Source organism: Mustela erminea, chromosome 1 (genome assembly GCF_009829155.1).
Source record: "Mustela erminea isolate mMusErm1 chromosome 1, mMusErm1.Pri, whole genome shotgun sequence".
Lineage (NCBI taxonomy): Eukaryota > Metazoa > Chordata > Mammalia > Carnivora > Mustelidae > Mustela > Mustela erminea.
In genome coordinates this window covers 111259196-111381091 of record NC_045614.1, presented here as the reverse complement: position 1 = coordinate 111381091, position 121896 = coordinate 111259196, and the positions used below count along the sequence as shown (strand labels likewise).

The following is a 121896-nucleotide window of genomic DNA, read 5'->3' as shown; positions in this document are numbered from 1 at the left end:
CATAAGGAAAAAAGAATACATTTATAGTATATTTTAACTTATCGAAAAAATTTGTGGGGTGCCTGGGTGGCTCATTCACTTAAGGGCCCAACTCTTGATTCCGGCTCAAGTCATGCTCTCAGGGTCCTGAGATGGAGCCCTGCATCAGGCTCAGCACTCACTGGGGAGTCCGCTCAAGATTCTCTTTCTCCTTCTCCCTCTGCCCCACCTTTCCCCTCCCACTCAGTGTGCATGTGTGTGCTCTGTCTCCCCCAAATAAATAAAACTGTAAAAAATTTTGCATATAAATGGGCCCATGCAGTTCGAATCCATGTTGACAAAAGTCAGCTGCACTTTAGAGTCTGTGCTGGTCTTCAAGCCCCAGATTACTGTGCATGAAGAAGTGTTGCTTTCTCAAAGTAAATATCTCTTAAAGCCTTGGGATAAAGCATAGAAGGGATAGAATGGAGCGGAAGGGAACTCGAGGGGCCTTTCCCCAGAAATGTTTTCATGAATTAATACCTTAAAGATGGCAGGAAGCTATAGATATGGAGGTGTTCCTTGGAGAACCCCTAACTTTAGCACCCTGTATTTAATGGAATTTTAGTCATGACACCATTTCTGAGGCTTGAGCCTTGAGATGAGGTTGGGAAAGCTCCAATGATTGTAATAGCTGCTGACTTGAAGTGTCCAAACAGTGCCATGAAGTGGGTCGGTGGGCAGGGGTGGGGAGGTGGGGGGTGTGTAGCACCAAGTTAATGTGGATCCAGAAGGCAAACCCAAGGTCACTGTATGGATGAAACAGGAAACAGATGGCTCACCTCACTGAAACCATGAGTTTAATGAAAGATATGACTTTCTCAAAATCAAGCAGGTCAGGAAGTAGTCAGTGACTGTAGGAGAAGGAATTTAAGCAGAAGCTGTAAATGCAGGCAAGGTTGGGGGAAGAGTCTTCCTTTGGGATTCACAGGTGATCTGGATGATCTTCAAAGCCTATTTCAACTCTGAGATGATATAATAATGATGAACATTTATTCAACATTTACTAGTACATGACTTACTATTACATTACAGTGGTTAAGAGAGCAGGCACTGCCATCAGACTGCCCAGGTTCAAATCCCTCCTTTACCACCAGCTGGCCAAGTGACCCCGGGCAAGTTGCTGAACCATTTCAAGGCCTATTCGACTCACCCATAAAAAGCAGCAAAACAAAAGCCAACTTTATAAGGTTGATGTGAGGATAAAATGTAAGCCTTTAGGAAGGTGCTCTCTTTGCCTATTGTAGGGGCTCAGCAAATGCCAACAATCCTTTCAAATGCTGTGGTACAGAAATGTGGGTGGCTATAGAGAACCTAGGGACTCCCTGCCTGGGCTCCAGTAGAGGGGAGTAAGCATACAAAGCTGGGTAAGATGGTGCCCTATCAAGAGAGGATTAAGTCATTTCCAGTGGAAGAGGTATCAGGAACAAAGGAAGAGGTGGGATTCCAGAGTCTATTCTGGGAGAAGAGAGGAAGCCTCAGTCAGGTGGGTTGAGAATAGGTAAGGTGGTAGGAACTATGCTTGGTGACTTAGATTGATACCAGATCATGTGGAACTTTGAGTGCCATGCTAAGCAATTAGCGCAGTGGGGTGGCCTTAAAGTGTGAAAGCAGGGGTGTGTTTCCACATTTATGCCTCTTTCTTTTGTCGGCCCTGCTGAGTTTACTTGGAGCCAGAAAAAACTTGAAAGACACATTGCCAGGCAAAGATATAACCTAGAGCTGTCTGGATTCAGGGTGGTTATTTTATAGCTCTGGTCATTTAAAAAATTTGAGAAGGATTCTAGATAATCATCATTCCTTATTTATTTATTCAGAAAATCTTTAGTAAGGAAAAATTATAGGCATTGCAATTCCGTCTTCACTGGGAAAACATAGACTTGCTCCTTGAATATGTTTCTGAGGCTCCAGGGAGGTTTTGGAGAGGGAAATCCTCCCTTTACCATAGATATAGGTATATCCATAATTGTGAGCCCACAGACTATTAGGGCAGAGAGAAAACTTACAGACATGTGTACAATTCTATCAACTTTAGGAACACAGAAATCTGAGACCAGAATGGCTGAGTCCCATAACAAGTCAGTGAAAGAATGCAGACCTAACATTTCTCTTTCTTGTTCTACACGGTTCTTTCTACACAGTTCTTGCTAACACTATTTCTCTCTGGTAGTTTCTGAGAGTTTCTATATGTAGATATGCACTGAGTATCCTATTTCCAGCTAAGATAGATGTAGATCTATGTGCAGAGTTGTGTGGCACCAGAGGCTAGTTGCTTCCAGAAGCATGGGTCCCAGATGCCTGAACTGCAAATCAGAAAAAGAATGGTGAAGAGTCTCCAGGAAATAGTAAAGGTTTCCCCTCAACTGAAAGGGCTATGGATGCCAAAGCCCTAAGACTAGCCAGGCATGGGTGGCCGCCATGTTAAGAGGAAGTGTGAGTCACTATGACCCATGAGCTCACTCTGGTGCAGACTCGGCCAGTTCTGGGCCATAGTGTTTAGGTCCTTGGGCCTTCTGCACCTGTTCTCCATGGGACCTCAGATAAGGGGCCTTAAGCCTCTTGCCTTTCTACCAGGTGTGAAAGCTGTCTCCCTTCTGGTGGGGCTTGTCAGGCTTCTTGAGCAGAGACATTGCTCCTGGAAACCAAGAAATCCGGAATTGCTTCTGCTGCTGGTGCCCCAGACAGCCTGGAGGCAGAGAGACCTCACACCTGCTTTGCAGGGAGACCTCCCCGTGAGGTCACTTGATAAAGATAAGTTGGAATGTCATAGGGCTGTTTGTCTTGGTAGAAATAATATTTTATCACAGAAAACATTCTGCTATACAGAAGGGTATATCACACTGGCCTCTGCATAGCAAGCTCAAGTTCTAAATTAAACTTAAATTGTGCCAATGGGGATTGCATCAGCTGGTTACACACACACACACACACACACCCAACTCTGGTAATTCTTACCTTCTGTGTTCTTGTTTTTCATCATAATGTTTATTGTAGCAACAACTGCAAAATACTAATAAAGAATTCATTCCTGGTATTGGGTGATATGCTTTGGCTCCAGGGCAAGGTTTATATGCTATTTTCAGCTCCACATCCTTTCTGAGATAGCTCCCAACACACCTCGGAGGCTGGTTAAGCCCATTGACTTCTCCAGGCATCAGTTGCCTTAATTCAGAGGCAAGAATACTGACTTGAAGGATAAAGTTTAATAAGCTTAAAAATCCTTTCCAGTGTTCATATTCAGTGGCTCTGATTTAATTTCTGCCCTTCTTTCAGTCCAGTACAAAACTAGCAAAGTGAGACCTCCCCAGAGCCCTTCGGTGGTGCAGCGGCCCCGAAGGAGACAGACCCTGACTCGGCTCTACCCACAGTGAGTATAAAACTCACTGGAACCATAAATGGCTATAGTCACAGGGGACTTTAGTGTTGCCGTGGACTCCGTTGAACAAATGGACAAACTGAGGCCAAGAGAAGTGACTTTTCCAAGGAAACGAAGCCAGCCAGGAGCAGAGCTGGGTTACACGTTTCTAACTCCCTACTTCCAGTTCATTGCTCTTTCCATGGAACCTGGTGCCTGTCATCCAACGATCACGACTTCACAGGAATTGTGCACCCACAGATGGCTCTGTGCACTGTATGTTCTTTGGTATGATTTCAAGATGAATTTCTCTTCCAGCCTCAAAATATTTACACTGGGGATCAGGGGTCTGTGGGCACCTGCAGAATGGCTCCTTCAATAGTAATAGGGAGATTTGCAAGTCAAATACACCTCACTCCTCTTCCGGGGTTGTGGCCTCAGGAGGGCCCCGGGAACCATTTACCGGAAGGATATGAATTCCACTTCTCAGAGTCTGGGATGGCTATATTGAGTGATGAAAGGGTAGAAAGACACATTTATTTAGGAAATACTTGTTCTAGATTCCATGTTGGGCAAAGCTGATGAAAGCTGGGGCTTTGGTGATCTTCATATGGGCTCAAATCCCAGTTCCACTAATTATTAGCTGTTGAATTTTGTTATCTAACCTCTCTGCTTTAGCTTACATATCTGCAAAATGGAGCTGGGGCTGCTGTTACCTACCTATAGAGGTTGTTATTAGGATAAAATAAATTAATGTGTATAATTAAAATAATAACAATAATAATCATACAATTATAGTAATACATAATTAACACACAATTAATATGTATAATTGTATATATAATATGTATACTATTATATATTATAATAATTACTATGTATAAAGCACTTCGGACACTGCCTGATACGTATTAAGTGCTATATGGCAATTGCTGCTTCTATGCACGTTAAAAATATATTCACATAAAATACTAACAATGTTTTGCCAAAATGAAATGATACACATTAGATATATAGGAATAGCTACCCGTGAGAATATGAGAGGATTATAAAAACAAATAAACAAGAACAAAAACCCAAGCAAGTGATTTCAGAGCCTTTGCATTTAATCACTACAGATACTGCTTCCTTATCATCCCATTGTCAAGATGAATAAACTGAGGCTAAAATAAAGTAAAATGAAGGCACCAAGCATTCATGCAGAAGCAGGAGTACTTGGAAGATGGTCTCCGGTTCCAGATGGGAGATTTAGGCTTGCTTTTTTGTCTGTAAACTTCAGGATCAGCAGGCTGCCCGCAGGTCACAGTGTTTGAAAAGCTCACTCGGGTTCTTCTAGCTGCAACAAGCTTCTGCAGGGACAGGGTCAAGAGATGTGGTTTCCTAGAATGCAGGGGGCATCGTCTCTGACACCTAGAGTGCGGGACCATGAGCTTCATCATGGTCCTATACAAATAGGTAGAAAAAGTGAAATTATAAAGGACTGAAAGCAAATCTTAGTACCTCAACATAGAGGATTAGCTAAATGTATTATGTCCAACCAGATTATGGGCAGGCTATAAGATAGAATAATATTAATTTCTTAGAAATATATTCATGATATATTATTGTTTAGAAGACAAATCACAGTGGGGTATGTATGTATGTGTATGTATATGTATTATATATGTACATATATATGTATATATACATATACACACATGTACAGATAACTGGCAGTCAGGGTGTGTATATCATAATATTAACAGTGATTGTTTTGAACATGGTACTGGGAAGAGTAATACTTTTGCTTTATTTTATCTGTATTGTTCAGTTTTTCTAAATATGACTTCTTTTTGAAGATTTTATTTACCTTTTTGAGAGAGAGAGAGGTAGCAAGAGAGAGCATGAGTGAGGGGAGGGGCAGAAGGAGAGGGAGAAGCTGGCTCTTCATTGAGCAGGGAGTCTGATGCAGGGCTCCATCCCAGGACCCTGGGATCATGACCTGAGCCCAGGGTGGACACTTGATTCACTGAGCCACCCTGGATCTCCAAACCTGTATGACTTTCATAAAGGAAAAATAATTTATTAAAAAGCAGAACCGGCACCTAGAATAAAGTCTGTTTTCCCCATGGATACTGGCCTCCTCTTCTATAATCATGTTGCAAATAATCGTTTCTGCTTCTGCCAGGCTGATGCAATGGCTCCCTTCTTTGTGCACAGGCGGTGCTCCCGTACAAGGCTGTCAAAGCACAGATCCCATTGCATTCTGGGCTACAGATCCCATTGCATTATTGGGTCCCTACCCCCTTACAACCACTTGGCATAGAGGCTGGTACATAGGTATGTTTGAAGTGGATAATTTATTGAATTATTGTGTGCTCAGTAGCTTGGAATCAGATATGAGCTCTGCTACCCACTCACTCTGGGTTGGGCCATACTCTTGACAGGGTCTGGCAATCCAACCTGACTAATCACTGGGGGGAGGGAAACTGAGGCAGGAGGCAGCTACCTGGGTTTGCAGAGGGATAGGTTTAGCCCAGTTCACAAACATCCCTACCCCAAACTGTCAAGGTGTGTGAGTGAGCAGGAGCCAAATTTCCAGGGGTGGGACATGCCCATGCCCCTTCTGGGGGTGTTGCTCCCTTCTGCTGTGTTGTGAGGATCCCTCCACCTAGGAGCTTGTTCTTCGAAGGGTTCTGGGCCCTAAGTGGACAGTCAAGGACTCCCACCACACCGGCCTGATTACAGGCTCTTTACTTGGAGGAAGGGAAACATGCCCCACTTCCTTTCCCATTCCTCTGGATTTGTCACTGTTCTGCACACTGTTCTGCCAATAAAGACTGTCTACACACAAAAAATAAAAAATAAAACAAACAAACAAAAAAACCAACAGGAACGCCTGGGTGGCTCAGTTGATATATAAACTAGATGAGTCCCAATCTCCTGATCCGTAGAGTGACGATAATAGTCATGGGTCAAGAGACTTCCAGTAGGTTTTGTAAATGGCTTGGTGCCAGTCACAAATGGTGGGAGTGCAGAGAGTTTATTATTATTGCTGCATCTATTAACAGGTCCACATCTTCCCATCCCTTATGCCTCTTTGGCTCCCTAAGGCATCATGGTTACCATAGCAACCAGATGCTGATGATGCCTCCAGGGGTAGCAAGGTGAAGCCCAGCCAGCTCCCAGGTCCTCCCTCTGTGAGCCCTTCACAGGCCAGAGTGAGATGGTCTAAAGCTCCCTCAGCCTTTTCTCAAGCCCCCCTACCTGTCTCAGGTCCCTTAGCCACAAACCCTGCCTCCACAGTCTCAGTGAAGGGCCCCAAAACACCGCTTTGGAGACACCCTCCTCCCCACTGCTCTGTCTCTTGGCGCCCTGCCTGGTTGCTGTGGAAACAGGTTCCACTGCGGACAAAGGAGGGAGCTGGGTCCTGCTTCCTCCTGGTCCTGTCGATGAGGATTTTTAGACCGTGGAGACTGCGCTGCCCTGCCCTGCACCTGCCTTCTCTCCCTGTGTTCTCGCTCAAGTGGAGCTTGCCCTCCCTCCCCACTGACGAGACCATGTGTAAAAGCGTGACCACAGGTGAATGGAAGAAGGTCTTCTATGAGAAGATGGAGGAGGCCAAGCCAGCCGACAGCTGGGACCTCATCATAGATCCCAACCTCAAGCACAACGTGCTAGCCCCGGGCTGGAAGCAGTACCTGGAATTGCATGCCTCAGGCAGGTGAGTAGCCCAGTAAGTAGACGCCCTGCTGGCAGCCCTGGGGCATCTTCCAAGAACAGACTGATAGGGCGGACTCAGGTACTTAGGATCAGTCTCACTGTTGGCCTGTGTAGACTGGGAAGCAGAGAAAGAGTCTCTACCTGAGAGGTGGGACAGAGTTTGATTCCAGCTCTTCCACTGAACTCCTGTGTAACTTGCCCTCTCTGAATCGTAGTTTCAAAGAGGTGGGATATACTTATTAGCTGTAAACTCTGACATTTTACATCTTTTCAGATTTTAATAATGTAAAATGGTTGAAAACCAAGAGAAAGAGGCTCAAGGTCTCTAGGGATCAAGTTCTGTGCTCTGGTCCTGGGACAGTTTGATTTCAATCTCTTTAATTCAGCCTGACTCAATATAAAATACTGAACACATGAAGTGGGCTAGAAACTGGCTCTACTATTAGCTCCACGGCCCTTGAGTGATTCATTCCTTCTTGGACCTCACCTTCCCTGTTTGCAAAAGGAGGGCTTAGTCTGGATCCTTGCCTTGTGGAGCATGGACCTGTAGCTTCAGCATCACCTAGAACTTGTGAAAGATGCAGAATCTCCAGCCCCATTCTAGACCTATTGAATCATTTCAACAAGGTCTCTCAGTGATTTGGGATGTACAATAATATCTGAGATGACTTTCTAGCACTCTTGTCCATGGGTCTGTTATGTAAAGTCTTCCTTTGGGGACAGAAGATGGGGAGGCTCTGTGGTGCAGTGTAGGGGTCAGGAGCAAGGCCTTCCTTCCCTGGTATTGTGCATTCAAGTCAATTCAACATCTATTGGACACCAGTTTTGTGCTGGGTACTGGCTCTGAATTCTAGCTGTGTGTATGTGGATCATTTTCTAATTCTTTATGCCTGAGAGCGAAACAAAAGGTTAATAAGGTGACTCTGAAGATTCCTCCAGTTCTGACATTTTCCAATCCTAGTTTTATAGTCCAGTCTCTGAGAGAGAAAATAGTCCCCAAAGGATGCAAGTAAAAGAGAAGACAATGAGAATATGAGACTCTTAACCTCTTAGAGGTTACCTGTCTTAGAGGGGGAGCAAGAGCTGGACATTTGCTGGCAGGGCCCAGGAGCTTCTTGGAGACCTGGAAGGTTTGTAGCATCTCCAACCTTGGTCGGTGACCTGTGATCACCAGCTGGCCTCAGTCACCTCGCTCTGGGCAGAGACCCTCTCCAATTCTAGGCCTTGGGATGCATTAACCCAGGCACTGATTTGGAGTTTGAGAAGTAGTGATGGTGTCATTTTTCTCCTGATTTGGGTCTATCCTATTCACAGGCAGTATTAACAGGTAGAATGTGAGGTAGATTGCGCCTTTCCCAAATGTTGGGGTCATCCTGGCTAGGAGACTTCAAGGAGGTCTGAGCAGGAAGGACTAATCCCGAGCACCGCGAACATTTTGTAGGTAAGGAAATATGCCCAGAGCCGAAGCCCCAAGGGCAGGGCCTGAAGGCATTGGATTGGAGGAAGCTGAGGCCTGTGCAGGGCACAGGTGAGGAGGATGCCAGGTGCATCTTGACGAGCCCGCTCTGGTCCTAAGGGCACCCTCGAAGGGACAGACTGGACAGACGCCCCGGGAAAGCTAATGACGCCTGTAAACACACTGCCTTCTGGGGTCTGTTTCCATCATCTCGATTCGGTCTTCTCCTCTTACCTCAACCCCCTCCCCGCAGGTTCCACTGCTCCTGGTGCTGGCACACCTGGCAGTCGCCCCACGTGGTCATCCTCTTCCACATGTACCTGGACCGCGCCCAGCGGGCGGGCTCGGTGCGCATGCGCGTCTTCAAGCAATTGTGCTATGAGTGCGGAACCGCGCGGCTGGACGAGTCGAGCATGCTGGAGGAGAACATCGAGAGCCTGGTGGACAACCTCATCACCAGCCTGCGCGAGCAGTGCTATGGAGAGCGTGGCGGCCAGTACCGCATCCACGTGGCCAGCCGCCAGGACAACCGGCGGCACCGCGGCGAGTTCTGCGAGGCCTGCCAGGAGGGCATCGTGCACTGGAAGCCCAGCGAGAAGCTGCTGGAGGAGGAGGCGACCACCTACACATTCTCCCGGGCGCCCAGCCCCACCAAGCCCCAGGCCGAGGAGGGTTCTGGCTGCAACTTCTGCTCCATCCCCTGGTGCTTGTTTTGGGCCACAGTCTTGCTGCTGATCATCTACCTGCAGTTCTCCTTCCGCAGTTCTGTCTGATTCCCCCATGGACTCGGGGGGCCCAAGGCCTGTGGGGGCCAGTCAGCTGGAGGGGAGGTCAAAGAGCGACCTGGGCTGGGAGTGGGGTTAAATTCTAGGGCTGGTACCGCTGCTGACTGCATGGGGGCCCTGGACAAATCGCTCGTCTTTACCATCTATAAAAGTAAGCTTTGGCCTGGATCGTTGGTTTTTCAAAGTGAAACACAGGGCCCCAAAGTTCTGCATAGGTCCCCCAGGGACTTTTGGATTTGGAAGTTAGGCTGAGGGAGTAGATTTCCCATCCTGGTCAAACTGCTCATTCCCAGCTCCTACTTTCTCCTCTTGCCTTAATCAGAACAGATCTGTCTTGGAGTTTCGTTTAAGAGTTGTGGATGAAAATAGGTTTAACTGCTTTAAAAGAGAACAAAAAAGCTTGAAAATGACAGGACTTGGTGATCTCAAAAGGCCTTTCTGGAGTGATGAGCTCATTCTTGCTTTTATGTTAATACCCTACTCTTCTCCCTTATTAGCTCCCACATCTGGGGCTGCGACATTAAATCAGCCTGGACCTAGTGTAGAAGCCTCATGAACAACTCTGCCTCCATGCACACAGCAGAGGTTCCTTTTGAAGAAAGACAGGTGGGCACTAGGCTGTCCCTTTGGTGCCGGGTACCCAGGGTCCCTTGTTTCTGTTCCCCAGATCCCCCAGCTTCCAGCTTCCCTCCACTCAGGGTGGATTCTGAGACCTGCCTGGGGCCGAGTCCCATAGAACTAGGCTTCCCACCTAATGCATATCAACTGACAGAGAACTTAGGGGAGGTTTAGAAGGGAGAGTGTTAGATGCAAAGCACAAAATCCTTACAAAGCCAATATACGACTCTCCATTATAATGACAAATCTGCAGAGTTCAGGGACCCAGCCTGCCTGATTCTTAGCAGTTCTGATGGTCACAACGCAGGGGCAGGGGCCTGGCCTCCTGGGCTCCTTGCTGAAACCCTACTTGAGAGGCTTTCCCACACTGGCGATGCATCAGTCCTCTCACCAACCATCAGCTGTCCTCCTAGAACCACAGGGATGGGGTGTCATTATCAAGAGAGAGAGCATTAAAGATGGGAAATGCTTTGCCCATAGAGAAGTGCATAGATATGTAGGAGAAACTTACATCACTTTAAAATGGCATGTGGTCTGGTTCGGGGTAGGAGGAAAGACTTTTTGATGGTAGGAGTATGGGTTGGGCATGGGGGGAAACGGAAGGCAGGAGGAGGGATACCACCTTGCACTTTCAAGGGTCCTCATTCACCTCACCTCTGTTAATAACTTGACTCCTCCCACTTCCCCTCCTCCTCCCTTTTGACTCTTCCCCTTTTTAATGGAAAACTACCACCATCTGTAGTGGTGGAGGGGGGAGGGTCACATATACAAAGATGGGATACTTTAATAAAGACGGGATCTCTTCAGTCAGGTTTAGCAGTCATTATTGTGTGCCTGAGATTCACCACAGTGTCCCTAAAAAATGTAATGGGCTGTTGGGTCCCCCCCATCTCCACTCCCCATCTCCCCTTTCTGGGGATCTCACATAAGGCTTTATCTAGCTCCAGTTTCAAGGTCGGGGCCAATCATGTCCATGCCCAGGAAGGATGTGGGCAGCCCTTAGTCAGTCATCTGGGGGACTCAGCCTGAGGCCAGTCTTACCTTTGCCCTCATGAAATTCTGGTACCTGGCTGGTGATTCATGCAGTGGTCATCCCTTTATCTATCCCTTTATCCACATGTCCTGAACAACACCTTCTGTCTGGCAAGCCCTGATTTGGGTGCTGGGATCCAGTGGGCACTAAGTGGGCAGGCTCTGTCTCTCAGGGATCGCTGCTTATTGCAGGAGTTCTCAGCCCTGGCTGAGATTTGGAAATGCTGGGGAGCTTTTGAAGAAATATCAGTGCCTACCTCTACCTCAGACCAAGAGAATCAGAATTTCTGGGCATGAGGCCTGAGCATTTGAATTAGAATAAGACTTCTGGGTGACCCGCCTGTGCTGCCTGGTCTAATCTTTCCCACCGAGGAACAGGCTTCCTTCTGCACCTAGTCTAACTGTAATGAGCCTGGAGGTCATCCTTGATGACCTGCTTTGGATTCTCTAGGCCTAGGACTCTGCTTCCCTCCTACTCCCTACTTCCTGTCCCGGGGACTCGACTCTCCCTCGGAACTCCCAGTTCCTTCTTGTTCCCCTGCTACAGTGGCTTTGTCCTGCTCTGAGAATCTCCATTATTGAGCTCTGTCACCCTTGCCAGATGCTCATCAAATTTTGATATAATTCTTTCCTATGGCTGTACTCCTCCCTGAAATGTGGCTTCAGTGTGTAAGTGACTTATCTTGTGTCCCTTTGCCAGCTAGTGGCAGAGCAAGGAATATGACCCTCACCTAGTTCTAGCTCAGACCTCTTTCTTAAAGCATGAAGCCTCTTCCTCTGCTGTAAGAAGGTGTCTACAATCTACGGAGGCCTCCTCTGTCTCCCGTATTTTTCTTATTCTTGCTGCAGCTGGGGTGGCTGTAGGTTTGCTCACTGGTCTGACCCTCATCTCAGCAAAGACTTCTCTGGGGCAGTTCTTCCTTTGCCCACATTGCCCCATGCCCCAAGATGAACTTGTTAGATGTGCTGTAGGCATTATAAGAAAATGTCTCGGAGACATTTTAGGACCCCAGCCCTCTCCCACTGGAGCTTTTGAGTGCAAGATATCTTGCTGTGCAAACCAGGAGCAGACCTACAGGCCCTGACTTGTGATTCCAGAAGCTGAAATCCTCTGTGTGGGGTCTGCAGACAGTGCAGCCTTGATCACTGCCCTCAGACTCATTGGGACAGGGCCAGCCCCATGGGAAAATAATTCTTGGGGGTCAGGACAATTTTCTACATAGTGATTCATAGACCAGCAGAGCTACAAGACAGATTCAATCTAGGGCCTTTATGTCACAGGTAAGGAACAGAGGCCTAGAGAGTGGAAGAAACTTGACCAGCATTACATAGCACAGAGTAAAGGAAGATGATGTAATTCAGGGTTAAGAAACCCCTGAGTCCTGGTTCTTATAAGCTCTATGGCCTTAGGCAAATTACTTAAACTCCTTGAGCCCCATTTTCCTTCTCATCAAAATGGGAATAATTCTTGTGACTTACCGGACTATGGTAAGAAATAAATGACGCTCTGTTGGTAACATTGCCTGATAGAGAGCCTGTGGCCGTCCTCTTCCTTATTCCCTTTTCCCTTTCAGCTGGGAGCCTCTCCTTTGAGTCCTGAGGGGGCTCTTTCTCTCTGTGCTGGAGCTCTGTTGGTAAATGTTTTAGTAGGACAAAAAAAAAAGATCGAGGAGGAAGGTAAGGGTTAAGCTCCCAGCCCATGGCTGAGACCTGGTTTGTGTTAATTTAATATGTGTAGAGTCATTTCTTTTCTTCCCCTCAAATTTATTTCAAAGCAGTGACTTAATTTTTCCAGTGGCATGGTAGCCGGCCACTCATCATTCTTCAAAGATAGCTATATAAAAATCACCCCAGGGCCACCTGGGTGGCTCAGTGGGTTAAGCCTCTGCCTTTGGCTCAGGTCATGATCTCAGGGTCCTGGGATTGAACTCTGCATGGGGCTCTCTGCTCAGGAGGGAGCCTGCTCCGCCCCCGCCCCCCGACCCCCACCCGCCTGCCTCTCTGCCTACTTGTGATCTCTCTCTCCCTTTGTCAAATAAATAAATAAAATCTTTTAAAAAAATAAGTAAAAAATAAAAAATAAATAAAAATCACCCCAAAGAGAAATACCAGTGATTTCTGGGATCCATTTCCACTGGCTGAAATACCCCAGAAGGAATTCAGCTGGATTCCAAGTCCCATTCTGTTTCTCTATAGGACTCCCCACTAAGGAAATTCCTCTGGAATCATTTTTGGCCCTGTGTGGATACTGCCACATGCGTCAGGGAAATGAAATCTCCCTGCTGTGTGACTATCTTCTGACGAAGCTTGTGAGGGTGGGTGGGGGTGGGGGTTGTGCCTGGCGTCTGAGCAATGTGGGTCCCAGCTCTGGGTTAGATGTTATCCGGGCATCTTGGCAGCTGACCTCGGGTGACTTCTCTTTCTCCTCTCCTGGGTCTCTGTTTCCTCATTTGTACAGCAAAGAGTGACAACTGGGATTGGGTCTGGGTGTATTTTGAAGGTAGTGGAGAGGATTTGCTGATGTCTTAGACATGGGGTCTGAGAGAAAGAGGAGCCAAAGAGGGCCGAAGGTTTTTGGCCGGGGCAACCGGGAGAACAGAGCTACCACTTGCGGAGATGAGGAAGGCTGCGTGAGGAATAAATCTGGGGGCGATGTCACGAGCTGGGTTTTGGACGTGTGAAGGCCGAGATGCATCATAGTCATTCTGTTAGACGACTTAATGCGAGGCATTAAACGTGAGAAATGTAAGGTGGCAGGGGAGTGTTCACGACTGCAGTTCAGAGGAAAGGCCCAAGCTAGAGATAAAATTGGAACGATCAGCATTTAGGTGTTATTAGATGACATGAGATTAGCTGAGGGGACTCAGGGAGGGAGGGTAGATTGAAAAGAGGCCACAGACTGAGCCTGGGGTTCTCCACGTAGACAGGTGGAAAAGAAGGAGCATCCCCCCCAGGGGCTGTGGAAGCTGAGGCACAGAGAACATGACGTGTTTGTGTTTCCAGAGCCGTGCAGCAGCAGAGCTTGGCCTGGAAGCTGGGTCTCCGGGGTCAGGGTTCAGAGCTCTTTCCGTGGCCCAAAGCACCTTCCCTGTCATGGTGCCGGCTTGCTCCCTGGCTGGAGTCCTGCCTCTCCCTCGTCCAGGAAATGTCACTTCATCAAGTCTGAGCAGGACGTGGATTTTTGTTTCTGTTTTTCTCAGTGTGTTTGAAGTATTTCATAATTTTAAAATGAGCTAAAACTAAAAGGCTTTGTGGGAGGCCTAGACTGCCAGTATGGATTTGGGCATTGGACACACAGACTCAGACCAAAGGGAGATGTTGTCGGAGTTGTTTAAATGAAGAATTCTGTTGTCTTGGATCTCGTTGGCAGGCCTGGGCCATGAGTGAGCATTTCAATAGGCATGCATAAAATAAGCCAAGATAGTGTCAGGAAATGGGCAAAATGGAATAATGTCACAGGATAAACAGCTCTAGGGGAGATGAAGATCTTCTCTTTCAAAATAGGTCAGCATCTTGGGCCTGGACCACATCTACTCTGTGCCTCCCAGATTCCCAGGGCTTGGTCTGTCTGCTTCTGGCTCTTAACCTGTAAATTTGCAGAGACCTCCTCTGGGACTAGCAGATGTTGGTGGGGTTATGTTTCCCCACCCACAACGATCTGTTCATTCACCATGTTTCCCCTGGGTACCATCCGGGCTTGACACACCTTCCCTTGTCATAAAACTGTCTTGTCCTAGTAGCCCATTCCTCAGAGGGGACTTCTTTAGAGTCTTTGTGATCTGCTTAGGTGTCGAAAGGGTCTGGGCTCTTTTTCCTGTCATCAGAAGCTCATTGCTGGGAATTGAGCCTGGGTTTCTGCATCCAAATTATTTTTCTTAACTTTGTCAAAAAAAAAAAAAAAAAAAAAAAAAAGCCAACATATACCAGATGCTGGAGATGGTTGCAGAAGCCCTTTGCAATCATGTTTGTGTCCTTCCCTCAAATTTAGGGAACCCGGGGTTTCCTTTCTGGAGATAAGCATGGATGCCTGCAGCTCACAGAAAGATCAGGGGCCTGGAAAACCATTACCACCCTTGGGTTTGGGACTGTGCCCTGTTTCCTCTCTGCTTCTCTGCTAATTCACCTCAAAGTGTTAACAGAAGCTAGGAGTCTCTTAACAGTGTCTCCTTGAGGCTCAGCCCTAGATTCCCAGGGCACGAAAAAGCAGATTCCTGCCTTCCCCACAGGCCTGCCCTCATTCAGGGCCAGTGGGTCTCTTGCCTGATGTCTCCCTTACCTTCACTGTCTTTTCCCGCAGTTTCTTTTCTGTGTTCAGGGGTCATTTGAAAGGTCAAGTGATCACGTCTCTCCTTGGTTCAAAAAACTCAAATGTCTCCCCATTCCTGAAACCAAGTGAGCATCCAAGGCCTGCACTTCAGAACTTCCTGATGTTCTCTTTTCTCCCAATTTATCTGGCTCTCCAGGGACACAAGTCACTCAGTTTCCCCCAAACACCCACTGCTCTTTCATATACTTGCTTTTGCATATGCTGTTTCCCCATGCCTAGAATGCTTTCCCCTTCTTCAGTTTACGATTGCGAAGTAAAAAAGATTATCCAAGAAAACACTCTTGCAGAGATGTTGTAGTGATGCTTTTGTGGCCAAGAGTCACAGAAAGTTCTGGATTATGTGCTAGAGGAGCAGGGTGCCTACCTCACCTCTGCTTCCCACCAGCTGTGTGGCCTAAGTCAAAGATCCAAGCTGGGAAAATAGAGGCTCCCAAAATTCTGCAGAGGTCACATATGGGCAGGATTGCCTAGAAGTGTGATTCTCAAACTGGATGCACATTAGAGTTACCTGGGTAGCTACTAATCCCACCTGTCAATGCTCAGAACTTACTTCATACTGGTTCCACCTGAATCTCTGGGGGAGGGGGACCCAGACTCTGGTATTTCTGGTGCCTCCTGCATGCAACCTCCTTTGAGAACCACTGGTGTCAAACCAGTGGAGTAAGAGCTGGGACCCCAGAGTCCATGAGAACTGGTTTCAAATCAGTGTCCCCATCTCCTGACAGAGAACATGGTTCACATTTTTAAAATATAAACTTTTAATTTTCAAATAGTTTTATATTCACTGAAAATTTGTAAAGATGGTACAGAAAGTTCTCATAAAGCTTTCCCCAGTTTCCCCTGTTATTAACATCTTACGTTAGTGTGGTTCAATTGTCATAATTAATAAACCAGTGTCAAAGCATTCTTCTTCTTCTTCTTAAGATTTTATTTATTTATTTGACAGAGAGAGAGGAAGAACACACACAGGGGGAAGGGCAGAAGGAGAACCAGGCTCCCCTCTAAGCAAGGAGCCCTATGTGGGGCTCAATCCCCAGACCCCGAGATCATGACCTGTGCCAAAGGCAGACAGACACTCAACTGACTGAGCCACCCAGGCGTCCTGTCAACACATTCTTCTTAACAGAAGTCCATCTTTATTTAGATTGCTTTCATTTTCACCTAAGATCCCTTCTCTGTTCTAGAATGCCATCTAGGATCCCATGTCCCATTTAGTTGTCAAGTCTCCTTAGGCTCCATTTTAGTTCCCTAGAGCTGCCATGACAAAGCATCCCAAGCTGGATGGCTCAGAACAACAGAAATCTAGTCTTTCATGGTTCTGGAAGCTCGAGGTCTAAACTCAAAGCACTGGCAGGGCCATGCTCCCTCTGAAACCTGGCAGGGGCGGAGGGCTGGGTGGGTGGAGTGGGTGGGTGGGGGGATCTTTCCTGGACTATTCCCAGTATGTGAGGTTGCTGGCAACTTGGCCTTCCTTGGCTTAGTTGTAGGGCTTCTACCTGCCTCTGTCCTCACAAGGTGTTCTCCTTCCTGTTTCTCATGTGCTCTTCTAGAAGGTCACCCATCATACTGGGTGAACGGCCCACCGTAATCCAGTATGACCTTGTCTTAACTAGTTATATCTGCAAGGACCCTATTTCCAAATAAGGTCACATTTGGAGGTCCTGAGGATGGGAGCTTAACATCTTTCTCAAGGATACAATTCAGCCCATTATAGGCTTCTCTTGTGGGACAGCTTCTCCTTTTTTTTTTTAGCTTTGGTGACCTTAACAATTCTGAGGAGTATTGGTCAAGTATGTTGTAGACTATTCCTCAAATGGGATTTTTCTGATGTGTTTATCCTGATTAGGCCAAGGTTACAATATGAAGGGAGGAAGAACACAGAGTTAGTGCTATCTTCAGTATGGCATATCAAGGTCACATACTACCAACATGACTTATCACTGTTGATACTAACTGTGATCACCTGGCTGGGGTAGTGTTTTTGTTAGGTTTCTCCACTCTAAAGTTATTCTGTCACCCACCCCCCAATTTCCATACCATTTACTTTGGAAGAAAGTCACCATTCGAAGGTCACCTTTAAGGGAGGGAGAGTCATGCTCCATCTCCTTTAGAGCAAATTATTTACGTAAATCACTTAGCATTCTCCATGGGAGATGTATCTATTCTTCCCCATTTACTTATTTATTCAATAACTTACTCATATCGGTATATACTCAAGAATATTCATTTTATACTTTGGGTTAATAATCCAATACTATTTTCTTTTGTTGTGCTCAAATTGGCTTTGGCCATCAGAGCTCTTTCAGTTGGCTCCTTGTGTCCCTTTGGCATACCCCATCATGGTGTGTGACTACCTTACTTTCTGGAACAAGACATTCCAGGCTCATCTTGTATATTTTCCACCCTACTCCTAGAATCAGTCATTTCTTTAATGTTCCTTTTATTGGAGAACAGTGTTAGAAACCAAAATCTGAACACAAGTTGTGCTTGTTGCTACTGGGATGTTGCTGTTTATTGGTTAGGCCACATTTTTAACCTCACTGTGTTTCAATTTTCTCACCCTTAAATGGCAAGAATAATAGTACTCTGTAAGGAGAGATTAGAGAATTATATCAGAGTTTAGTGTGGTCTCAGACAGTAAATGTTCAGAAATGTTAGTGATTATTTCTCATAAAATTTTTTATATTTGAGCTACATTTAGTTTCCAAAGTTCTTTCTTGTCTGCTAATTCATCTGTTTCTACAAATCTCAGACAGAGGTAGGGCAAAGATTTTCCTGTCAGCTAATAGATGGAGAAATTAAGTGAACGACAGGGTCAACCTACTCTTCACTAGAACCTAAGTCTCTTGATTTCAAGGCCTGTTCTAGACCCAGATTGGCTATCATCTCTGTCACATGATTGGTATAGATTTCCCTTCCCTGATCTTACCTACCTTTGCTTGAAGGGCCACTTGTTGATGGTGATTCTTTGATTCCTGCCATCAGGGGACAAGATTAACTCATAGTAAAAGAAAAGTACATACTACACTCCAGAACAGGACACCATAGACATAGTGCCATATTTTCTGAACCAAACAATTAAACATATGATAAAAAAAAAAAACAAAAAACAAAACCATTTTGTTTTGTTTTGTTTTGTTTTCTCTTCTGGGTGTGGAGGAGAAATGGAATTTGGATGCTGAAAGATTAGCATCCTGGTATATATGGTAATTGATAGGAACAACAGGACAAGGTATTTAATCAGAACTGACCCCCCAAACCTGACATGCTATAGTATTGACAGTACAATCTTCCCCTCATCTCTCTTCAAGATACAGTGATACTAATCAGATGCAGAGAATTGTTGATAAGTGAAAACACAATTTACCAGAATCATCAGTGCATGAAAAATATAGAAGCCAAACGGAATGCTTTGGCTCAATGCAGATGTTTATTGGAACACATGTGTAGTTACTCATAAGAACAAGAGCTTCCATTGCTAATGAAATTGGCATGATCATTAGTGCTACCAACAGCATTCATGGGCGGAATCACAGCTTGATACACAAGCTATTTTAGGGAGGTGGATTTTTGCTGTCTAAGAGGCAGCACATTTTGAAGTTGGAATGGCTGCATTTGGAGGTAAGGAGTTTCCCATCTCTAAAGAAGATGGTCCTAATAGACATTCCAAGCCTCTGCTTCTATCGCTCTGTGAGAAGTTTGGGTTTCTTGAACCTTCACAGCAGTGCAGGGGCTGATGTAGCTAATAAATGCTTCCTGATCAAAGGTGAGCTAAAGCTCCACAGCCCATTTAGACATATCCTCAGAATAAGGGTAAAATTGTAGTTGGGGGAAATAACAAAAGGACCTGGGTCCAAACAGAAGTCTGGATTTGTATATAAATCTTCAGGCTATTCAAGTCCCACAGTTGTCTGACCTTTAGGAGAAAGGCTATTTCAGACGTTGGTTTTGACCCCAGAATCAGAACAATGGCTCAGTAAATGTCATTTTTGTGAGAGAAGCTAGCGTAATCTCAGGAAAGCCCGAGTGGATGTTTACTCGTGTGCTCCTTCCACCTGGAAGGCCTCCCTCTCTCTTGCCTGTGGAAATGGTCTCAAGGGTCAGAGCTAACATCATCTCCTCTCGGATGCCTTCCTGAAGTCCCCTGTCCCAATGCCTCCATACCAGAGTGGCCATACTGCTCCCAAGGATAGCATTTAGCAGGGCTCATTCTTTTCATGGTAGTCACCTGCGCACATGTCAGACTTTCCTGTAGGAGCTCCTACATTTTGGTGTTCTCCATAGCAGTCAGCACAGCCTAGCCCATGGGGCCACCCAGGCAGTGCTGTGAAATGGGACAGTATGGGGTTTTGGAATGTCTTAGAACAACTTTAAAACTTCGCATTGCAATTCTTTGGTGTCTGAGACAGAGCTCCATCTTGTTTGACATGTATCTGATGAAGTTGGGTACCCACTGTCATCTTCCCTCTACAGTGCAGACAGCAGGGCACCAAGAGGTAGAATGACTTGCTCATGGAACCAGAAGCAGCCTGTGAATTGTTGTCCCTGAGCATTCAGCCTAGGGCTTAGTGTCCATGAGTTCTCACCCTTCATTATCTTCTTCCAGCAAGAGATCCTGAATGACTCCACCAACTGCAATGCCGCTAAGAATTGAAATCGCCCATGAAGATCAATTTTGATAGAACAGAAGACAGGAACTTGGAGCTTTTGATTCCTTGAAGGGCTTAAATCTCAGAACTCTGGAAGGGATGAGGTCTCTGGAAGCTTCCTGAGAAAGGAGGTTGCTCTTGGAGGGGAGAGGCATTCTGCTTGGTAAACACTTATAACCTTGCAAGGCCAGGGCATGCATGGTGAGGGACAAAGGTGAGGAACCAGTGGAATGGCTTCTTGGAGTCTGTTGTGGACATAAGGAGGAAGAGTGCAGGGGCCTGAGTCTAGCGCAGCAGGGCTGACCTTGTGCAGCTCAGGTTCCCAGGAAGGGAACAAACAGATGTTGTGCCTAGGAATAAGGAGGTTCCCTTGACTAGCACTTTGCTGGGCTATGTTCTTGGGAACGGGCACATGACAGATGGGGTGGGGGTGGGGAGGGCATTGTAGCAGTTGCAGTATTGGGTCTGCATCAAAACCCTATTGAACCATAAGTTAATTTTTGCCTTTCGTTATTTCAGCTTTAAGTCATCTTATCAAGGAAAAATGTCTTCATTAGATCCTAGGCTGTCAAAGCTGGGAAGGTGTTTTCAGACGAAGAGAAGGGGCTTCCATAGAGTCACACAAGAGCTGGGGGCAGAGCTAGTTCTAGAACCTGGCACCTGATTTCCCAGTCCACTGCTCTTGGTTGCTCTCTCATCCCCATCCTGCTTCTCTCGGGCACTCTTATGGCTTGGTGTCCAGCTCACATTAATAAATGCATGGCTATTGGACATGCTCTAGGACCAAGAATCTTGTCTCTTTTGCCTTTTTATGGCGGTCAGGGATTGGGACTGAGAAAAGTGCATAGTAGCAAAGAGATATTTGCGGGCAGATGAAGGAGATGGTCAAGGTTGAGGGAAAAGGTGCATACTGATCAGTCCTAAAGAGCTAGTGGGATTTGTAAGAGAGCTTCAACTGCCTGGTAAGCACAATGACCTCTTGCTAAGTCATGTTTACTGAGCACTTAGGTTATGTCTGCACTGTGCTAAGTGCTATGTAATTATTAATTAATTTTATCCTCATCAGACACTTATGAGGTAGGTAAGGTATGCCATTTCCATAATATTGAAGAAAAAAACGGATTGAGAGGTAAAGTCACCTGCCCAGTGATGCAAAGCTGGTGAGCGATAGTGTTTGGATTCAGCCTTGTGTTCTGATCACTCAGCTACTCAGCCTTTAGAAAGTGTGGAAAGCAGGCTGAGATGCCCCCTTTAGGAGCCCCTAAAGGGTGGGCTGAAGGAAGGGGTGAGGGTGAGGGGCATCCTGTACCAGAGAATTATCCTGTGCTGCTGACTGACCACAAACAGGTGGTGTCAGGGGTGAGGAATTCAATTCATCATCCTGGTGACCCTCTGGATCCAGTCCTTATTGTGGTAGATGTAGGAATATACTCCGTAGCGGTCCTTCTTTCCACAGTCGTCGCCCCAGGACACTGTTCCCACCAGATACCACTCTCCTCTTTCCTTATCCAGAGTCACCATGGGGCCTCCAGAGTCACCTGCACAGGCGTCCTTTCCCCCTAGATGAAAAGGAGATGCAGGTTAAAGGGCTCCTCTACCTAGCCCCAAATCCAAAGGAGCCTCCTTCTCCCTACATCTGACTTGTAGTTCAGAAAATTAGACGCGAGGGGGCGCAATAGACCATGTGACCTAAACCTGGGCTGAGAGCCGTTCTGTCCTGCCCCTTCAGAGCTCAGAGATTTCAGAAAGTGAGGGCTGGTTTGGGACTCTTCTTTCATAGGGGAAAACCTGGGCTTGGAGAAGAGAATGGTGGGAATTTTTTGGTGCTCCTTTCTCTGACACAGTGGAATCCCCCAGTGGATTTCTTCCTCTTTTGACCATTCTCCTTCCTGTCCTCTGACTCCTCCATACAGTCACCCCTCTTCCATGGCTGGTGGTGCCCTGTTGTACGCCGTCTCTTGACTTACCTTCCTTCTCCCCAGCACAGATCATGTCCCTGGTCACTTTCTTCTTCAGAGGGGCATAGGCCTCCTGGCATGTACGGTGGTCCACTATCGGGATTTCGATCTGGAACAGAAGGCCATGGTTGGTCCCCACCCCTTGGCTGAGGAGACCTTCCTGCTCTGACACACCTAGAGCTGGCTCCTCTCTGTCCCCTTCCAGAATGAGCCTGGGTCTACCTTGGACCCGGTCCCAGAAACTACCCTCTGGTGCAAGTAAAGGAACACTAAAGATTCAGGAGATCCATGTTCTGCTACTGTCTCAGTCATGAACTTGCTGTGTGAGCTTGAGCAGGTCTTTTGTCCTCTCTGGGACTCAGTTTTCTCATTTGTAGAATGGAAATAATATTTGCCTAGCACATTCATCATTCCGAATATGAAAATGTATACAAAACCCATGGTCAATCTACTTTCCCTCCACCCCTATAATTATTGGATGTGGAACCTGAGACACAGAGTGCAATCCCGGCCTTTGAGACCTCTGAGACGGCTTCCTTATCTGAAGAATGGAAGTCACCATATTTGACATACTCATCACATGGAATGGTACAGAGGAGATGAATGAGCAGATGCTTTGTAAACTACAAGCACTGTATAAATGTTCAGTACCATGGGGGTTACCGCCACTCACCTTACAGCAGGTATTTACGTACTTTCTCTCCCACTACAGTATGATATATATATATATATATTTACCTGAAGCAATAAACTGATACATAAAAGTGAAATACTGTGATTAGTATTGCCCTTGGGGCTTTGGGGTAGATGTTGGAGCAGAAGTCTGTGACAACATGAGGAAACACATGAGTCTCATTTACCCAAACTGAGAACAGCGTGGTTCACATGCCCCAAGATTATAGCTCCTGTTGACCCTCGCCATTTAGGTCTCTCCTGGACCACAGCCTTCCCAGAGAGGTGGAGAGAGAATGTCAGGGCAGGGTGATCATGAGCCCATATCCGCAGTGAACCACCAAGTGCCTGACTCACCTCTACTCACCGTTCAAGCATTGTTCAAGAGTTACTTCCTTTGGGAAGCCCTTATGGACCCCAAAGGCGAGGTTGGATTTCCCGTTATACATGCTGGAGCTTCCTGCACTCCTTCCTCATCACATTTATCATGTTGATGACTACTTTTTGTCCCTCTCACTTGACTATCAGCACAAGGAAGCTGGGGACCGGATGTGTTCTCTCCCACTCCTCCGCCCCCTCAGCATTCCTAGTAGCTAGCACAATGTCTGGTACATGGGAGGCACCAAGTAAATGCCTGGGAATTAATGAAAGAAGGGATGAATGGTTGTTGCAAATCCGAAAATTTAAACTATGTTACAATATCCTATGTTGAAGGATGCAGAAATTAGCTGTGGCAGTTATAAAACCCAGTCATGTCAGAATCAGGCAGGTCTTGGGGGGACATCTAGCATGGCCCCTAACTTTGCAGCTTGAGATACTATGCAGTTGTCTAGAGAGGCAAATGACTTGTTTCGGATCACCCAGCAAGTTGGTAGGAGCCAGTACTTGGAGTCAGAACTCTCTTTTCCAGGACACTATTCTTTTATGAAATGATATAAATGTGAACTTTTAAATGCAGCCATCAAGTTCATTATTCAAGGACTGTAGCTCTTAAGAGGCCAATCTTTAGCTCATTCTTGGTTACTCCGGTATGTGAATCCTTATGGTACACCGAGAGATCATCTTTTGGGGTGTCTAAGCCGACTGTTTTCTGGAAGAATTTCCATTACCCGAGCTTTTAATATGCTACAGAAACATTGAACAATATTTAGGGATTAGAGCCCTATGTAGAACAAACAGACCAAGGTCATCAGGATTCAAAGTCCTGGTGAACTTTGGATGTGAGTCTGGGCCCCTGGTGTCTCTCTCTCACCCACCCCTTGCCCAAGACTCTGAATCCCTGAGGGGCAACAAGGAGCAGGAGGGTCCAATGAGGGGAGAGACATCACTCTCTATAGGACATAAATTGAACTTCACCTCCATCAGGGTCTCTGGGAATCTTTGCAAGAACTGCTTTCCCCAGCCACTGACGATGACCATGTCCCCTGGAGGAAAGAAGACACGGTGAGAGAGGAGTGGCTGTCTGTGGGGTTTTCAGACAGCTGCCTCTTCCAGCCCCATCATTCTCTGCCTGTGAAGGAAGGGCTGAATTTGTCCCATCAGAGAAAGGGAATATGGTGGGGACGAGGACTGCTGGGCTGGAGCTTACCTGAAACAAAGGTTTGGACTTTGATTTCTAGGAGTCATTAGCTGGTAGATTGGTTGTTCATTCCTTCCCATTCCCAGCCAGCACAGAACCTAGGCTCCACAGAGGCGGTCATCTCAGCTACCTGTTCACAGCTGTATCCCCGTGCCTACTGTAGCACTAGCATGTAGTAGGTGCTCAATCAATGCTTGTGAGCAATGTAAGAGTTCAGCCTAGTCCACATTGTGCTACGCTGCCTTTGGCAAGCCCCCACCCTCCCTCCCCTGCTGAGCCCCAGCTTCCGCATCCATAAAACATAAAAAAAGGAAGAGGCTGGTCTTGGGATTCTCCGAAACCTCTCCCAACTCTGATGTGCTAGAAGTCTGTGAAGTTGACAGATGTTGGGACAGGTGGAAAAGCATTGAGCGCTGACAGAGCAATCATTTCTTCATTTGAAAAGGAGTAGAGCATGGGGGAGTTATGTGGGACAACCTGGCTTCCAGCCCCAGCTATGCTTTTTCCAAACTGTGTCTTGGGTGAGTCACTTCACAGTGCTAGGACTCAGTCTTCTCATCTGGAAAACGGCACTACACCCCCTACCCCCACAAGGTTTTTATAAGTAGTAAATACATTAATGAAAGTAGAGCCACTGGTACATGGTAGGCACATGGTGTTGGATAAATCAGACTCATACCTGTGCCTTTCTTGTTGGCTCAGTTCTATTCAGCCGGTTTTTGTTGCTTGGCTATGACACAGCAGCACTGAATTTAGAACAAGTTGAAGAGGAAGCTGATATGTTTGAGGGTATTATTTCACTTCAGTATCACAGCCACCCTATGGGGTGTTATCCTCAGCACAGGGGTAAGGGGCTTGAGGTTCGGACCCTCTCTTGAAGTTACCCGATTGGGAACTGCCAGGGCAGTGTTTTGAACCTGTAGAGGTGATCAAGCTATTGTCCCTCAGCTCCAGACTTACTCTTTACTCTGCTTGGTGGATGCTGCAGGTGAGACTCTGAAGTGACAATTCTGCTTTGTCAAAGAGGGAGGTGACCCCCCAAATAGGGGGAGCTTCCTGGAAGACTTTTGGTTCCTGTTGGCACTGCCCTAGCCCCAGGACCTGGTCCCGCTATTCCCCCAGTACATCAGCACCGGGCCCTGCCACGGGCTTCTGAGTCCCTTTTCCAAGCTTCTAGATTCTGGGACTCCATCCTCCCCACTTTGTTCTGCAGCCTGAGGAGGGGTGGTTTTTTCCTGCGGGTACTGCCTGCATTACGATAGCATTCCCCTTACCGCCCTAGTCCTCCAATGTCCTGGATTAAATTCTCCCTCTTGCAATGACTTGTCTGGTTTCGGTTTTCTCTTCTGGACCCTGATGATCCAGTCCTTTGAAAACTGATCAAGCCTGCCTGTGTGCTGCGTGCTGCCTTGGATCTACTTCTGACTCAGCTGTTCAAGAGGGATCCTGCAGAGCCTCACCATGCTGGGGACCTGCCTGCGGAGGCAACTGCTACTCTGCAGGGGTGGGGTCAGGGGTGGGGCAGAGTACCTTCCTCGGGGGGGCCCTCTGGCAGACAGATGGGCATCACAAAGTCGTTCAGCACTGGGCTCTCCAGCAGCTCCACTAAAGCCACGTCATTCTCGAATGTGCTGGGGTTGTACAGGGGATGGAGGAAGAGGCGTTTGACCCTGAGATGCTGCTCCTTCTCATCCGACTGATGCCTCCAGTGCTTGCCTGAGCAAGAGAAGGCACACGATGCGTGTTCTCAGTCCCCTCTTGTACCATCTGGACTGTTCTCAGCCTTAACCCTTTTGCTGCCCCTCGCTCCCAGGTGTCCCACCCTACGTGCCCTTCCCCAAGTATTCACACGAGCTCCCACTTCTGTCTTTCTTCTTGAGCTGATCCCATTGCCTGAGAACACTCATTCTGATGCTTACTGCCAATGTTCAAACCGTATCCTCAACCTCAGTGCCTGGGTCATGCATTCCCTCCTCCGGGAAGCCTCCCCGATTCTCCAGTTAGGTTCGTCAGTTACAAGTCTTTTTCTTGTGAATTCCCATGGCGACTTCTCTCTTCCTCTCCTATAGGACTTACTGCTTCCTATCTTATACTAGAGTTCTCTGTGCTCATATTTTATTCCTTTATTAGGTTGTAAGTTCCTTGAGGGTAGGGACTAGGTCTTAATTATATTATGTTCTTACATCCTGGAATAGTGTCTGTAGTCAAATACGTGCTGAAACAAACTGAATCAGTTAAGAAAGAGAAGTTAAGCTTGGATTGTTTGGGTTATGACTTCCTAGAAACCATGGATTTCTAGAGGCCTAAAGCGTCTTTAGAATGATCTAGACTGGCCTCTTTACTTCACTATTATAAAAATGGAGGCCTTGACTTCAGTGACTTGCTCGTGGTCTTGCCACCGGAAAATCAGAGCCTTGGGCTTGGACTCGGGTCCCTGGACTCCAATTCTAGCTCATTCTTCACTCCAGGTGTCCTGTCCTGATAAGTAAGTGAGTGGACACACCTTATGCCCAGAACCACTGTTGACTTCAATGGTTTGAACATTGGCAGTAAGCATCAGAATGAGTGTTTTAAGGGACAGGAGTCAGCCTGTCCCTCACTCACCCATGATGATTTTGAAGTCAGAAGGTCTGAGCAGGTCTGAATCTTGTAGGACTAGGTAATCTGGATCGAGAGACTGGTGGAGGCAATGAGCTGCAGTCACCACCCAGCTGGTGCCTGAGAACAGAATTGTATATGCATATATTTCGCACCGCCCCGTCCGGCCCCACCCCCACCATTGCTTCAGACCACTTCAGAACTCTTTTCCATTGGGTTTCAGAGCTGCAAGTCAGACACTCGTATAACCCTAATCTGAAGATGGGGAGTTAAATCTGTGATTTCATCTGCCTATTCTAATCAAGAGGCCAAGACCGAACATCTTAAACTGGGTTTTAGGGCTGCCTTAAACCCATGGGCTTGGTGAGCACCAGATACCCCAAGGTGAGTCCACAGAAGACCCTAGGCTTACTGGCCAAACTCAGGCCTTGTGGCCCCTGGATCAACAGCACCAGCCTCATCTGGGAACTTCTTAGAGATGCAGACTCTCAGGTGGACCTCAGATCTATTGAAATAGAATCTGCATTCAGTAGTAAAATCTGGGGATTTTAATAAGACCCACAGGTAATTCCTATTCACATTAAAGTTGGAAAAGCACTGATCTATCGTGGAGCTGTCCTCACCTGACTCCACTGTTGGGGAGGTGAGTGACAGGTGAGCCTGAGTCTGGGGGCTGTCTAGGCAGATGTGGATCCATCTGGGCCTTCTTCCTCTGTGGTGAGATCAGACCAGGAACTGGCTGGGGACTCTAGGTTGCTATCAGGTTTTCCTATGATGTCAAAATTGGAATGGACCTTTTATCATCAGGACCAAACTATGGCAGGAAGAGCCATCAGCCATCTCTTTCCTACCCTCACTCCCACTCCCACCCATATTTGCTTTATAGCAGAATCCTGACAATCCTATTTCCTAATGCTTTTGAATCTGTCTTATTGCCATTTCTTGTCTCCTGTTCTTACTCTGAGGCTAATGACTTCTCTCCCCACGATTGCCACAGCCACCTCACTGAAATCCTGGCTTTAGGATTTACTCTCCTTTCAATTCGTATTGCCCCTGGAGAGAATATCCTTATAAATCTGCAGCAGCCTTCAGGATAGATCTAAATTCCTAAGTATGGCCTTCAGGGCCTTTGTAAATCTCCCTTCCCTGGCTTCTCCAGGGTGAATTTCCTGGTTCTCCCTAGTCTGAGAGCCATGGCACAACTTGCCTTTGAGCTTCATCTGAGTGCATTGTAATCAGTGTTTGAGGGTCTGACTCCTTGACTTAGTCCTTCCCAGTGCCTGAGACTTACCAGGACTTCATAGGTGTTTGTTGACTGAAGAAGCAAGCTAGAATAGGAATATGTATCTCCTAGCTCCACTTAAGGGCTCTTTCCATGACACTGTCCTTCTGGGTCTCACTACTAGTGTGGATTAGTGATTCCTAATCCAGAAATATTGGTCAGTCTCCAGGAAGAGGGTTGGGTTCTTCCACTTTCACCCTGCCCCCTAATCCTGGATCTCCCACACTTCCCACATCTCCTTACCTAGAAGGGAGCCACCACAGAAGTGTCGATTATTTGGGTATGACAGCATGGCAATCCAGGGGGTGGTGCCTTTCTGGGCTGGGCGTCCATTGAAGATCCTGGCTATCAGGTTCCGGGAGAACTTGGGGACCCCACACACTGCAGCCAAAGGAAGGAGGGACAGATCACACTCTGGGCTTTATCTTACTCTTTGCCAGAGCTACCAGCTCAACACCCTCTGTTTTTATGTATTTGAGCAAGGAGCCTGATGTGGGACTCAATCCCAGGACCCTGGGGACATGAACTGAGATCAAGGCAGACACTTAACTACAGATGCTTAACCGACTGAGCCACCTAAGCATCCCTCATCACCCTCTCTTAGGAACATATGTTATTTTTGTTTTTCTAGAATTCATTGCAGTTTTAAGTAACAATGCCCCAGTTTTCCTCTGGGGTCCGTTCTCCTTCCATTCTTAGTCCATATGTCCCGAGTTGAAATGATCTTACCTCTGACTCTAGAGGTAGGAAGGTGACTGACCTGATGAATTAAATCGTCTCATGCTTTAGGGACGATTGCTCAGAGATGGGACTGTAACTCCAGCTAGCCCAATGAAAGTCTGCCTTGGGAATTTTGCGAACCATATTAAAAAGGAGAAGGCCCTTCCTGTTGAGGTTGTTAGGCTGCTGTCTATAAGCCAAGATTTGCCTATGATGACTTCATTGAGAGTCTTCTGAGAATGATGCTACGAATGGAAAAAAGTGGGTCTAGAAGATGAAGAGTAAAGCAAGAGGGAGCTTGTATCCTGACATTTGCGTTCCTTGATCTAACCATAACTGAAGCCTCGTGATATGGACATTTTAGCTTTGTGAGCCTGTAATTCTCTCTGTCTCTCTCCCTCCCTCCCACTTCCTTCCTGTAAGCTGTTTGCATTGGATTTCTTTCTCATGAATGAAAGGGTCCTGACTAATAAAGAATTTTCATGCTCTACCCACAGGGATCTCTTCCCAAAGAAACCCTTCCTCAGGGCCTTGGGGGTTGAAGACCCATTTAAGAGTCTTCCTGTTTCATATTTTTTCCACTGACTTGGATTTACAGACATAGACACACAACATCTTATGGCTAAACAGCCCTTCGAGACCATCTAGTCCATTCCTCTCATTGCAGAGCTAAGAAAACGGAGGCTCTAAGAAGGGAATTAACTTGCCAAAAGTTACTCTGTGAGTTAGTGGCAAGATTCATTCTAGGTCTTCTGAATTCTGAGCCTTTCCTACCCTGGCCAGCACCACTAACTTTTACCTATGTGACTTCCCAGAGCACTCATTCCCTGAGCCTGATCCAGGTAACCATCTGCCTTCTTTGTAGCTGTCACCAAGCTGCTGATAGGGCTGGGATGCATCTTCAGCATCTCCCAGTAGTTTCTTTCTACATGTCCTTGGCCACTGCCCCAGCTAAGGTCCTGTCCTCATTCCCAGCAGAATCTCAGAATTCACTGGGTGGGAATTCCCCCAAGCGTTCTTTCTCCATCTGTCCCCTCTGTAAACTTTTTTTCTCTTCAAAAGTAATTCTGGACTTCGGATCTCCTCAATTCTACACTACTGGGGACCTGGCTTGGGGGATTCTCACCCCTCTCTGGCATCTTGAATCCCTCCTTTGCTTATGCCTCCAAAATATGGCCAAGTCTTCGTACACTAAAACCATACTTCTGCTTTCCTGGCTTCTCATTTGTTCCATAGTCTCTCCCTCTCCTCCTTCCCATAGCCAAGCTTCTAGAAAGAGGAGTTGACACTCAGTCTCCACATCCTTCCCTCTCCTTTCGAGGTGGATTTGGAAGAAGAAAGTGCCAGGCTGTGCATACTCTTGGGAATAAAGGCATTTAACTGGACATTTAATAGATCCACAATCATAGACGGAGGTAGAATGACTCTGGGTCCATACATGGGACTTCAGCAGTGCTCTTTACATGTGGAGGAAGATACCATTTGAAATTTCCTCTCATGTAGTCCTCATTTCCAGGATTCCCCTTGCCCTCTGTCTCCCTATTATTAAAGGTGGAGCACCCATTGTTTTAGGTGAGGCTGGCTACAACTTTGAGTTTTAAAGGAGCAAAGCAGAAACCAAAGTTGGAAGTGCAAATTTTCATTTGAAGAGTCAGGGATTGTGGTAAAAGATTTGTAGGTTTCAAGGAGCCCAAACCCAGAGGACTAAGCATACCATCATAAGGTTTTTACTCGGAGTCACAGAGAAAGGAAGATGTAAAGATAGTTTCCTGCCTTGGGAGAGAGCTAAACCTAGCAGAAGTCTGGACACGGTGGGGGTCGGGGGGACGAGGGAGGGTGGGAGGAGAAAGAGAGAGAGAGGAAAGACGGAGGAGGAGGGGGAAGAGAAGGAAGAGTGTGAGGAGGGGGGAAGGAAGAAGGGGGGAGGAGAAGAAAGAAGGAGGCAGAGGGGGAGGAGGAGGAGAAGGAGGAGGAAGGGGAAGAGAGGAGAAGTACGGAGAGCCGGAGACTTGAAACACAGAAGAAGGCCTGCTTCCTGAATCCTTTCGGTGTTGACAGTAGAGGCTGGATTCTTGTCCGTTGGAAATGTCCTGCCTGTCCTCTAGAATGTCCTGTGGCATTGGCACGCTCAACTATTTTAACCCTCCACATGCTCCCTTCTTGGCTTCTGAAGCACTTCTCTTCCTGTGTTTCTGACCGCTTTTTGGTCACTTTCTTGAGGTTTCTCTTTTCTCCATGCCTTCCACTCTGGGGTCCCCTTGATCAGACCTTGGCCTGCTCTTCTGCACACTTGCGGTAGTTAATACCAGCCTCCTCCTGTCCCACCCTACTGCCTTTCCTATACCCTGATGGACTTCAGATTCCTATCTCTGACCTGTTATGTCCTCTGAGTGGTTCCTTTCTTGCTATTCCTTCCTTACACCTTCACCTGGGTTGCTCGTGACCTTCTCCCCTCCGACATTCCAGATGCTTGTTAACGCCCACACAGACCACATCTTGGTTGCCTCCATTTCCTTCAGCCCCCATGTTCAGTCAGCCCCGAAGCTGGTAAAACATCACCAGAAGAAGAATACTCGTTGCTTCGAGTTGCTTCGAAGCAACGAGTAATCTTCTTCCTCCACACTATGTCACAGGGTGCTTTCCATGTTACCATGGTACCTCAGTGTTTCAGATAAGCCACAACATAGATATCTAGAAGAAAGGGAAAATCTGAAAGACAGTAGAACCCAAGACAGATAATCCTTAAGACCAGCTACATGTAAAATGTCAAGCACAATTTAGGATTCTTCTAGTTAACAGCGTAAAAAACATGATGTTTTCATTACGATACAAACCCTAAACAAATGCAAACCATGAGTACATCCATGGAGAAGCCTCACTAACAGGTTAGCTGTGCACCTGCCCCCATCCTCAACATCTGCACCATTTCACAAGATTCCTATACATCAAGCCCTACTGAACACACTACTTGGATGTTTTAAACTCCTGCACCCACATCTGCACCAGCTTAGCCTTGGTCTGGTGGGTTTTCACTGTCTCTTTCCAGAGTGCTTTCCACCACTTCCCTGTGATGCCTACCCTCAGGTCTGCCTATTCAGAGTTCCCTGCAGATGAGACCCTGCAATTTCTAATGAGCACTCCAGGTGATTGTGATATACTCCCACTAGGAGACTCACTGGTTACAGGACAGAGCACAAACATAGTATGGCTTTTAAGACTCCTCCCACTCTCCCTGATTCCCCACTGCTCCTGCTCTACTCATGCATGTTTCCCTGCTCGATCTTCATCCACTCTGGCCTTTCTCTCCTGTCTCCTGAATTCTTTGCAGCATCTCTGCAAAGCTCTCTAGATCCCCTTCAGTGATGCTCCCTCACCTTTAAGTGCCTAGAGAGCTGCAATCTCTACTCCTCTTATGACACTTGATGGCTTTCACCCTTGTGAGACTTATATGCATGGAACCCTGTCTTGCATGCTAGTTTGAGCTCTTTGAAGTCAAGGGCTTAAACAGTAGGCACTTGAGTGAAGGCATAGCTTAGAGGGACACATTCCAAAACTGCCCCCATTCCTCATCACCCCTTCTTAGATGATGTCCAGATGACTAAAGTTGTACCTTTTCTGTAATGAGAGGATAGGAGCTTAACGAGGGGCCAGTCTCTCTTCAAAAAGCCAAATAAACAAACATTAACAATCATCAATACAAATGGCTAACAGACACAGGAAAAAATGTTCATCATCATTGGCCATCAGGGAAATTTAAATCAAAACCACATTGAGATACCACCTTATGCCAGTTGGAATGGCCAAAATTAACAAGACAGCAAGACAGGAAACAACAAGTGTTGGAGAGGAGCACTCTCCTCTTACACTGTTGGTGGGAATGCAACTTGGTGCAGCCACTTTGGAAAACAATGTGGAGATTCTTTAAGAAATTAAAAATAGAGCTACTCTATGACCCTGCAATTGCACTACTGGGCATTTACCCCAAAGATACAGATGTAGTAAAAAGAAGGGCCATCTGTACCCCAGTGTTCATAGCAGCAATGGCTACAATCACCAAACTGTGGAAAGAGCTAAGATGCCCTTCAACGGATGAATGAATAAAGAAGATATGGTTCACATATACAGTGGTATATTATACCTCCATCAGAAAGGATGAATACCCAACTTTTGTATCAACATGGATGGGTCTGGAAGAGATTATGCTTACTGAAATAAGTCAAGCAGAGAGAGTCAATTATCATATGGTTTTGCTTATTTGTGGAGCATAAGGAATAACACGGAGGGCACAGGGAGATGGAGAGGAGAAAGGAGTTGGGGAAAATTGGAGGGGGAGACAAACCATGAGAGACTGTGGACTCTGAGAAGCAAACTGAGGTTTTGGAGGGGAGGGGATGGGGGGATGGGTGAGCCTGGTGGTGGGTATTAAGGAGGGCACATATTGCATGGAACATTGGGTGTGGTGCATAAACAATGAATCTTGGAACACTGAAAAAATAAAATTAAATTAAAAAAACAAACAATCATCAAATCCCAGAATGAAGGCTGTTGGTTATCCACAGAGAGTTTATTTCCACTTCAGACCCTGACAGGAGAAACAGAGTGCAGAGAAGCTTGTGATATAAAATATACAAAATATAGCACCCTCTACATGTACTGTTCACAGACATAGGAGTGTGCTTTCATGAGCCAATTGGAAAAATGGACACTTCACAATTGTTCTCTTGGAATCCCTCTTAGGACTTCTCTGGCTGTCTCTCTCTGACGGAGAATACCCAGAAGAGCAAATTCTGGAGAGGAGGAACACAATCGACCTTGTGAGGCTCAGAGGAGAGGCTGCTGGCAATCAGAAGCCTGAAAGCTAGAGTTAGAAGGACCCTGAGGGGCATCTGATGTCTTCGTTTTACAGATGGGGAAACTGATTTGTGAGAGGTTAGACAGCCAGTTAGGGGCAGAGCTGAGGCTAGAACCCAGCACTCTTGGCTGTCCTTTCATGGGCAAGTCTCGTCTTCCCTTGTCTGGCTCCTGGAAACCCAAGGAGTGGATCTTTCTGAACGTCCATGCCAGGTGGGTTCTTTGAAGAGCTCAGACTGCAGGCACACTGGGCAGTCTGGTGGGATCAGGTTACTCCTAATGTTCTGAGCTCACTCTTTGTACCATTTTCCTGCCCAGAAGCGGGGCATGGTGTTTGTCTTCTCTTTATCTAGACAATCCAGTTGAGTCTCTGTGCCTGGGGCTGGGGCTCTGGTGGCCTTTTCAGATGATACACTTCAGAGCTGGAAGTTTGATTCATGCTTGTCTGGAGTGGCAGGTGTAGACACCTGTGTTGTTAGCTGGTATTGGAGAGTGACATATGAGTCTAAATGATGTGTTCAGAATTGGCGATAGGAAGTTATCAGAGATGGGGAACCTCCCACTGATAGTCTCTTGCCTCTAGTCACCACAAACTTTTCCAGCTTTCTCTTTGTCCTTTAATAGAGAGATTTCCTTTAATAGAGAACACAGGGATAAGGCTTGGACTACAAGAAACTTTGGGGAGAAAAATCCAAGAAACAAAAGTACTCCAAGACATCACACTAGGAGACAGGGGCTTGGAGGTCTTATCCCTATCTCCTGAAGCCCTAGCGCTTTTCCCCTAGAAGGGACTAGACTTGTCTGTACTGAGGGCCGATCTAGGAAAATATATGGACTCAGCATTCAACTCAACATAAGGTAAGATTTTCTAATAGTCAAGTCTGAGCTCAGGCACACCAACAGTGGGACTGGAATGTTTGGTAGGTGAGTAGGAGTGTAGAAGACCACTGGATCAAGCCCTCCTGGAGAGGAGTGCTGGGATTGGCCAGAGGGCTAGCTCCCTCATTGTGCTTCAGGGAGAGTGAGGCCTACGAGGGGAAGGAGCTTGTTCAGGGCCATGGATCCAGGGGTTTTGTGTGAAGCCTTTTCAGAGCCCCAGGGGCTGTCTTGGGAGGATGGGGACAGCGTGTTCCATTCCATTTGGTCTGCCAAGTAACTTGGAGTGTGCCATCGAAAGTGCGTGTACAGCCTCACTTGGGCTGGGTGCAGGCAGGCAGGCAGGCCCTGAGGATGTCAGTCAGCTCACCGTTCCACCTGTAGCTCCCCCAGACCTTGTGGGGAGCCCATCTTCTCCCACACCCAGTCCACATAGTTGGAGACCTTTGTGTAGACCCCATAGACCTGCTTGCTGCCACATTCTTCGGGGCCCCCCCAGGACACCAGGCCTTGGGCTACCCAGCGCTGGCTCAAGTCATCCAGAATGACAAAGGCCCCACCACTGTCTCCAAGGCACGTGTCCTTGCCACCCTCATAGTAGCCAGCGCAGAACATGTTCTCTGTGACGCTATAGTTCCCCGACCGCGACTCATAGCTGGTTTTGCACTCCGCATATGGCACCACGGGTAACTTGACGTACTGTAGGACATCTGACAAGGTCCGTGTGCCACTGCTGATGATCTCGTCCACTGTCACATTAGGATTGGAGATACCCCAGCCCGCTACCAAGCCCAGCATGTGGGGTTCTGGGCCTTCAGGCTCAGGACTTGGCAGGCAGATGGGCATGACATGGGGTCCCAGGGGCACAGGTTCCTGCAGCTGCACCAGAGCTATGTCGTGGTTGTAGTTCTGGATATTGAAGTCTGGGTGGAGCACCACTTGGGCTGCAGAGCTGTTGACAGCCCCTGATTTGTCCCGCACATCATGCAGGCCCAAGAAGACAGTGACATGCTCCTTGGAGACTGGTATCACTGTGTTGTCCCTTCGCTGGGAGCGCAGCACGTGGGCTGCTGTGAGGATCCAGGACTCAGAGAGCAGGGCCCCACTCCCAAACCATTTGTCGTTTGGCACCCTCGAGGTGTCCTCCACCACTATCAGGGCCTGCCATGGAAAGAGGCCAGGCTCAGCATTCCTGCCCCCGATGATTCTCTTGACCAGGTTTGGCAGAGAGCGGGAGGGCTGACCACACACTGTAAGGAGAAGGAGGGAATGGGGACAAGAGACAGAGACTGGTCAGATCAGCCATGTGCAAAGAGCCACCAGAAGAAATTCACATCTCATCCACTGTAGATTATGCCACAATGGGACCCTATTCTATATCACAGGGCCATGGTGGCCCTGGAGAGCTCTGCACGGGTGTGACCTTTGACCTCAGTCTTTCTAGTTGGCCTGTGTATGGTCTGGCCCTTCTGTAGCCAGTGCCATCTATGGATCAGACAATTGTATGCACGGGCCTCCACCATCCTGAACCATTTCCAGCTAAGTTTGCTTTGGCCTGGATGATCTCATATTCCAGAAGTGGCCCATGCTGTATGGATACTTAGAAAACTTCTGGAAACCATAGGTCATGGGCTTTCAGAGAGAGAAGGAAACTAAAAGGCTGTCTGGCAGGTCACAGCAAACACTGGACTGGGAGCCAAGATACCTAGGGTCTTGACCTGGCTTTTCTTTCTTATGTCCTGTGCAACCTTAGATAAGTAGATTTGTCTATCTGGACTTAAATTTTTGATCTGCTAAATGAGGAAGTTGGTTAGTATGAGCTCTGTGGCTCTTTCAAATTCCAAGTTCCCTCAATTTTTATTTCATGTTCCCTGGTCACCCCATTTTATAGGCGAGTAAAACTCTCCAGATGTTAAACAATTAGTCCAAGGTCACATGGCTATGAAGTTAACAGGGTCATTAGCAGAGGGCTATATCTTGTCCCATTTATATATAGGTCAATGTCTTGTCCTATATCCCAAAGTGCCTCATTACACATAAAAATCATGGCCATGGGCTCTGCAACTTTTTCTTCTTCAGCCTAAAGGACTCAAGCTGTGAATGCGTGCCCAGCGTACCCAGGGTTAGGGAAAGGTGGCATAATCTACGAGCAATGATGCATAGGCCCTACTCTGGGCCTCCCATCATTGCACCCAGGAACCCTGTAGTACCTTCAGGGGAAGAAGAAAGGTCTGATCAAACTTCATTCCACTGAGTTGTACCCCGAGCATGCACATGCACCACCAGCCTCCTGTAGCCAAATGCCTTTGGCCTATGAACCGGGGGTCTTCAGCACCACTCCTCCGCTGGCTAAGAACAAGCTCACATGAGCCTTCCCAGCAGGGTTATTAGGCCCTAGAGGTAAGCCTGGCATGAGTGTGGGCTTCCTCCTCCTTGCAAATGGCCAGGCTACACTCTTTGGTCCTGGATACTTTCAACGATCCTTCAAAGGCCAAGGAACATTTGAATTTTCTTGGGAACTTTGGGATGTCAGGCTTTCAGCAACCTAATGCTTTTCAGATGTTCTTCTTCCTGAAGCCAAAGGCTTCTTCCATGATCCTTAGGCACCCTGTCATTCACACCAGGCCAGATGTGAGCTGACCTTTGCTAACTTTCTGTTGCCTCATCTTTCAGAGTGGAAGGCCAGGCTCTTGGCTACAAGTCGCAGCCTATGAGGTGACATCTCAAGGCAATCTGTGACTGTCCCTACACAATAGCTCATTTAGTGCTGAAAGGCCCTCAACTGGTGAAGGCCAGGACTGTGGCTGAGTCCATGCTTACAACAAAGCCAGCACTGAGCAGTGCCTTTCTCTAGTGTCAGAGCTGCAGAAACTTGGAGAACCACTAATTTACAGATGTAGAAATCGAGATTCAGAGAAGGCAAGTGACATACTCAAAGTCATTAGTGACAGAGCCAGAAGAAGAGCCCGTTTCTTGTAACTCTTGAATCATTTTCTCCACTAAAGTCTGTTTTTCTTCTTGATATGCTTTTGTACTTTCAAGAGGTTGAATGATGCAACAAGCCTTGTGAAAACTCACTGAAATGAGGCCATTATTTTTGCTGCTACCATTCTCCATCCAGTCTTTTCTGGAATAAAGGAATCTTCTTGAGAAACTAGAGCTGGGCTCTAGAGCCCTGGAGGTAATGAGGGAGGGCCCTTAAAACAAAACTGTGGTATTTTAGAATTCTGGGTCCATGAGGATATCATAAAACACAATCAGAGTCAAGAATGGCTCAGCATTACTTGTGTTGATATCAAAGTCTTGGCTTCACCTTCCAGCTCTGCCCCTAACTCTGTGGGTAGCCTTGGACAAGTCATTGCCCCTCACTGATCCTCAGTTTTCTCATGTGTCAAATGAAGAACAAATACTATTTGCTTAATATGATTCCTTGGAAAAGTGGATATAAAGATGCTAGATAAAATGGCTTTTTCCTTTCTGGCTTGTTTCTGGGTTCAATGTTGATGTTTTAAGAGAGAAGAATTTAGAAATCTCTGGCATGGTCCCATGGTGAACCGTGGTTCTTCCCAACACCACATATTAAAAGAATTTCATGACTCCCTGTCTCTAAGATGTTTTATATAAATATAGAGGATGATGATCATTAAGGATCATAGAATGTCATGGATCACCTTATCCTGCTCCCTCACTTCTGAGATATGGAATCCTAGCCTCAGAGAGGTGAGATTACTTACCAAAGATCACAGTAAGAAAATGACAGCACCAGGATTAGGACCCAAGCCCCTGACTCCCAGCTCAATGACTCTTCCCCTTCAAGAGGTTGCAGCATGGCTGCCCGGGATGGAATCTGCCTGAAGCGCTTTTTCCTTCGGCCCACATGATATTTTAGCAAAACAGGAATTAGATTTTTCCTATTTGCCAGAACTCCACTATTCCCCATCCTCTCTGAGTGTTCAACTGTGTCCTTGGGTGTGCTCCGGGCTAAGCCTAAGTGAGATGATGGGGATCAGCACAGAATGGGTATGTTGACCTTTCCTCCACTCCACCTCCTCCAAGTTCTTTCTTCATCATAAAGCGCTCCCAAATGAAGTCTTCCTAACTAGTTCTCACCCCTCCACTCCCAGACTACCACATGGAATGAATTCTTCCTTCTCTAGAATCTCATAGCAACTGCGATGGCCAACATGGAATGCTAACATTTTCTTTGGTTCTTAAGTATAATGATAGACAACTCCATAGTCTTTACATTTTAACATCTAAATCTGATATCTAGAAGCTTCCTGAGTGGATATTGAGAGTTACTAAAATGCACCTGGTTTTCCCAATGCTCTTATTCATAAAATACAAATGTCAGCCAACATTTAACTATACTGTGAAGCTCCTGCTGTTCGGCAAACATGCAGATGGGATTAGCATCGATCCCCAGTGCTGTCCTGAACAGTTGTGTCTTTCGATTGGTTCCATTTGATTAATTAAATCAATTCTGCTATTCTTGCTTATATTACAAGTATAAAGTTCTGTGCCATGACTGTTATTTATTTATTTTTTGGGTGCAGATTATTTGTTTCACCCTACAGTGTGCATTTGAGGCTATAATTTTCTAGTAAGTTGATTTGAATATAAGTGTGCACTATGATTGCAATGCAAATCACCCATACTTTTAATGCTAAAGCAAATATCTACAAAATGTCCCCCAAATCTCTATGCATGGTGATACTTTCTATTATCAGAAAAATTTTTTTTCATTTTAAAGTGGGGTCAGTGGGTGAACCATGAGGTCATAGCAGTCAGTAAGACTTGAACAGGTTGCTCTTTGGAAGAACTTCTTTCTCTGTCCTATAATTATTTGTCTTATGTTGCTAATCTCCTCTACAGCACAGTTAGTGCTTGAGGACAGGGTGCCCACTTCCCTGATTTCCCTGGTGCACAGGAGGTGCACACACAAACCTTTGCAGGGAAAACCTGGTGGGAAGAGAGCAGAACTACAGAGAAAAGAGACCAAAGGCTTTTGATGTAATAGCACAGGCTGAATATAGAAGCTGGTTGGTTTGCAAAGGTGTGAGGTTGGGCTTCTCTATCTTTGGCTTTCTGAAGTATCTTTTAACAGAAAAACAAAGCATCATGGTCCCCATCCCCACCCCATCGACAGCCAGAGCACTGTGGATGGGAGGCCTGGAGAGAGAGGACTTGAGACTCAGATACCTGGCAGGCATGTGGGCTGGCTTCTCCCCAGTACTTCATTCATCCAGACTCCTTGGGCAGAACAGGTGTATATACCTGGGAGAGTGAAAAAAGGCAAGAGAAGAGGGAGAAAGGGTTGATTTGTAGTACATGGAAAATAGATCTGGGTTCTTAATTCTTCTATGGTGGACAATTGTAAAGACGTACAATTGTAAGAGACCAAATGGTCTCTCTGAAGCCATTCTCTTTAAGCCAGTCCTCCCTGCAACCTCAAGGATCTTTCTAAAATGGGAATCTATGCTTTCCCTTCTGCTCAGAATCACCAACGGCTCCCCATTGCCCTCAAAAACAAACAGCACACTCTTCAGCAGTGAGGCTGAAGCTCTACACAGTGGGATGCCTGACTGTTGGCACCCCCTCACCCCTCCCACATCCACCTGGCCCTACCCCCTAGCGGGCACTTCCTCCCCCTAAGGTACCTGCCACCTCCTCCGCAACACCCCCCCCCCCCCGCCCTGCCCCAGTTCTCTGTGGCTTACTTGCCTTTCCTTCTTTCCCCACTTAATAATCTCTTTAAGAAACCACACTGGTGTCCACCATCTTGTCTGAGTCTTACATTAGCTCTGTGAATTATACTGCTGTTCCCCTTTTGGAAAGTGAGGACTTGGAAGCTTAGAGAAATTGGAAGAATTTTCTTAGCACCAGTCTGTGGCAGAGGCAGAACTGCAGGTCTTTGCCATCTCCCTGAGGGTTCCTTCTTTGTCAGGGGCTCTGGGTGTGCATGTGAGGGTGCTGGGGTGCCCTGTGCCCTAATCCCTGGGACACCAGCCTATGGCAGAGAGAGGTGAGACATGCCCTCAAATGTTTCTCCTCCCAATTCTCCCCAGCCTGTGGTCTGGTGCTGCAGCCCCCAGTCTAGCCCTGAGACCCCAGTGGTGAAAGGCGGAAGGGGGCTGGTTTAGCATGGAAGGCTCACCTGTGATATTGTGGAGCATCTGATAGTAGGGCTGCTGGCAGGAGTATTGGATCTCAGATTTATATGTGGTAAGGTTGTTCCTGGTGGAGAAGGTAATCAGCCCATGTTTCAGCTCTGCTGGGGCTCCACAGTCTGCAACTGAGAGAAGAGAGTGACACCCCTCAATTAGCCTTTGCTCTTCTTGAGGTCATATGGTGCGGCTGACTTATATAGACGTGCAAGTTGTGCACTGCACACAGGTGTGGAGAGCAATGTTATAGTCTATGAGAATGGTGCAGGGCCTGTGCAACCATGGGTGGCACTGCTTTTGGGGGTCTCTCCCATCCACTGTGGCAATACCGTGTGACCAACTCACCTGGCCTGGTGTCAGCTCCAGGGCAGGGGCAGGACTACTGGGATCTAAGCAGGGCCCAGACTTTCTCCCCCATAGCCCTTTTCCTGACTTTTAGTTCTATTGTGCAATCCTCTTGGTCTCTCCTGCCCAAATACGAAGACTCCCGCTCGGAGGGAAAAACCTCTGGCTGACATAAACAGAAGCAGCTTCGGTTCTTCCTGATGACCATGTGCTGAGTAAGAGCTGTTAACGTGCTCACATTGGTGCTTGGCATACAAAACCCAAAATCAAACAGAAAGAAAGTAGCTCCTGCATGAGTACACGGCCCCACCCTGCCGGCTCTCCGTAGGCATCTTGCTTGGTCACAGAAGGCAGGAGGGTGGGTTGTGGAGTAAACTCAGTTTTCATCCTTCACCTGCTTATGTTGTCCAATTGCTGGGGGCTGGATGTTGGATCTGGCTGTAGGACCCTGCTCCTCAGAGGTGGTCTCAGGGGCATCGCCTGCCCAGAGCCTGGCATGAGTCTCCCAGAAGTCAAGTCACAGGCTGAGGCCCCAATTTGTCAGGGCCCCCTCAAAGCCTTCTTTTAGTGGGGGGTTCTCATTTCTAAGGAAATCTTCAGTCTAATAGCCTATGCCAGAGTTGAAGAGTCACAGAAGAATCATAGAACTTTGTAGCTGCTAAGGGACCCCAAGGCAGACAATCCAGAGTATCATCTTGACTTTGCAGATGAGCCCAGAGAGGAGACTCGACTGGCCTATGGTCATACAGTGAGTGTGACAAACAGAAAACTAGACCTGACTTTAAACCCAGTGTTCTCTTAAGAAAACCAACTGACAGTTCTTAAGGATCTGTGTTGTACTTAAAATGGCTTAAAATCAATATTAATGGGGAAATGATGGACATTAGCTATTAACCTCCTGGTAATTTCAGAGGGCAGCATTAAAAAAAAAAATTTCCAGTTTCCCTCCTTGGGAAACAGAGAGGGCAATTTTCCCTTAAGATGCTACCCAGAAATTGTAGTTTTAAAGTTTAGAACTCTAAATTTAACATTTTGACTGAACAAAGAGTTACCTGATCTAAAGCCCTCCACTCTGGCGGAGAGGGGTGAAGGCTGAGAGTAAAAGCAGGTGTCTCCTATCCACCAGGAAGGCAAAAGCCAAGAGAACTGGCTAATGTTTTGTCTTGACCTCTAATCCCCTTGGACAAATTGTTCCCTTTCATTTTGATCACCCAGAAGTGGAGATACTCTTCCACTCTGTGTGAGTGAGAGTCAGCACTGGGATCACAAGAGGCAGTAATATATATATATTATTTAAAACCACAACACAGTTTTAAATGTATTTTCCTGCTGAGTCTCAAAGCGATTGATTTTTCTTCTTCTTCTTCTTCTTCTTCTTCTTCTTTTTTTAAGGAAATGCCAATGAGTGGTGCCTGGATCTTGGTATTACTCTTGTCTCTCTTAACTTTGTTCTAGCAGCTCATTTTGCCTAAAGTATTCTCTGGACCTAATACCTAGTTCCAGAGGGAGCAGTTGAAGTGTTGGCCTTGGACACGGCTAGCTGGTCAGGCTACTGAGAGCCTGTTACTTGGTTGGCAAGGGAGAGATTTCCTGAATACAGGGCCTGCTTTCCTATCACTTCAGAGAAGTAACTTCGCTGGCCCTTTAGCGAGATAGAGGTGAGATGCAGTATAAGATAGAGGGTTGCTTCAGCTTGGGTGTGGTGAGTGGGGTGGTATGCCTTTACCCCCAAGTCTACCATGGCAGATGAACGGCCACGTCTCTCTGGGACCTAGAGACGACTTCCTTTTCCTCAGGGCCTTGAGCCCGGCACAGTCAAAGATGTTAAACCAGAACCCGCTTCCTCAGCTGGTCTTGCTTCTTTACCTTAGGAAGGGTCTCATCCTCTCTCTAACACTCCCTCTGGCCACTTCCACACCCCGGAATCACAAGGCCCTTCCCTTGTCCCTCCCCTTGGCCTCCCTTGCTCATCATCCTCTGGGATGGGACGCACCAGTCCACATTCTGTCTCTGCCGTCCTCTCTGGCTGCCGTTTATTTTCCTTCAGACACATCTTTCTTGAGCCACTGTCCTGAGTGTGTTCTGCCACAATCTGGGACTTCCTGGAGAATGACACACCATGGGCTCCCCTGGCCCTCCGGCCTCGGGGTGGCCCCCTACCCCAGCGCCTCTTGGTCCCCACCCTCGGTGCCCCTGGGTTCCAGCATCACAGGACCCCTAACTGTGCTACTCTCTCGCCTGCTTTCCCTACACGGGAACCCCTGGGGTCCATGCTCTGGCCTCCTTGAGGCCTTGATCAAACACTGCTTCTTCTTGAAAGTCTTTTCTTAGTCTTCTAATTGGTTAGGGCTGCCTCCTTGTTTCTCCTTACAGAGGTTCATCTCTCCGGTGCATTTTATCTTATGCTACTCAGGATTGCCATTATGGCGGCCCATATAAAATCTTCTGCCTCTATTAGGATTCCCTCTGTCTCACTGAGTACAGTATCTGTCACACTTTGGGGGCTTACACATACAGATTGGGCTGATGTTCATCTCTGTTGCCCACCTCCCCTCTGCTCTCAGGGGCATCCCTTTCCTAGGCTGACACCACAAACTAGGTACCTGCCCTTGTCCACCCTTGCAGGGCTCTGCCTGCGTCAAGAACCCATTTAATCAGCACACAGACTGAGCAGTCCCAGCGTAAAGCACGGCTTCTCTGATGCGTCTGTTCTGGTTTTGTTCAGGCTGAAGCAGAGATTCCCGCCACCACCACAGAGCCCTTTATCATGTGACCAGTGATGTCCCATGGCTTGGAGGGTGAGGACTGTGGCTTTTGAGGGTGATACCTATCTTTTGAAACCTTTAATCAGGGAGTTTTCAGAAATGCGAGATTTGTAAGCTCCAGCCCAGAGGACAGAACTTCAGATAATGCACTTTCACGCCTGTGTTAGGTCCACATGGAATAGAAACTTTCGTGGATGAGGCTTTGTCTAGATTTCCTGCGAAACCTACGCTCTAGGACTTAGTGTTAGTTTCACCTACTCATGGTTGTTAGAAAGGAGCAACAGATAAAAACAGTAAAGTCATCAAGTCACAGGTCTTCTGGCCCATTTCAGCTTCAAGTGTGGAGTGGATTAGGAACCAGGGCCCACTTTGACCTGGTCAGCTAAGGACCACGTAGTTATATATGAAATCTTGCGTCTCTAGGACCAAAGTCATCTGTCCTTTGAAAAGAGTACGGTTCACTTGGAGGTGCTTAAAAAAACAAAAATTCCTCCCTGTCCTTTCATTATTTTCCAGCGTACTGACTGAAGGACGGGTGAGCCCTCCAGGGGGAAAACTGTTCTTTACACAGCAGTTTCAACTGCTCAACTGTGTTGTCTTGTTCAGCATCCACACTAATCCGCACAGGAATTGGAAATGGAGTGTTGGTGGGGTGGGGAGGGGTGCAGGAGCTCTGGGGCCCCAGGGTCTCGTGAGTGGTCCATTCCTGGACGTCTGCACTCTGTGGGGTCCCGTCCTTCACTCTGTCTCTTGCTCTGACCCGAGTTCGTTCTCCTCATCCATTTCGGTTTCTGCCACCGGGGTGAAGATCAAAGAAGGGTCAGGAGGTGCAGGCAAAGGAAGCAGAAAGAGGAAGAGAGAGAGAAAGAAGAGAAAGAGAAAAATTAGCAAGCAAAGCAAGAAACAGTTCATGCAGGAAATACAGAAATCGCCCCACGAGGCTGATTAAGAATGCAGTTGAGGTACAGCTGGTGTGGGTGAGGGTTTGGGATTGTGGAATTTGTACCACTCTGAGAATTTACATAGTCATAAGTCCTGGCTCATAAAAATTACAGCATTCTGCCCCTGGAACGAGCTTTGTATTCATCTGGTCCAAGCCTTCATCTGGCGTACGACATTAAGGGTGGAGTGGAACTTGCCTTGGGTCAACATGACAAGCTGGAGGCAGGGTCCGGACAACCACCCATAATTCCCACTTCCTGTCCCAAGTGACTTCACTACACATGCACACTTCTTGTCTGTTCCCCACCTCTTTTCCCATAATCCTTCAGGGCTTGAAATTTCTCAGTCTTGCTCATCCTTATACCTCCCTTAGGACCTAGCATGTGCCTGGGGCAGAGAGATGCTTAGTAGGAACCTGCTCAGTGAATGAGCAGAGATGCCAGGAATGTCTGAATGGGGATTCTAAGAATCCTAATCCAGGCTATCCTGGAAGAACCAGGTCATATTCAGGAGAAAAAAAAAATTCTTCTTTTCTCTAGTACAAAATGACAGGCATTCTTTAGTATACTAACATAAGTCACATGAGACGGTACCATCAAATACAGTAGTGTGTTACTCTTACCAGAACTTCCATTATAATTAAAAAAGCATGCATGCATTATTAGGGGAAAATTATTATTCAAGTTTTCTGCCTTCCAAAAGCATGAATGAGAGAAAAGCCTCTGCCAAATGAGGAGGTTTGTTTGGTGTGGAGTGGTGGTGGCGGGGGTGGGGGGGGGAAAGACATTTTTATGGGGCTTTCATTTATTCCCAGTTGGTCCCACAGGTATGATATGTACATTAACTCAACTGGTCCTTTGAATAATCAAGAATGCAGGAAACTGAGGCCAAAAGTCTGAGTGCATGGCTTGGGAACATTCAACGGGTTGAGTCTGGATTTGATCTAGAACATCCTGACTTTAAACCTACCCTACCCTCTACACACCACATTCTCTTTTCCTTCCTCCTTCAGAATGCCCCCTTGCTTTGCCCTGCCCAGTGCTTCCCACAGAACTCAGTCCTAGCACTACACGCGAGCCACGTGTTGGACGAGGTGGGGAATGTGTCTCCTGGCATTTGAGTTCCTCAGATTCTGAACCTTGTCTTTTCTATCTGAGTTCTCTAGAGGCACCCAGAAAATGATTGTTGAAGGCATAAGATGCCCCCCTTTCCCTCATTGCGCTCTGACTCCAGCCACATCATCTTGTTAAAAAAAATTTAAAGGCAAATATTCTCAAACATTCTGCCTAGGATTTGCCTCAAGAGAATTCACCCTGACAGTGTCCCTCCATGAGTGGATCTGCCTGCCTAGGGAATTTGAGCCTTTCAGAAGAAGGGACAAAGACACCACAGTTTATATGCAGTCATGAAATGCAGCCGGGCGGGACCAACCCTAACACTTGACTTCTTCCCTGTCTGGCCTAAAGCCAATCCTCCCCTTTGTCCTTCTCTTCCTCCCCTTCCCATAACCACACCTCCCTTCCTTAGTCCTGCTGCAATGAGTTTTCTAGAACTGTGGTCTTTACAAGTCTCGAACTAGAACTACCTGGATAAGGGGACAGCGTGACAGCTGGTATATTTTTACAATGCTCACTAAGTGAGCAGTATTTGAGAAATGCCCCCAATATGTTCTAGAGTATTAAGGCTAGTTCAACTTTTTATTTTAATTTGAGGTGAAGGATCTTGTCCATGGTTGCAAGGTGGGTGAGGAGCAGAGGCACTGCAAGAACTCTGCATCTCAAGAGCCAATACAGAGCTGTGTCCCCTGCTTTACACAGACCCTTTGCACTAACCTCACAGCCTTTCCTGACAGGCCCTAAATCATGAGCTGTTCCAGAAACCTTAGTGGGTATGGCTGATGGCCACACGGAGACTGGCAAGGTCATTGAGCTCTGGGCACTGGTTCTGAAATAGTTTCCTTAATTAGCAATGGCCAGAGCTCTTTTCAAACCTGGGGACAAGCTACTCCTTTAGCAAGTTTGGCAACCTGTCTGTAGGCAGAGGTGAAATTAGTATTTAGGAAGTAAACTGGGACCAACAAGAAGGTTCCTTCGGAATCTTGGTATCTTATTGCCCAGAGAAACAATAGCCTTTTGGTCTAGCCCTTATGTGTTTGCTGAATTCCTGCCCCCAACCTTCTTTGAGAGCACCTGTTAAGTTTTCACCTTTGTGTGGTCTCTGGTTAGAACCCACCAGTGCTGGGGAGCTCATTGTCTTTATCACAGACCAATTTTGTTTTCTTACTTTTACAGGTTGGGATCCTGTTACTCCATGTCCCATCCTTCAGACACTCGATCTGGAATGTATCCATCTCCACATTATCCTAGGAAAAAACATGAAGAAGTTGTGGCATTCGAAGGAGGTTGTTTCCCAGTATAACCAGCTCAAATTCCAAAGCCAGTTGTCCTTGACCGAGATTTTCTAACCACGGTCCTCCAGGGGCAAGGTCGATGATAGGAAATAGAGGTTGCTGAATTCATGGTTCCTGTTCCTACTCTGGAGAGGGGCAAGGACTGTGTGGAAGAAAGGGCTTGGACAACTGTCTGAAAGGGGAACACTGTACCTCTGACTCCTGTTCTAGAGCCGTGGCTCTCAAACATAGTAGACATCACTATCTTTTGCACAGACCACTGCCCTCCCGGCGCGCCCCGCCCCCCCACCCAGCCCCGAGTTTCTGATTCAGTGGACCTGGCTTGGAGAGCATGGCTTGGATTTCTAATAAGTGATGTGATGCTGTGGTGGGGACCCTACGTGGAGACGCATTCCCTGAGAACCCTCCTCTAGCTTGGCTCATACCAGTCTCACCTGGGTAACATAACAAAAAACCAATCACCGACCCTTACCCAGGGATTCTGCTTTAATTCACCTCAAGTGAGGGGCCTGTGAGGTCATTTCATATTATTTTTAAATCAGCCAGGTGATTCCTAGGAGAGTGAGCACCATCTGTCTGCCATCTCTAAAAGCTCTCCTTCCTGTCCCAGTCTCCCCCAGTAGGCCTGATTGATGAACTTTGTTAATGTTGTCTGTCCTGATTGTAGGGATGAATGAATCTTGATTTGTTTTTGATATTCAAATCAGCCCAAGCTCTGATAGAAGACTTCTGTGCCATTTCCAAAGGTGAAAATCTGGGATGCATGCTTTGGATTTTCAAAGGACTGGAATTTCTGGAACACGTTGGAGGTTTATGGGGAAGTTAGGGAATCCTATGGTGGGACCATGACAAGCTCTGGAAGCCCATCGGCCTTGGGACGCCCTGGAGCATTTCTCTGGCCCGGTGGCTCTTCCTCCCCCAGCAGGACCCTGTACCTTCAGCATTTTGTAGCCTGTGTCACAGCTGATGAGCACCTGGTCTTTGAAGGAATACGTGGTTTGTAGGGGCTCAATTTTCCCGTGGACAGGAGGCTGTGGCTCTGGGCACTCATTCCCTGGTGAGAGCAATGAAAGGACAGTGGGTGAGAAAACAAGGAAAAGTCTGCAACAGGCAGCTCGTCCCTGGGGTGCAAGGTGTGGTGCAGGGGAAACCCACAGAACTGGGTGCGGTGGGCCTGCACCTTCTAGGCCCTGAAGAGTTATTCTGGAAGCTTGAGCAGCTGACTTTCCAACTTGGACCTCTAGTTCCTCATCTGTAAAACGAGGTGGTTGGCCAAATGATTTCATCACGACTCAGGGTTGGGCAGGATATTAGGTGTCATTGCGGGCAATCCTTGTCTGAGGCTGCCTTTACAACATCTTCCATAGTAGGCACCAAACATCTTTTTGTATTCCTACAGTGACAGGGAACTCAATACCTAGCAAACCTTTACCTTTCTTACTAGACTCCTCTGATCAAAGGAACAGTATTTTTCTATTCAATTAAAATCTGTCTCCTTGTAATTTGCTCTCACAGGGCAGAATTTGTCCTCTTGGGCTGCTCAGGATGACTCTAATTGCTTTTTCTCCCCAAGACCATTCTTCAGAGTGTTAGAGAGACTGTGACCACATGCCTCTGAGCTTTCCCTTCCAAAGGCTACATTGGACTGGATTCCCAGGCCCGAGTTTACCCCTGACAATTTTTCCTGGACAAACTCTCCCTAGAATTGGACACCAATGTGATAATGCAGGAAAGACCAGGATATCAGATCTATGAGCTGGATTAGCCACACCCAGCACCCTCTTCTTCCTCGGCTTACTGCAGACTGCTGGGGTAAATGACTCTCCCAGAGTTTGGGCCAGGACAGGCTGCCTTGGAGTACTGGGGAATGACGCCTGTGGGTGCTATCAGTCTGTGGCCACAGGAGTCAAACCGCCATGATGAAACAGTACGAACTTTGGGCCCACACTGAAATCCCTGCCCCAGCCTTGGAGAGAGCTGAACTGGGAGGGCTCTTTCCAGGCCCAATGAATCCGTGTGAAAGAGAAGAGTTTAGGAAATAGGTGGGGTTTTGTTTGTTTGTTGTTTTTTTTTAAATCTGCTCATGTGATTCTGAAGTGTAGTAGGTTTGAAAGCTATGTCTAGTCTAAACCCACCATTATTGCTTCTCTTGCCCCCATTATATGGATGGGAAACTGAGTCAGGAGGGAGAATGTGCCTGGCTCCACACTCCTCTGTAGCAGAGCTGGGGGTCCTGCCACGACCCCAGGGGAGTCCCAAGCCTGTACCCCTCATCTCTCAGCCACTGCCCCATGAGGGCTGAGCACAGTGAGCAAGCATGACCCACAGAGAGAGAGGCCATGTTACCTGTTGCCCTGTATGAGAGCCTCCAGCCCCGGTTCTCCCCTGAGTTGTCGCTGCGGAACAGGATCTGGACGCTGTGGCTCTGGGTATTGATGGGTTCTGGGGCTCTCTCTCCACAGAAGGGCCCAAAAACATTTGGACCAGCTTTAATCTATGAGGAGCAAGATGGAGAAAAAGGGTTACATTTGATCAGTGGTAGCAGCTGCTGGGACCATCTCTGTACTGCACCCCGGTTTTCTGGAAGCCTCCATAGGAACCCCTAGTGTGTTTTTATTGGGCATCACCATTCACCAAAGAGTTCCATCTCCACTCTCTCATTTACAGATTACAACAATCTTGGTAGTGGATGAGGCAGGCTAATAACTCTCTTCTCAGAGATGAACATTCCAGGCTCAGAATGGGACAGAGCCCTGTCCAGGGCCTCTGCTCTCACAGAATCTGCAGTCTAGTCAAGGATGGCAGGGATGGGGGAGTGGGACTAACAATAAATGACAAGCAAAATAATTATATGCGGTGGCACAAATTATAAAAAAAAATCAGGATGATATATACATATAATATAAATATATCCTATATATTTATAATTTATGTGGTAAAATCTGTGTAACCTAATTTATTATTTATATATTAGATTAAACTTTACTTATTTTTGTAATAAAACTTCAAATAGGTGGTCACAGATGGCTTCTTTGGTTGGATTTAAGACCTAAGGAAGAGGGGAAAATACTTTCCAGGCAGAGAAAACAGCATATGTAAAGGTTAAAATCAAAGGTGGGAAAGGGCCCAGCAAGTATTAAGAACAGAAAGGAAGCCAAAGTGGCTGAAGCAGAGGGAGTACCATAGCATGAAGTAGGAAAGGCAGGCGAACACCACATGGTGTTGAGGAATTTACATTCACTTCCAAGAACAACCCTGATTTAATCTGGCTTTTATAAAGCTCAGCCTCGATGCCGTGGAGAGCAGACAATGTAGGGCAAGGGTGGAAGCAAGAAAACCAGCTGGAAGCTTTGCAAGAGAGATGATGGGGTTTGGCCTGGGATGCAGTCAGTGGGGAATGGAGAGAAGGAAGTAGGCACTATTAGCTGATCTGGATTTTCGGACTCCCAGGACCAGGTCCTTCCTGTGTCTCTAACTCTTTTTCTTTCCATCTCCAAGAATCAGGACTCCCAAGCCCTCATCTGGTGACTTCTACAATCCTGGGTGATATCTCTATCTTATCACCCTTATTGTGGATGGGGGAAAAAGTGAAGCCCCATGAAATTAAGTGCCTGGAGAAGGCTCACAGCATAGCTCCTGAGCTACTGCGTGTGGTAGGCAAAATTCTAAGATGGTCCCTGTGACCTTCACTTCTGGTATTACTTCATGATGATATCATATAACTTGGCAAAAGGGATTTTACAGGTGGCCAAGAAGTTAGCATTCAATCAGGGAAGAACCCTAGGCTGGATCCGATTAAGCTGGTAGATGGTATTTTATATAATGACCTCTTGGGAAGCAAGCAGCTTGATCCCCTATCCTGGGAGAAAATAAAGGGCCAAGAATATCAATTTTCCCAATTCAACCAAGATTTCCCAGCATCTCCAGGGTGAGCATCCATTATAGGCTTACCTTGATGTAGTCATAGGGGCAGGACACCTCAGGATGATCCTCAATGTCGAAAATGTCCTCAAACTGCAGGCTGACCATGAAACCCTCCTCTAGCTCTATCGTGTAGAAGCATTCCGAGCTCTTAGGATAAGGGTTGGGGAAGTCAGGGCTGGTGATCACGCCGGTCCTCTGGGTAAAGAGGTTGTCACTGCACTCCACTGTGGGAATAAACCAGAGCAAAATGGCACACCAAAACTAAGGCCACAGAAACCCCTTTCTTATCTGTTACTATATTTTTCCCACTGGTCCTGAGAGGCAATCAGGGAAGGCATCACTATCCCTATTTTACTGATGGGTAGAATTAATTTATCCAAGATCACACATCTAGTAATTTTCAGAGTTAAGACTCAAAGGCAGTAAGTGTGAAAGCCTTCTCATCAGATTCTCTGGTATTGGTGAGGGGAAAGGATCGGTCTGAGATGGAAAGGTTTTGAGACAGAGTGGGAGGGGGAATCAACTGGACCTCTTTTTCTTGTTCTCCCCTCAGCCCAGAACTCCATTCTCTGTTCAAAGTCTTCCTGATCCCTCATCCAACACAGGACCCTCACACATACTCTCACTCTTTGGCGTCTAACCTTGCTGTTTTTCCTCTTGCTGCTGACTACTACCTGACATTATGCAGTATATTTGCTGGTGTATTTTCTTGCCCCCACTAAATTATAAGTTCCCTGAGCTCAGGGATTCTGCTTTGTTCCCCACTGTAGCTGCAACAAAGGACCCAGTGTCCTGGGGTCATGGCCATAGCTTAGCCCTGCAAAGGCCCTTTATTGGCCACCAAAACTTTCTCCTTGGGCTGACCCATCTTAAATCTGGGATGTCAATCCTTTCTAAGCCCCTAATTATTGTGCTCGTTTGCAAGTGAGAAAACTGGCTCAGAGAAGGGGCACGCTTAACCGGAAGTCCTATAGCTTTGAGCTGCAGAGCATGGTTAAGAGAATCTTGAATCCTCTTGAATCCTCATCTCTTTTCATTTCCTACCCCAAGCACTCTCTGGGGGGTGACATCGCCCCCATGGGGGCTAAAATTGTTTGGGGGTTTTTTTTGGAGTGATTACTCTTTTTATTCATAATACACAGTTGGACAGAGTACATAAACACATATATAGTATTACCTGTGGTATTAAGATTTCACAGCTAGTGGAAATTAGGAAGATAATGTTTAAAAAGTCTCCTGGAGGCAGAGGAGAAACTGAAAACAAAGATTGAGAAGCTCTACTCATTCTCAGCCCTCACTGTACTTAGCATGTAGTAGATACTCAGTAAACACCTCCAGAATGAAAAGCAGAGAAAATAGAACCCTCTTGAAGAAACCTCCTGTATGTGCCTGCTTTATTATGATGAGTCACATGGGTTTTGTTTTGTTTTGTTTTCCCCTAGAAGCAAGGGAATCTTTTGAAGGAGGAAGGAAAGGAAGTCTTGCTTCCCGTTTTGCTCTCCTCCAATGATCCCCCACGTGGTTTCCATGAGACTCTCCTAAAACACAAATCCTTACCCTGTAACCATCCATACTAATCTGCTGTCAATGCCTCAGACTCTGAATTTTTGCAGAAGCTCTTCTCTCTGCCTGAAGCACCCTCCTTTTTCGTTGTCTTTATTCTCTGCCAAGGGTCACCATCTCTGGGACATGTCTGCTTGCTACGCAGTGTAAACTCAGGTAAGATTGTGCCAAGCCCACACTTCTTTTACAGCACTGATTACATTTCACCATTTTCTTCTGTGGCAATGACCCCACTAGCCAGGGAGGCCCTCAGGGAAAGTGGCTGAAGCCTTCTATTTGTCCATTTCTCCATCGCTGCCCTGCCTAGACACAACAGCTGGGTGGGCATGTTGACTAGACAGGAAGATGAAGAGAGAAGGAATGGGGCATTTTCTTGCTGTCTCTCTTTGCCTCTCTCTTCCCACATCTTTCCTTTGGACTGAGGTTCTTTTGATCACAGAGGAACTTGGGAGGCCATGGGAGTGAGGAGAAAAGGAATTGCTGGGTGAGGCCAAGCTCATGGCTCAGAGCAAGGGGATCAGGAAACCTAGGTTTTCCCATAACTTGGCCAGGCTTGTAATCTACAGTAGGAGAGCATAAATTCCTGCTGCTGAGGAAGAAAGAGGGTCTAGAGGTTAGGGCTTCTCAAATGTGGTCCTTTGGGAACCTGAACCCAGACTTCCCAGCTGGTGGGCATTTCAGCATCTTCGTCCATGTGGTATCTGAGGCAGAGCTCTCTGGCTTCATTTCTAATTGTTCCTACTCCGTATCTGTCCCTCCTCGGAGCCTCCCCTAATCTTATTGGAAAACATGGCATAAAATGGTGATATGTAGTGTGGTCCCTGGGCCCCACCTCGGCAGGTCCTGTTGTCTGTATGGAGGAGGTAGCCAAAGCGGCAGGAGCAGTAGTAGCCGCCGATGTAGTTATGACAATAGTGGTCACAGGACAGCTCCTCGTCCTCCCGTTCAGTGCACTCGTCCACATCTGCAGGGCAATCAATCCATGTGTGAGGATGAAGACAACAGCCACCATCTACAGAGCACGTTGTATGGGCCACTCCCTGTGCTAGCTTCACATAAAGCCCAGAAGTAGCCATTCCTTCCCTTTACAAATGAGGAAACTGGAACTCAGAGCAGCACAAGGCAACTTACCCAAGATGGCAGAGAGCTAGGTTCAAGGCCAGGCAAGCTGAGTCCTCGTGATGCCAGTACCCTTTAACGCTTGTGGTAATAGCAAGCAGGACTGTTACCCTCTTACCATCCACATTCCACAGATGATGAAACAGAGATGTGGGGCCTTTAAAGAACTTACTCCATGTCACAGAGATGGTAAGTGGTGGAGTCAGCATTCACAGCCAGGGAGGCTGGTTCCAGAGCTCACTCTTCACGTCTAGTCCATGCTGCGCCTCTCTCTCTATGTCACTTCCCTCAGCAGTGGAAATGTAAACATTAAAATGTATGTTCTCAACCCGATTTAAGGATTTGATGGTATATTTTTCCCCAACAGATACAGGAATGGCCAAAAGGCACATGAAAAAATGCTTGACATCATTAGTCACCAGGGAAATGTAAGTCAAAACCATAATGAGGTACCACTACATACCCCGCCAGAATTTTAAAGTTTAAAAATTGAAAAATTGACAACATCAAACTCTGATACATTGGTGAAGGAATATAAAATGGTACAAAAACCCTTTGGAAAAGGTCTGGCAATTTCTTGTGAAATTAATATATAGTCCTTCTCTATGACCCAATAATACTACTCCTAGATATTTACCCAATACAAGTGAAAGCATATGTCCAGAAAAAGGCTAGTACAGGAAACCTCCTTAAGGAGAACCTCTGTAAGGAGAGCCAAAAGAATGGATAGAGCGCAGGTGTCCATCAGTGGAAGAATGGATAAACAGATTGTAGAATATTTATACAATGGAAAATTGCTCTGCCAGGAAAGGAACAAATTATCAATGTGTTGCAACATGACCGAACCTCAGAAACTTTACCCTGAGTAAAAGAATCCTCACTTCCAGAATATATTTTGTGCATATTCATTTATATAAAGTTTCAGAAGAGGCAACACAAATCTATGGTGGAAAAACATTGGAACAGTTGTTGCTTCTAAGGGAGATGGGAGCAGAGTGTGATTGGGAAGGAATATAAGGGAATTTTTCTGGGTCAATGGTAAAGTTCAATATCTTGTCAGGGCTTTGGGTCACATACAAATAAATTTCTCAAAAATCAACAAGTGCAAGTGTGCTTAGGCTTGTCCATTTCATTGAATAAAAATTTTACATTCAAAGAAAGAAAATTATAGATAGATACTGCTCTTCACCAAAATGATTCGCATGCCAAAGTATTTAGGAAAAAGTGTACTGCTGTCTGCAATTTACTTTGAAATGCACCAAAAAGGATGGATTGATGGATAGATAGAAGATAGATGGGGAGATATATGATAGAGCAAATGCAGTAAGACATTAATGGCAGAATCTCTATGGTGAGTATGTATGTGTTCCTTGTGAAAAAGAAAGCTTATGGTACTTCTAGTTTTTAGAGAGAAAGGGAGACCTGAGGATGAGCCATCCACTTCTCCAACTTACCCACGGCCATGTAGTGGGCATCAAAGCCTGTGAATCGCTCCTCATTGGAGAAATCTGACCGGAAAGTGATGGACATGAAGGAGCCAGGGGAGAACACGACTTCCTGGCCAGGGGTCTGCTCTGTGTCTGTAGTCTCCTGGCCACAGAACGTTGCCAGCACCTGCTCTTCTGTTTCTACCTTTGGGGTCAAAGAGAGAGGGAACAAGATAAGTAGCTTCCCAAATTAACTTCCCTGCTGGTCTCCAGGAGAAAAGAGGGAGAGTCTGCCCATGAGTATACCAGGCAGGCTGAGAAACCCAGAGAAAGGGGATGCAGGATTCTGGGACTTGAGGAATCACATAGTATGGGTTAAGTCTATGTGCCTGTTTAGTCGGTGCTTCATTCACTTGTGTAAGTCCATCAGAAGTAGCTTGACATCTGTCATTCCTATAGACAGCAAAATGGCTTATTTGTTGAAAATAACTCAATATTAGAATTCAGAAAGAGTTAGATAACTTCACGGGTAGATTCCATATGCAACAGGAACTACCACATTTCCAAAGGTCAGTCATTGAGCATTCAGTGGGTGCCTCCCTGTGAGCAAAGCATGGGAGCTGTGCATGGGGAGACAGGGTTTAGTCGGACAGAAACACACACACAGGGCTATTATACAGTGCGACAAGGGCTTCAGCAGGGAACACAAGCACTGGGAACGCACTTCGGAAGGAGATGAAAGGATCAGAATGGAAACTACAGGAGAGCGGACACTTTGTTTTCTTTGCAGATGCGTTTTCAGTGCCTGGAGGTGGAGGTGGAGGTGGAGGGAGACCTGGGGCATAGCAGTTACCCAACAAACGTTTGTTGTCAAGAACTAAAATTTGAGGGGTGTTCTGAGGACAATGAGAAACCAGGGAGTCTGTGGGGATTATAGGAGGAGAAGTACATTGCAGGGTAGGTTGAAATGAGATTATGACTGAGCTGCTTACGCTCTCTCTCAGATAAACAAATAAATTTAAAAAAAAAAAAAAACCATAAGTGACTCTTAATCTCACAAAACAAACTGAGGGTTGCTGGGGGGAGGGGGGTTGGGAGAAGGGGGTGGGATTATGGACATTGGGGAGGGTGTGTGCTTTGGTGAGTGCTGTGAAGTGTGTAAACCTGGTGATTCACAGACCTGTACCCCTGGGGATAAAAATATATGTTTATAAAAAATAAAAAATTAAAAAAAAAATCTTACTTGTGAAATGGAACAAAAAGTAATGGGTCCAGGATAATATGAATAACAAGTACAGAGAATATTAGAACTCTTGTTGTCCTCAGGTATTTTGCCGGGAAGTAAATATCAATGATTGTCATGTCTCTAAGAGAAAATTCAGGGCATGTTCTTTTAAATTTATCAATCATGTCATTGCTTTTCATTTTATACTCTTGCAATATTTTAATAAAATATTGCCTTATTATTGAGGGTAACAACTGCTAAAAAAAAAAAAAAAAGACCGAGCTTGAACACCATAATAACACTGTGTGACTCTTGCTTCTGTGAGTAAAGGAAAGACATGAAAATGTCTGAAAAGGGAAATTGTGTAAATAGAACTATGTTTAATAGGTGGTCTTCATAATTCAGGAATGACTGGAATCTTCTCTGAAATGGTTGTGTTTGTGTTAAGACTCAGAGGCAAAAATGACCTATTTGCTGAAAGAGTTCCCTACTTTGGACGAGCCGGAGGCCCTGTGTAAATTCAGGGACCCAAGTACAGATCCTGAACTGGTTGCATAAGCTGATGTTGTGTGAGTTTGGTTTGGGAAGCACAATATGGTAGTTGATTGGTATACGTATTTGACTATGCATACTTGGTCTACCTACCACTGTATCGTTTACACTAACTGGCTTCTTTAGAGGTTGTGTTTGTGTTTGCAACCTCCAGATTAACATCTTAGCCAAAATGCGTGAGAAAATCTCTTAGCTAGAATGATTTTGCTGCCTTTCAAAGTCATTAAAGGAAAGTTCTCAAAGGCTCTGCCTATCTCTAGTAGCTTCTAATGCATTCATTGTTTTGTTCATTAGCTTAGTATGTCAGAAGTATCTTGACATTTGACACTTCTGTTTTGAAACTAATGATTTATTTATTTAAGATAAGTGGGAGTTTTAAAGAAAAACAATTTGCCTTGGCAACAAAGCACAAGGAAAATTAATCACTAACTTTGGGAACTGAAGTGTAAACAGAAGATGAGATCATGGCTTTGCTGTTTATTTCTCTTCTCTGCAGATACTGGCCAAACTCACACCAGCCTTATTACTGTAGACTGTACCTATCTGCACACAGTCACTTCTTCGACCACCATGGCTGGTTTATTATTTTGGTTATCTGAGTTTTCCAGATAGCTGAAGTTTTACCTGACTTAATTAATTTATTGTTATTATTATTATTTGATGTAATGCTTTTTAAAGTGCTTTATTTTTTCAAAAAAATATTTATTTATTTGAGAGAAAGAGTGAGCAAGAGAGGAGAGAACACGAGAGGGGGGAAGCAGCAGAGGGAGAGGGAGAATCAGACTCTCCACTGCACAAGTGCCAGATGTGGGACTTGATACCAGGACCCCGGGATCATGACCTGAGTTGAAGGCAGGTGCTTAGCCAACTGAGCCACCCAGGCCTCCCTTTCAAAGTGCTTTATACAAATCCCTGATTTCTTAGGTGAAACATGCTAACTCTTTTTGGTGATCCAGGGACATTATTATGAATGTCAACCACCTTGGGGATATTGTGTTGTGTCATGTTACCTGCCCTGCATGGAACAACCCCCGACCATAATGCCTTTGCAGTTCTTATGTCTCCCTTATGTAGTGTTTTATTTTGTGTCTTTTTATTTTTTTAATCAGTCTGTTAACTGAAATGTGTTGTAAAATAGAAATTAGTTAAGCTGCTCTTATTAGAACTTAATAAAAATAAGACTAAGTAGGTTTAGAGTGAAGACTTAAAATAGGCATGAAGGGGAGACCACTGTCTTGGTGACTTCTATTTTGGAGTAGTATAAGGTAGATCGACCTGGCAGTTGGAGGTCCTGGGCGTGTTCCTGACTACCATAAACTGTTCCATGACCGCCTGCTCTCTAGTTCTCAACTATCCACCTGGTAGAGCAGGGCTTTGAACTAGCTGAGCTATATGTCCTCTTCCAATCTGATGTACTGGTATTCTAACAAGTCATCATGCCCATACATTCAATGGGCCAACTAGAAAATGGTGAGCAGGAGTTTTGACACACTGATTGCTTTCTTTTGAAGAACTCGATGAACTTGAACTTCTTCGTGATCTAGAACCATGTAATACCAAGTCAGCTACTTAATGAATAGTGATGCCTTGAGCATTAACACTTCCAGACTCGACAGCTTCCTTTCTGTATTTTTATATCCCCAAAGTTTCTGTAGATAGGACACTTTCCATGTAGCTACTCTCTGTAGTACCAACCAGAGATAACATGGATCAGGGGAGACCTAATGAAGATCTGTGATAATAAACTCTCTTGTAACTTGCAGGATAAAGGACATTTTCATGATGGCAGATAAACAGTCATCACATGCAGAGCCACAATATTGCAGAGAACAGGTAAGCATGTTCCAGCTGAGGCCTATGGAAAATCTGAGCCATCCCTACCGTTAGGAGCAGGGAAGAGAAGGCTCTGGAAGCTTAGGAATTCAGCTTGCAGCTCAGAATAGAGTCTTAGAATATCAGAGCTGAGAAAGAGGAACCTTTAAAAGTTATTTCAACCACCCTCCAGAGGAAACTGAGGTCCAAAGAGGGCCAGTGACTTGCTCAGGAGTAGAGAGATAACCACAAGCATTTCCTGATATCAGTTTTGCTGTTGGAACTCTTCTGACCCTGAAGAAAGGAACCCACCAACCCAGAGAGTACATGACAAAAGACATAGGCACTTTGCCAAGACAACTTTTCTGGCTCAAGGGCCTCTTTAAACTTTATCTTGGGTGCATGGACTGTCTCCCAGAGAGGATGTGGCTCAGTGACAGCTCCTACCATAACCCAGACGGGGGTGGGGGTGGGGTCACTGACCTTGGTTAATATGTGTAGCCCTCTGTTATGAATTATAAAATTCTACAGAAATCATTTACCTCAATTATAAGCAGAAGATTGAACCCTTGCTTCTGTTTGGACTGTCCCATTTCTAGGGTCATCATATTAACATGATGGAGAGAAGTACCTTATCAAATGAAGACATGGAATTCATAATAGAGAACCATCTGGCTGGGGATCACAGACTCTTCATTTTTCTATTTCTTATTATGGCAACCATATCCTTTCAGGCTATTGTCATTTAGGGTGCCAACACATGGATGCATGTCCTCAATTTGTGTTCTTTCAACTCAATTCAAAAAGTATTTATATACCAAATTCTGTCTGGACTATAGAGTGGAGGATGCCAAAAATTATTTATTTGTTGCATGAGCTTAAAGAGCAAGTCCCCTGCCTTGAGGAAAGTGAAATTTAGTAGGAGAATAATATAAATGCTCAAGTGGGTATGTGTTAGGGAATTGTCGGGTCATAGTTATTGCAGTGAAAGATAGGAAGCCCCAGGGGGTCAAAGAAGGAAAAAAAAATGACATTGAGCTGAAGGGAATCATAAAAAATTTAGGAAGAAGAGAATGTTCTTTGAGCTGAGGCCTGAAAGATGAATAGGACTCAAGGAGATGGAAATAGTAGGTGGAGGGCAGGGTAGCTCTCATGCTGAGGGAATAATGAAATCCCAGAGTTAGTCAGGGTCTCAACTGTCCCTTCCTTCCCACTACCACCTGCCATAGGAAAGGGGTTCTGTTGAGGACAGGGAGCTGGGAAGAGAGATCTAAGGAGAAGAAGCCAGAGTCTGTTTTCTATGAATTTTCACCTGTATAAACCGCACAAACCTTGGCAAAACTAAGGCAGGACAGCAGACACGTTGGCCCAGTTTCTGTGGGAGGACAGCTGCAGCTGTTCTCCACATGTCTGTAAAGTCATTTCATCAGAGTTGAACAGATACACTGACAGCTATCTACCAGTCCCTGGAGCAATGCATGGAAAAGGTAGCTCAGGAATGATGGTTCTCATTTTATTTTACCTTTGTATTTTGTTTTTTGAAAGATTTTATTTATTTGACACAGAGAGAGAGCGCCAGAGAGAGTACAAATGGAGGGAAGGGTAGAGGGAGAAGCAATCTCCCCACTTAGCAGGAAGCCCAATGTGGGGCTCCATCCCAGGACCCTGGGACCATGAACTGAGCTGAAAGCAGACGCTTAACCAACTGAGCCACCCAGGTGCCCCTGTTCTCATTTTATAATGGGAAGCCTTGAAAGCCACATGATTTAAATGAATCAGGCTAGGTCATTATCTACTGAGTAGTGGCTTCAGGCCAATAACTGCAGCATCCTAATTCCCTAACCAATAACCTCCTTCTCCTTGAAGGCTTGAGGCAAGCAAACAAAGGCTGTACTACAGACCCAGAAACCTCAAGGCTTTTCTTGTCAGTGTCCCCAGGCTATATCCTGGAGCTTCTCTGACATCTTCTCTGGGCTTTTGAAGAACTTCTCAGAATTAATGTAGTCAGATAGTCATGGAGTATCCTGGATTGTCCTACTGTAAATTTAGTTAATCTGGAAACTACTCCCCAGAATCTCCTTTCCTATATAGTTCTGGAGTAGAGTTGGCCAAAGCAGACACTTGTATGAGTTAGGACACAATAGTCCTTACTGTCTGAAGGTTGTTTTGTGATCCTACACAGAGATGGACAGATGTAGATGTGCCCGATAGGTTCCAGCTTATCCTCACTCTCCTCCACTCTGTATCCATCACTGCTGGAAACTACTGCTCTGATGACCAGCAATGACCTAGACCTATCGCCAGATACTTGTACGTGGACCTACTGAGGTAGGAGCTGCTCGAAGCCAACAACTGCTCACAGAACCCTCCCTGCTGAACCCCCTTCACAGGCCCACTTTGGCTCCTTAGATGGTCTTGAATTCTCTCATTCCCCAGCAGATGCCAACATCTCCACCATGCCAGGGCTTCAGGAGCTGATTAGTGACTATGGTCCTCCAACGACCAGCCCCACCCTTCACTGCCACAGCGCCTCCTCTAGTCACGTGATTTCTGATACCCAAAATAGCGATTACCTCACATTGCTCACAGATGCTCTGCTTTTCCTCACGGAACTCTGGCTGGTACAGTTACTGGAATCAGAAGTCCAGTACTATAGTAACAAACAATTAAGACCTGTGGCTTGGGTTTTGGATTGGCAGCAAGTAGAGACTGAAAAAGCAGGGACAAACTGCTACAGGAAGCTTGCAAAGGCGACCTGAATCATGTAGTGGTGAAATGTTTGACACAACTTGCCCGTGGCAACATAGAAGGTAGAAAAATCATACACACTAAGCTTGTGGCTCTGCTTAGGAGATCTCTAGGCAATGTTGAAAGTGTCAGTATGTGTTTCTAGCTGTATATGACAAGGTACTTCAGGAAGAAGTAGGTCTTATGTGTGCAAGCCTTGTGACTTGCTTTGACAAAAGGCATGTGGTATGTGGAGATGGAGTGCTGCTTCCAAGGGGCCCTGTAGCCTTTCAGGCATCAGGGGGCCTTGTAGCCCTTTCCCATTGTGGAATATTGCCCTGGGGCCTCCATGTGAGGAAGCTCTGCCAGGCCTACTGGAGAAGCAAAGGTCACATAGAGCAGAGATGAATCATCCCAATTGAGGTCTGTAGACCAACCAGCTGACAGCTACCACCAACCGCCAGATAGGTGAGTGAGGCCATCTTGGACCTTCCAGCTTCAGTCAAGCCTCTACTGGAATGGCCTCTGGCAAATCCAGCCAAAGGACCATCCTGCTAAGCCTAGCCTAAACTTCTGACCAGAGGACCTGAGCAAATAAAATGGCTGTTGTTTCAGCTACCGAGTTCTAGAGTGGTTTGTCACACAGCAATAGATATGCTATGGGGTGAGGAAATAATTTGCGACAAAGGGAAGATTTGAGATTGAGATTGAGATTCTGAACAGGCACTTGGAGAATTTCAATCTCGTGGGTTCTTCAGGCCTTGAGAGTTACTTAGTCTAACTTTTTTTCTACCACACCCTTATCAAAAACCATGCAACCTTTTTACGATTGATTGCAAAGATGAGACCCTCACTAACTTCTAAGATGGATCAGGCCATTTGTATTATCCTTGACTTGGAAAATTCTCTCTTGGCCCCCTATCTAGAAAAATAACTTAGGGGAAGACATTCCAAGTGCGGAAAAAATTTTTGTGAATAAAGATATGTAGAGCAGTCATGTATAATGATAGAAATCCAGAAACAATGTAAATATTCCATTCTGGGGAGGGGGAACAGTTAAATTTGCCTTGATTTAGTAAATATTAGGCAGCCATTATTTATCACATTAGTGGAGAATTTACAAAGATCTGGAGGCTTTATTAGAAGGTTATATTAAGCAAAAAAGGAAAAAAAGCTGTATACATGGTGAAATCACAACTATGTAGAAGGTATGCTTTGAAAATAAAAAGAAGAAGGAATTAGAGCAAATTGTTAGTTGAACTAACAGTTTGAACTAACAGTTGAATGGCTAGTTGAACTACAGATCTTTCTTTTTTCTCTGTTTTTATATTTTAAAAGTATTTTAAAAAGACACCTGGACCCACAACTACTTCCCTCTAGCTTCTGTCAATGATTAGTTTAGGTCAACAAACAGGGGGCACACAGGAGGGACAACTAACCAGCTTGGAAGCTCAGCGCCGGTTTGCGGGCCCTCTGTCTCTCATGTCCACCAGAGTCTCTGGTATGGGGACTCCTCTTCACTCTGTCACTACCTAACCTTTTCTTCTAGCCCCTGGGTCCCAACAGAGCTAAAAAAGACATGATGATCTCTGCTCTATTTCCACAAAATTATATGATGAAAAATGAAATTCTGATAAAACAATCAAGAAATTCAGAATAACTAACGTTCACATACAGCAATGCATGGAAAAGAAGGCCTCCTGTAAGGAGATGATCTTTGTGATCATGAAGTCCAAGGAGGGGGTCAGTGGGTGGGGTGAAAATGAATGGGTGAAGAAAGATAGAAGAGTCCCTTAGTGTGGAGTTCATGAAGAGTTTGTAGGAAAGAAGAGGAAGGAGAAAGAGAGAGAGAGAGGGAGAGAGATGGAGGTGGGAGGGATTGGGCATTTAAGACTTTGTGGTAAGAACATCTCTGCTTTGTTTTGGTTTCTCAAGAGAGTGAGTTGAATTATGAATTGCTTTGAATTTTTAAAGTTTTCTGTTTACTGAAAATCCCTTAATGAGACTGGATCATGAGAGACTTCATTGTATTATCAGTCACCCATGAATCTTCACCAATTGTTAGATGCTGGGAAAATCACTGAAACGCTCTGTGTTGTAGGTTGAATTGTGTCCCCCCTCTCTGAAGGATATAGCCCAGTCTTAACCCTTGGAGTTGACTCCATCTTATCTGGAAATAGGTCCTTGCAGATGTAATCAAGGTAAGATGACATCATGCTGGCTGGACCATTAGGGGGACCCTAATCCAGTGACTCGTGTCCTTATGAGAGGGACATTTGTTCACAGGGACACATGCAAAGCCAAGTCTAGGGAGAGGCAGAGATTGAAGACATGCATACACACTGGGGAGTGCTAAAAATTGTAAACAACCACCAGAAAGCTAGAAGGGGCAAGGAAGGGTTCTTCCCTAGAGCCTTCCGAGCCTCAGGGCACAGCCCTGCTGACACTTTGAAATGAGACCAGCCTCCAGCATTGTGACTGAATAATTCCTGTTATAAGGCACCTCATTTGTGGTACTATGTGATGGCAGCTCTAGGACATTGGATACACTCTGGGTGTAGGTTTTCTCATCTGTGACACAGGGACAGCAATAGTGTTAATATCACAGGGCTGTTGTGAACACGACATGAGCTAATACTTGTGAAACTTAGAAGGGCCCCTGGGATCTAGACAGCACTCAGAACCTCAGTGAGAAGAGCAGGAGGGCTGAGATCTGGTCATCAAGCTGACCCCCTGCTAGGTGGGCAAGGATAACTCCCCAATGTGAAGAAGAATGAGAGACTGGAACTGTCCCTGGATCCTCTCTGGTTTCTGGGTTCCACTCCTTCATTCCTAATCTCACTGAAGTCATCAGCACAGACTTCCTGTCCTATGAGGACCCAAGAGTCCAGGCTGATGGTGGAAAGGGAACTCGAGAGCTCTCATGGTCTGGCCACTGCATTTGGGAGGTGGCCTTTGTCTTGGGTCCCTTTGGCTCTCTGAGGAGCTTCCTGGCAACCCTGGGAGGTGGGGGACACCTGATGCTGATTTCACAGAGGAATGGGAGGGATCTCTAAAAACTTCTATCCCACAAGAGAATATAAGTCCAGGAATCTCCTCACTTCCTTGTATTTCAAAAGATGGCTCTAGATGTGGGAATTTAGGTCAGTGATTCATTCACAGCCCTGGGCCCAGGACTTATGACTCACAAGGGAGTGCTATGTGCTCTGGGGGTCACCCTCCTGCTAAGTCTGTCATCTCCAGGGACTGGCCCAGGGCTCCATAGCCCAATCTTGCTAGGTTACTGACTTACCCAGATTTCAGTTAAAGATTATGAGAAGGAGCAAATTAAAGTTACTGGATTCCAAATGAGAGCCTGGGACTAGGGGAAAAAGGAGATGTGTGTGTGCACGTGCATGTTGTGTACTGCATTCCAGAAGCTCTTGAAAGCCATAGAAGTAAAAATAGCACAGATGGTGGGTCTAAGACTCAAGATGACCTCATGTGAGAGGGGCTGGAGGTTGATGCTTCGATTTGGGCCAAGTCATTTTGCTGTAAGGCTACTATTAATAACAGTAATCCTAGTAGGAGTCATCTCCCTCCCCTGTGTGGAACTTTCCAGCACACAGGTATGTTCACCTTCTTCATTACATTTGCTTCTGATGGCAGTCTTGCAATGAATGCATTTCAGGCAGACATTGTGATTCTGGGCCCAGAGAGGTGACGTGAGTCCCCAAGGAAACACAGCCTAGGAATGACAGACCTGAGACAAAATCCTGATGGTCCGACTTCTAGCCTTGGCCCAGTAACTGCAATCAAAGAACCATAGAAGTTCAGAGATAGAAAGGATATGAAAGGCTAACAAGTTTATCTCTTTTCTGTCCTAGATGGGCAAAGTGAGACTCAGTGAAGTGAAGTGATTGGTTCAAAGTCACAAGGCACGGTTAATGGCAGAACCAGCTCAGGGCCCAGGTGTATGATAGTCCCAGTACAGTGTTCTTATTTACGTGTTAATCAGAGTAAAAAGCTCCTAACAGAGCTGGGATGAGGCCCTAAGAAGGTATTGTGTCCATGCAAATGCTGGACACCATTAACAGTGTGGGGCCTGAGCCATGGGGCCGGCAGGTCCTTGGAGTCCAAGACTCCCACTGCTCCCGGGAAGGACTGCCCTTTTGCAGGGAGGGGTCTGGACAGAAAAGGGGATGGTCTCCAGGCAGCAGGAGCAAGGGGAGAAAAAGAGGGCTGACAGGGAGGGGTCTCTGAGAGCCTGGGAAGCGGGCGTCCCGCAGGTGGGAAATTGGCAGTGCCCACCATCCCAGGGGAGCGGGACTGAGAGGGGCTGGGCAGGAGGGCCAGGAAGGATTCACTCTCCCTGGCTTGTGAAAGACTCCCCACCCCGTGCCTTCTGGGACTTCAGAGCCAAGCTCATTCACATGCAAATCCCCTCGGGGACTAGGAGGCTGGGCCTCAGACTGTTGAGCGCTGGAGAACAGTCCAAAGACAGGAAAACACAGCCGTGCTGTGTTCTGCAGCAGCCGAGGCAGCCGAGGCAGCCTGGCTCAAGGTATGTCACAGTCGGGACGGGTGAAAGCAGTGATTGAGTAAGAGCTGAGGGCAGTGAGGGGACCTGCCCCAGGCCAGTGTTGCCAGGCAGAGTTCCCAAGAATGTGAGAGCTGGCGTGTTCCCCTGCTGCCACCGCCACCAAAGACCCTGTCCGGCCCCAGCCCAAATGAACATCCTCAGATCTTCACGTGGAAACCCTCACAGAGCGCCGGAATAAGGACCAGATGACCTGGTGTCTGGTTCCCGCTCTGCCCCTCATAGCTCATGGGTCACTTGTCACTTGGACCTCTGCAGGCAGTAGTACGCCGACGCTGGCTCGTCCCAGTGTATAAGCACAAACTGTCAACTTCTGCTGTTAGACATAGCCATCATTCGAAATTGGGGTTCGTAAAGTTGCAATTCATTAAATTGCACTAAAGACAAATTATACAAAACTCATCCCCTCCTATTTTTAGCATTTGACTCTTATCTCTGGCTCGAGGTAATGACCGTCTAGCATGTCTGAATGGTGAGGGGTGCGTTACTGTGCACCCTATCTCCTCCCCAGGCCAGAGCCAATTGTTAGTCATTTGTAAGCCCACCATCATCTCTGGGCCTCTGTGGGGGACAGGATATAATACAGTCATCTGAGAGTCAAGAGGTCATGGAACATGGCACGGAAAGAGCTTGTAAAGTCTGTCATTCATTGCCCATGGGGACTGAGCAGGAGTCTTATCTCCCACCCCCAGTGGTGATCTGGTCCTCCTTTCCTGCTCCCTATCTGCACTTCTCTGTCTGCACTTCTCTTTCTTGTACCCTCCTGCCCCAGTCACACTGCCGTCCTTGCTGCTCTTCACACACACCAGTCACTTGCCCACCTCGGGGCCTTTGCACTGGCTGTTCCCTCTGGTTGGAAGGGTTTTCCCCAGAAAGCCACGTGGCTAACTTCCTCAACTTCTTCAAGTCTTTGCTCAAATGTCACCCTGTCAATGAGGACTACCCTAACCAACATATCTAAATCACAGCCTTCACCCCTCTGTACACAGTCCCTCTTTACTCTGCTCTTTTGAATTTCTTTGACTATCACCTTACTTCTCACTGTTTACGTTCGCTGTGGATTGTGTTTAGTGTTTATTATGTTTCCCCCAGTGCAACATAAGCATATAAGAAGGAATTTCTGTATGTTTTAATTACTGCTATACTCTAAGCTCCAGTAAATAGTAGGCATCCAATAAATGCTGAATGAATGAATAAACCAATACCTCCCATTCTCTACCTTTTCCCTTATGAGCGTACCAAAGGAAATTCAAGCTCTGGTTTTTACCGAGGTCTATCAGAGAACAGCCTGTGTCCACATAAGCATGAAGATTTGCACACCAGGTGCCCTGGGACCCCGGGGCTGGTGACCCCAGTGGTCAGCCAAACAAGCTGCCTCTATCAAAAAACAAACAAACACAAAAACAAAAAACAACCAACCAACCAGCCAAAGAAACAAACATAAAAACAAACTCCCACTTCACACTCATCTGAGCTCACCCGTGTGTTCTCACCAGCGCTGGGACCTTCCTTCTGTTTTCCATCACCCAGAGTCTGTGCTGTTTGCACTTCCTGCCTAAAATGAACTTTGGTCACACTTTTCTGAAGCTCATTTCCACTTCTTGATTTCCATGAGCCTAGAATCAGAACCTGCTATCTCAGGAGGGGAAGAATCCCCCTAGGGACTACATCCAAAATTCATGAGAAACCTCTCTTCTTTTCTCGTTCCCTTCAGGGGCAAAGGCCGCCTGTCTACCCCCAGAGAATTAGCAGAGCTGCTGCAGTCGCTGGGGTCAGCCACAGCCTGAAGGTCGAGGACATGTTCTGAGTAAACACAGAACACTGCACAGAAGTTAGGAGCCTGGGGGTCAGGGGAGTCAATCTTGGAGCAGGGCCCTGGGATGGACTTATCTCTCAATAACAGAGCAGGAAACAGACTGACCCAATGAGGCCTGGGGAAGGGAGTACTGGGTGGGGAGTTATAGGCCATCAGAACTGGAAAGGGCTTGGAGAGGCCAGCAAGTCTACTTTCCTCCCTGGACATTTGGGGAAACTGAGGCCCAGAGCTGGGAGCTCATTTGTCCAGCATCTAAGCAGAAATAGCAAACGATTTCTAGACCTGAGTGCCTTCCTTATGCTCCACGCCCGGAGACATGGGCCTTTTCCTGCTCTGCTGCAAGATTGTGCTCCCTACCCTGAGCTCCCAGGGCCAACGGGCTGGTAGAATGAGCTGGAGATTACTGTTAGGCCTTGAGTGCCACCAACAGATAAATCAAACACTCTCAACTCTCACAGTGCACTCTCCATTTCTTGTTATTTTTGTAAAATATATTTCCTCTCAAAGTGAGGATAAAAGAGAAAGTTCTTTAACAAAATGTAGACAACATAAGGACCCTCAAGGACCTTCTGTTTTATAAATTCTACTAAATTACCCTGATAGGCAGTGTTGCCTTAGGAATAATACATAGCGAGGAAACAGACCAAGATCTCTTCCAGGACAAACCTGTTCTAACAGAGAAGGACCAAGTGGAGAGATAAAATTATGACTTGGGAGTAAGCAGACCAGGGCCTGAGAACTGTGGAGACTAGACAAATCCACTCAGGTTCTCTACGCTGCTTCTCTTTTCTTTCCTTTCTTTTCTCTTTTCTTTTCTTTTCTTTTCAATAAGCGCCATGCCTTATGCAGGACTTGAACTTAACCAACTTGAGATCAAGACCTGAGCTGAGGTGGAGAGTCAGTTGCTTAACTGACTGAGCCACCGGGGCCGCCCCTGTGCTGTTTCTTTTGCTGTAAATTAAATGTAATCATCCCCACTCCTCCTATTCTACGAGAATCAAGTGTGGCAATGAATTAGAAATGTTATTAATGTGTGTTACTACAAGGTAAACACACAGGGGAAATAACCTCTTGCATCTGATTGGTCCTTTCAAAGTATTTTTCCATAAATTGCCTGAAAACAGTGAGTGACACAAGCAAGGTCGTAGAGGGCCAGTTAGTGGTACACTCAGAGCAGATGAAAAAGACGGTGTTCACTGAGCACCCGGTGACAGCAAGCAACCATTCTCTCACTCACACCACTGCCATCCCTACCACTCCAACAGTATTGCTGAGGGAATTACATATGTGCTGGACATATGTCATGAAAACATTTGTCTCGTTAGTCCACGGGGTAGGCATTATTATTATTATCCTCATTTTATAGTAAGAGGTAGAGGCAGGACCTACCCCAGGTCTGACTAGCTCTAAAGCTTGATCTGGGAAGCATTGGGCAAGCTTGCCTCTTGCAGTAGGAATTCCACCTACAGCCAGCATTTCATCTAAATCCTCCCACAGGGGCACCTGGGGGGCTCAGTCAGTTAAGTGTTTGCCTTCGGCTCAGATCGTGATCCCTGGGTTCTGGGATCGAACCCCAAGTTGGGTTCCCTGCTCAGCGGGAAGTCTGCTTCTCCCTCTGCCTGCCGCTTCCCCTGCTTGTGCTCTCTCTTTCTGTGTCAAATAAATAGATAAATACATAAAATCTTTTAAAAAATCAAATAAATCCTCACTACCTGTGAGGAAAATACGATTTCATTATGAGCTTCTTCCTCTTTTTTTTTTTTTTTTTTTTGTACTAATGACAAAGCCGATACTTAGGGAGTTAGAGAAGCTTAGGGAGTTGCACTGTGAACTCCTATTTACCCTTCCAGATTTATCTCAAACATCCAAAGCCTTTCCTGAACACAGGAATGACTAACTCCCCACCCTATGTGTTACTTTACACAGCTTTAATTTATTAATTAGGTATTTATCTCGTGACACACTATGAAATCACAAATTTCTTGAGGGCAGGTACTATCTCACTCATGTTCGTGGGCCCTGTCTTTAGTGCAGTGTCCAGCTTCTAGTAGGTTCTCACTGGGATTCTTGGGCTTCATTCCACAGACAGCAGGGAGCCACTGAAGGATTTGAGAGTGTCGCAATCAGAGAAATGCCTTAAGAATATCTCTCTGGACATGTGCCTCTAGAGGGTGGACTGGATAGGGACGGACGGACAGCTGGTAGACATTTAGGAGATGATTGCAATAGACTAGGCGAGAGCGCTAAGAATTGGAACAAAGGCGCGAACATTGGGAAGAATGGAGGAAATGTTGAGTAGGTCAAGGACAGAGGCTTGACAGGAGAAAGTGGTGTGACTTCACATGAGCAGCTAACAGATGCCAGTGGAGCTGTGTGTACTCAGTGAGAAGAAGAGAGAATAAAAGCCAAATTCAGGTTCTTATTATCTCTTTATCCATTGAGCAGACGTTGTGAAGTGAACTTGACGAGAGGGTCTGGGTGGCTATGGGATTCCCTCGGTGGTTCTGCGTCCTCAGTAGGTCTTTCTGTGACTGTTGCTCCGGGGCCCCTTTCTAGTCACGAGTCACCACCTCATCTGATGCCCGACCAAAGGAAATAATTTTATATTCCTAGGGAACAAAGCCCTTCCGGGTGTACCAAAAGAGAGGGCTCTATTATATGGAAGAGATTGTCTAAGTTTGACTATAGGCAATGTTTGCCTTATATTATACTTATTTACATTTACATTATGTTAAAAACCTAAGCCCCCACATGATGGGACTTCACTGTCCTTTAATTTTTTTTTTTTTTTTTTTTTAAAGAAGAAAAGACTGCAAGTCTTGAGATATAAATTCTGGTCCCAGTGTGGCCTTGGCCAATGAAATATCCTTCCCTAGGCTTCGGTTGTGATGGTGATTTCTGAGGTCTTAGATGCACAGAATATCAGGGCTAAGGTGTCTTTGGAGACTGGTGGTTTCAACTTCCTGTATTTGAGAGAGGAGGAAGCAGAGTCATCTCCAGAAATATTCACCCACCCAAAGCTCATTAGTGGAGAATGACCCCAAGAAGCCAGCCCTTCTGACTCCCCAGCCAGCGCCCGTGCTCTGCTCCTCGCCTGCAGCGGTCACCGACTGTGACTTGTATGCCTCATCCATGCATGCAGGAATCCACACATTGCAGCCACATTCCCAGGAAGCAGATGCTGTCGTGCAGATGTGCACACGCCTCGGAGACTGAAGATTGTGGGAAATCAGGCCAGAGAGGAATTTTCATAAAATGACAGCATCTGGACCGCAGCTCCGGGGTCCTGCTCTTCCTCAAGCTACCGTAGGACTGAGTCAGCTGTTCCATCATTGTCACCTTGATGGGCCAGAAAGGGTCCCTGTGAGCTGGATGGTGCTTTAAATCTACTCCTTGACCTGCCAGGGGAGCTTAGCTACAGAGTGGGAAAGCCTCAAAATAGGAATTACTATCCCATCAGATGGAAATCAGTGATATTTAAAGTTGCTTGGGAAAGGACAGTGGTGGTATGGTGTGTTTACAAGTCTCTTTGAATGACATGTCACTAAGACAACCCCAGCAGTCGGTAGGCTCTTACTGGAATGCTTATGGGCCATAGAACTCAGAGAAGTGGAGGCTGTAACATATTATTACCGGTTTCTGGCATTATCCTCACTAGGCTAATGAGGGTTTGGTGGGGTCATCTGGGCAGTTCTGGCAGGAGGAGGAGAATTAGAGTCCAGGAATTTAAGGGACTTAAGGGATCATCTCATGTCACCCCCTCATGGAACAGATGAGAAAACGGAATTTTGGAGAGGGATGTCGACTACTCCGGGAATAACATGGCATGTGGCTGCTTTCTTCCTGCTCTCAGTCACAGCCAGGAGAGGTACATATTCTGGGGAGAAGAGGGAGGGGGCCAGTAGAAAAAGGGAACGGCTTTCAACTGCATGTGGAAGGCTTCAGGGATCAGGAGTTCTGAGGCCAGAGTACTAGTCTTGTGACTGAATTCTGAGCTCCAGGCTCTGCTTCTGCACAGAGGGGACTAAAGCAATACTCAGGACGTAAATTCTCTAAGGTAGGACCTTCAGGGTGAAGGAGGAGGACCAGTGAGAAGAATGAGCCTCAGAACCACCTTCGACCTGCTAGCTGCTCTCCTGTTTCTTATATCGGGCCTAGGAGAGGATTTGTTTGAAGAAAACTGGGAGAAAATGTTTGGAAAACTATGCTCACAATTGCTATGGATTAGGTGAGTCTCCAGAGAGTCACCGCACCGTGGCATTCTGTGAGCTTGCGACTCCGGGAGAGGAGCTCCGCCGGGTGCTTGTGGATATAGGAGCACAGGGTCCGTCTCTACCTGAGCACCCATGGTCAGCCAGCCAAGGGGCTGTGTCCCATGCTCAGGCCCCATGGCCGCTGGAACCTCTGCAGGGAGGCAGATGTCGATGCTGGGATGGCATTCTGGAAGGGAGTCAGCACAAGCAGAAAGATACACCTTGCCCTCCCTGCCCAATACGTTAATCCCTTTTCCTAAAGGAATTGGGAGAAGGTGTCTGAAAGCTTAGATGCAAGAACTGTAGGGCCCTTCAGGGAGCAGACTGCTTCTTTGCTATGCCCAGGGGTCACAATCTTATTTGCAGTGGAAAGAGTACTCTAAGATTTTTTTCATTCAGGAGTTAGTGGCAGATCGGTACTAGCCCAGGCATTTCCTGAATCCCGGGCAAGAATCCAGGACCATGCTACCCCTCCAGGGGACCTACCTCCATCTGCCTGGACTTTCAAGAAGGTATCTCACTGTTCCTGATGAAACCCATCAATCAGTTTCCCAAAATATCCTCCAGCCACAAAGGTCAAATTTTGCATAGATTGTTTGCCAGGGTCCTTAATTCAGTGTCAGAAGAGGTCTACATGTTCTATCATGGCCCTTGAAGAGTATCTTGTTGTTTGTTGTTGTTGTTGTTTTTCCATTATAAAATGCAGCTGATGTCAGCAACTTAATCTGTCTTGCAGGAAGTTCAGTTTGTTAGGGACAAAGGAGTGAGTTAAATCCTCTGTTGTGTGTTTATTATCTCTACAACGGAGTCTTAACAAGGTCAAGCTGGGCAGCTGAACAAGAGGAGAACTTGTGAGAAATGATTGCTAAGTGTATATGAATTGAAAGTCAATTCCTCAGGTGGATGAAGGGAGGGCGGATAATGAAAGTAAATTACTGTTACAGCTCAGAAAAAAAAGTCTGTAATGTCCATAGTCTTAAGGCCTCAGCTACTTGTAAAAGCAAATGTTTTCACTGAAAAAATCCTCAATGGTTGACATGTTAGAAAATAGAGAAGAAAGCAGTTAGAAAGTTCACATCTAGCATTGTTTAAATCTTGGAACTTACTGTCCTATTAAGCCAAGTTTGGTCATTTTACTTCTGGTTAAGTCCATTTTCTAATCCAAATATTTGAGAATGCCCCAGTTTTATGACCAGCATTAGTTGGGGGAATGGGCTGGAGGAGTCTGTTAACCTAATGGCCCCTACCCATAATGCATCTTTTCCTGGAGTCTGCCTCTGGCTGAGGCTGGATTATATTCTGGAAGACATAACTACCATGTTGTCAGAAATTTCACTTTATGATGATTGACACCTAGAGTCTCAGTGAATCCTACTTGTGGGAACCTTGTGACTCTGAGAAGTCAGCTCCATTTTTTTTTTTTTAAAGATTTTATTTATTTATTTGACAGAGAGAGATCACAAGTAGGCAGAGAGGCAGGCAGAGAGAGAGAGAGGAGGAAGCAGGCTCCCTGCTGAGCAGAGAGCCCGATGCGGGACTCGATCCCAGGACCCTGAGATCATGACCTGAGCCGAAGGCAGTGGCTTAACCCACTGAGCCACCCAGGTGCCCAGTCAGCTCCATTTTTAATGGATTCCTGAGAACTCTTAGTTAGTCTAGATGGCCACTCACAGCATCTCCTAAGCAACCAGCTCCCTTCTCCTCATTCTGTGTCTTTCAGTCTCTTGGTGTCCTTACTCTTTTCCATCTTACACAATGGCTACTTTTCTAGGTTCATCTCTCTTTGTAAGGGACCAGATCTTTTGTATCTTTAAATTCTCACAGTCCCCAGCCCAGGACATTCACAGAGGGCAGCATCCCACTGAGCAATGATTCTCAGATTAGGAGATTCTGTCCCTCTGAGGACATGGGCAACTTCTAGAGACATATTTGGTTGTCACAACTGGAGGGAGAGTGATATCGGTATCTAGTGAGGGGAAGGCAAGGATATTGCTAAAAATCCTATAATTCTCAAAACAACTTTCCTCAGCAAGGAATTACCTGGCTCAAAATATCAATAGTGCTGAAGCTAAGAAACTGTCATAGAGCACCAATTCGGGAAAGTTTTTAGTCACAGGAACCTGTTGTAAATGAGATTTTTGATGCAGACCCAATATATAAAATAAGCAATACCCAACACTTAAAATGAGTTTAAGCAGGATGGGGGTTCATAGTCCCACTTACTGTCCCCCTCCTCCCAACAATAGACTTATAAGCCCCTGCAGTACCCTGGGGCTCAGTGGAGGGCAACTTGAGAGCAGTTTGGTGTAGCCAGAAAAGCATGGGATTGCAAGTCAGAAGACATGGGCTTGGAAATTGACCCACCACTTGCTAGCTGTAGCTTCACTTTCTTGGGTTTGTTCCTTTGTCTATGAAGGATGACAGTAGTAGTACCTGTCTTACAGGATTGTTTTAAAGAGTGAATGAGATTACAAGTATAAAAGTACATTGTAAATTCACTACTTTGCTGTTGATCAAACATTCTGGTTAATACAAGGTTAACTCTTGTTGAATTACCGACTATGGAGAACAGAGACCACATTAACGCTAAAATATATATAAAATCTACTCGAGAGTGGTTTAATGAGAACTTTTCCAGAAAGCCACAGAGAGATTAGAAAGTAGGTTTTTAGGCCTCCACACCTTTTTGAGCCAGACACAGCCACAGTAAACTTGATCTCTCAGAAGCACTCCAACCTCTCTCAGCCCCCCTTTCAAAGACAGCTTCCCATCCATGGCATTGTTTGTGGGTTCTCTCTAAATTCCAGGGTATATTGCTTCAATGTTCTAATCATTTCCTGCTCCTTTTTCACATGGTTTTTACATCTACCTCTGATGGTGCCCCCCCAACCTTGCCCACACCCTTTGCAGAGAAAATCCAAACTCCTTAGCATCACATTCAAGACCCTTCAGAATCTCACCCCAGTCCAACCTTCTGATTTCACCTGCTACTGTGCACTGCTGCATACCCAGCCCTTCTCCAGCACTTGATCATTACTTATGGAAGTGGCAATGCTTTCTAATGTGTCTGATTTGGACATAATTATGGCTGTGCTTCAGTCTAGTTATGCTTACTCTGGAGTCTCTGCCCTTTTCTTTAGTGGAAACATTAAGGACATTGGGAACAGAAAGAAAAAGGGGGAGGTTGTGTTTGTCTGAGTTATACATTGCCAGCCACAATTTCTCTTCTAGTCCTTTCTAGGTCTACCACTCAGCCTGCACCTAGCATACCCCAACCTTCATTCATCAGGTTGTAACTTGGTGCATCTTCCTCACTGGACTGCTACCCTGGGAGGGTAAGCACAGTATCTAATTCATCTAGGCTTCTCTAACCCCCAGCAGATTCTCCAGTAGAGAACCTGGCTCAGTTAGGGAACATCAAGGGTCTCACCTTTACATAGTCATATTCACAAAGGTAGGAGGATTCCAAGTTGAAGTGCATGAAGTAAAGCTTGATCCGAAATCCCTCTGGGACAGTGATATTCCAAGTCACTTCTGAATCACTTGGATAGGAATCTGGATAGCCAGGTGACTGAATCTGGCCAAACATATTGTTAAGCTCCACGGTATGGGCTGAAGCTTTCAAGAAGGAGAAGCACAGAGCATGCCAGAGAAGGAGCCACCTGAAAGACATGAATGGATCTGCTTACTTTCATGGACATAGGTCCTCACCCCTTAACTAAGCAGCTAGGAGACCAAGCTGTTGGCGTATCTCTGCCACTGGCCTGCTGTTCTTACTTTTCTCCACCTGGAGCCTTGCTTATCCAGTTTATTCTACAGGTAGATGATGACTCCATGAATTCTACAGTTTCTTCCAACGGTGTTCTTCTGAAGATTTAATAAGTATTCAAGTCTCCTAGATAATCCCCTATTTGGGACTCTGACACATATTATTTTACTGTAAAGAATGTAAATTTCATAATTAGGTAAAAGTCGATATCCTTTCTTCAACTTGGGCTTCATTTAAGAATCACAAACACTTGGTTCAGTTTTATAAAAAATAAATAATAATGACATGGTAATGCTGGGATGAGACTTATACTCAATGATGAGATCTTGCATTCCTTAAACAGATGTAACAAAATCAGTCAAGGTATGCAAAATTTTGAACTAAGAAAGAATAAGCAAAACAAGTCCCCCCCACCTTGGTAAGTATTCTTATAAAAGGATCAGAAACCTACAATTTATTTCCAGCTTTAGGCATCAGAGATAATGGACTGTTAAAAGAATTGCATAAGCAAGGCGCAAGGAAAATTCAATAAAACTTAACGGAACACACCCAAAGTGGCGCAATAATGATTCAGATGTCCAAGGCTAGTCAGAACACTCATGGCCAACATGCACCACATCGGGCATCTTATAGATTGCTCCTCCTGCAAGACCCAATGACCTTGAACTCAAATACGCCAAACCTGGCCCATAAACTTCTTCCCTAAGTCCTATGTATTCTGTTTCCTATGCTTTGGAAATCCACTTTTTTCTCTCCAGTCTATGAATTTAAATGTTCTTAACTGGCCTACTGCTAGTGTATCCTAAGTAATCTTCCTTGTCCCCCACTTTACATCACTCAGCACTTTTCTGCTGAAGTTTATTTTCTGAAGCACACATGTGACCCTGCTGCTTCACTGTGCCTGCAGGATTAAGCATGTACTCCCAGGATGGCAGGTGAGCCCTTTTTGATTTAGCATTGATCTGCCTGTCCAGCCTCATCTCAGTTCCAGCTATGCCTTGGCATGTCATTCTGAAAGTAAGCCATGCCTGTCCTGCCTTGGTCCCCTTGCACATGCCTTACCCATTCTTCATCTGCTTGCCTTATTTATCCTCCACCATCCAGCTTAAGTCTTCCCATGTGATAAGTAACCTTTCCAGATTCCACAGCTCCCTGAATGTGCTTCCATTCTGCTTATCTCACACTGCACTGCTTTAGACACAGCCCCTGAAGTTAGATGTATTTGGGTTCAAATCCGCATTCTTCTACTTACTGGTTGTGAAATATTGGATAATAGTTTCTCTGAGGCCCAGTTTCCTTGTATGTCTAGAGGATATTATAATTTGTAACTGTAGGACTCACATGAGCATTAGAGATGATGTATATAAAGGATCTAGCCTATAGCCTGGTATATAATAGATGATGAATGAAATGAATAGATGAATGCATAGGTGAAAGAAAGTGGTACCAGAGCCTTATACAGCCTAAGTCCATGCTGGAAAATTATGCTAGCATTTTTTGACTCCAGTGGCTCCCTCTTATCCACCATTTTCTTTTCCATGGTTTCAGTTACCCATAGTCCGCCTTGGTCCAGAAGCAAGATGTTCCCCCTTCTGACATGTTTTCCAAAGGTCAGTAATAGCCTAATGCTGCATCACAGTGCTTATGTCACTCCCCTCACTTCATCTCATCACATAGGCATTTTATCATCTCAGTATCATCAGAAGAAGGGTGAGTGCAGTACAATTAAGATATTTTGGAAGGCAAAATCAGTGCACAGAAATCAGTTGCATTCCTATCCACTAACAGTGAGACAGAAGAAAGAGAAATTAAGGAGTCAATCCCATTTACAATTGCACCTAAAAACACAAGATACCTAGGAATAAACCTAGCCAAAGAGGGAAAGAATCTGTACTCAGAAAACTATAGAGCATTCATGAAAAAAATTGAGGAAGGCACAAAGAAATGGAAAAACGTTCCATGATCATGGGTTGGAAGAAAAAATATTGTTAAAATGTCATGCAGCCTAGAGAAATCTACATATTCAAAGCAATCCCTACCAGAATAACATCAACTTTTTTTTTACAGAACTGGAACAAATAATCCTAGAATGTATATGGAACCAGAAAAGACACCGAATAGCCAAAGGAATTTTGAAAAAAGAAAAACAAAGCTGGCGGCATCACAATTCCAGACTTCAGGCTCTATTACAAAGCTGTACTCATCAAGACAGTCTGGTACTGGCACAGAAAGAGACACATAGATCAATGGAACAGAGCAGAGAACCCAGAAACAGACGCTCAAATGTATGGTCAACCAATCTTCGACAAAGCAATAAAGAATATCCAGTGGAAAAAAGACAAGTCTCTTCAACAAACGGTGTTGGGAAAATTGGACAGCCATATGCAGAAGAATGAAACTGGGCCATTTCCTTATACCATACACAAAAATAGACTCAAAATGGATGAAAGACCTAAATGTGAGACAGGAATCCATCAAAATCCTTGAGGAGAACACAGGCAGCAACCTCTTTGACCTCAGCCGCAGTAACTTCTTCCTAGAAACATTGTCAAAGGCAAGGAAAGCAAGGGCAAAATGAACTATTAGAACTTCATCAAGATCAAAAGTTTTTGTACAGCAAAGGAAACAGTCAACAAAACCAAAAGATAACCGACAGAATGGGAGAAGATATTTGTTTTTTGTTGTTGTTGTTGTTGTTGTTTTGTTTTTTAAAGATTTTATTTATTTATTTGACAGAGAGAGAGAGAGAGATCACAAGTAGGCAGAGAGGCAGGCAGAGAGAGAGGGGGAAGCAGGCTCCCTGCTGAGCAGAGAGCCCGATGCAGGGCTCAATCCCAGGACCCTGAGATCCTGACCTGAGCTGAAGGCAGCGGCTTAATCCACTGAGCCACCCAGGCGCCCTGGGAGAAGATATTTGTAAGTGACTTATCAGATAAAGGGCTAGTATCCAAAATCTATAAAGAACTTGTCAAACTCAACACCCAAAGAACAAATAATCTAATCAAGAAATGGGCAGAAGACATGAACAGACATTTCTCCAAAGAAGACATATAAATGGCCAACAGACACATGAAAAAATACTCATCATCACTCGGCATCAGGGAAATCAAAACCACAATGAGATACCACCACACACCGGTCAGAACAGCTAAAAGTAACAAGTCAGGAAAGGACAGAAGTTGGCGAGGATTCGTGAAAGGGGGAACTATCTTACAGTGTTGGTGGGAGTGCACGCTGGTGCAGCCATGCCAGAAAACAGTATGGAGGTTCCTCAAAAAGTTGAAAATAGAGATACCCTATGACCCAGCGATTGCTGGTCAGGTATTTACCCTAAAGATACAAATGTACACCCCAATGTTTATAGCAGCAATGTCCACAATAGCCAAACTACAGAAAGATCCCAGCTGTCCATGGACGGATGAATGGATAAAGAAAATGTGGTCTATACATACAATGGAATATTACCCAGCCGTCAAAAGTGAAATCTTGCCATTTACAACGATGTGGATGGAACTAGAGGTTATGATGTTAAGCAAAATAAGCCAGTCAGAGAAAGACAATTATCATATGGTCTCACTGATACATGGGATTTAAGAAACAAAACAGAGGATCATAAGAGAAGAGAGGAAAAAATAAAATAAGGTGAAACCAGAGAGAGAGGGAGACAAACCATAAGAGTCTCTTAATCACAGGAAACAAACTGAGGGTTGCTGGAGGGGAGGGGATGGAAGGATGGGGTAACTGGATGATGGACTTTAAGGAGGGCATGTGATGTAATGAGCCCTGGGTATTATAGAAGACTGATGAGCCACAGGTCTGTACCTCTGAAACCAATAATATATTACATGTTAATTAATTGAATTTAAATTTAAAAATGTTTAAAAAAAAGATATTTTTTGAAACCGACCCATTCACATAATTTTATTGCAGTATATTGTTATCATTGTTCTATTTTTATTATTAGTTACTATTGTTAATCTCTTACTGCACCTAATTAATGAATTAAACTTGACCATAGGTATGTATGTATGTATGTATGTATGTATGTATATATGTATCTATAGGGTTCCCTGCTATCTGTGGTTTCAGGGGTCCTCTGAGGGTCTTGGAACCTATCCTCCCTGGATGAACAGGGACTACTATAATGGCTACACTTTGCTAAGCAGGAAGTTATCTCTCCCTAAATCTCCCTCTCCAGCACAGAGATGCATATATGTGTATATATGCACACACATGAATTTTTGAACATGTAACCCATCAAGTTAACTATAAATGTAGATTATCTAGCTGTCTCATATGGTATTTCCATGAAAGATAAAGAGGTAAGTGCAAAAAGGCCTAGAAGGATATCACCAGTGTATTAACAGTGGCTATCTCTGAAGTGGGAATGTGAATATCTTAACTTTAATTTTTGTGTATATGTGATGTGCTATTTGTCAAGAAGGAATTTATACTGTTTTTTCAATAAAAAGGAAATAATACAGTCATTTAATTTTTTTCCACTGTACCTGCAATAGGAACCTGTGAGATTTTGACTGAGGAAACAAAATGTCTTAATCCAATTGCCAGGGTCAATATTTTTTTTTAAAACCAATCTTGGAGGGAGGGCCTCCAAGACAGAGAGAAGGGAAGCCATAGGTTAAGCTCTCCTGTGAGCTCCCAGGAAAGCAGAATCTAGAAACCCTGTCTTTCAGGGGCAGACAGCCTCAATTTCAAGTAAGGAAAGGTACGAATGTTGCCAGGTGTGGGAGTTCTGGTTCAGTTCTGCCTGGGGAGGGGAGAGCCCTAGCCTTGGGTCAGAAGAGCTAGTTTCAAGTTCAGCCTTTGACTTTATTTACCTGACCCCTCTTGGGGAAGCCACGTAAGGTCTCAGTGTCCTCATCTGGTAAGCGGTGAAAATAATGACTCGCTACAGGGCTACTATCAGAGTAAAGGTGGATTGGAAAGTTCTTTGTTAACAGCCCAGCCCTCAGCAAACATTAGTTATAATTATGCCATCATGCTGCTTCCCGAAAAGCAGAGGTTAGGAAAGAACTTTGGCTCCCAAGCTGGACTTCATTGCAATAGCGACAACCAGATTATGCAAAGCTGAAAGGTCAACTTTCTCCGTGCCTACTTTTTCCAGACCACATGGAGGAGACTCCGAGCCTCCTAATGCTGGTCTTGTCAGGGGCTGGCTGCCCTTAGCAACCTCATTCAGTCCCAAAGGCCCACATGTGGTAGGTAATGGGCCAGTGTGGGAACAAGCTTTCTGTTCTATTTTGCTTGCTTCGCCAAACAGTTTCAAACATATGAAACAAATATCTTCTTGTACATAGTGGGCTCGAGCCTATGCCTGCTTGCTTTAGGAGCTGCCAGTCGAAGAATGTAAGTGGCAGCTTTTGTTTAAACCCTCTGGATGTTTCTTGTTTCCTCTACAGCAGGCAGGGGCTGTGGAATTCCTGACACCTGCTACCTATTCTCGAGCTAATCAAAAAGTTTAGCTACATTTGCTTGACATGTCAAACAATCCCTAAAGCTGGGATTGGATAGGCCCTCTGCAGGAGCAGACTATGTGGAGTGCACAAAATGCCCCCGTGTGTCAATGACTGTGGAAGAAGTAGCACTTTGTATCCTCTGCTCTCCCTCTCCTCCCTTCCCTCCCTCCCTCCCTCCAACCTACACGACACACCAAGACTGTTTGTGAGTAGGAGAGTCGAAAGCGACTGTGTAGATCCCTTGGACAATGCCCTTATTTGACAGATGATGAAAAGGATATCCCAAGTAGTGACATGTCATGCCCAACACCATATGGTGAATTAGCTTCAACAGAAGAAGGGAGTAACAAAAGCTAACAGAGGAAGCTGCTGGGTCCATGCCCATATCATGTCTAGGCATTGGGCCAAAGCAATTAATCCTGTGAAAAATAATTAAAAAACTCATGGCTTTATGTAGAAATTAAAAAAAAAAGATACTAATAACAAAGCCCCTCTCCAACAAATTCTAGTTTAATTGGTCTGGAGTGAGGTCTGGTCATTGGCACTTGTGAAAGCATCACAGATGATCCTAATGTATGGCTAGAATCAGGAGCTATTGGTATAGGATTATACACTTGGTTGAGAGTCTGGTGGAATGTGTGTAGTAGAAAAAAATCCTGGACTCGGAGTCTGAAGACTCAAGTTTGAGGCAGAGCCTTTTCAAGATCATCTGCGTGGCTTTGGACAAGTTGCTTAACGGCTTTTATCCTCACTTCTCTGTAAATCCTTACTTCATCTAAAATCTACGGCCAAAAAAGAGAGGCCTTTAAAAGTACTCTACAAACTCTGACGTGTTGTGTCCCTGTGAGGCAAGTCTCTTTTGAGACTTCTAGTGGGGCATTTCTCCACTGACCGGTTTGCTAGTGGACTGAATTCTATTCAGCTAATATTTATTGAAACCCTAATAGGAAACAGACATTATGCTAGGTACTGGACATACTAAGGTGAACGAGAGATAGATCCTCTACTTAAGTTAGTCGATAGGGATCTGAACAGTAAACTATTTTGAAGATGAAGAGAGATGTAGCTCCCAAGAACAGGGATAACACAAAGAAGAGGATGCTCATTCTGGGGGTGCTGGCCAGGGAAGAGGAGATGATGTTTGAGCTGTGGCTTGAAAAATCGGGTCCTTGAGGTGGAAAATAAGGTGTGTGTGTCGGGGGGAGCTGTTCTGTGCTAAGGAGTAAATGAGCAGAAAGACACAGGGCTGTTCATCAGCCTGTACATTGGTATGGCTGGGCCCTGGGCTGGTGGGGATAAGATTCTGCTCTCCTCAGATCAGTTGAACTGTCACTCAATGTAGACGGGCATAAATCCTATCTCTTTCAGGAGAAAGGAAAATGAAGTTAGATGGCAGGCTTCATGTTACAACGGATTTTTAAAAAACAGATCAAATTAACCTTAGAGACCTGATTATGTTTCTGAACCACAGGTGATCTGAGCTCAAAGAGTTAACACAGTCCGAAGCCCCCCATTGGCCCCAGACCAGAAAAGTTGCTAGGTGACTTTGCAGAAGAGAAACAAATAGAAGCCTTTTTCCAACTGAGAAGAAAGAGGTGCTGAGTCTTAACACGTCAGCAGGGTGTTTTTCTTTTACCTTCTTCTTCTTCTTCATTTTTTTTTATTTTTGGTATTTTTAACACCATTAACACTTAAAAATAGTAAAAATAATTATAGTGGTTGCGTTTTGAGACTTGCAGAGGAAAACGTAGAAGGAATGCCTGGTGAGGAGGATCAAGTAACTCTAAATATGGGCTGAGGAATAGGAAATGTTGAAGAGTTTAAAAACAATTAGAATTTAAAGTCCTGGATTTAGAACGCCAAAGGCTTTTTTTTTTTTTTTTTTTTTTAAATTTGTGGTATCCCTTTAAGAGCCATTTGGTACAATTCATAGCCTGATTCATGTCACCAGCTGCCTCTGATTTCAGTGAGAAATGCAGAAATTTATAGGGAACTGTAAAATGGGGACAGGTTTTTCGTTTTCTAAATTGAGGTTTTAACTGGCAAACTTCTGAAGGTTTGAGAAACCGCAGAGCTGAGCTGTGGGAAGCTGATTTCTTTTCCGGTCCGAACAAATAAACACACAAACACATACCTAACTCACAAAGTGTTGGAAGAGATAAACCAATGCTCTTTGCAGGGAAGGAAAACAAAAAATCAGCCTTGAGGGCAACAGGAGGAAAGTCACATTTGCCAGCAGACAGCACCCAACACTGGCAGAGGGAGAAACTGAGCCCTGGCAGCGTGGGGCAGGATTTGCACAAAGTCTCCTATTTGGAGCTGCTTGTCTCCGCAGTCCCAGGGCAGCGCCCAGCCCACATTCCCCTTCTCAAAGCCCCAGGGATTGATGAGAAGCCCCTGCCACACCCGCAGGACAGGCAGGTGAGTCTGCCTGGAGACAAGGTCAAACCTTCCTAGGCTACTTGACACCTTGTTCCCGAAAGGGCCCCCCTCCCATGTCCACTCCTGCGCTGGCACTTACCTCATTTTTCTGCCTGGGGTGCTCCTGGCTGCCTGGCTTCAGTCCCCTCGGCCTGACTTTCCTGGGAGCTTGTCCCCGGTGTGGTGTCAGCGATGCCTTATCTTTGTTCTGAGGTCCCTGTGTGTCTCTGGAATTGGCTGGCATTCTTCATTCAGGTCACGCCTTCCCCTGCCTGCAACAGATCCCCTCTCCCCCTCTCTCCCTCTGCCTCTTCCTCTCTCTCCCTCCCTCCCTCTTCTCTCTCCTCTTTCCCTCTCTCACCCTCCTCTCTCTCCCTCTCTCTCTCCTCTGACTTGCTCTTACACACACTCATAGGAACCTGACAGAGCAGAATCTGTCTTCCTCCTGAAAAGATCTGCTCCTCCAGTTCCTTCCTTTATCCTGTGTGGCTGGCTCCAGCTCTTGAGAGAAAACTGAGAGAGAGGCTCGGAAAGGTGTTTGTATCTCTGTGTGTGTGTGTGTGTACGTGTGTGTGTGTGTGTGTGCATGTTTGTGAGAGAGAACATGTCTGTGTGAGTCTGTGAATGTGTGTGTGACTCTGTATGAGTAAATGTGTGAATGGGTATGAGTGAGTTTGTGTGAATGTGAGTGAATGCATATGAGTGTGTGTGTTAATGTGTATTAGTGAATGTATGAGTAAATGTGTGTGACTGTATGGAGTGTGTGTGTGTGTGTTTTGTGTGTGTGTGTGTGTGTGTGTGAGGGTGGAGAGGGACAAAGTCTAATTTCTCTTTAGTCTCCCTTGCCAGATGGCTATAGTTTCCTGCTCTTCCTTAGGACACTGGCAAAAAGACACCAATGAAGCAGAAACAACCAGCTAAGAAGGCAATTCTGACATCTACACTAGGAAAGGAAAAAAGGTCCAAATCCCAAAGCCACAGTCAGCCTGCAAACAGTGACAGATTTTCCTGTGAACAGAGCCGTTGGCCAGGAATGTGAGGGAGCCCCAAGTCCTGCAGTTGGCTAGTGGTTCTTCTCCACTTAAAAGCAATACTTGTTCTGTTAACCATCACAGGGCACACAACCAACCCAGCCCAGTGAGGGTCCATCTCTTCAGGAGAGCCCGCACCCCCTGGGCAGAGAAGACGCGGGACTGTATACACATCTGCACCCTGAGATTGTGGAGAAATGCAGCGCCAGATCTAAACGGAGCTGAATAAGAGGACAATTCCTCCCCCCACAACAATGACAATTAAATCTCAACAGGGAGAAGGATGTCTGGGTGTGAAAAGTAGATTTTACGGAGAACCTTTTCTGTGTAGGCACAGCACTAAGTGTATGCACCATCTCAAGCGCTCCCACAAACTTGTAAGGGTCACACTATTGTACTCACTTTACAAATGAGGAAACTGAGGCTCAGAGAATTTCTACAACTTGCCAAGATTATCCAGCTTTTTTTTTTTTTATGACTAATAGTTAACATTTATTGAATCTTAGGTTTCAGGAACTATTCTAGAAATGTGTTCATTCCCTTTAATCATCTTTATATCTTGTATAGTTGGGTAATGGGTTCATCCCCATTTTACAGATAAGGAAACTACCCAGAGAGGTTAAGTCATGTACCCAAGTTCACACAGTTAGAAAGCGGTAGGGGATCCTATCCACTAGGTCGTACTGCTTCTCCCTGAAATATTCTAGTCCATTTGGTATTTCAAATACAACATTCATGGAGAAACTCAACTTGAAACATTCTGAAAAGAGCATGAAACTCAGAGTCAGAGTTTAACTGTAATCTTTCCTTTCTGTCCAAGCCAACTGTGCACTCTGGGTCCAACTCTTAGCACATCTAAGCCTACTTCGCATCTGGGAAATGAGGGCTGCTATGAGGCTTCAAGGAAATTATGCCTTTGGAAGTGCAGTATTAGCTGTCCCCCAGTGCACCGAGAGAGCCACCCCGTCCCCCAGTCTAACCAGGGTAGCAAATGCATGTACTCTCTACCCTCTGGTACTGCTGCTTTGGCACATTTCAGGGAACACAGGTTTGAATCTCGCTGGAATTCTCCCTGCTCCATTTTCTCTCCAGTTTCTCTATTTTAACACTTTTGAATGTCAGTCTTGCCAGTCCTGGCATTAGTAAAAGCCTGTGGTCGATAATGTGGGTGCAAATATATGAGATGAGAGAATATGTTTGAACTCGGGCACTGTTTTAGCAAAATGTTGCTTTCTGTTTCAGCCAGAGTAAAATAAAAAAAAAAAAAAAAAAAAGAAAGAAAAAAGGAAAAAAAAAACCCTTAAAAGTCTCATTAAGAAGCCTCATAGGCTCCTCAGACATCAAATAACGCTCACAAAACAACATTTTAATGATTTAAGTGTAAATGAATCAGAAACACATGGACTACATTTCTCTTGGAATGCCCAAGGGTTTCAAAACTGAAGGAGAAAGAACTTGGCTCAAAGCACAGTGCACTGTGCGGAGGGCTCTGCCCGTTACAGACATTCCCTCTATTCAGGAGGCAGCAGACCTGGCCCTCTCCTAATTTAGGGCACATACAGGAATATGCAGTCATTTGTTCTGGGCACAGAGGGAAGAGCTCGGGAGGGAAAGCCATCAGCTTCTCCTTGTAAAGTGTCATAGAGCAATCGAGCTTCCCAGAATAATTTCCTGGCCATATTTTCTCAAGGCTGCCAATGTTCAATGGGAAGCATTTGAAATACGTTCTAAGCCAAAGTTCTGCCAATAGACAGCAGATCTGATATGTGCTTCCCTGGGAGTTAGCCAGGGCTCAGATGGAATCTGCATGAAAACAGGAACTATATGGCTCAGTGAATGATCTGGGTGAGATTCAGGGCAGTTTCCCATTGGACTAGAAGACACTGGTGATATTGTCCTGACCTTTTGATAAAGACCCTCTGAAGTCGCATTGCTAGATCACGGGGAGTAGGAGGAATGCAAGGGACATAGTCTGGGAGTAGGCTCCGTGTCAGTAGGCTACCTTGTATGGGACCTTGGGAAAGTCATCTACTTTCTGGGTTGGAGGGAGGGAGACGGGGGCATCGACCTGCTCAGCTGTACAATGAGGGGATTGGACCCTGTTGAGATGACAGAGCACATACAAATGTGGGTGCGAGAACTGGGGAATTGCTGTTGTCTTGAAGGCCGTCCTGTGGGGTGCTCGCATGACCTGTGCAAAGAGTGGAGTGCAGAGCATTCCTCTCACCTTGATCCTTGCTCTTTCTGGGATCATAGTAGCATGACGTGGGTCAGGAGTCAATCATAGGCATTCCGAAAAATAACTTTTAAGAAGACTGAACTACTTTTTTTTTTAAAGTTTAATGGAAAGTTTAAAATATGCCCACAATTAACTAAAAGTATGTCACTTAGAATCATAAAATGCAGAATGACAGATGTGGGTTCAACACCCCCAGGTTATAGTCCAGGACAGGGGTCACGAATATAGTACTAAGAGAGTGCATGCTACAGCATTCCTACCACTAGAACTGGGCTTGGTTTACATGTTCTACCGAAGTATTTATTATATGCAACTCCTAAGCTGAGACTCTCTGGAATCCCATGAATGTGTTAGGAAATGTAAAGTATCTGGGCAATGGGATTTTGTTGGCAAAGGCTGAAATCCAGGCTTCCTATAGAATAGAATCCAGGCTTCCTATAGAATATCTAAGAAACTGATAAATAGCTCCAAAGATGACACCTTAGAATTAAATTTTGGGTTCTGTAACATGTTGACTATGTTGAAAGCCATTGCTTTGGCGCCTGGGTACCCCATTATCAAAATAAATACAGGGGATTTAAAAACTACCAATCTCTAAGCTTCATCCCAGGAAATTCAAATTCAGCAAATTTGGGCTGGGGTTCCCAAATCTCTAATTTAGAAGCTCTCATGGCACAATTTTACCAGTTTGGGGGCACAGAGCATAATGGAGCATCTTATAATTGATGGCATTTTAAATTTGACAAAATATCCTTAGCATGTGCCAGATACTTCCATATACATTATTACTTGCAATATATATATACAGTATATATATATACACAATAGATATAGTGTATACAATATGTATACAATATATACTATATATATATACTATATTATATATACAATAGATATAGTGTATAAAGTACGCATATAATGACCACCCCTCCTCCCCTCCCGCCCCCGCTGCTGCCTAGCCAGGACTCTCTCTCCTCATCTGCAGGCTCATGATCCTGCCTGTGGACTTTGAACATCCATGAGCCATGCTATGTTGTGTCTGCAAGATTGCAGGGAAGGAAAAATAATTTCTATTAAAAAATAAGCTATTAGACTCTCTTATAGGCTGAGTTGTGTCCTTCCAAAATTCATATGTTGAAGCCTTAACCCCCAGTACCTCAAAATGTGACAATCTGGAGACAGGATCTTCGAGAAGTGATTAAGCTAAAAAGGGGCCATTAGCTTTGGCTCTGATCTGATGTAATCAGTGTCCTTATAATAAGATTAGGGCACAGACAACACAGAGGAAAAGACCATGTGAGACACAGTGAGATAGCGGCTATCTGCAAGCCAAGGAGAGAGACCTCAAAAGAACACCTTGATCTTGAACTTTAAAACACCTGCCAACACCTTTATTTTGAAGTGCTAGTCTCCAAAACTGGAAGAAAATACATTCCTGCTGTTTAAGCTACCCAGTCTGTGGTACTTCGCCATGGCAGCCCTAGCAAACTAACAAGCTCTCTTATACAAGATTCTCGAAAAGCATGAAACACATGCCACCAGGGGTGTCAGGCTGATTTCAGGTGCCACACATATGGAATTAAGAAACACAGGATCAGTTAATATTCTGTTTGGTGAATAATAAGAGAAATATTGACTAATGTTTGAATAGAATTTATTTTCCTCACATAGCAAGAAGTGAGGAGGTACATAGGTCTGGGGCAGCTGCTTGACATTGTTTTCTTCCTTTCTGCTCTGCCAGCCTTAGGATACGGGCTTTCAGCCTCGTGCTTGCCATCTCCTGGTCACAAAAAGGTTGCTGTAACACCAGGTGTCACGTCCACATTCAAAACAGAAAAAAGAAGGAAGAGGAAAAGGGGACTAGGGAACTTCTTATGTCTCACAGACCAAAGCTGGGTCACATGGCCACCATTAACTGCAAAGGAGACTAGAAAGTCTTGTTCTTACTTTTACAGCTTATAAAGCAGAGCCAGGCAGCAAGTAAGACAGGGATTAGAAATGGAAATTGCATGAGTCAACTTTCAATATCTGTCACCACCATATGTCAAGAAAGTCCTGCCTTTTTCATTTCTCTTTTACTCCTGATATTATTGAGAAGAAAATCTCAAGGTGATGCCACTATGCCATTGATACTCATTTCCCTTTTAGTAAGGAAAGGCAGGTCTCAAATTCAGTCTTGTAGAGACAATATTATTCTGCTAGAATTTAACAATTTTTTATTCATTATTTTTATTTTTATGTTTAGAGTAGCAACATGCTTTCAAAAATAAGGATTTCAGTAAAAAAAAAAAAAAAAGTCCAGAGCAGATTTAAATAAAAAATATGAAACAAATAATAATAATGTAGATGGTATTCATGCATACAAAAAATTATAAAGATGAGTAACTAAATGTTGGAAACCTTCTTCTAAAGGGTGGACACAGAAACAGCCCAGGGCTACGGCATAGCCCATGAGTCAGGATCCTGGGGATGGGTATCACCTTCTGCCCCACTCTTCTGGGAAGACTTGTTTCCAAGAAGAGTGTTTCATCCTGAAAATAACTGACAAAGGCCATGCATTATTATCTGTATTTAAATATATAATTAATAATATTGAGATGAGGTAATTGAGCCCTAGAGGAGAGAAATATGTTGCCCAGGATCACATTGAAATTAGATGGTGGGCTGAGACCATGAATCAGAGTTCCCTACTCCCATATTCTTTTCTGTTAGGTTGTAGGTCACTCTATTTGAGACTGAGTACTTTGAAAAGAAACTTGCTTGTTTTTCTGAAAGCCCCAAATGACCTTTGCCTGGCTAACACAGCTGGCTCTCCACCACACACTTTCAACAAACAAAAAGGTATGCTGAGGTGTTTTTACCTCTCTTGAAGAGCAAAGTCTTTAGGCTTCTTTGACTGCCAGTAGGCTTCTAGCTTCTAGAATCTACTTTGATCTCTGTATAAGAGAGGATCCCTTTTTCCTTTTCCCACATCTCAACCTACTCTGATTCCTACCTTCTTCCTTATTCTTCAGGATAGAGTCAAAGTTTATTAGTGGGCATTGGAAGTGAATCAACTGGCCATATACATCATCTTCTCTTGCTTTCTGCCTCATTTCATTCAGTGAAAAAAACAATTGGGAACTAACTTTCTTTAGGGCTTCTGGCTCTCTCTTTGCTCTTCTTTGTCTATGTACCTAGGCCACAGAGTGACAGGGGTGGGTATTAGGATGTAAGCTCTGGCAGAGGGCGGGCATGCCCTTTTTAAACCTCTGACCAAAGGAAGCCCTTTCATCGAGCCCATCTTTACTGGAGAGCCCCAGTCTGTGGCACCAGGTACTAGCCTAGCTGGTAAGTCAGGGTACCTGGTGTTCTGTTTGGTTATTTCTCTTCATGGTAATCTTGGAAGAGGAGGTGTGATGTGTAAGGAATGATCCTGGGGTTCTTAAGTACTTGAGATATATATGATCTGTTTGAGTTGAATTGTGTCCTTCCCAAATTCATATGTTGATGTCCTAACCCCTAATATCTCAGAATATGGTTACTTAAAGGTAGGGCCTTTAAAAGGTAATTAAAGTTAAAAAGGTGCTGTTGGGATGGGCCTTAATCTAATATGACTGGTATCCCTATAAGAAGAGGAGATTAGGACACAGATGACACAAACAGAGGGACAACCACCTGAGGACACAGCAACAAGGTAGCCATCTATGAGCCAAAGAGAGAGAAATCAACCAAAACCTGTCAATACCTCGATCTTAGACTTCTAGCCTCCACAACTGTGAGAAAATAAATTTCTGCAGTGTAAGTGACCCAGTCTGTGGTATTTTGTTATGGCAGTCCTAGGAAACTAATACACCTTCCATCCCTAAATTACCTTGCTCACCTAAATCCATTTTATATCAACTGTAGTTGCTATTCACTCATATTATGTCTCCCCTTTCCCAGAGGTTCCCCAGATGCTAAGGCCACATGAACCAAGCAGATTCAACTACAGGACAGCGTTCATTAGGCCATAAGAAGCAAATGGACAGTTGGGGCAAGACCATGGGGTGAGGGGGCAGACTCAGATCATGGACGAGTCAGGGTCATTACTTCCCTAACTCCCTATTGCTATTTCATGAGTGGTATTTTCCCACTCTCTTTCCAAATTCCCCTGCCCTTCTATCACTCTGGCAAACTACTCATCCCTGCTGCTGTCACATCTAACTTCTTGGTCCTATCCTCTGTTCTTTTCTTTAAGAACCTAGGCATATGGTACCTTTCCCTCCCAGTTCCTCCTGTTGTCCTGAGTGACACTAGGTTCTCATCCTTTGATCTTCTCATCTTCAGTGCCGACTTCTTCCATTCTACCCTAGCCATCTGTGATACCCACAGATACATCCACCTCTGAAAATTCCAGCTCACAACACCCCATTCTCTGACCACCCTCTCCCATCTTTTTAGGTCTTTTGCTCCTTCAATAACCTTATAGAATCCAATAACCCTGGACTTCAATCTCATCGAGACATCCAGTCCTTTAACACCACCCCATTTTAAGTCTATCAGATCCTCTTGCATTTGCATCTTTTCAGAATCCCACAAGTCACCAGCACTCCTTTGCAGACTGTTCTTTCTCTAACTGCTTTCTCTGCTCTCTTCTTTCTTCAGAGGAATCATTCTTTACCGTTCTAGTGAATCACTGAGAATCTAATGGAAGCCAGATCCTCTGTCTGGAATACCCCCAATAAAGCCACACAGTTCACTCCCTCAGCGCCTTTGACTCTTTCTGAAAGCGTCACCTTCTCAGTGAGATACTTCCTGACCACTCTATTCTACTACTTCTATTCTTACTCACACTCATAATCCCCATGCCCAGTTTTGTTTTTCTTCATGGCACTAATCACCAGCTGAGATACTATTTATTTTAATTATTTATTTGTTCGTTCCTCATTTCCCATCCCATTAGAATAACATAATCTTCAAGTGGACAAATACTTTTTCATTTTTTGTTTATTGCTCTATTTCCAGTACCAGGCCAGTGTCTTTGACTTGCAAATAGTAGGGCCCTAATAAACATTTGTGGAAGGGCTTTTTTCAGAGAAAAATTTAAATATGCACATATTATTTTTTTTAAAAAGATTTTATTTATTTATTTGTAGATAGAGATCACAAGTAGGCTGAAAGTCAGGCAGAGAGAGAGAGAGAGGAGGAAGCAGGCTCCCTGCTGAGCAGAGAGCCCTATGTGGGGCTCAATCCCAGGACCCTGGGATCATGACTGGAGTCGAAGGCAGAGGCTTTAACCCACTGAGCTACCCCTGTGCCCCTTTTTATGCACATATTCTTAAAACTTAGTATTAATTTCTGGGGCTTGACGGTCTTTCTAAGACTGCGAGTTTCAGAATCTCAGTGTTAACCACTCTTCCCAAATATTTCTCATGCGCTTCACCACCACAGTTTAAATGCTGTTGTATACTGATTACTTACAAATCTATTTCTTTATCCTACATGTCTCCCCACAGCTCCTCACTCACCAATCAAATGTCTGTTCCCTCCTCCATCTGAAGTTTCCCATGGACAGAGGCTGCTATCTTTCCATTCCCAACTTGCTCATTCTCCTGCACCAACCGTGTTCATGAACCAATAACAGCTCAGAAACTCGAGCCACATATCTGGGTGTCATCCTTGATTTATTTATTTATTTTTCCTTTATCCTCATATGCCATCAATCAGTAAGTTCTATTGTTTATATATAAGTATCTTTCAGATCCAACATCTGCATGGGTTCCATTCCCCACGGCCCCTGCATTATTGGAAAATTACCTCAACAACCTCCTCGTTAATTTTTCTGTCTATTGTATCCTTCTTTATACAAATACAAGTCTTATTCATTCTCTCCCTTTGCCAGACCTTTTTCTAAAGGCCCTCCTTTGCTTAAAGAGTGAAATAAAAATGTCTTAAAATAGCATTCAACCCTGAATCCTCATGTTGACATGGGGTGCCATGAGATTGAAGTAGCTTGCAATATCGAGCCAACATGTGGAGGGCAGCTGCCTTGGAAAGTCAGCTGGGCCCACAGCACATTTGGCATGAGTGAGAAAAAACAACTGTTGTATGAAGCCACTGAGCTTTTGGCATTGTTTGTTTCTGTAGATAATCTGGCTTATCCTGACTCACAGGATACTCTTCCCTGGGATGGCTCTTCCCCTTCTATATTCTCCATGCTTAGGCATGCAGACTTTAATGTCTAGAACTGCTATCAGATTAGCTGCTCATTCCAGATTCCGTCATGCTCTTTCATGCCTGCATGCACTTAAATGCTTGGTTCTCTTGGTCTTTTGTCCTAGTCCCTTCCTCATTTGCTTGTAGAACTTCCTCTGATTTATCCTTTGAAATCTTGCTTAAATGCTATTTTTCAGGAAAATCGTCTCTGATCACCCAACAGAAAAGTAAATACTACCTTTGTTTCTTACGTATGCTTTAAATTGTTGCATGTCTCAAATTACTACTGTGTCCCTCTTTCACAATAATAATTCAAAGGCCTGAACAATAGGCTCTGTACCTTGGGATCAATAGTGTTTTTTGAATATATGGATGAAGGCATGAGTCTAGGTAAACACACAATGGAATTTATAATTACAAATTATGATGAGTACTATGTAGAAAGAGGACAGAATTCTATGGGAGAGACCAATAGAAGCGCCTAATTTATACAGGGTGGTCAGCAAAGTCATGGTGATGTGACAGCTAAATAGAATGGGTACAAGCCAGCTGATGAAGGGGTTGGTGATTGACAATGATGGATGATATTACCTGGACTTCAAGACACATGGAAATTCCCCATTTCTGTACCCAGTCCATAGAAATAATGATAAAGACCAGAAATGAGATAAATAAAGGAACGGCTGCACTCAGAATCAAGACAAGGAATTATCTGTGGATGAGAAAATAGGAAGGCCTGTACAAGGAGGTCTGTAAATGAGAAGCTGTAGTGGTGTGAGCTGAGGAACTCATCCTAATGGGGAACTCATCCTGTGGGAACTCATCCTGACCACGTGGGAAGCTGTGGAGCTCCCATGGGGAAGCTGGAAGCTGACAAGGCTATACCATGAAGTTACTTGGAAAGAAATAGAAACCACAACCACAGAAAGGTTGCCAAATAAGAATAAACAAATATTTTTTTAAGATTGTATCTTGGGTACCTGGGTGGCTCAGTAGGTTAAACCCTCTGCCTTCGGCTCAGGTCATGATATCAGGTGCTGGGATCAAGCCCCGCATTGGGCTCTCTGCTCAGCAGGGAGTCTGCGTTACCCCCACTCTCTCTGCCTGCCTCTTTGTCTACTTGTGATCTCTCTCTCTCTCTCTCTCTCTCTGTCAAATAAATAAATAAATAAATAAAATCTTTAAAAAAAAAGATTGTGTCTGGAAAAGGGATAATAAATTCAATAAGAGAATTTCATGTCAGGAAATAGAGTTAATGGAAACATAAGAACAGATTTTAAAATAAGCTATCTCCAGAGAGCTAAAGACAGGAGTGTAATCTACAAAAAAGGAAGAGAGAGATCTGAAATAAGAAGAGACTGAAACACAAAAAGAAGCCATTGGATAATTAGTGAAATTAAAACAATAATTTTGCATTTACTAAACATAATTTTGCTAAGTATAATTATTGACATTAAAATGTAGCCATAAGTATGATAGAATGGTCACATGTGAAGAATTAATGCTCTGAAAAATCAAGCTGAGGAATTTCCCCAGATAAAGAGATCAGAAGTATGAAAGAGTAAAGGGAGTACAGATTCAGAAGATCCTACATGTGTCTAGTAGAATTTTCATTAAAAATGGAATAAAGAGAAAGGAAAGGAAGAAATCTTTGAGGAAATATTGGTCTCAGTTTTCCTAGAATCGAGAAAACCTATGAATTCTCAGACTGAAAATGTCTTCCAGGCCTCATGTGGGATATATGCATAAAATTATATATAGATTCCTTGTAGTGAAATTTTGATGTATCAAGGATAAAGTTAAAATTTTAAAAATTATCAAAGAGAAGAAAGGAGAACTAGATTAATACCCAGATTTTCTGCCAACCATGTGGAAACAAGAGGGAAGTAAAAAATACCTTTTTTTAAAAAAAAAGATTTGTATTTATTTGACAGAGAGAGAGGCGAGCACAAGCAGAGGTAGCACCAGGCAAAGGGAGAGGAGAAGCAAGCTCCCCACTGAGCAGGCAACCCCATGTGGACTCAATCCCAGGACCCTGAGATCATGACCCGAGCCAAAGGCAGCTGCTTAACCAACAGAGTCACCCAGGCGTCCCGAAATAAAAAATTTCTTAATGTGCAAAAGAAAAATACTTGTAAGCCTGTCATCCTACACTAGCCAGAGGATTATGTCACTCAGCTGAAATAAAGACAAACTCAGGCTCGGAAAGCTTATTACGTGCAGGCCCTTTCAGAAAGAATGGAGGATGTTCGAGAAGATGGTTAGTGTTGGTGCAAGTGGGAAATGGGTCCACTGACACAGTGTTTGTAGAAATGGACAGTGGCTTGGCTACTGGGAGGGCAATCCGGGGCTATTAGTAAAATAAAAATGTGCAAATCTTAGAAACTGAGAATCTGACTTCGAGATACCTGTCGTAGAGAAACGCTCACTTGGGTGAGGATGTTCCTGGTAGCATTGTTTGTCAAGGTGAAAAGTGAGCTTCAGTCAAATAATGACTAAATGTAATAGAGTCATGCTATTGAATGTGGAGCACCAGTGAGAGAAAATGGGAAAGATCTATGGACAGCAGCAGAGAGTTTATCTTGAAGACATCACTGCATGAAAAGGGAGGGTTGAAGTGTGATACCTATGTTAGGATACCATCCATTGAGTGAAAACTCCATAGGGTCCCCAAACAATACATATTTTGTACATATCATAGACATTTTGTGTATATTTTCCATATGTCATAGATGTAAGTGTGGAAGGAGATAGATCAAACGTAACCAGTTACTTGTGCGGAGGTTGTGTTCAAGAGAGGCTTTCTTCCTATTTATAATAATGCAGAGCCTTTAGGGACACCTGGGTGGTTCAAGGGGTTAAACACCTGCCTTATTTGAGATCATGGGTCATGATCCCATTGGAGCCCCGCATTGGGCATTGGGCTCACTGCTCAGTGGGGAGTCTGCTTCTTCCTCTGCCCTCCCCCACCCCTCGTGCTCTCTCTCTCTCTCTCAAATAAATAAATGCAACATCTCAAAAGAACAAAAAGAAAGAAAGAAAAAAAGAAAGAAAGAAAGAAAGAAAGAAAGAAAGAAAGAAAGAAAGAAAGAAAGGCAAAGCTTTTAGTGCCTGGTCAGCGGTGCTTAGGCAGGGGAGTGGCAGGATCTAATTTACAGTGATAAAAAAAATCCCTCTGGGTGTGGTGAGGACAGTGGATTTGGAGGAAGGGAGGCTGGGAGGCCAAGGAGACGGCTGTCCTAGTAGTTAGGACCAGGACTCATTCATCCACTTGGCATCGTGGACTCAGAGCCTGAGCCCATGAAAATGTTTTAATTAAAAAAATAACAAATATATAATAAACTTGGCCTGGATTATATTCGGCTTTATGCCAGTGCAGTGCTAAAATACAATTTTTATTTATTTTCTAGATGGATGAAGGGGCTCATAAAGGCAAAAGTGTCTAGAACCCACGAAAGTCATAAAGCAGCCTTGATTAGGAGAGAAGAATGCTTGGATGGATCAGCATGGAGTCAAGCACACAAAGGCAAAAAGTGTTTTGTAGCAGGAAGAGCCCGAAACTGAGGAATGAGGGAGGGGAGAAAGCAAAGGATAAGCCCCAGAATGCTGACTTCAGGGGGTGCTGGTGCCACTTACTGGGACAGGGAAGAGGGCAGGAAGGTCGCCAGGGCCCACAGGATCGCGAGCCCTCCCTGCCAGGCCAGCTGTGGAAAAGTCACCACGGATCCAGGATCTTGAAAGGGGTGGAGACGACCGCTGAATCTTTACACAACGGGAAGACAAAGGATTTCTTCACAAAGACCGGCATAATCAGATACCGTTTTAGAAAATGGGTGTTTGGTGAGCACGCGGGACCTGGGAGTGCACTGGTGAGAGACCGGAGGATAAACCAGAAGCTAACAGTACCTAAGGAGCCAGCTCCCTCTCCCTATCCCGATTCCCCTGCCACTCCCAGGCTCAGGAAAATGTCATGGAACTAAAGCAGTTTGGAAAAGAGCAGGAAAGACCTCCCAGCTAGACCCAGCCCGCGCGCAGCTTGGCCCAAGCTCAGGCTCATGAGGAGCAAGCACATGGGCCTCGCGGCTGGCTGCGTTTGCCGGCCAAACCACAGGGCAAATTTAAACGCGTCGGTTGTCACAACACAGCAGACCTGAGGGACAACGGCTTTCTTAAAAGCGGGGCTTGAAGAACAAAAACACCGCTCCCCCAAAATACATCTCAGGAAAGCTGGCTATCTCTCAAGCAATTGTTTTCAAAGGTAGGGGCTCAAAATATTTTCAGCCCCAGCCCACACGGAGGGGGCACAAAGCTCTGTGGACCTTCTGTCTTGACCATATCTGACCAAGGGAAAGGGTCATCCTTCTGAAGACAAGCCAGGAGACCCTGGGAGTGGAACACCTCATGCGTGGTTCTCCCTGGCATTGCCAGCATGGTGGGGGTATTTGGGTAAGCCATGACAGCTCTTTGGGCCTGAGTAGTTTTGGGTTTTGTCCCCATAAGTGAGAGTAATGATAACACTTTCTTTCCTTACATACTCTTTCAAGGACATAGTTCTTCTACTGTGGCTTTTTTTTTTTTTTTTAAGATTTATTTATTTATTTGAGAGAGAGAGCGAGTGCACAGGGGTAGGGGTAGAGAAAGAGAGAGGATCTCCAGCAGACTTTGTGCTGAATGTGGGACCCCACTTGGGGCTTGATCTCATGACCCTGAAATCATGACCTGAGGCAAAATCAAGAGTTGATGCTTAACCAAGTGAGCCTCCCAGGTGTCCCTCAAGGACATAGTTTTTCTTGGGGCGCCTGCGTGGCTCAGTGGGTTAAAGCCTCTGCCTTCGGCTCAGGTTATGATCCCAGGATCCTGGGATCGAGTCCCGCATCGGGTTCTCTGCTCAGCGGGGAGCCTGCTTCCCCCACTCTCTCTCTGTCTGCCTCTCTGCCTACTTGTGATCTCTGTCAAATAAATAAATAAAATCTTTTTTTTAAAAAAGACATAGTTTTTCTTAAAGTCCTTTCAAATATGAACACCTTTGAGAATCTAATGAAGGCTGTTAACCTCCAGAGGAAATTATGTGTTCAAGTGAACATTGTCATATATTGGATATTTATAGGTTCAGTGATTAAAAACTCTTTGGTAATATCTTTAAACCACCTGCAAAGCGACAGTCCCTTTATGGGGACTCAACCTAGAGTAGTAATTGTTAGTATCCATGGAAAGTAGGGGTAGGAGGATCCTGAATGGTGTACATAGAAAGTGGCCTTCAAGATGGGACTAAAAAATGAGCTGGATTTCAACAGCTGAAAGAAGACCAGGAGCTATAGACAGCAAAATGTGGAGTGGGAACACCAGTGATGGAGGGATTCTACACAGCCAGTAAGGATACTGACTATGTGTGGCTGGCTCTGGGTGCCGGGCATTATATTCATTCCCTTACTCGATCTTCACAAGTTAGTTATTGTCAACCCCATTTTAGAGATGAGGAAATGGAAAATTGGAACAGTAAATAGTGAGGCAGTAGTAGAGGTAGAAAGTTACCTTTAAAGTCTCTATTTCAATTCTTCATGTGGTTCTCTTTAATTCTAGATATGCATGAGATTTTTCCTAATAAAACATGTGGGAAGTCTCTTGCTCCTTGCAATTTCTCTCCCACAAGATGGCTTAATGGAAAGAGCATTATCACCGAATCCTTGTTAACTGTGCAGCTTCCGACATGTTGCCCTCTCCTTCTGAGTTTCAGTGTTTGTTCTCATCTGCAAAAGCAGAAGAGATTCACCTCATCTAGATGGGGATCATCTAGAATGATCTCCAAGCACTCTTCCAACCTTAGAGTCTGTGATTTTTTTCAAAGGAGAAATCATTCATTGTTCAATAAATAGTTGTCTTTCACATGTTTATACTCCTACTTTCTCAGTAGCTTATTATTTATTTTTTTTTTTAAGAAAAAGAGAGGTGAGAGGGAGGTAGAGGGAGAGGGGTAGAATCCCAAGAAGACTCCGTGCTGAGCACAGAGCCTGATGCACAGCTCAATCTCACCGCCCCGAGATCATAACCTGAGCCGAAATTATGAGTTGGACACTTAGCCAACTGAGCCACCCAGGTGCCCCATATTTTTTATTTTTAAGCAGCTTTATTGAGGTGTAACTGACATCCAATAAACTACACAAATTTAATGTGTACAATCTGATAGGCTTTGACATATGCATGTGCCTCTGAAACTATCACTAATCAAGACAATGAACATTTCCATCACCCCCAAAAGTTCCTTGTGTCCCTCTTGTAATCTCTCCTTGTAAAGGTCCTTGTAATCTCTCCTTGCCCCCCACTTTACCCCTGCTTCCTTAGCGAAAAACTGAGCCTCGTTCTGTCAGTACATGTAAGTTTGCTTTCCATGCAACTGAAATTGTACATGATGTACTCATACTTGCCTGGCTTCTTTCACTCAGTGTAATTATTTTGAGATTCACCCACGTTGCATGTATCATTAGTTCATAAGCCATAATTTGTTTATCCCGTCATTCATTAATGGACAGATGGGTTGTTTCCAGGTCTCAGCTGTTAAGAATAAACCTGTTGTGTTTGTTTGGAAATATGCTTTCATTTCTCTTGGGTACATTTCTAGGAGTGGAATGGCCGGGTCATATGGAAGGTGTAAGTCCAATGCTTTAAGTTTTCCAAAGTGACCATTCTAGTTGTGCCACATACTTGCCAAAACTTGGTAAGGTCAGTTTTTTTCATTTTAACCATTCTAATATATTTTTAGAGGTATCTCACTGGGTTTTAATTTGCATTTCCCTAATAATGATTTTGAACATCTTTGTTATCTATATATCTATATACTTTGGCAAAATGTCTGTTCAAAACTTTTACTTGTTTTTTCAATCATACCATTTTTTTTCTAATTATTGAGTTCTTTATATGTACTGAGCCCATGACATACATAAATCCCTTATCAGATACATAATTTGCAAATATTTTCCCCTAGTCTGTGTCTTTTCTTTTCAATATCTTAATGTCTTGCAGAAAAAAACTTTTAATTTTGATAAAGTACAATTTAAAAATCTTTCTGGTGTCATATCAAGGAAATCTTTGTTTAACCTAAGTGCTGGCACACTAAAGCACCATATACTGCACGGCTTAAATAATACACATTTATTTTTCATAATTCTAGAGGCTGGGAAGTCCAAAATCAAGGTGGGAGCAGATATGGTTCCTGGTGAGGGCCATCTTCTTGGCTTGTAGACTGTTTTCTTGCTATGCCTGTACATGGGGGAAAGAGAAGGGAAACAAGTTTTCTGGTGTTTTTTCTTACATGGGCACTGATCCCATTAAAATGGTCCTATGCTCATGATCTCATCCAATCCTCATTGCCTCCCAAAAGCCCCTTCTTCAAATACTTTCACATTAGGGGTAGGGCTTGAACATGAATTTGGGGGTGGGGCAAAAACATTCAGTCCATCAGTCACAATGATTTTTTTCTGTGTTTTCTTCTATTAGCTTTATTTATCTATTAGCTTTATTTAGGTCTATGAGCCCATTCAATTGACTGTTATATATAGCATGAAAAATGGATTGAAGTTTTTTTTTTTTCCTAATTTAGATATCCAATTATGCTAGCATGTTTTCTTAAAAGGACTATTTTTCCCCCCCCACCAATTTATCTTTGCATCTTTGTCAGTTGTCCTGAATGGGTAGATCTATTTCTGCTCTCTCAATTCTGTTCCATTCCTCTATTTGTTGATCTTCCTGTCCATACCACATTGTCTAAATTACTGCAGCTTTAGAAAAAGACTTGAAATCATGTAGTATTAGCTCTCTAACCTTGTTCTTTTTCAAAGTTGTTTTAGAAAGAGTTGTCGATTTCTACTAGAAAACTTGCTGGGATTTTGACTGGGATTGTGTTATATCTATAAATGAATTTGAGGAGAACTGATATCTTAAGAGTATTGAGTATTCTGACCCATGAACACAAGATATCTTTTCATTTATACAGTTCTTTAATTTCTCACATTAGTAATTTATTGTTTTCAGTGAATAGTTCTTGTCTACCTATTGTCATATTTATCTCTAAGTATTTCATAAATTTTGATTTTATTGTAAATGATTTCATTATGATTTCTGATTGCTTATTATTGCTAATATAAAAATACAGTTCATTTTTTATATTGATCTTATATCCTGCAACCTTGCTGAATTGACATTTTAATTCTATTAGCTTTTTAGAATTTAAGATTTCTTCAGATTTTCTACATAGATGATCAAATCAACAAGAGAATAGAGAGTTTTACTTCTTTTCTAATCTGGATGCCTTTTATTTCTTTTCCTTGCTTTATTACACCAGTTGGGACCAAAACTATAATACTGAATAGAATTGTGAATATAAATGTCTCCCTCTTGATCTGAGGGAAGAAATACCCAGCCTTTCACCATAAAATAAGATGTTAACTGTAGGGTTTTTGTAACTGCCCCTTTATCAGGTTGAGGATGTTCTCTTCTATTGCTAGTGTGCTGAGAGTTTCTATTCGGAATGGAAGCTGGACTTTATCAATTGTTTTTATTTTTCATTTATTGAGATGGTCATATAATTTTTTCATTTTTAATTTATTAATAAGGTAAATTTCATTGGTTTATTTTCTTGGCTTTTCCAGAAAGTTAGTTTTGTATTCCTGAAAGAAATCCCACTGGATCATGATACATTATTCTTTCTTCTCACTTTGTAATTCATTAGCTAAAATTCTATTAAAAATTTTGGCATCTATGGCTATGAGGGATATTGCTCTGAAGATTTCTTGTAACGTTTTTGTCTGGCTTTCTTGTAACATCAGTAAAACATGGCCTTACAGTGAGTTGAAAAGTATTCCCCCTTCTTCAATTTTCTGGAAGAGTTTATTCAGAATTGATATTATTTTTTCCTCAAGTCTTCAGTAGAATTTACCAGAGTAAATTCTGGTAAGATGATCAAGACCTGGCCCCCCTTCTCTTGCCCTTCTCCTTTTTAAATGCAAATTCAATTTATTTACTTGATATAGGGCTATTTAGATTATCTATTTCATCTTTAGTAAACTTTGGTAGTTTGTGTTTTTCAAGCTTCTATGTTGTCTATGTTGTCAAGTTTATTGTATAACATTGTTTGCAATATTCTCTTATTATGCTTTTAATTTGTGAAATCTTTAGCAATGTCACCTCTCTCATTTCTGAATTTGGTAATTTTAATTTTTACTCTTTTTGTCCTTATCAGTCTATATTGAAATTTGTCAATTTTGTTACCTCCTCAAAGAAACAACTTTTGGTTTCATTGATTATTTTTCATCATATTTCTGTTTATGTTTCTTTGATTTCTTCTCTGATTTTTCGTATTTCTTTTTTCTGTCTATTTTGAGATGAATTTTGATTTATTATTAGTACTATAAATTTCCCCCTAAGTATTGCTTTAGTAGATCCCACAAAATTATGTATGTTGTGTTTTTATTTTCATTTATTTAACATTTTAATTTTTGAATCCTGGTTAAAGAGAAATGTGTTATTTAGTTTCAAAATATCTGATGATTTTCTAGAAATCATTCTGTTAATGATTTCAAATTTAATTCCATTTTGGTAGTTTGTATGGCTTGAACCATTTAAATATATTGAGATTATTATAGGCTTGAAATACAGTTTATCTTGGAAAATATTCCATGATAACTTGAAAGGAATGTATATTCTGCTATGGTTGGGTAGAGCTGCCTTTATCTTTTTTTTTTTTTTTAAGATTTTAAAATTTTTATTTATGACAGAGAGAGAGATCACAAGTAGGCAGAGAGACTGGCAAAGGGGGGTGGGGAACAGGCTCCCTGCTGAGCAGAGAGCCTGATGCAATGCTGGGCTCAATCCCAGGACCCTGAGATAATGACATGAACTGAAGGCAGAGGCTTAATCCACTGAGCCGCCTAGGTGCCCCTAGAGCTGCCTTTAAATGTCAAATTGCCTGATCATGTTATTTAAGTGTTCTATACCCTTACTGATTAATCACTAACTACAATTATCATTTTTTTCTACTTCTTCTTGTAGTTACATTAATTTTTGCCTCACATATTTTAAAGCTCGGTTATTAAGTATACAACACTGTAATTGTCATTGCCTCTTTGTCAATTAATTCTTTTATTTACCATTATGACTTTCTTTATTCCTGGTAATATCCTTGGCTCTGAAATCTACTTTGTCTCACATTAATATAGCCACTCCAGCTTTCTTTCTTTCTTCCATTTATTTATTTATTTATTTATTTATATTTTTAAAAGTAAGCTCTACACCCGATGTGGGACTTGAACTCATGACCCCAAGATCAAGAGTCACACAATCCATACACAGGACCAGCCAGGTACCCAAAATTGGAAGACTAAGATTGTCAGATAAATAAAAAAAGCAAGACACAATAATATGTTGCTTATAATAAACATAAAGATACAAGTAGGTTAAAAATAAAAAGACAAAGCTATAACACAGGGAAATATATTTATATTTGGATCATTTACATTTAATGTGATTATGACATAGTTGAGTTTACGTGTATCATATCACTATTTGTATTCTATTTGTCTTATCTGTTCTTTGTTTTTCTTTTTCCTTTCTTTTAGATTAATTTAGATTATGTATATGGGCTGTAACTTAATTTTATCTCTTTTATTATTAGCTTATTAGCTGTAATTCTTTGTTTTTCTATTTTACTGGTTGGTTTGGGGTTTCACTTATCACATTTTATCTTCAAGTGAGATACAAATTCATGTGTATTATAAGAAAATTATGATAATATATTTTCAGTTTCCTCTTTATGTCACTAGACTGCTGTTGTCAGGAATGTTTTTTATACCTATGTTATAAATATCTCAGTACATTAGTATTGTTATTTTATTTTTAAAAAATAATTACATTTTAAATCAATTTAAATAATAGAAGAACCCACCCATATTTTTTTATGTACTTAACCATTTCCAGTGCTCCCCATTCCTTTGTATAGCTCTCTATTTCCCTTTGGTATTATTTTCATTCTGTATGATAGAGTTCCTTTAACCTTTCTTTTAGTGTGGATCAGCTGTGGTGAATACTTTCAAATTTTGTATATCTGTAAAAGTCTTTGTTTTTGCCCTTGTTTTTATTTATTTGTTTAGAGTGGTTGGGGAGGAGCAGATGGAGAGGGAGAGAGAGAGAATACCAAGTAGACTCCCCACTGAATGCAGAGTTTGACCTGTGGTTTGATCTCATGACCCCAGAGTGATGACCTGAGCCAAAACCAAGAGTTGGATGTTTTGGTCACCCAGGTGTCCTAATTTTACCCTTGTTTTTAAAAGATATTTTCACTGGGAATTGAAGAGTCTATATTATTTTGTGGGTGAAAAGAGGCACAATTAAAATGACAGTTCACATATATCAAGCACTTACTATATTTCACCCTCTGAGTTAAGTATTATTATTGTTGTTTGCATTGGACACATTTGGAGACTGAAGCTCAGAGGAATTAGGTAAGTTGTTCAATGTCATATGCCTATTGAGTGACATCACTCATTATTCATTATTCATGTGACTTTGGGATCTCTAATCTTAACCACAACATTTTATTGTCTATCAAGAAAAATAGAAGACATGTGAGTACACACTCTTGGAAATGCCTCATGCTTATATTTCTGAGAAAAGATCAAGTCATTTAAGAGTCATTCCAGATTCTTTCTGGGACAATGGTCTCAACAGGAAACTCCTGGAGCACTGTGAATCTGAATAACTCCCCAGAGGCATGCTTATAGAAAATATGATCAACTAAGTTCCACAACCAAGCTGGTTGGTTAAGTACAGCCCAAAGTAATTCACAGAGCCTGGGAAATGGTCTATAAAATCAGCTGTTCAAGGGATTGGGATGGGGACTTATGATGTGTAAAGGACCCTTTTCCACATATCCTCAGGGATGTGGCTAAACCAGTTAGTGGGATTGGGAGCGGAATATCAGGGTTTAATCCTGCCTTTATTACTTTTTCTGATGGTGTGAATATTGAGAAATAAGCTTACTGTGGCTCAGTCTCCCCTTTATAATATGATAATAATAGTAATATGATGATAATAATAATGCCAGTCTACTCCTTTGTGTTTTCCTGAAGAATCTGGGAAATACAGAGTGAACGTACATGAAAATCCTCTAAAACATGCTCTTATTTGTCATCTGTCCCAGGAAACCTCCCTGACTGTCCCCTGCCTCACACCTCTTCAGCTAGAAGTGTCTTCTTTGAACTTTCAGAACCATTGTACATACTCTCTGAAGTCATATAGTTATGTCCAACTTGTATTTTAGAATTTATTCATTTAGAGAGAGAGAGAGAAAGAGAGAGAGCACAAAAGGAGAGTGGGACAAGAGAGGGAGAGAGAATCCTAAGTAGATTCCATGCCAAGCATGGAGCCTGACATAGGGCTCGATCTCATGACCCTGAGATCATGACCTGAGCCAAAACCAACAGCTGGACACTTAACTGACTGTGTCACCCAGGAACCCCTATGCTTTCTACTATATAGCTAGCTCCTTAAGGAAAATTCTTATAAATACATTATTGGTGTATCCCGCAAGATGACTTGCTCAGTGCTTCACATATTTAGTAATATGTGAATATTATTGGAAATAATATTGGACTGGACATTTCAGAAAGACCCCATTGGACTCAAGTGAAGATGTCCACAAGAATGTCTCTGATGGGTTTATATTATTTTCATTCTCTTTGGTTTAAGGAATTAAAAAAAATTATCCACATTTATTGGTGTGTTTCACTATGCCCTGGCTCAAAGCTATATCTGAAATGTACTCCAAGTCCATTCTATAGTGTTCAGAGAAAGGTCATGAATACACTTAACCAACCTGGTCACAACGATAGCTCTTTCCAAGAACAAATACTGTGCACTGTGGGGGTTTCCCTGTGGATGGTAGCATATCTTCATGTTAACATCTATGCCAAGTCTCACCCGAGGATATGGCAGATGCTATTTTAGCATCATTCCTCTTCTGCTGTCCTAGTTCAAGCCCTTACTGTGTCATTGGAAAATTTGTGAATAGCTTTGAATTGGCTTTCCTTTTTCCAGACTTGCAATTTCCAATTTATCCTCCACCATGCCCATCAGTGATTCTCCTTGAACCCAGTTTGAGTGGCAATTTGGGTTCTTATACCCAATTCCAAAGTATGGAAGGGGAGGAGCTTCCCCCATGCCACCAACCAACTCAATTCAAGTCAATTCTGACACAATCTACCTCTAATCAGTCCTTTAAGACTGCCCCTCTGTCCTCCACTTCAAATGCCAATCACAAGTCTGGGTTGTCACTTGTGCTCCTGTCTAACCAGCTATAGATTAGAGGTTCCAACAACACTTCCAACTCAGAGTGCCAATTGTCTAGGTTGTTACTTATAATTTTGACCAATTGGCTATAACTCAAAAGTTCCCATGACCTCCTCCTTCGGTTTGATTAATTTGCTATAGGGGCTCACAGAACTCAGAGAAACATTTTATTTACTAAGGTATCAGTTTATTATAAAATTATATAACTCAGGAACAATAGGATAGAAGAGATACATAGAACAAGATAGGGGGAAGGGAATGAAATTCCCATGCCCTCTCCAAGCACACTGTTTTCCCCAAATCTCCATGTATTCATAAACCTGGAAGCTAGCTTGCTTGCTTGGTTTTCTTTCTTTCCTTATTTCCTTCCTTCCTTCCTCTCTTTTTTTCTTTCAAGATTTTATTATTATTTGAGACAGAGAGAGACAGAGCACAAGCAGAGGGAGCAGCAGGCAGAGGGAGAAGTAAGCCCCTCACTCAGCAAGGAGCCTGATGCAGGACTCGATCTCAGGACCCTGGGATCATGTCCCGAACCAAAGGCAGACCCTTAACTGACTGAGCCACCCAGGCATCCCAACCTGGAAGCCTTCTAAACCTTATCTCTTTGAGTTCTTTATAAAGGCTTTAATACATAGACATGGTTGATTAAGTTTTTGGCCATCGGCAGTTGGTCCAACCTTAAGCCCTTCTCCCCTCCCTGAAGTCAGAGAATGGGACTAAAACTTCCAACCCTCTCAGGTGCCTGGATGGCTCAGCTGGTTGAACTACTGAGTTGGTTTTAGCTCAGGTCATGATCTCATGGGTTATGGGATTTTGCCCCACATCAGCTCTGTACTCAGCAGGGAGTCTGCTTGAGGAATCTCTCCCTCTGCTCCTACCCCCACTCTCTCTCTCTCTCAAATAAATAAATAAATAAATAAATCTTTAAAATTTCCAACCCTCTAATCACCTAGTTGGTTCCCCTGGCAACCAGCCCCCATCCTTAGGTGGGATTCAAAAGTCATCTCATTAGCATAACAAAAAGACCTTTATAGTTCATCACCTGGAAAATTTCAAAGGTCTTGGGAGCTCTGTGCCAGAAATGAATACAAAGACCAAATATATATTTCTTGTTATAAGTCACAATATCATGAGAGGCAGACTGACAAGACCTGGCTGTGAATCTAGGCTCTGCAGATGCTGACCATGGAGAAGAGCCACTTTCCCTTCTCCTTCATTCCTTGCTTGCTGTGAGCGTTCTATGGCATGTTGCGTGGACATCTCTTTGCACTGTGCCTATTCCACAGTTTTAAGTTTGGTAGTTATTACTAATTCCTGTCTTTGTCATAATGAAATGTATGTGGCCTTGAGTAAGTCACATTTGATCTTTGGATTTCAGCACCCCCATCTGAAAAGTAAATAGATTATTTAAGATCCATTTGGCTGCACCAGTTGATAATTCTACAAATGGATTATTAATTCAATGACATGTTTGAAAATTTAGATTTGGGGCTCTCTGGAATAACTGCATAGGTTTTCACATTCTGACATTCTATATGACCCCTTGAGTGCTTAGGGTTTGATGGGGAAGAATGAGTGTGTCCTGGTTTAGTACCCTCTCCTAGCAGGGGTTCTGGGGGAGTTCTAAACCCTTCTCTCGGTGGGATCTTGGGCTGTTCTGACTTCTCAGAACTTTTATATGTTATGTTAATCCTCACACAATCACAAAGCCCTTTCTAATTCTGACTATGTTAGAAGCCATCCACGGCGGATGACTAATCCACAGGTATATGAAAACAGAGCTTGTGTGGGCAGAGGGGTTATCAGTATTGGCACGGCATGTTCTCTTCTCAGTTATTCTGTGGAAGTAGCATGGACAAAATGAGGAGGTCTGGTCTGCACCCACACTACCTGGATGTGTGGACACTGCTCGAAGAACTTGAGCATCCCATGTTCCTTGCCTGAGTCTGTTTCCTTGTGGGACAGGAGTCATCATTCAGCCTACCCTCTGGCACTGCTAAAAATGAGAATGACCACGGCTGTTGTTATTTTTCTTAATATTCAATCATGCACAGAGATATGATGAAAACATTGTATACCACACAATAAAAAATGGAAATACACCCGAAAAGCTTTTATACCAAGTTAGAATTTGGAGCAGAAATTATTTATAAAACAGGCATAGCTACTGGGTATGTTTTGGTCTTCAATTAAATTCTTTTTAAACTCTGGCTCCATGGTGTAATAGCTTTGGAATTAGTAATAATGAAACATGAGTTACACTGGTGAGTAATGGTTTTACTTACAACAGGATGAAAATGTTAACCCAGCGGTGCCCAGGACCAAACCTAAGACCTCTACGTGGTTACCGTCCTGCCTGTCACTGCATGTCAGAGGTTGTAGTCATTACTATTAACATTTAGTTGGGTGGTTGAGACCTACACCACAACCAGCATTTCACTCTGAAGTTTTATCTGGCTCTTCTCTTTGAGCTTCAGCCCTTTTGAGAGTACTTGCCATCATTTTTTCTTTCTTTTTTTTTTTTTTTTACTGGCAGAGAAACTGGGTCTCAGAAAAATTGATTTGGCCAAATTCACACAGATCGTAGGGACCGACAAAACCCAGGAAGTCAAGAGGCGGCAAACCCGCAGAGAGACCAGGGTCTAAAGTTAGGCACCAGCCGGTGTGAGTTCTTGTGGAACCTGGGAATAGTTACTATGTGGGAAGGGGATAATGACTATTTCATGGAGATAAAACATGTACAGTGATTAAACTGGGCACTCACTTAAATCCTCAATAAAAGATGCCTCTTTCTCTTTTTCTTCTTCCTCGTCCTCTCCTTCTCCTTCACTGTCCGCCTCGCTCGCCGCTCGAGAGCACTGGTGTCGACAAGCACAGCCACAGGCGTCCTCCTACTTACGCAGTTCCCCAAACCACCCAGGAAGGTTTCCCCTACAAACCGGTCTGGGGACTGACTCAATTTCCACTTCCCTTTCTGCCTGGGCTTCCTGGGCTTTGGAGATTTTCCTCCCCTTCTGTCTTTCCCTCCCTCTGCTTTTTAAGTCAGCCCTTCAGCCTGAGTCCTGACCTTACCTGGCTCTGGAGTAGGGATGCTGGGGGCAGTGCTTTATTTTGGGAGCAAAGGTGGGGGCGGAGGGAGGAAAAGCTGGAGCAACTCCGCTCTCTAGGCTTCCGCAGGAAAGATCCCTGCTCTGATTTCCCAGAGCCCATCCTAGCTGTCACCCTTCCCTAGACCTGCATTTCTTTTTCCTTGGCTTAACTCCCTTGCTCCATCTGTTAGGGCCAACCTCTCGGCAAATGTGCTTTTTGTCTGCAATGTGGGGTGTGCAGCTATCCTCTGTGTTTGCAAAGAACTCGTGTTAGTAGGAGTATCACCTGAGAATTTGCTGGAGTCCCACATTTTCTGAACTTCTGCACCAGACCTACTGGAGGAGAACTCCAGAGAGGGAGGCTAGCCATCTGGATTTTAACAAACTCTCCCAGGTCATTTGGATGCACCCAAAGTGTGAAAACCACCGTTCTCAGGCAGCTGAGAACCCATGAGTTCCCCTTGCTTCTTGCTTGTGCAGTGAGGACATCACAGGTATTTGTTAAAGGCTGTGAGCTTGCCGCAGGGTGGGGCATGGGGATGGGAGGCGGAGGGTGGAGGAACTCAGGGTAAGTTCTACTCTGGGGGGAAAGGAAGGGGCAAAGGGACAGGAATCAAATATTTTCCGAGTCTTTACTATGTGTCACACACTTTGCGTCTACTGCTTTCTTTTGTCTTTAATTTAACAACTAAAAATCCCTAAATGTTACTTATCTGTACATAGCAGATGCAGAATCTGAGCCACTGTGGTCGGGAAAAGATGAAGAGAGGGGCGAGACGGACATAGACCCGGGGCCACAAACTGGACCACCACATGCGGCAGGTTGTTGTATAAGAAGAGCCCAGTACGGGCACCTTCATGTTACCGGTGGGGAAACTGAGGGCCAAAGAGAAGAAAAGACCTGCCCGAGGTCATGTGGAAAGGCAAGGTCTAGGGATGCCGTGGTGGCTCAGCTGATTGGGTGTCTGTCTGCCTTCGGCTCAGGTCATGATCCAAGGGTCCTGGGATCGAGTCCTGCATCAAGCTCCCTGCTCAGTGGGGACCCTGCTTCTCCCTCTGCCTGCCACTTTGTCTCTCTGACAAATAAATAAATAAAGTCTTAAAAAAAAAAAAAAAAAAAGAAAGGCAATGTTTACTAACTCCCTGGGCTCTGCCCCTGCCCCCCATCAATAAGCAGTTTCTTGCATTTTTGCAATTTGTTTTTAAACTTTTTATTTTGAAGTAATTTCAGATCGACAGAAAAGCTAGAGAAACAGTTTTGATTTTGATTACATCCCTCACTCTGTTTCCCCTAAAGGTGACACTTTACAGAGTCATAGTGTAGTTGTCAAGAACTTTTAGGTCTAATTAAACCTTTTATTTTGAGGTCACCGTAGATTTACATCAGTTCAAAGAAATAATACAGAGTTCCTGTGTATCCGTCATGCAGTTTTCCCCAATAGGGATATTTTACTCAGAACTTTTAGGTTTGTTGATATGTTTTCATTTTATTTTTCAAGTTCATCCTCGCTCAGGAGAAAGTGTTCAGATTTCTTCTGAGGGGCCAGAGGAGAAGGAAAATAAAAAGAAATAAGAAAGATAGCAGTTTGCTCAGCAGGAAAGATGAGCATTCTGCTTCTTCTGGACTCACTGTTGCTTTTCCAAGGACCTCTCATGCCTTCTAAACAAAACCCCTGGGGCTAAGGTCCTGCGGGTGCTTTTGGAAGAGAATCACATGGGCAGAAGGCAGGAAGGAAGCAGGGGCAGTGCTCCAAGAGCTTCAAAACACAGGAAGCTCACTCGCCCTTGAGAGGGACCTTGGAGGTCAGCCACCCGATTCTGCACCTGCCCCTTATGTCTCCATCAACCTCTGCTCCAACAGTGCCCATGCTGGGAACTCGCCCTTATTCAAAAGCTTTGATAATTTGGGGGTGCCGGGAAGTTCTTTCACTAGACACGACAGCAGGACAGTGTTTGCTTGTTCCTTGTGATATTCCAACCTCCCAGACACAGTGCTCAATAAATACCAGGTGCATGAATGGCCGAATGAGTGAAACAATGAGCAGACATTCTGCCCAGTTTGCGAGGTTGGAGGCACGGTCTTCCTCTGAAGAGGGCGGTGAGGAGCTGCCTGGGATGCTGGGACCATGACGGAGCCCAAACTGCCTGGGACAGAGCCAAGCGCCTATGTCTGCTCGAGGGTAGGATCCCTGGAACTGGGGAGGCTCCTTGGATGGAGAGCTGCAGGATAAGACGTCTCTGGGGCGGGGAGAGGACTCTTTCAAGTGTTCCAAGTGCCTGGTGGAGTGGCTGCCATCCTCCCCGGCCCTGACTTATTACATTCCTGGTAAGTTGAGGGAAATTCAATCCATATGTTCCCGGGGTTATTTACACGATTCTCAGCAAGATGCTGCCATTGTGTAAGAGCCATTTGACGTCGATGGTGCTGCTGTCTTTTTTCCATTCTCAAAGAAAAGCCAACTCCCCGGTTCCTGGAGAGGGAGGGGCAGGAGGACAGGGAGCAGTCCTCTGGGGCTTGACCCACCCCGCAATGCAGTGGCTGGGCAGAAAGCGTTCAGCGAGCCCCCAGGGGGAGGCTGAAGAGAGAGGCGAAGACAAGTTGCTGCCCGCAGGACCTCTGCCCAGCCTGTGCCCATGGGGGCTCTGCCAGCAGGACCTCAGCACAGGGGGAGGAGGTGAGAACAGGAGGGCAGCAGGAGGATAGGGGCTTTCAGGAAAGGCCCTGGGTTTGCATAACTGTGGTTAAGTGATTTCCTCCCCACGGACCTCAGTTTCCCCTTCTCCAAAGTGTGTGGCTGGATTCCATTCCACAGTCTCGGTAGGTGCCAAAAGCCTAGTCTAGAATGCTTTTTTGGTCTTACTGTGTGCATTATCTGGCACTGCTTAGATAAATAATTTTCAAGAAAATATTTTTACCACAATCTGTAAGAAAGACATTTTACACACTAACCCTAGTATAAATAAATGAAACAATGTTTTCACAAATCAATGCTTATCCTTCCTACAAGGATGGACATGTAGATCAACAGAACAGAAGAGTCTAGAAATAAACCTACATATTTATGATCAATGGATAAAAATGCCAAGGCCATTCCATGGGGGAAGGTTGCCACTTTATTTTATTTATTTATTTTTTAAGCTTTTATTTATTTGAGAGAGAGAGAGAAAGCATGAGCATGAGCTGGGGGGAGGACAGAGGAAGAAGTAGACTCCTTGCTGAGTGCAGAGCTCAATGTGGGACTTGATCCCAGGGCCTTCAAGATCTACACGAACAGAATCTCTTTGAGGCTAGAAGGTCTTGGGGATCCTTGCAAATCTCCCCAGATGGTCAGGGAGATTTGTGAGGTTTGTTTGGTGAAATCAGCACATCCGTTTGAGATAGATCACAGAGAGCTGGCTTTCAGTTATGGTTAAAATATCAAGGTTTGCAAATGAGTTACTTAATTTTTTTAATTTTTATTTTTCAAAAGATTTTGTTTATTTATTTGAGGGAGAGAGGGAGACAGAGAGCATGGGCAGGGGAAGAGGCAGTTGGAGAAACAGGGGGCGAGGCAGGGAGAAAGATAGATGGATAACCAGTCTTCCTGCTGAACAGAGAGCCCGATGTGGGGCTTGATCCCAGGATCCTGGGATCATGACCTGAGCTAAAGACAGAGGCTTAACCAGGTGAGCCACCCAGGTGCCCCTAATGAGTTACTTTAAAAAACATTTATGGGGGTGCGTGGGTGGCTCAGTTCATTAAGCATCTGCTTGGGCTCAGGTCATGATCTCAGGGTCCTGGGATCGAGCCCCACGTCTGGCTCCCTGCTCAGTGGGGAGTCTGCTTCTCTCTTTCTCTGTGTGCTCTCTCTTTCTGTCTCTCAAATAAAAATAAATAAATCTTTAAAAAACATTTATAAAGCTGAGTATAGACTGACTTGTCTCAATGATCATGCTACACACCCTTCCCCATGCTCACATCTTTAGAAAAGGGTGTAGTAACAGCTCATAGGTTAGAATTTTGCGAAGCCCTGGGATCTCATGTTGATAACCTCAGCTAATTAGCTTTTAAAAGCCTTATAATCCTTTTCTCAAAGAGAGAATATTGTCAATTAACTTTTTAAAGTGTTGGCTGCTGTGAGGTCAAGTCACCTTTTTATGCTCACAGAAGCTGATTTTTAACCCAGAGCAGAGTTTATGTTTGCCAGGTTAAAGCTGGGTTTTAGTTCAGTCTTAACGTGTTTCGGAATCTTTGTTCAGTTATTTAATGAACTTCACTATTTCTCTCAGATTTATATCACTTCAGATTTTGGCCAAATGAATTGATATATTTATGGTATTTCTTTTCTTTGTACCACACTTGAATCAACCTGTGAGCCAGTTTTCGAACACCCCCCCCCCCCCCCCCCGGAGGAGAGGCCCTGGACCTCACTCCTGCTCATGTTCCTCTCCAGGTCACTCCCTTCTCCACCACCCCTCCTTCCTGGACCCTCTGCTGTGATCTAACCCGCACCCCCCCCCCAGCTTCCACAGCAGAGAAAGATTCAAGTATTCCCACCACCCAAATTCTTCTCTGGCATCTATGTCCTTCCCCATCCTTTTTTTATCCCACCCCCACCCCCGCCTCTGGAGGGAGGAAGACCCCCCTGAGTGTCAGCTCTTTTCTCCAGTTGCTTCAGACCCTCTGCTGTCTGGCTCCGTCCCCACTATTCCAACAGAACGGCCAGCTAGGTAGTCATTCAGGACCTCCTCATTGCCCAAAGCCAAACAACCCATTTTCTGTTCACACCTAATTAAACTTTCTTGGTGAGTTTGCTTTAGGGGAACATCCTTTCCTCCTTAAAACAATTTTCCCGTGGTCTTACGGGCACATTGCCTTATTCCCTGGTCCTTTCCCACCCCTCCAATTGTTTTCCCTCGGCTGCCACCACAAGACCTCTTTTTCACAGCCCATCCCTTACGTGTCACCTTCTGTCCTTGGCCCCTCACTTCCTCTCGTTCTTCTCCGGGTCCTCCTCCACAGTGTGGCCCTTGACCATTTGTACCAGAAATCCCCCAAAGAGCTTAATTCTTGCTGCAAATGCAAAGTCCTGGGACCGCAAGCCCAGACCTACTGAATCAGAATCGGAGGATCGACCCTGGGACCCTGCACTGGAAGACCCCCATCTCACTGTTGTCCTCAAAAATCCGCACGGATCTCACCACTGGAAACGGAGGCAAAGCTGCCATATGCTGGTATTAGAAGTCCTTGTGAGCTGGCCACTGCAACAGCTCCTGGGTTTGCTTTTGCCACCCACAACTCAGATACATTCTGTACTCCAGGCACAACCTGAGCGCACCTGCTTGTTCACACCTGTTTCTGCTGCCACACGCCCTCCACCAAGGTTCACCTGAGTTCAAGTCTCAGAAACTACCTTGAGCTTCACAGCCTTAGCCCCGTGTCTTCTCTTTGCTTTTAGGGTGCCTGTGTGTAGGACTCCCCATGTGGTACTGTGATGCATAATTGACCTAGCTGGGCCACCCTGCTAACTGGAGGTGGGAAATAAGCACCACGTCTTGTTCTCTCCAGGACCTCAAAGTATACAGGGTCCATAGCATCAAACAGGAAGACAGTGGTCTTGGTGACAGGCGCAGCCTGCTGTCCTGCTCACCTGGGTGATGGGGAACTTCTTGCACCCATTCACGTGTTCCAGGCTCTAGGCTGGGTCCTGGGATACAGAGCATGAACAGTCTCTACTCTCAAATATCTCTTGTTGAGTGAGAGATACAGAAAAGTCAGCAGGTCAATCTGAGTAGAGAAGGCTGTTTCAGAAGGGAAACTTAGGGGACTGTAGGAGCCCAGAGGAGGACAGTCAGCTTAGACATTGGTCCCAGATGGAAAATTCCTGTCCTGGAAGAGTGAAGTGATAGGAAAACTTCACAGTGCACAGGGTGGGAAAGTGCTCTGGAAGGAGAATGTGAAGACCTAAGCTTCAAGGTCGGCTGTGCCACTGATAAGCCGCCTACCACATCGCTTATGCAATCCCTAAGCCTCAACTTACATCCATGTGAAAGGAAGAGTCTGAACTGAGCTGAGTTTTGAAATCGGTGAAAAGATAAGGAACAGACAAATAATGCCTGTACTTATTGTAAAAGGTGCATTAATAAGTAGTGACCGCCAGATGGCACCAGAGGATCACTCTTAGCGCAAACGCTATGCTTTGCCTCCATGACTGAAACTTAATGGGGGTGAGCTGGGTCAGGTAGAATTTGAGGTTGATAGACACCACCAGCTGGAGGCCTGGCCTTTATGCAAGGCTCTTCTAAGACATAGGAGCAGAGATTTTCACTTAAAACACCTCACTCTGGGGGGGGAACCAGGTGTTAGGTTTAAACCCAGCTCCTTCAGTGCTAGCTGATGTCCTTTGGAGCCCGTTCCAGCATTCCCACGCTACAGCTCTGGTTCAGACCCCACATGCCAGACACAGGGAGGGAGAGGCGTTGCTCAGGTCCCAGTGGGACAACCTGCCCACCCTTCACTCTGTGCGGGGTGGGGGCAGGCAATGATCACAGGAAACAGCCTGTACTGCTTTGCAAAGGGCATGTCTCATCCCTGGGGCTTTAAGCAAAGCAAAACTTTAAGCAAAGTTGACAAGTTTATTCTAGATCCTGATGCGGCTGGATTGAATCCGAGACCCCTGTCAGGATCCGATGAGAGCACGGACCCTCTCCTTCAGAACACTCACGATCCACATGTTATTCCAGCTGCTTCCAGACTTTTGCCTAGGGACCATTCAGGGTTCCCCTCGACCTTAAGAACTGATGTTGTGTAGTCATTCTTGATGGCCAGCTATGCACATCAGCTTCTTAATTTCTAGTAAGACTATTTCTTTCTGAGACAGTTATTTCCATCCAGAGAACAAGTAGTGGCAATGATGGGTCCCAAGTCTTAGGATGGCAGGTATCTAGACTGTGGTCCATGCACAGACCAGTTAGCTGGAAGGCTGATGTGTTTGGATCTGGGTTTTTCATGTGAGCACGCCAGCTGCCCAGAAACTTCTTTCTGAAGCTCGGCTCCAGGGGAGGCTGAAGAGCTGCAAATGTTCCCAGCTGGGCCCTGCCTATTGGGAATGTACCTCTGCACAAGGAGAACCTGGAGCTTCTCGCCAGCTCCTCGTCCACACCTCCATCTTGAGCTTGTAAAGCTTTCTCTGTGCTAGAAAACTCCAAGGGTGCTGCCTGCTTTTCTGTGCACTGTGTGGCTGCTCCACACATTCATATCTTTGGGATGCTCTGAATCTAAAGACCTAGAAGCATCCCAGGACAAAATAACTAGCAGCGACCTTGGGATGAGAGTCTCCATCCTGTCTTGGCTCCTCCATTTATCAACAGCAAGACTCTAGACGTCAGATATAAAATGGCGATAATGACTTGTCTTTCTTGCTTCATAAGGTTTATTTATTTGGTAAATATGCATGGGACAACTGTTATGTGCCTCCCACTACTCCAAGCACTGTGCATACAGGGGATGAGACAGACAGGACTTCTCTGTCTCGATGAAGTGACAGTGTAGGACAGTTTGAGAATCCAATCTGAAAATACATCTGAATATGTTCTGTTGATTCTAGTGCTCGGCTGCCCTACGCTCTCCCACTCCTTTGGTTTGAATTGCTTTGTGGCCCATCATGGCAGGAGACACAGATCTGGGTCACAAATGTCACAAATATGGGAAAGTACCTCCAAACGAAGGTGATGGCCCTCAACCCCAGTCCATGGACAGTTGCAAAGGGGCCGGCCATGCCTGTACTCCTTCCTCCCTCGTACTCTGTCTTCTGGAAGATAAACCGGCGGGACTGAGATCTCTATTATTTAAACAAGCCACAAAGTCCCCACCATGGAGGTTTGGACAAGGAAGAGAGATCTTGTGGAGAATGTAGGTGGGATATCCCTGCCACCCCAGCACCCCAGGGCGCCCTGGGTTCCTTGTCTCCTGAGGGTTTGTCTCTGCGATCCCACTGCCCTCCCTTTTGCTAATGCTGATGTAGTTTTGGAATATAGGTGGAGTTCAGTGTGGTGATCTGGTGACCAAGAAAGAATTCTTGAGCCGTCATTGGCGCACAATGGTGGCTTATTAAAGCACGGAGACAGGACCCGTGGGCAGAAAGAGATGCTGCACCGGGGGTTCTGAGGGGTGGCTGATCATACAGGATGGGATTGGGGGAGGTCAGGAAAAGGGAGGTTTCCTAAAGAACTTTCATATGCTAAAAAAGACTCACAGGATACTCAAGACCTTGCCATGGTCAGGTTAAGGTTGTTTACCCCTCCAGCAAGGCACTAACATTAAGATAGTTGGGAACTTCTGGAAGAATGTTACCTTCCTCCTACCACAAGTCCTCATCAGTGGGCTGCAGGTTTAAAAGGAATTCAATTTTATTTACATTTCCTTCTGCCTCAGCCTCCCTCCATTTTATGGAGGGGATTGCTCTGTTAGGACTTCAGGAAAGAAGAGTTATGAGTCTCTGGAAGTTAGGCTATTGGTAAGAAAGCTTCTTCCTTGTAAATCATTAGGACGTTTGTAAACTGAAGGAGACTCTGGTCTTACAGGACTGTGATCTCTATAAGTTAACTGTTTTCCCTTTAGGGCAGCCAAGAGTGCTTGAGGAATGTCCTGTATATCCCATTGGGGGTGTGGCGTGGCTCCTGGTGTGTCAGTTTCTGCCTTGTCCTAAGCTTGTCTTCCTTTCCCTCATCAGTGCTGGGTGCCTAGCTTCATAGCCTCCCTGCCCTGCGCCCTCACCTTTTGCTCGTTTATTCTTCCTTTCTTTCTATTTCTTTTTTAGTGTCGATGATCTAGTATGGCATGGGGAAGGGATCCTGGTAAAAACCGAAAGGAAATAAAAAAGGAAATACTGAGCTGTGCAAAATGAGACTTGTGTGGAGCGCTTGGGTGGCTCAGTGGGTTAAAGCCTCTGCCTTCGGCTCAGGTCATGGTCCCAGGGTCCTGGGATCGAGCCCCGCATCGGGCTCTCTGCTCAGCGGGGAGCCTGCTTCTCCCTCTCTCTCTGCCTGCCTCTCTGCCCACTTGTGATCTCTCTCTGTTAAATAAATAAATAAATAAAATCTTTAAAACAAAGCAAAGCAAAACAAAACAAAACCAAAATGAGACTTGCTTATAGAGAACAGGGCTTTGAGCAGAAGAATTTACAGCAGGGAGCTCTGAATTCCTGCTTCAGGAGTATCTACTCCCAGCACCGACCTTCACCTGTGTACCCGCAGCTGGCCTAGCACCTTCCACAGGAATACTTTTACCGACTCTGCCCCATCTTATTTCCTGGTCACTCAGGTGTGGGGTCTATTCAAGGATAAACTCTCAATAACCTGAAACTAGCCTTCCTTTCACTCCAACCCCCCCTTGCTAGTCCAAGTGTTTGAAATGTGTTGAGGTCACAGCTGACAGGAAGCCATCTTCTGCCTTTCTCCCCAGTATCTCTTGCATCCAACCTTTCTCTTCCACCCACCTCTGCAGAGTATTGATTTTCATACTTCCTTGTTTCTGTGCCCTCTGGTTGTGTCTCTCATGTGGAATTTCAGCTCATCCTGGATCCTTTGGAAAAAAGCACAGTAGCAAACTCAATGCAAGCAGAGGTTTAAAAAAAAAATGACTGATTTCTTCCTTGAAACTTTGTCCCTGTCATGAGAGCCTGCTTGGGCTGAGCTGCTGGACAGATGTGACGGAACTTACGAGAGAGTCCCCAGTCAACCTTCCAGCTGACCAACCACAGACATGTGCATTAGCTCAGTCAAGACTAGCCAGGTAAGGCCTGTCAGCACAACCACTAGGTGACCTGTAGATTTTGAAAAATAATAGATGGAAGTCTTAGGGTGACTTGTTACTCAGCAGTTCCTAGCTGATATAGCTGTTGCTCAGACCATTATCAGCCCTTTTTTAACAGAGCTTATGAAAGGTATTGGTAATTTAATAGTAGCTCATCTCCTGGCCTCCAGGCAACATTGTTCCAGTCCAGCCTCCACTTTGATGTCAGAGCGGTCCCCTCATGATATGTTGGGCTGAAACCAATTATTACCTGAAGAGGTCATGGGATCATCTTGTCCATTTCACAGATAAGGAAACTGAGGCCTAGAGATGGAAAATGACTGTCTCGTGTCACAAAGATTCAGTGGCAGCTCCATCAGCCCCAAGCCTGGAATCTGAATCTCTGGGCCCCTATTTTTTTTTTTTGAAGATTTTATTTATTTTTTTGACAGACAGAGACACAGCGAGAGAGGGAGCACAAGCAGGGGGAGTGGGAGAGGGAGAAGCAGGCTTCCTGCAGAGCAGAGAGCCCAATGTGGGGCTTGATCCCAGGACTCTGGGATCATGACCCGAGCTGAAGGCAGACGCTTAACAACTGAGCCACCCAGGTGCCCCTCTGGGCCCGTGTTTAAAGCTCTGTCCCTGCCCTTGAAGTCTGCTACTTGGTCAGAGTAACCCATTGCCATCTCCCATTCTACCAAGTCCACTCCCAGTAGCAAAGGTCCTTCTCTTATCACTGAGGAGCATTTGTAAAGTCCACATGTCTCTCCTCAAGTGTCAAAGATGACAGGTGTGTGATGGCCCTGTTTAGGGGACATTCCTAGAAGACAACCACTTCCCTCATCACATCCCACGTACCTTCTGCTTGGAGGTAGGCCCTGCTCAGTCTGGGACATCTGTCCCTAACCTTTTTAATGATTATATACATGTGATCTGTGATATCCCCTAGCCAGATATGCATGGTTCTTCCCAGGGCTACAAACATGCCCAACTTGAAACTTTAATTCCATTTCCTTTTGCTCCTTTAAGAAGGCAAATGGGACAGGATGAGGATGACATTGATAGCACCTTGATCTAGAAAGCAGTGAATCACTGGAAAACTTTGTAACACAGCACCTCTGAACAAAGTCATTGACATTGGGGCCACGTGCAGGCTCTCTTCTGGCTGTCATTGAGCCCATTCTGGGTGTCCTGGGTGCCAGCAAGAGCCATGATTTTACGTGTTTTCTTCCCTGCAGTGTCCCAAGCCTTCCAGGTAAAACGATACCAAAGACAACCAGTTCAAGGCTTCCTGTTGACCCTACTGCTTTGTGTGGTTCTAAATTCCTACAACCCTAGGTTATGTATACAAAGAACACTAATAATAGTGGTGGGGAGCTGGGAGTCCCTGGACCCCCACATTACCTTTTCATCTCCAGCAAGGCTTTCTTCTGGGCCAGGCTCATCCCTGGGTGAGAGCCTGTCAGTGGACAGGCTAACACTGAGTAGCCCCAGACACCCAACAAACCCAGAGGATTCTGGGCCAGAGAGCAGGACGCCACACCTCAAGTGTTGAGAAATGTAAAATATAATCCCTTCCTTCCCTCCACAGCCCGTACAGTCATTTGAATATCCACTCCTCTTACTAGGTGGGCTTTCCAGTCACACTGAGCTATATGTAAAAGGTCTGAGTTCATTCAGGAAAGGGGGGAAGGGGATGCCCATCACTAAAAATCACATTTTTGTTGAAGAATAGAAGACGGGGGTTATTCTCTTCTGTAGAGATTACTCAGGAAACTCGTTTTCCTGGGCGGAGCCAAAGGGCAGGGAATACAGGAAAGAATGGTTAGGAATTCTGAGGATGAACCCTTCTCTCCTGTTTCTGAGAAAGTTAAGGAACTTTTGTCTGCCCTGCTTTAGGGAAAACGTACATGCAGTATGTTGTGTGCAAAACAGTTGACCTAATGCAACAGTGTCTCTGCCCCTGTTCCTACTCACACACATCTCTTCAGCACACTGAGGGTGTCCCATGTGTCCTGTTGGCTGTTGCGAGGTCCCCACCCTTCCAGGCACTTGGACCCCACACTGTACTTAAACCCTGATTCCTTACACTCTCTTTTCAAAATGACAGCCAGGGCCGTCCTGCAAAAACATAAGCCACATTAAATCAATTCCCTTGCAAATCCTTTCATCAAAACAAAACCAGATGAAAACCCATTTGTATTCTCTACAGATGGCTCCAATGCCTTGACAGGCTCTACAACATCTTCCCCTGCTTTGCTCACCAACATTAAGTACTATTAGCTCTTGGGCTTGGGCTTAATTCTCCTATTTCCTCTTAAAGACTGGAAAGAAAAAAAAAAAAAAGAAAGAAAAATCCTGAAAATGAGGGAACAGCAGAAAGAGGCTAAGAATTCTTTGAGGTTATTAATTTTTATTTCCCCCTAGCTCAATTGGGCCTGAGGTTCTCTTGAGAAGCACAGAGCAGTGATTTCAGCAGGGT

The 121896-nt window shown here is 44.9% G+C and overlaps 2 protein-coding genes across 4 annotated transcripts; one reads left to right on the top strand and one right to left on the bottom strand.

The window, feature by feature from the left end:
- The first annotated feature begins 6678 nt into the window (after positions 1 to 6678).
- Positions 6679 to 12774, top strand: RTP1 (receptor transporter protein 1). Its single transcript, XM_032338035.1, has 2 exons — positions 6679 to 7076; positions 8785 to 12774. Exons 1-2 carry the CDS (start codon positions 6805 to 6807, stop codon positions 9302 to 9304), a joined length of 792 nt encoding a protein of 263 aa, XP_032193926.1. The 5' UTR covers positions 6679 to 6804; the 3' UTR covers positions 9305 to 12774.
- A 5909-nt stretch (positions 12775 to 18683) lies between these two features.
- On the bottom strand, positions 18684 to 84280 carry MASP1 (mannan binding lectin serine peptidase 1). Of its 3 annotated transcripts, XM_032338026.1 has the most exons (15): positions 75535 to 75777; positions 55168 to 55345; positions 53427 to 53558; positions 51059 to 51255; positions 49454 to 49601; positions 48043 to 48161; positions 46981 to 47059; positions 40636 to 40773; positions 39681 to 39755; positions 28275 to 28412; positions 26756 to 26869; positions 25682 to 25867; positions 23929 to 23996; positions 21910 to 22009; positions 18684 to 21501 (listed from the first exon to the last, which is right to left on the bottom strand). In XM_032338026.1, the coding sequence occupies exons 1-15, from the start codon at positions 75775 to 75777 to the stop codon at positions 21311 to 21313; spliced, it is 2106 nt and encodes a 701-aa protein (XP_032193917.1). In that variant the 3' UTR covers positions 18684 to 21310. The 3 variants fall into 3 exon arrangements, with proteins under 3 accessions (XP_032193917.1, XP_032193907.1, XP_032193925.1); XM_032338016.1 differs by lacking the exons at positions 18684 to 21501; positions 21910 to 22009; positions 23929 to 23996; ... (1 more) ...; positions 26756 to 26869; positions 28275 to 28412 and adding exons at positions 33267 to 35728; positions 83872 to 84280 and having other exon boundaries at positions 75535 to 75766; XM_032338034.1 differs by lacking the exons at positions 18684 to 21501; positions 21910 to 22009; positions 23929 to 23996; ... (3 more) ...; positions 39681 to 39755; positions 40636 to 40773 and adding exons at positions 42364 to 44546; positions 83872 to 84264 and having other exon boundaries at positions 75535 to 75766.
- Positions 84281 to 121896: the final 37616 nt, after the last annotated feature.

What these genes read in the sequence shown, in the direction of transcription:
- MASP1 (XM_032338016.1), bottom strand. An exon ending in CAGGCTACAAAATGCTGAAG is followed by an intron (nt 47,060 to 48,042) that starts GTACAGGGTCCT and finishes GTTTTTTCCTAG; the next exon opens with GATAATGTGGAGATGGATAC. An exon ending in GATGCTCCACAATATCACAG is followed by an intron (nt 39,756 to 40,635) that starts GTGAGCCTTCCA and finishes TCACTCTCCCAG; the next exon opens with GTATATACACCTGTTCTGCC.
- RTP1 (XM_032338035.1), top strand. Translation starts at nt 6,805, where the DNA reads ATGAGGATTTTTAGACCGTGGAGACTGCGCTGCCCTGCCCTGCACCTG. An exon ending in GAATTGCATGCCTCAGGCAG is followed by an intron (nt 7,077 to 8,784) that starts GTGAGTAGCCCA and finishes CCCTCCCCGCAG; the next exon opens with GTTCCACTGCTCCTGGTGCT.